Source organism: Osmerus eperlanus, chromosome 7, assembly GCF_963692335.1.
Source record: "Osmerus eperlanus chromosome 7, fOsmEpe2.1, whole genome shotgun sequence".
Classification (NCBI taxonomy): Eukaryota; Metazoa; Chordata; class Actinopteri; order Osmeriformes; family Osmeridae; genus Osmerus; species Osmerus eperlanus.
Genome location: NC_085024.1, coordinates 356,716 through 500,894, shown reverse-complemented (window position 1 = coordinate 500,894; position 144,179 = coordinate 356,716). Strand labels below are relative to the sequence as shown.

Genomic DNA, 144,179 nt, shown 5'->3' with positions numbered 1-144,179 from the left:
GAGCCCCGTCAATGCCCAGCTTATGGTGCAGTGTGCCATAAATGTAGTAAGAACAACCATTTTTCTAAGGTATGTAGAGCCAGCACTGAGAAAAGCAGCAACTACAAGACAAAGACAATAAATAATTTGGAGAGTGAGGTTGACTCCTTATACATAGGCATGATTGGGAAATATAAAAAGAAAGCAGCTCACCAAGCTAAAGGCACTGTATGGCATGAAACAGCCACAGTCAGAGGCGTAGCAATTAATTTCAAGCTGGACACAGGCGCCGATGCAAATGTGCTTCCCATGCACATGTTCCGGCAGCTACCAGGTCCCATTCAGCTACGGCCCACAGAAACTGTCCTAATTGCATTTGGTGGAGCCCGCCTACCCACAGATGGTGTTGCATCTCTAGAATGCAGGACGACCAAACATAAAGCAATGCTGGACTTTCATGTGTCAAGCCGGGCCGACAAGCCGATTCTGGGTGGAGATGCATGTGAGGAGCTGCCGCTGGTGAGAAGAGTTGAGGCACTCACAGCAAGATCCCAGCAACCAGGAAAAGCTCCAGCTACCAAAGAGGAGATGCTACAGAGGTATGCAGAGGTCTTCACAGGATTGGGCGAGTTCCCCGGTGTTCATCACATACACATTGACCCCAGTGTCACGCCTGTGATTCATGCCTGCAGAAATGTGCCCCTTTCCATCATGGATTCACTGAGAGAGACACTCAAAGACTTACAGAACAGAAAAGTGATAGTCCCTGTCAATGAACCGACTGAATGGGTGAACAGTCTTGTTGCCACAAAGAAAAAGAACGGTGCGCTAAGGGTGTGTTTGGATCCTTGCAACCTGAATGAGGCAGTTAAGCGTCAGCACTATTCCATTCCCACACCGGAAGATGTGCGCAGCAGATTAGCAGGAAAATCCATCTTCTCCATCCTAGATGAGAAGGATGGATACTGGCAGATCAAGCTAGATGAGCCATCATCTAAGCTATGCACCTTCAATACGCCATGGGGCCGTTTCCGCTTCCTCAGACTCCCATTCGGGATCAGGTCTGCCAGCGAAGTGTTCCAACAGAAGAACTGTGAGACCTTCGGCGACATTCCAGGTGTGTATGTCATAGCAGACGACATGATCATCGCAGCTTCATCAGAGCAGGAACATGATGACATCCTGCAGAAAGTGTTGGAGAGAGCAAAGACTGCACATGTGAAGTTCAACAAAGACAAGATCCAGTTCAAAATTGACACAGTAAAGTATATGGGACACATCATCACGGCAGCAGGACAGAGGGCTGACGACACAAAGATCAGAGCAATTGTCGATATGCCAACCCCAGAAGACAAACAAAGTCTCCAACGTCTGCTGGGAATGACAAAATTCCTGGCACAGTACATACCGAATGAAGCCTCACTCACTGCACCCCTCAGACAGCTGCTTAAGAAGGATGTAGCGTGGCAGTGGTGCCCACACCACAGCTCAGCACTACAGACACTGAAGTCCACCCTCACACAAGCCCCAGTGCTGAGGTACTACGATCACAAGCAGCCGCTGACTCTACAAGCTGATTCCTCAAAAGACGGACTGGGAGCCTGTCTGCTGCAGGATGGCCGCCCAGTGTGCTATGCCTCACGAGCACTCACCGACACAGAAAAGAGGTACGCGCAGATAGAGAAAGCTGGCCATAGTGTTTGCTGCTAAGAGATTCCACCAGTATGTCTATGGCAGACCAGTAACTGTGCAGTCCGATCATAAGCCTCTGGAGGTCATCGTGCGCAAGCCGCTGAGCAAAGCACCTGCGCGGCTGCAAGGAATGCTTCTACAACTGCAGAGGTATGATCTACAAGTAACATACACACCAGGCAAGCACATGTACATTGCCGACACACTCTCGCGCGCCACTGCAAGCAGAGAAGGTGAAAACATTAACGAGAACCCCTGTGATGAGAGAGTTGTGTATGCTTTGGAGGCCACTGATTCCTTGAGCGAGGAAACACTCAGCCAACTGAAAAAGGCAACGGCAGCAGATAGCGTGTTACAAGCTGTGTGTGAGAAACACAAGAATGGCTGGCCCATGAAAAAGAAAAGTCTGGACAGGAAACTACACGGCTACTGGTCAGTCAAGGACAATATAAGCATTGAGAATGACATTGTCATGGTCGGAGACAAAATCATCATACCCCAGAGCTTCAGGAGTACGATTTTGGAGAAGCTGCATCTTGCTCACCAAGGAGTGCAGCGCACAAAAGCCAAAGCAAGAAACTCCCTCTACTGGCCTGGCATGGCACGAGACATCGAGGCAATGGTGGAGAAGTGCATGCAGTGCCAGCAGCTACAGCCCAAACACCAGGCTGAGCCACTCATACCACATCAGATTCCAGAACTGCCATGGATGAAAGTCGGAGCAGACATCTTCGAGCTACATGGTCAGTCATATATGTTGTTCGTTGATTACCTGACCAAATATCCTGAAGTGCTTAACCTGTCTGATAAAACAGCCTACACAGTGATCCAGAAGATGAAGTCTGTTTTTGCCAGGCACGGGATTCCTAGGGAGATAGTGAGTGATCATGTCCCATTTGCCAGTTATGAGATGAAATCATTTGCAGCTTCATGGGAATTCAAACTCACACACTCCAGCCCAGGTTTTCCCTCTTCAAATGGAATGGCTGAGAGAGCCATAAAGACTGTAAAACATGCGCTGAAGAAGGCGACGCAGACCGGCACCGACCCACATCTAGTGTTGCTGTCACTGAGGAACACACCGGTGACAGGACTGAATGAGTCGCCTGCACAGATGTTGATGGGAAGAGTTCTACGGAGCACACTTCCGTGTTCCAGTGCCGTGCTGACACAGTCAGTCCCACAGCATCTTCACAGCAAAATAGAGAACCTACAGTTCCGCCAAAAGCAACACTACGATCAGCGTGCAAAGCCCCTGCCAGTGTTGACCTCAGGAGACACCGTACACATGCACACACGGCGCGGCTGGGAGCCTGCTGTTGTTATCCGACAGCGAGATGAACCACGCTCTTACACTGTGCAGACGCCGGCAGGTAGGACGCAAAGGAGGAACCGGCGACATCTGAGGAAGATACACCCGAGTCTGTTCATAGACACTGACCGTGACGAACAGTTGGACTCAGAGGTACAACCCTCTCAAGCGCCTGTGTCAGTGGACTCACCACCACATGACCTGCCACCACACAACCCTCCTCCTGTGACTACGAGCAGTACACCCACATGCTACACAAGGAGCGGCAGAGCGGTTAGACGCCCTGCCAGATTCAATGACTGATTTCAGGAATGTTTTATATACTCATTCAAAAAAAAAAAAAAAAGAGAATGAGGAGTGTTTAACCTGAAATGTTTCAAGAGTGTTGAATGTTCTAAATGCTTAAATGTTTCTACAGAATGCTTAGCAAGAAAGTGGTTTGTAATGTTTAATGAAAGCCATAAGTCTATTGAAAACATGCTTTATTAACCATAGAAGTATGCAAGTAGAAAAGACAAGTTTAATGTTGATGCCATAGCGTTAATGGTAAGTAAAGAGTTAACTGTTGAGGTAACTGATACGTATGCCCATCAGTCGGAAAAGAGGGATGTGGTATATTGGATCGAGCACTCGGTGCTCGATTGTGTTTGACTGTCACTACTACGGAGTTCTGTGATAGTTTGTTGATGCCTGGCAGTTGAGAGATTGGCCCGCCAGTAAAGGTTCTAACTTGTGCTGCATCCTCGTCTCCGTGCATTTGTATCTAACAGTGATTTAGATAACCCACGAATAGTATATAACTATAACAGTAATTATACATAGAGCATAAAGCTACAACACCCCTCCAGTCCTCTCCCTCAAAGACTACTTCCCCTTCCCTCCCTGCCTCCCTCCACTGTCAGTCAGATGCAGTTAATCGTGTGATGTCTTGCTGCTCCATCAGATAAGCCCTCTACCATGTCCCAGCATGTTTAGCTCCTACCTGCCCTCCCTCCACTGCTCTCTTACCCCACCCAGCCCTCTCTTACCCCCTCCAGTTCTCTCTTACCCCACCCACTGCTCTTTTACCCCACCCAGCCCTCTCTTACCCCCTCCACTGCTCTCTTACCCCACCCACTGCTCTTTTACCCCACCCAGCCCTCTCTTACCCCCTCCACTGCTCTCTTACCCCACCCACTGCTCTTTTACCCCACCCAGCCCTCTCTTACCCCCTCCACTGCTCTCTTACCCCACCCACTGCTCTTTTACCCCACCCAGCCCTCTCTTACCCCCTCCAGTGCTCTCTTACTCTACCCAGCACTCTTACTCCACCCACTGCTCTCTTACTCCACCCAGCGCTCTCTTACTCCACCCACTGCTCTTTTACCCCACCCAGCGCTCTCTTACCCCACCCAGCGCTCTCTTACTCCACCCACTGCTCTCTTACCCCACCCACTGCTCTCTTACCCCACCCACTGCTCTCTTACCCCTCCCACTGCTCTCTTACCCCACCCAGCGCTCTCTTACCCCACCCAGCGCTCTCTTACCCCACCCACTGCTCCCTTACCCCACCCAGCGCTCTCTTACCCCACCCAGCACTCTCTTACCCCACCCAGCGCTCTCTTACCCCACCCACTGCTCCCTTACCCCACCCAGCGCTCTCTTACCCCACCCAGCGCTCTCTTACCCCACCCAGCGCTCTCTTACTCCACCCACTGCTCCCTTATCCCACCCAACGTTCTCTTACCCCACCCAGCGCTCTCTTCAGGGCTTGAAATTGCGACAATTTTGGTTGCATATGCTCACTAAATTTGATCTGTGCAACCTCAAAATATATTTGGGGGCATTAGTGCAAGTGCATATAATCATTATGGTGCGACCTGTTTTAATTTCTTTACAAAATGGTCGCTAATTAGCCTCCTGCACAGTACCTGCTGTGAGCTGATACAGTGACCGGTCTACCATTCTATCCAACGTTACAGTTGAACTTTAATCTTAAATGCAGATTTTAGATTGGTTCAAATGAGCGTTCAATTACTTAACGTCACTGCGTTCCATTGTCACATGACACAAAGCTGAAAAGACAATATGACATTATCAGTGGGAGCTACAACATTTTTGCTGGTGCTCCTAACCTTTTAAAGTTGGGAGCACCAGTGCTACTAAGTAAAATAAATAAATTCACCCCCCCATCCATCTCTCCATGCCTGCCCTGTTGCTAACACAGAAATCCCCAAAACACAATCCTATGAAATCTTTTTTTTTCTTCATCTTGCTGCATGATCCCACATGTCCTGTTTGTGAAGGATATCAAACCTGGCGCCCCAAACCTGGCTCCCCATCCCTCGCTTGGTGCGCCCACGTCTCCCCATCCCCCCCAACTCCTCTGCTGCACCCTGATCTCAGGGCTCCTTTCATGCGTCTCATCACATCACGCCTCTGGTCACAAATTATAACCACAGCTTCCAAGCTTTCTGTTCCCCTAAGGTCTGGCTAATCCTCTACTGTGTAATCAATGTTATTACACTAATCATGTGTGAAAGGGCCTGAGCACAACATACCGCAGAAGAAAGGCCCACAGGCTCCCCGCTGTCTTGAATCATCAGAGCTGAGATGATCAAACACAGGGGAGAGAGGAATAGAGAGATGGTGAGGAGAGACAGAAGAGATAGCGTGAGAGGTGAGACACAGGTGAGAGAGAGAGCGATGGAGGGGGAGAGACAGGAGAGAGAGAGTGAGAGGTGAGACACAGGTGAGAGAGAGAGCGATGGAGGGGGAGAGACAGGAGAGAGAGAGAGTGAGAGGTGAGACACAGGTGAGAGAGAGATGGAGAGACAGGAGGGAGAGAGTGAGAGGTGAGACAAAGGTGAGAGAGAGTGATGGAGGGGGAGAGACGAGAGAGAGAGGTGAGACACAGGTGAGAGAGAGAGTGATGGAGGGGGAGAGACAGGAGAGAGAGAGAGGTGAGACACAGGTGAGAGAGAGATGGAGTGACAGGAGATAGAGAGTGAGAGGTGAGACACAGGTGAAAGAGAGGTGGAGAGACAGGAGATAGAGAGTGAGAGGTGAGACACAGGTGAGAGAGAGATGGAGGGAGAGAGAGGGTTACAGGAGTGAGAAAGACCCCCGGGGCAATATTTTCTAGGGTGTCAAGTGGTGCATGCCAGAAGGAGGTAAAGGAGGAAGAGAAAGAGTAGGGGGAGGAAGAGGGAGAGTAGGGGAGGTAAGGGAGAAAGAGGAGAGCACACCTGAAAATGAGGAGAGGGAGAGAGAGAAAGAAAGAGAGGTAGCAGGGAGGGACAGCAGTGTAAGAAAATTAAGGTGAACTTGAAACAGCTGGTAATTCATACTTACATTGTGAAACTTAAATGGCCCCCCTGATAAGAGTTTATTCTTGAAATGTGATGACTTACTACACAACAAACCACAGATACAGTATATTCACTGAATGGACTGCATATTTACTGAAATTATAGTAAAATTAAAATAAAAAAAGATTTGAAAATAGAGAGGGTAATATTTCAGGAGAACTTGTGAAGCGTACTAGCAGCCGTTGCATAGATAAGCTTAATATTGACTGGCTAATATAACAACTTTGCTAGAAATACGGTTTGATGCATTTCTAATTTAACCGTTGTCTAGCTTTTGTCATATTTGCCTGAATAAACTTCACATCTTGATAGCAACCAATATGAAATCAATCCGACATCTGTGGGCGTCGCAGGACTGTAATAAACCAGGCAAATCATTAAGACCGTTCTGAGACTAAGGATTGGACGGGCTACCGTTCTGTCTACCTACCTACTCACCTGCACGCACTCTGCCAGGGTTCAACATTAACACTGGCCCGATGGCCTGAGGCCAGTAAGTTCTGTATTTCAATTTATAGTATTAAAACGTATTAAAATGTTTACTTGTCACTTTTCCTGCTTAAATTTTTGCTTATTCTCGTATTAAAATTTGGGCTGTCAAGCCATATATTTTTTTTATCATGATTAATCGCATTCAATATGATTAATCACGATTAATCAAATGTATTCAATTTATTACATATCAACTTTATTATATCACATTTTACCCCCATTTTTTTTTTTGGGGGGGGGGGTTGAAATAATATTAAAAGCGTGTACTTAAAAAACTCAAATAACTGGAGGATAACAAGAGGAAATTGTGAGGGAGTTTTAGGCCGAATCCCAATACTCCCCCTTACCCCTACCCCTTACTTTTGCGCGTTCACGTGAGAGCTAGTGGTGTCCCAATACTCCTTTTGAGCTAGGAGTAGGGCTAAGACGAAGGGGTATACACCCCTTAAAACCAAGTGAAAATGAAAGCTTATGGAAGCTATGTGAATACTGCGCGACCGGCAACAATGGCGGCCAGATCATCCAGAGTCCGATAAATGTAATATTTTCGGCTTAAATAATTGATAAAAAAATTATCTTGTTGTTTCGTCTTATTTTGGGCTATACACAGTCCTGTACATATATATTTGCAACCATTTTCCTAATTGAAACGTTTCTAAAAATCGTTCGTTTGCTACGCTAATGTTACAGTGCTGATTTGCACAACAGTCCCGCATTTCTCTCACTAGCATGTCTACAGTTTTAAGTAATCTCCATTAGCAGCTAATTTTGTTTGATATCAGTGCATAACACTACTTGCTTTGGAGATATCGATACGTGCTAGATGACGTACCTGTAACCAAGTGGCGTCCCATTTCTTAGGGATATGTAGCCCTTACCCCTCAGTTTCGAGGGCCAAGGGCTAGGGGCAAACTAAGGGGTAGGGGTAGTATTGGGATTCGGCCACATAGGCTGTACAATATTGTACATACACATTGTCATATATTTAGAAAATGTAATCGCAAATTTAACACATGTAGTCACATACTACAGTGTCCGTATAACAATTTCAGATGGAACACGACTTAAATTGTGAGGGAGTTTTAATCACTCACAAACTATACTGATATATAATAAACATCCACAAAATCAGACTTGTTCTAGAATATAAAATACATTTAAGACATGTATAGTCTCTTTCTACGGTATCCTGCTTCCTAATATTCTAATCTCACCCAACAAAACATGACTGTCAGAAGCCTTTACAAAAAACTATAAATAAACCTCTCAATAGAACATATTTCAGATACTTAAGCAACCACAGATTGGCCTTAATTTTGAACAATACAGTTTCTATTTTGTTGACCCAAGCCAGCTGCTCAGACACAAGTCTGTTCACATTTCCAGACAACAGGGCAGCTCGCTTCTTTTGTGAGTGTTGTCTGCCGTATATTACATTTGCATTTAGATATTTAGCAGACACTCTTATCCAGAGCGACGTACAGTAAGTACAGGGACATTCCCCCGAGGCAAGTAGGGTGAAGTGCCTTGCCCAAGGACACAACGTCATTTTTAGCACAGCGGGGAATCAAACCGGCAACCCTCTGTTTAATAGCCCGATTCCCTAACCTAACCGCTCAGTCACCTGACTCCCTATATTACCGGAGCGAACGCTGCTGCCGCTAACGCTACTGCCGCTGCCGCCAACGCTACTGCCGCTGCCGCCGCTAGCGCTGCTGCTGCTAATTGTGTGCTTTGCTTGCATGTGATGTTTTAGTCTGGAAGTACTCCGGGGATAACTAAACTCAGCCTGACAATCAAAACACACAGCCTTGGTTTTGTCAACCGAGCCGTCTGGCAACTTTTTAAAATGGAACTTCCCATCTAAAAGCCGTCTCTCCATCATTCAGCTAACGTCGGCAGTCGAAGTCATGTGACAACAGGTGATTCCCAAGGTCAAAAAGAAATCTGCTAGCCTGGGTGCCAGCCGAACGCATCCCCGCCCACAAAACATTTTGGTCGGGAAGTTGGGTCTGGGGTCGCTCGGTTGTGGAAAAACTATGTCCGAACAAGAGCTGTTCGGACCAATCAAATTGTCAGGGCGGGCTTTATACGATGATGGACAGATTATCAACAGTAACGTAATCAACCACGTCACCAAAGAGCGCTTGAGTTGAATTCGTTTTCAACAAACAACATACTACGTTGCTCTGATTGGTTGTAGGTCTATCCAATTGAGCGAAGAGGCATTTTTTTCTTGGGTTCGGTTGAAACAAGCCCCATACTCACAGCCCAACGGAGCGGTATCAGACTCATATTCTGACTAGAATTATGAATATGACAACGTCAGGCTAGAAATCTGCGTTAACAGCACAATTTTTTTTATCGCGTTAAAGTGAGATTGCGTTAGCGCGTTATTATTGCGATAACTTTGACAGCCCTAATTAAAATGTGTCTGCACCCCTCCATCTCTGCCCTTCGTGTGTGACACTACCGGTGTAGAGTTTTTGACCAATAATATTCGATGGCCCGTCTGTTTTGATTATAGTGCATTAGCGAGATCCAAACATTGACATTTCGACTGAAAAGTTAAATTCTTGCGATGTACTTTGGATAGCTAGCGATGAACAAACCTTTCAGTAAAAAAAATTCCAGCAAACTTGTTTTGTTAACCAGTCTTTCTAAAATACATTTCAGCTTATTTAAATTTTTTGGGCATACTTTCATTTAGCCTAACATAAACTAATCCCCTACGCAGATACAGTACTGTCAAATATGCGTAGTGTTGAGTGATAACGGCCGCTGACGCAGTAGTTGAATCAGCTTGTTTCAAAGGGTTTTCTTTATGGATGAAATGTTTTCTAGCTTTCTACCTTACCAAGCCAACGCTAACGTTAGCTACACTGTAAGCGTACAGAAAGCTTGTAAAGAACGGCAAGTTCTGTCGTCAGGATGCGCGTTCATGTGTTTTGTGGGAATGGCTTTGAAGGGAGGGGATATTTGGGTTTTAATCATGTCAAACAGAAGCTAAAATAGCAAGCATCGCAAAACTTACCTAGCCCAGCTTTAATGCACAGGCTCACCTGGACTGAAACCCAGGGGGACAGACGCTCAAGGGGGCCTCTCATTGGCTAATATATATTTACATATAATGTTCACTGTTTTTTTTGTTTGCTAGTTTATCACTTGACTTGAAATTTTGCTGTGAATTTGTCAGAATAATGTGAAGTGGCAGGTATGCAATTCATTCTGCACTTTTACGTTGATTCTGCTCTGTGATGTTCACTAAGCAAGCAAAATGTCAGAGCAGAATAAGAAATTTGATAGTGGCGCTTAAAGAAAAGGCTCAATAGCAAGATGTGGTCTGTGACCTAAGGCCTGTTCCATAAAGTAAGTTTACCGAATAAGCCAGGCTTATGTCTGTTAGTCAGACTCATTTCTAGTTAATTCGGTTCCATAAAGCCAGCTCAACGTTGTTCAAACTCAGTTACTATGGCAAATTATGCTTCGAAACTAACCTGGTCCGCGGTGGGTACAGACCAGGCCATTCAAGGACAAGACCCAAAGGTCTGATAATGTCCAGATGCAAAGGGGTACATTCTCCCCAGTCTAATGAATCTTGTTATCTCCTGGTGTTGACTCTCACTCTCAAGAGTTGTGAGGCCCATTGTACCCTCTCCTTGTCCCATAGTGTGGCCATCCCCCATCCGGTACCTCTCACCGGCCTTTATGTCAAACAGCTCTCTGCAGCAAATCATATCACCCTGTACAACCCTCCCTGCCAGTAGGCTGACTTTATTCTTTTCCTCTCCTCACTAAAAGATACATTCTCCTGAGCAAGGCCTATTTATCACTTTCACAGACACATCTTGGTGCATAATCATACAATTGTAATATAAGTTCATCATTATTATATCTGGATCATTGATTATATTTGGAATATATGTTCAGCATTGTCATTACACATTTTGTATATCTGAGGTATTCATTATCTTTTTATTCAACAGTGACATAGAACATATTTACATTTATGCATTTAGCAGACGCTTTTATCCAAAGCAACTTCCAAGAGAGAGCTTTACAAAAGAGCATAGGTCACTGATCATAACAACGAGATAGCCCCAAACATTGCGAGCAGCCAAAACATGAAGCATACATTGTGGAAAACCAAATAAGTGCCAAAGGGAAGAACCATAAGAGCATGCAGTTAAACAAGTTACAATTGAACAACATGAAACTCCCCACAAGAGTGCAAGAGTGTACCTGTAGAAAAAACAATCAACAGTAAAAATATTTCACTGCGAGTACAAGAATTTGAAACCGTTACAACTAACCAACAAGAGCAACAAGTCTCTCAATACGAGTCATTGTGATCCTGGAGGAAACTAACATCAGGACCAGCCGAGCATTCCTAAGTGCCGTTGTACTCCCGGAACAAGTGCGTCTTGAGCCTTTTCTTGAAGGTGGGGAGACAGTCAGTGTCTCTGATGGAGGTGGGGAGTTGATTCCACCATTGGGGGGCCAGACAGGAGAAGAGCTTGTGTTGGGACCGGGCACTCTTGAGCGGTGGGACCACCAGACGGTTGTCAGAAGAAGACCGTAGGTGGCGGGGGGGGGGGGGTGTAAGGCTGGAGGAGAGACTTGATGTAGTCGGGTGCAGTCCCGTTCACCGCTCGGAAGGTCAGTACCAGAGTCTTGAATCTGATACGGGCCGTGATGGGAAGCCAGTGGAGGGAGATGAGGAGCGGGGTAACATGGGAGCGTCTGGGTAGATTGAAGACCAGACGGGCCGCCGTGTTCTGAATCCTCTGGAGAGGGCGGGTTGCGCATGCTGGGAGACCGGCGAGCAGCGAGTTGCAGTAGTCCAACTTTGAGAGGACAAGTGCTTGGACTAGCAGCTGGGTGGAATGCTCAGATAGTTATCTCCTGATCTTCCGGATGTTGTAGAGGGTGAATCTACACGACCGGGAGACCGCAGCAATGTGGGCCGTGAGGGAGAGCTCGTCATCCATGGTCACCCCGAGGTTCCTGGCAGAGGATGAAGGGGTCACCGTCGCCGATCCCAGGGTGATTGAGAGATCGTGGGAGATGGAGGGTTTGGCCGGGATGATGAGGAGTTCTGTTTTGGTGAGATTTAGCTGGAGGTGGTGCTCGGTCATCCAGGCGGAGATGTCTGTGAGGCAGGCCTCGATCCTAGCTGAGATCCCCGGATCAGTCGGGGGGAACGACAGGTACAGCTGCGTGTCGTCAGCATAGCAGTGGTAAGAGAAGCCATGGGAGGTGATGATTGGTCCAAGCGAGGTGGTGTAAAGGGAGAAGAGGAGGGGTCCAAGGACGGATCCCTGTGGGACACCAGTGGAGAGCTGGCGGGGGCCTGACACTTTGCCTCCCCAGGAGACCTGGTAGGATTTTCCCGACAGGTAGGATGAGATCCACTGAAGTGCAGTGCCAGTGATGCCCATCTCAGAAAGTCTGGCCAGCAGGATTTGATGGTTAACCGTATCAAACGCTGCAGAAAGGTCCAGCAGAATGATGACGGATGACCCCGAAGCCGCTCTGGCAAACTGGAGGGCCGTGGTGACTGAAAGGAGGGCAGTTTCTGTGGAGTGGCCAGTCTTGAAGCCCGATTGGTTGGGGTCAAGCAGGTTGTTCTGAGAGAGGAAGTTTGACAGTTGGTTAGATACAGCGCGTTCAATTGTTTTAGAAAAGAAGGGTAGTAGTGATACCGGTCTGTAGTTCTGGAGGACAGCTGGGTTACTGGAGGTTTTTTTGAGTAGAGGGCTAACTCTGGCCTGTTTGAAGACAGAGGGGAAAGTGCCGGAAGTAAGAGAAGAGTTAAGGACATGGAGAAGAAAAGTTATGATGGAGGGAGAGATGGTTTGAAAGAGAGGGGAGGGGACTGGATCAAGGGGACAGGAGGTGGGGCGATGAGAGAGAATGAGGTCAGAGATCTCTGCCTCGGACAGGGGAGAGAAAGCGTTTAGACATTTAGTTGGGTCAGTCATGGAGGGTGAGTGGGTAGGAAAGGTGGGTTCAGGGAACCTACTGCTAATGTCAGCAACTTTTTTCTCAAAGAAGGAGGCGAAGTCGTCTGCTGTCAGGGTGGGGGGGAGGTGGGTTAAGAAGGGTTGAGAAGGTAGAGAAAAGTTTGTGAGGGTTTGAGGCAGAGTTAATTTTGTTCAGGAAGTAGTGGGTTTTAGCATCAGTTATGCGGGCAGAGAAGGATTTGAGGAGGGAGTGATACTTATCGAGGTCCAGACCGTCTTTGGACTTGCGCCATCTCCTCTCAGCTGCCCGAAGGATGGACCGTTCTTCACGAATCACATCCGTGAGCCACGGGCAGGAGGGAGAAGATCGCGCAGGCCTGGTTGACAGGGGACAGAGAGTGTCGAGTGATGCAGTTAATGTGGATAACAGGGTGTTGGTGGCAGTGTCAGTGGGGTGGCACATAAACTCGTCAATGGGAGGGAGGGAAGATGTTACAATGGAGGAGAAATGGGAGGGGGATAGGGAGCGGAGGTTGCGGCGTAAAGTTACGAGGGGAGGGGAGGTAGGAGGAGTTGGGGGGAGAGAGACAGAATTGGATGAAGGAGTGATCAGAAATGTGTAGTGGGGTTACAGAGGTTAAGTCAGTGATACAGTTACGTGTCAGGATGAGGTCGAGGTGTTTTCCTGCCTTGTGGGTCGCCGGTGTGTTCAGCAGCTTCAGGTCGAAGGAAGTCAGAAGAGACTTGAAGTCGACGGCCTGCGTTCCTTCGAGGTGGATGTTGAAGTCCCCAAGGAGTATCAGCATGAAATAGCAGCATTGAATTAGAATCAGAATCAGAAAGGGTTTTTAATCGCCATGAAAGTTTGCACAGACATGGAATTTACTTTGGCAGAAAGGTGCATACATTCAACATATAGGAGTAAATCTTAAAGATCCCATGACATGAAAACTTCACTTTAGGAGGTTATTTAACATTAATATGAGTTCCCCTAGCCTGCCTTTGGTTCCCCAGTGGCTAGAAATTCAGATAGGTGTAAACCAAGCCCTGGGTATTTTTCACCGCCTTTGAAAAAATGAGAGCTCAAACGCTATGGAGCTAAATCAGGGCCAAATGTTTTGTTAATTCGAAAAAAAATCTTTAGTCGAAAAACTAAAGCTTGACATTGAAAATGTAAGTTTTGGTCGAAAACTTGAAAAATAAAACCATGTATTCAAAGAAAAAATAAGTGTACCAATTTTTTTTTCAGGTTGAATAATATTTCGATGAAATTTTGGAATAATTTTGAATAAGTTATTAATTTTCAATTTTCACCTGATTTAGCTCCATAAAACGCTCGGTTTTGAATGACCTCCCCTTTCTCTGCTTTGCCCGCCCAGAGAATCTGGCCCACCAATGAAAAAATAAGCTACGACCGTGTGAGTGCCATATCGGGTTTTCCTAGAGAGACATCATGGCTTGCAAACGAACGAAGCATAACAGTTGCTCAGTGTTTGGATGTACAAATGAAAACAAGTCTTTTTACAGTTCCTTCATCTGAGCCTTTGAAGAACCTGTCTTAATTTTATTTTCTCTGAAAATGCACCGACACAACTTAACAAAGTTTTGTATGTTGCTTTACTGTATATGGTTACTTAGCTTGCTACCCTTAGAATGTGTCTGTAACATTAGCTCTGCAGCTAACAGCTCAGTTACTGTCATTAATGTAAAGGTAGATAGCATCAAGTATGTGTGTGAATACGCGAGTGTTGTACACTTCTTTGTTATTTGGATAACCGTTCTGCTGTTGGTGTTATGGCGCTCGCAATATCCGCCTTTCCCCTCATTGAAATGACTATGAGTGTGCACCTCTGCAAACCAGGGTGATCAGATGAGAATGGGCAAATTCGAGGCATCTTACAGCAACGGGGATAGCCCGGTCCTAACCAGACCCTCGTACATTTCATTTGTACAGAGGGTCTGGGATCGCTCCATTGACAAGCGTTAACTTCCTTGTAGGCGGGTACTCTGTTGAAGTTTAAAACTATTGGATCTGCCCAGGGCCACTCTGATCTGCCATAACCAATTGCTAGCGTTCGCCTTAGCCAACTCCTTCACCACGGAGCTAGCTGCCGTAGCTGGAAAATCAAACTTTTCCCGAACCCCGTGGGGAGGAGGGCCACAACATCATGACCACCAACAAAACTCAGCAAGGATTGTCCTTAACTTATGGATATTCGGCAGCGTTGCCACAACCGCAGAATAGCTTCGCTCGCATCTTTTTCCGCCACCATTACTGAACTACAACTCAAACTAGTGCACGACATCAACGTCATCGTTCCCAGCCACTCCCTCTGTTCGCTGATTGGACCTACAAAAAATGTGTTTCTGAAAACCGACTGATGCACCAAAATCCCAGACCTAGTACAGAAGCAAAATCCAAATTGAGCGGAAGTACGTAGGAGGGCAGAGCCAGGCTACAACGGGGCTACAAGCCATTGCGATATATATCCACTGTAAACATTAGCGCATGGTGCCGCCTCTTTCCTCCTCATTACCATTTAAAGCAACAGACACAGAAACAGCACGTCCTGAGGAAAGCTCCTTGTGGGACTGCTCGTAGTGGCTGTAATTCTGCACCAAGGCAGAATTTTGGGAAAGAGACTGAAGATACAGTATTAGGGGACCACTAAGGCCTATATAAAAGCATCCAAAACAGCATGTCATGGGACCTTTAAATAAGTGATGTAAGTTTAAACAAGTCTAACTATACTATACAAAAGGTGCAAAGTCTAATTAACTAATACTAAGGGGACAGGTATGTAGAATAAAATACATATACAGTATAAAATAGCAACCTCAGGGTCGGGGAGGATATCTTGTCCCAAACGGAGGAGTTCAAGTATCTCGGGGTCTTGTTCACGAGTGAGGGAAGGATGGAGCGTGAGATCGACAGGCGGATCGGTGCGGCATCGGCAGTGATGCGGGCTCTGCATCGGTCCGTCGTGGTGAAGGAGTTGAGTCGAAAGGCGAAGCTCTCTATTTACCAGTCGATCTACGTTCCTATCCTCACCTATGGTCACGAACTGTGGGTAGTGACCGAAAGAACGAGATCGCGAATACAAGCGGACGAAATGAGTTTTCTCCGCAGGGTGTCCGGGCTCTCCCTTAGAGATAGGGTGAGAAGCTCGGTCATCCGGGAGGGGCTCAGAGTAGAACCGCTGCTCCTCCGTGTCGAGAGGGGCCAGTTGAGGTGGCTCGGGCATCTGATAAGGATGCCTCCTGGACGCCTCCCTGGTGAGGTGTTCTGGGCACGTCCCACTGGGAAGAGGCCCCGGGGAAGACCCAGGACATGCTGGAGGGACTATGTCTCTCGGCTGGCCTGGGAACGCCTCGGGGTCCCCCAGGACGAGCTGGTGGAAGTGGCCGGGGAGAGGGAAGTCTGGGCCTCCCTGCTTAGGTTGCTGCCCCCGCGACCCGACCCCCGGATAAGCGGAAGATGATGGATGGATGGTATAAAATAGCTATAATGTACAATATAAAATCTATACAATATATATCTATGTACGATCTATATACAATATATCGGGCCAGTGCCTCTGGACTGGCAGACCGGGGTGGTGGTTCCCCTCTTTAAAAAGGGGGACCGGAGGGTGTGCTCCAACTTTAGGGGGATCACACTCCTCAGCCTCCCTGGGAAAGTCTATTCAGGGGTTCTGGAGAGGACGGTCCGTCGGATTGTCGAACCTCGGATTCAGGAGGAGCAATGTGGTTTTCGTCCTTGCCGTGGAACTGTGGACCAGCTCTACACCCTCGGCAGGGTCCTGGAGGGTGCATGGGAGTTCGCCCAACCAGTCTACACATGTTTTGTGGATTTGGAAAAGGCGTTCGACCGTGTCCCTCGGGGGCTCATGTGGGGGGTGCTCCGGGAGTACGGGGTACCGGATTCCCTGATCGGGGCTTTCCGGTCCCTGTACAACCGGTGCCAGAGTTTGGTCCGCATTGCCGGCAGTAAGTCAAACTTGTTCCCGGTGAGGGTTGGACTCTGCCAGGGCTGCCCTTTGTCACCGATTCTGTTCATAACTTATATGGACAGAATTTCTAGGCGCAGCCAGGGCGTTGAGGGGTTCCGGTTTGGTGACCTCAGGATCAGGTCGCTGCTTTTTGCGGATGATGTGGTCCCCTTCAGCTCTCACTGGAGCGGTTCGCAACCGAATGCGAAGCGGCTGGGATGGGAATCAGCACCTCCAAATCTGAGGCCATGGTTATCGACCGGAAAAGGGTGGAGTGCAATCTCCGGGTCGGGGAGGAGATCTTGACCCAAGCGAAGGAGTTCAAGTATCTTGGGGTCTTGTTCACGAGTGAGGGAAGAATGGAGCACGAGATCAACAGGCGGATCGGTGTGGCGTCCGCAGTGATGCGGGCTATGCATCGGTCCGTCGTGGTGAAGAAGGAGCTGAGTCGAAAGGCGAAGCTCTCTATTTACCAGTCGATCTACGTTCCTACCCTCACCTATGGTCACGAACTGTGGGTAGTGACCGAAAGAACGAGATCGCGAATGCAAGCGGCCAAAATGAGTTTTCTCCGCAGGGTGTCCGGGCTCTCCCTTAGAGATAGGGTGAGAAGCTCGGTCATCCGGGAGGGGCTCAGAGTAGAACCGCTGCTCCTCCGCATCAAAAGGGGCCAGTTGAGGCAATAATCGTTTCCGTCGATCAAGTATGTGGAGACCACGGTGGACACAGCAGTTAATAGTCCGATGGATAATCGCTGCTTGTAAAAACGATTGCAGAAGTGGTTTTTTTTTTTTACATTTCGCACCCTTGCAGTAGTCTAGTAGCCAACTAGGTGAACTCGGAAATGTTGAGTACACCAAAGTTTTTTTGCAGAAATGTGAAGTATGGGTCTCCAGTATACAGAAACTGCCGGATGCTAATTTGCAACTGACTTAAATGCAGCAAACAGCGCTTGATTGGCCATGATGACATGAACGCAGCAAACCTGGAGAAGACACGTCCGACTTCACGGCTCAACTCCTCCTCCGACAGCAAGCGGCAACTCTCACTGATAGGTCCATCCATCTACAGCTGATGTCAAACCAGATTAGACACAAAGTAGACAAAGCGAGCCTGCTCTTTAAAGATGGCGTCCCCATTCATTTCTATGGAAAGTGCTCAGTGAGGCAAGCAAGAGCACAAAATGGGCTGCGCCATCTTTCCAGTTCCGGCTCGTCCGGTCTTGCGCAGAACAGTGGCTCGCCTTGTTCCTTGCTCCGAGGCTCGTACCCGTCGCAACTAGCTGTACACGTCATACTTTGCGTCAACCAGAAATGAACGAATCATTTCTGTTTCCTCTAGCTCCCAGTACTGAGCCTATGCAGGTCGTACCCGACTCGTACCCGAACACACGGTCGCCAGATGAACGAAACATTGATCCGAAGACACGGTCGGGAGGTGAACGATTCGCTCCTTCTTCGGGTACCAGTCTTTGTATCTTTTTTCATGTGACCTGCATAGGCTCATTACTGGTAGCTAGAGGAAACAGAAATTATTTGTTAATTTCCCGACTGGGTCTTTGTGTACGAGTCTTTGGATAATTTTTCACGTGACCTGCATAGGCTCAGAAGAGGAAACATAAAGGATTTGTTCACCTCATTCACTTTCGCGTGACTAGGTTTAGTAAGACGCGAATGATATTCGGTTACAAGTAATAATTACAGGTTTTGTTATTTTAACTTTTTTGTACTTTACTTACAGTTCAGTGCAGTTTAATTGTTTGCCGTGATAATAAATGGCAAATTAAAATCATACAAACTGTCATAATGCATTATTTTAATGCGGGCATTTTTCTTTTAAAATAGTATCTGCTGGTTTACATGCACTAACATATAGGCCTACATGAGAATATGATCAATGTTTGCAGTGGACGTATTTAAGCCAGGGAATTGGCTATAAAATGTTGAGCAACCCCCCCCCTCCCCCGTTGAAATGAACGAATGACTCAAAAATAGGATTTGTTCATTTTACTGAACAAGATTCATCACTACTAATGTTCCCTTTTGTGCTTGTGCCCTGTTCGTACCCGCGAACACAGTTCCTGTTCGTACCCGCGAACACAGTTCCTGTTCGTACCCGCGAACACAGTTCCTGTTCGTACCCGCGAACACAGTTCCTGTTCGTACCCGCGAACACAGTTCCTGTTCGTACCCGCGAACACAGTTCCTGTTCGTACCCGCGAACACAGTTCCTGTTCGTACCCGCGAACACAGTTCCTGTTCGTACCCGCGAACACAGTTCCTGTTCGTACCCGCGAACACAGTTCCTGTTCGTACCCGCGAACACAGTTCCTGTTCGTACCCGCGAACACAGTTCCTGTTCGTACCCGCGAACACAGTTCCTGTTCGTACCCGCGAACACAGTTCCTGTTCGTACCCGCGAACACAGTTCCTGTTCGTACCCGCGAACACAGTTCCTGTTCGTACCCGCGAACACAGTTCCTGTTCGTACCCGCGAACACAGTTCCTGTTCGTACCCGCGAACACAGTTCCTGTTCGTACCCGCGAACACAGTTCCTGTTCGTACCCGCGAACACAGTTCCTGTTCGTACCCGCGAACACAGTTCCTGTTCGTACCCGCGAACACAGTTCCTGTTCGTACCCGCGAACACAGTTCCTGTTCGTACCCGCGAACACAGTTCCTGTTCGTACCCGCGAACACAGTTCCTGTTCGTACCCGCGAACACAGTTCCTGTTCGTACCCGCGAACACAGTTCCTGTTCGTACCCGCGAACACAGTTCCTGTTCGTACCCGCGAACACAGTTCCTGTTCGTACCCGCGAACACAGTTCCTGTTCGTACCCGCGAACACAGTTCCTGTTCGTACCCGCGAACACAGTTCCTGTTCGTACCCGCGAACACAGTTCCTGTTCGTACCCGCGAACACAGTTCCTGTTCGTACCCGCGAACACAGTTCCTGTTCGTACCCGCGAACACAGTTCCTGTTCGTACCCGCGAACACAGTTCCTGTTCGTACCCGCGAACACAGTTCCTGTTCGTACCCGCGAACACAGTTCCTGTTCGTACCCGCGAACACAGTTCCTGTTCGTACCCGCGAACACAGTTCCTGTTCGTACCCGCGAACACAGTTCCTGTTCGTACCCGCGAACACAGTTCCAGACAACTTTTCTTGACGTAAGCAAATAAATGCTAGTTTACCCATTTCGGATTGGTTTCAAACTTAGTGAAAATCGCCAAAAAATATTCTATGAAAAAGCTAGTAGTATGAGCCAGTTTCGAGAATAAAAACAAAAATTTATGGAGGAGATAGTTTTGGATATCTTGACTGGAGTTACCGTATTTTCCGCACTATAGGGCGCACTGGATTATAAGGCGCACTGTCAATGAATGGTCTATTTTCGATCTTATTTCATATATAAAGCGCATCGGACTATAAGGCGCATTAAGCGAAACAAAACAGTCAGATATGTCAGTCAGTCAAACTTTATTGAACGTGTTCACAATAACTCTCAACATTGTTCAAACGTTAATGAGCGTATTCACAATAACTCCCAACCTTGTTCAGTTGTAACACGTAAAAAAAAGTCTGATACCGCTAAATCGAACGTTAGCGCATTCACAATGTAATATTATGTTGAAGCACAGTATGTATTATGTATTACTCCGCGACCGGCACAGGAGATAAAAAATAAAATAATAATAATAATACATATTTTTGATGCATTTACCCACCCGTAGTGAAGTCCACGTTCTCTTAGCGTCACGTGTCATTGCCGGTATCAAAGCATGCAAGACAACAATGGCTTCGCATGAAGGTGATGTCAAACGAGTTTGACCTTCTTCGTCAAATTTACTTCAACGATTTGATTCGTGACTTTGCCTTCAAAAAAGTAGACGAGTGGACTTAAACTAGTCCCACACTGATTATCTAGCCTATGTTCTTTTCAGTAGGCGGCCACAGCCTGATAATTAAATTGTTCAATCAAGTTGTTGGTATATATGAGCTGGGCTGTGTGTGTGCACGCTAGACTGCATGTTCCAATTTATTTGACATTGTGGCTGGCTTGGGGCGCGTGTTACAATGTATTACAATCAGTGGCGATTTCTTTAAGACTGCAAGGGAAGCTCAGCGTCCCCTAAAATTTAAAAAAAATGAATGGTCAAATATTTATTATTGTGTTAACATTTTAAATGCGTTAGAACACGTTCATACCGAAGACGAGTTCTTTCAGAATCAGCTACATATATTAGCAGGTCGACTGACTGATTTCCTTCCCATACATTCCCGTAGCGTCACAGTGCATTTCCCTGTTGAAGCTCAGCTTCCATGGACTTCAATGGGTCTGCTTTTAACAGTGTTTTTCAGTGCTTCGAAACTATACGGATGAATGCTGAGATTATGTCCCGCCTCGGAGGCTCAACGTCTCTGGGGGTGAATGGAGGAGTGGGCTGGCCTGGACACTGGGCTTCCGCGTGATGATTGGAGGGTCTGTCGAAAGACTGCATCTCCTTTTGATTGACAGTAATTTTGTACTACAAAAAGTCACCGAAGCTATTCAAGCTCAGTCCCATCGCGGATTTTGCAACTGTAGTTGAAAGACAAACTGCAGCAACCTATTTCTTGGTATTTGCTTGGCGAAATTGCTAAACAATTTTCATCATACATTTCATACAATTATACACCACGTTATAGGTTAAAGGTTAAACTTTTTCAATTATACACCACGTTATTAACGTTATAGGTTAAACTGAAACAAACCACGTTTGTTTCAGTTTAACCTAATTTCCACATTTCCTCCTTGATTAATATTGTTTTGTTAGATCGTTCATTCATTCAGTAGGCTATTCTAGTGTCGTAGGGGTTAACTAGCCAGTGAACTAGCCAAATAAACATTTTTAGGATGTAGGCCGAAAATGAGCTTCCCCTCTTTGAAAGACCAGCAGCCGCCACTGATTACGTTGTAGGCTATCACTGATATTTTTGTCTGTCATAATTTAATTACCAATCCCTCTCTCTATCTCTATTATGTATTGATAAAAATCATAGTAATAATAATATATATATATTTAAAAATATTTTGCGTGGGGGGGGGATCTCCTGTATCCTGTCTAAACCTGTAGTTCCCTCTTCCTTACTGCTGGGATATGTAGTCCGACTTTGACAGAAAATGGAAAATACAGAGGCATGGAGGGTCGCACAGGAAGTGTAGCATGGACGCATTTCATACGCTTGGAGGGAAGTTATTCGACTGAGTTAACGAAGCTGGAAAGTATGGTCTGTGGCTACGGTTTTCATGTTCGCTTAGATTTCATGATCTTCAACATGTTAAATTCATCATAGTTAAAAAAAAGAAGAGAGAGAGAGAAGATTGTTAGATTTTCCATTCTGTCATTCTAGTAACCTCAGCTCCAGTGAACCTGGGTATGTTAGTGGTGTGACCCTATCCAGGTCAGACGCACATTAGAGATGTTAGCTATCACAAAGACATTAGCTAGGCGTAGCTAGCACAGAGGAGTTAGCTTCTTCACAGAGGGTTCAGCTATCTTAGCCGCAGGCTAGGGTTAGCTTGGCTAACAGCTCCTGGCTAACAGCCCAGGCTCAGCCTTGGCTCCAACCTTTATAAGCCTCTTCTCCACCTCTGTTTCCCATCTCTCTCCATCCCTCCATCAATGAGCACTGTCTCTCCATGTCCCCCCAACCACCCTCTCCCCCTTTCCCTTCCTCCTGCTCTCTCTCTCCCTCCCCCCGTACCTCTTCCCTTTCCTCTCCCTCCCCCTTCCTCTCTCTCTCTCCCTCTCCCTTCCACCCTCTCTCTCCCTCCCCCCGTACCTCTCTCTCTCCCTCCCCCTTCCTCTCTCCCCCTTCCTCCCTCTCTCTCTCCCTCCCCCTTCCTCCCTCTCTCTCTCCCTCCCCCCGTACCTCTCCCCCTTCCTCTCTCCCTCCCCCTTCCTCTCTCTCTCCCTCCCCTTCCTCTCTCTCTCTCTCCCTCCCCCTTCCTCTCTCCCTCCCCCTTCCTCTCTCTCTCTCTCCCTCCCCTTCCTCTCTCTCCCTCCCCCCGTACCTTTCCCCCTTCCTCCCTCTCTCTCCCTCTCTCCCCCTCCATCCCTCCCTCCCACTCTGTCTGGAGTGCGTTCCACGGTGCATGCCTGTAATGGTTGCTCCATGTGTTTTATTATGGCCTTATTAGAATTTATATCTAACAAGTGTTTCCCTGAAACATGATTCATGTGCTGCCTCACGCTGGCTCAGGGTCCTAATGCAGCAGGACCCTGAGAATCTCCTACCAGAGCTTGGGATCCCCTCCACACACACACACACGCACACACACTCTCTGTCTCTCTCTCACACACATACTTCCCCATCCTACGTAGCACACACATGGAGGCAACGAGTCTTCCTTGATGTTGTGTGCTCCTGAGCCCAGGATGGTGGTTCCCAAAAGGAACAGTCACAGTTTCCAGCCCGGTCCACAACCAGGAGAGAGCTGGTCTCCTCTCCCTCCTTTCCTCTCCTCATTCTCTCTCCTTTCAACTCTCCTCCTCTCCTCATTCTCTCCCCTCTCTTTCCTCCTCTCCTCATTCTCTCTCCTCCTCTCCTCTCTCTCCTCCTCTCCTCATTCTCTCTCCTCCTCTCCTCTCTCTCCTCCTCTCCTCATTCTCTCTCCACTCTCTCCTCTCCTCATTCTCCTCATTCTCTCTCCACTCTCTCCTCTCCTCATTCTCTCTCCTCTCTCTCCTCATTCTCTCTCCACTCTCTCCTCCTCTCCTCTCTCCTCCTCTCCTCATTCTCTCTCCTCTCCTCATTCTCTCTCCACTCTCTCCTCTCCTCATTCTCTCTCCTCCTCTCCTCCTCTCATCATTCTCTCTCCTCCTCTCCTCTCTCTCCTCCTCTCCTCATTCTCTCTCCACTCTCTCCTCTCCTCATTCTCTCTCCACTCTCTCCTCTCCTCATTCTCTCTCCTCCTCTCCTCTCACTCCTCCTCTCCTCATTCTCTCTCCACTCTCTCCTCATTCTCTCTACACTCTCCTCTCCTCATTCTCTCTCCTCCTCTCCTCTCTCTCCTCCTCTCCTCATTCTCTCTCCACTCTCCTCCTCTCCTCATTCTCTCTCCACTCTCTCCTCTCCTCATTCTCTCTCCAATCTCTCCTCTCCTCATTCTCTCTCCTCCTCTCCTCATTCTCTCTCCACTCTCTCCTCTCCTCATTCTCTCTCCACTCTCTCCTCATTCTCTCTCCTCCTCTCCTCTCTCGCCTCCTCTCCTCATTCTCTCTCCACTCTCTCCTCTCCTCATTCTCTCCTCATTCTCTCTCCACTCTCTCCTCTCCTCATTCTCTCCTCCTCTCCCTCTCACACTCCTCCTGTCTCGCTCTCAGTCTCCCTCTCAGATGAAACATGGAGGGCTTTTGGGAATGTGTTCCCATGCTGGAGGGAGATGAATGGAGGGACACTATGAAAGAGAGATAGGAAGGGAGAGAGAGAACACTGAGACCATATCATATAACTCAAAGAGAAGGACCTGTCTCTGCCCTCCATAATCCCAGCTTCACACACAGACTGGCTAATGTTACTCAGCTGTCAGACCAGCTCCAAACTGAGACAGGCCCACTCCCCCTCCCTCCCCCTCTCACCCTCCCACCTCCTCTTCCCCTCCCTTCTCTCTCCCTTGCTTCCTCTCCCTCCCCCCCCTACTTCCGCCCTCCCTTATTTGGCTTTATTCAGAGGTAGCTTGCTAGCTAACTATTGCAATGTTGCCATGATGAGGCTTACTCCCCCACTGAAAAGCATAGTAAACAAACCAGACATGTAACAAACTTACAAATTAATGTCTGACTGCACAGAATAACAAAGAGTCCAATGTAATGTTTATGTTGCATATAGTTTAAAAAACAGTATTTTGCAATGAAATCTATGAAAAAAATCTAGAAAAAGTAGGCATGGGTCGATATGTGATTTTGGTGGTAGGTGATGTGCTGTTCCACTATGGAAAGTCATATGTGCCAAACTCTGTAATTTAGTGTTTGCGTTAAGATGACACATTTGGCCATCTTAAGATGACTTCAAGCTTAAAAAATGAAGCTTATATCCAATATCATACTCACATTTAAATACAAATAAAAATGTAAGATTGTTATGGATTAACCTGCACAAGTTTATCTCGACTACACAGATGGACTGTCACAAATTCTAAATCACATCTGCACGTAAGAAACATGATAGCTATGTAAGAGCCCACATGATCACCACACAGGCCTACACTAAATACAGCCCAACACAGACCCTACATACAGCCCAACACAGACCCTACATACAGCCCAACACAGACACTACATACAGCCCAACACAGACCCTACATACAGCCCAACACAGACCCTACATACAGCCCAACACAGACACTACATACAGCCCAACACAGACCCTACATACAGCCCAACACAGACACTACATACAGCCCAACACAGGCCTACATACAGCCCAACACAGACACTACATACAGCCCAACACAGACCCTACATACAGCCCAACACAGACCCTACATACAGCCCAACACAGACACTACATACAGCCCAACACAGACACTACACACATCCCAACACAGACACTACATACAGCCCAACACAGACACTACATACAGCCCAACACAGACCCTACATACAGCCCAACACAGGCCCTACATACATCCCAACACAGACCCTACATACAGCCCAACATAGACCCTACATACAGCCCAACACAGACCCTACATACAGCCCAACACAGGCCCTACATACAGCCCAACACAGACCCTACATACAGCCCAACACAGACCCTACATACAGCCTAACACAGACCCTACATACATCCCAACACAGACCCTACATACAGCCCAACACAGACCCTACATACAGCCTAACACAGACCCTACATACAGCCCAACACAGACACTCCATCAAAAAGGGGTGGGTCTGTTGACGCCAACCAATTTGAAGCATAGATGTTTCAAACGTCTTACAGTTTTTCACAATTGTTATAAGACAAGTTTCTAAACGGATATGTCACATATCACTTAGGCTCGATTCTCGATTTATTTTATTTTTTTCAAAACAATAAATTCAAATCTCTGAACAATTAGTTTATTGTTCACACCAGATTAGAAATTCTTATTTATTCAAGCAATTTGCATGTGTTTTGGCACGTGTGTTAAAGAGTTAGTACAATTGTCTACAATTGGGCACAATAACTACATGCACATGGATGCTGATCAAAACTGTTGAGTTCATTCTCAGTGACATTGTACTTCTAAACATTCTCATCGTGTGAGCCATCACATGTTAAATTATGAATTAAATGATAAAATCTGTCAGACATATATGTATATTCCATATTTTATATCTATGACGTGGAATGTTTGTGATTTCTGCTAAATTGGCAAATTACCTGCCAGGTGAAAATTAAACAGGAATGACAACCTTACCAATCAACCAATTTCTTTCTCTTTTTTGCATGGATGTGATTTTGTGGCAATTTTCTGTTCTTACTACTGAAACGTGTAAATATGTGCATGCAAATGTGAATGTTCTTTTTGCATGTAACACATTGTAATCCTCCCCTTCCCCCCTCCCTCCCCCTCCCTCCTTCCTCCCTTCTCCCTCCTCCCTTCTCTCTCCCTCCCTCCCCCTCCCTCCTTCCTTCCTCCCTTCTCTCTCCCTCCCTCTCCCTCCTTCCTTCCTCCCTTCTCCCTTCTCTCTCCCTCCTTTTGTCAGTCTGTCTGTCACTTTCTCCCTTCCTCTCTCTATCTATCTTTCCCCTTTTCTCTCTCTCCATCTCCATTTCTTTTTCCATCCTTCTCATACCAGCAAGATTATTGTCTTCTGCATGAATACCGCTGATTTGTACATTCTTTCCCTCTGTTTTCACAAGGTTCCAGAAGAGAAGGCTGCAATGGAGCTGGACTAGGTTACAGGCTGGGTTTGAGGCTGGGTTAGAGGCTGGAGCTGCGCTAGGTTTGAGGCTGGGTTAGAGGCTGGGGTAGAGGCTGAAGCTGGGCTAGGTTTGAGGCTGGGTTAGAGGCTAGATTAGAGGCTGAAGCTGGGCTAGGTTTGAGTCTGGGTTAGAGGCTGGGTTAGAGGCTTAAACTGTGCTATCTTTGAGGCTGGGTTAGAGGCTGGGTTAGAGGCTAGGTAGGAGGCTGGAGCTGAGTGTGTAGTGTGAGTGTGTAACGTGTAAAGTGTAGTGTGTGTACAGTGTAGTGTATGTGTAAAGTGTGTGTGTAGTGTAGTGATTGTGTTTGTGTAGTGTGTGTAAAGTGTGTGTACATACAGTGTAGTGTGTGTATAAAGTGCAGTGTGTGTGTGTGTACAGTGTAGTGTGTGCAGTGAAGTGTGAGTGTGTACAGTGTAGTGTGTGTGTTTGTAATGTAGTGTTTGTGTAGTGTGTGTGTAGTGTACTGTGTGTGTAGTGTGTGTGTACAGTGTAGTGTGAGTGTAAAGTGTAGTGTGTGTGTGTAAATTGTAGTGTGTTTACCGTGTAGTGTGTGTAAAATGTAGTGTGTGTGTACAGTGTAGTGTGTGTGTGTGTGTAGTGTAGTGCGTGTCTGTGTGTGTACAGTGTAGTGTGAGTATAAAGTGTAGTGTGTGCGTGTAAATTGTAGTGTGTGTGTACAGTGTAGTGTGAGTGTAAAGTGTAGTGTGTGTGTGTGTAAATTGTAGTGTGTTTACCGTGTAGTATGTGTAAAATGTAGTGTGTGTGTACAGTGTAGTGTGTAAACTGTAGTGTAGTGTGAGTGTAAAGTGTAGTGCGTGTACAGTGTAGTGTGTGTGTGTGTAGTGTAGTGTGTGTCTGTGTGTGTACAGTGTAGTGTGAGTGTAAAGTGTAGTGTGTGCGTGTATGTGTGTGTGTGTACAGTGTAGTGTGTGTAAAGTGTAGTGTGTGTGTACAGTGTAGTGTGTAAACTGTAGTGTGTGTGTACAGTGTAGTGTGTGTGTGTGTGTAGTGTAGTGCGTGTCTGTGTGTGTACAGTGTAGTGTGAGTATAAAGTGTAGTGTGTGCGTGTAAATTGTAGTGTGTGTGTACAGTGTAGTGTGAGTGTAAAGTGTAGTGTGTGTGTGTAAATTGTAGTGTGTTTACCGTGTAGTATGTGTAAAATGTAGTGTGTGTGTACAGTGTAGTGTGTAAACTGTAGTGTAGTGTGAGTGTAAAGTGTAGTGTGTGTACAGTGTAGTGTGTGTGTGTGTGTGTAGTGTGTGTCTGTGTGTGTACAGTGTAGTGTGAGTGTAAAGTGTAGTGTGTGCGTGTATGTGTGTGTGTGTACAGTGTAGTGTGTGTAAAGTGTAGTGTGTGTGTACAGTGTAGTGTGTAAACTGTAGTGTAGTGTGAGTGTAAAGTGTAGTGTGTGTGTGTGTACAGTGTAGTGTGTGTGTGTGTCTGTGTGTGTACAGTGTAGTGTGTGTGTAAAGTGTAGTGTGTGTACAGTGTAGTGTGTAAAGTGTAGTGTGTAAAGTGTAGTGTAGTGTGTGTGTACAATGTAGTGTGTGTACAGTGTAGTGTGTGTGTGTGTAAAGTGTAGTGTAGTGTGTGTGTGTACAATGTAGTGTGTAAAGTGTAGTGTGTGTACAGTGTAGTGTGTAAAGTGTAGTGTGTGTGTGTACAGTGTAGTGTGTAAAGTGTAGTGTGTACAGTGTAGTGTGAGTGTAAAGTGTAGTGTGTGTGTGTAAATTGTAGTGTGTGTGCACAGTGTAGTGTGTGTGTGGTGTGTGTAGTGTAGTGTGAGTGTAAAGTGTAGTGTGTGTGTGCACAGTGTAGTGTGTGTGTAGTGTGGTGTGTGTAGTGTAGTGTGAGTGTAAAGTGTAGTGTGTGTGCACAGTGTAGTGTGTGTGTAGTATAGTGTAGTGTGTGTAGTTTAGTGTGTGTGCACAGTGTAGTGTGTGTGTATTGTAGTGTAGTGTGTGTAGTGTGAGTGTAAAGTGTAGTGTAGTGTGTGTGTAGTGTGTGTAGTGTAGTGTAGTGTAAAGGTTAGTGTAGTGTGTGTGTGTGTAGTGTGTGTGTACAGTGTAGTGTGTAAAGTGTAGTGTGTGTGTACAGTGTAGTGTGTGTGTGTAGTGTGTAAAGTGTAGTGTGTGTGTACAGTGTAGTGTGTGTGTGTAGTGTGTGTGTACAGTGTAGTGTGTTTGTACAGTGTAGTGTGTGTGACCTTGGAAAAAGCTCTGTGCCTGTCTGTTTATCGTCTCCCTCAGAGCACAGATAACCTTTGACCCCTTACTTCCTGCTAACCAAAAACCCTAACCCTTCCTGGCCGGCTGGGATGGGGGGTACCCTCTCGGTTGACACACACACACACACTTACACAAACCTACACACACGTTTCTACACACATACTTAAGGTAGATATGCATCCAAACACTGTTTACGTTGTGGGTTGTATATCTATGAACAAGAATCTTTCTGATGAGATAACACAGACTTTCACAGTCTTTTGGGAGTTGGTCAACTTTTTAAGCTAAATGGTTCCCCCACCCAAGTTAACTAATTCAACAAAATCTACCTCAACTTGTACAAGTAAAATTCCCTTGGAGCCTAACACCCTCCATCCTCCCTGGTACACTACCCTCCTCCCTGGTACACTACCCTCCTCTCTGGTACACTACCCTTCTCCTTAGTAGACTACCCTCCATCCTCCCTAGTACACTACCCTGCTCCCTAGTACACTATCCTCCTCCAGAATACACTACCCTCCATCCTCCCTTGTACACTACCCTCCTCCCTGGTACACTACCCTCCTCCCTGGTACACTACCCTCCATCCTCCCTAGTACACTACCCTCCATCCTCCCTAGTACATTACCCTCCATCCTCCCTAAGACACTACCCTCCATCCTCCCCGGTAGACAATGCTCCAATTAAAAAAGTGCAGCCTCTCGAAGAGGAGGTGGGGGGGTCCTGGGGGCCTGTCTAAGAGGAGGTAGAGATGTGGACTAGAGATAACTAGAGATGGGAGTCGGGTGGCTGAGCGGTTAGGGAAGCGGGCTAGTAATCTGAAGGTTTGCCGTTCGATTCCCGGCTGTGCCAAATGACGTTGTGTCCTTGGGCAAGGCACTTGACCCTACTTGCCTCGGGGAGAATGTCCCTGTACTTACTGTAAGTCGCTCTGGATAAGAGCGTCTGCTAAATGACTAAATGTAAATGTAGAGATGACTAGAGGTATGGACTAGAGATGACTAGAGGTGTGGACTAGAGATGTGGACTAGAGATGTGAACTAGAAGTGTGGACTAGAGATGACGAGAGGTGTGGACTAGAGGTGTGGACTAGAGATGACTAGAGGTGTGGACTAGAGGTGTGGACTAGATGTGGACTAGAGATGTGGGCTAGAGGTGTGGACTAGAGATGACTAGAGGTGTGGACTAGAGGTGTGGACTACAGATGACTAGAGGTGTGGACTAGAGGTGTGGACTAGAGATGTGGACTAGAGTTGACTGGAGGTGTGGACTAGAGGTGTGGACTACAGATGTGGACTAGAGATGTGGACTAGAGGTGTGGACTAGAGATGACTAGAGGTGTGGACTAGAGATGTGGACTAGAGGTGTGGACTATAGATGACTAGAGGTATGGACTAGAGATGACTAGAGATGTGGACTAGAGGTGTGGACTACAGATGTGGACTAGAGATGACTAGAGGTGTGGACTAGAGGTGTGGACTACAGATGTGGACTAGAGGTGTGGACTAGAGATGACTAGAGATGACTAGAGGTGTGGACTACAGATGTGGACTAGAGGTGTGGACTAGAGATGTGTGACTAGAGGTGTGGACTAGAGGTGTGGACTACAGATGTGGACTAGAGATGACTAGAGGTGTGGACTAGAGGTGTGGACTACAGATGTGGACTACAGATTTGGACTACAGATGTGGACTAGAGATGTGGACTAGAGGTGTGGACTACAGATTACTAGAGATGTGGACTACAGGTGTGGACTAGAGATGACTAGAGGTGTGGACTAGAGGTGTGGACTACAGATGTGGACTACAGATGTGGACTACAGATGTGGACTAGAGATGTGGACTAGAGGTGTGGACTACAGATGACTAGAGGTGTGGACTAGAGGTGTGGACTATAGATGACTAGAGGTGTGGACTAGAGGTGTGGACTAGAGATGACTAGAGGTGTGGACTAGAGATGTGTGACTAGAGGTGTGGACTAGAAGTGTGGACTACAGATGTGGACTAGAGATGTGGACTAGAGATGTGGACTAGAGGTGTGAACTAGAGATGACTAGAGGTGTGGACTAGAGGTGTGGACTACAGATGTGGACTAGAGATGTGGACTACAGATGTGGACTAGAGATGTGGACTACAGATTTGGACTAGAGATGTGGACTAGAGGTGTGGACTAGAGATTACTAGAGGTGTGGACTAGAGGTGTGGACTAGAGATGACTAGAGATGTGGACTAGAGGTGTGGACTAGAGATGACTAGAGGTGTGGACTAGAGGTGTGGACTAGAGATTACTAGAGGTGTGGACTAGAGGTGTGGACTAGAGATGACTAGAGATGTGGACTAGAGGTGTGGACTAGAGATGACTAGAGGTGTGGACTAGAGTTGACTGGAGGTGTGGACTAGAGGTGTGGACTACAGATGTGGACTAGAGATGTGGACTAGAGGTGTGGACTAGAGATGACTAGAGGTGTGGACTAGAGATGTGGACTAGAGGTGTGGACTATAGATGACTAGAGGTATGGACTAGAGATGACTAGAGATGTGGACTAGAGGTGTGGACTACAGATGTGGACTAGAGATGACTAGAGGTGTGGACTAGAGGTGTGGACTACAGATGTGGACTAGAGGTGTGGACTAGAGATGACTAGAGATGACTAGAGGTGTGGACTACAGATGTGGACTAGAGGTGTGGACTAGAGATGTGTGACTAGAGGTGTGGACTAGAGGTGTGGACTACAGATGTGGACTAGAGATGACTAGAGGTGTGGACTAGAGGTGTGGACTACAGATGTGGACTACAGATTTGGACTACAGATGTGGACTAGAGATGTGGACTAGAGGTGTGGACTACAGATTACTAGAGATGTGGACTACAGGTGTGGACTAGAGATGACTAGAGGTGTGGACTAGAGGTGTGGACTACAGATGTGGACTACAGATGTGGACTACAGATGTGGACTAGAGATGTGGACTAGAGGTGTGGACTACAGATGACTAGAGGTGTGGACTAGAGGTGTGGACTATAGATGACTAGAGGTGTGGACTAGAGGTGTGGACTAGAGATGACTAGAGGTGTGGACTAGAGGTGTGGACTAGAGATGTGTGACTAGAGGTGTGGACTAGAAGTGTGGACTACAGATGTGGACTAGAGATGTGGACTAGAGATGTGGACTAGAGGTGTGAACTAGAGATGACTAGAGGTGTGGACTAGAGGTGTGGACTACAGATGTGGACTAGAGATGTGGACTACAGATGTGGACTAGAGATGTGGACTACAGATTTGGACTAGAGATGTGGACTAGAGGTGTGGACTAGAGATTACTAGAGGTGTGGACTAGAGGTGTGGACTAGAGATGACTAGAGATGTGGACTAGAGGTGTGGACTAGAGATGACTAGAGGTGTGGACTAGAGGTGTGGACTACAGATGTGGACTAGAGATGTGGACTACAGATTTTGACTAGAGATGTGGACTAGAGGTGTGGACTACAGATTACTAGAGGTGTGGACTAGAGGTGTGGACTAGATATGACTAGAGGTGTGGACTAGAGGTGTGGACTAGAGATGACTAGAGATGTCGACTAGAGGTGTGGACTAGAGATGACAAGAGGTGTGGACTACAGATGACTAGAAATGTGGACGAGAAGACTACTGATGACTAAAGGTGTGGACTAGAGATGTGGACTCCTGCCGTCTTGTCTGAGGGAAAAAGCTGTTTTTCCCGCGCATTGATTCAGAGCCTGCACAAAAAGAGAGAGGGCTATTCACAGACGGGTCCTTTGTTATGAGCGAGACAGAACGTGAGCAGGGAAAGAAGGGCCGCCACAAATAAATCAATGTGGGAAACGCTGGGATTAGCTGGGCATGAGGTTGGGAGGGGAAGGGTGGAAGGAGGGAGGGGAAGGGGAAGGAGGGTGGGTGGGTGGGGACAGGTGGAGAGTGCAGAGGGCAAATTTGACTTCTGGTTTAAATTATGATTTTAACTGTGAGAGTTAGTTACAGAGAGAAATATCTACGGAAGAAGAAAGAGAGTTCTCTCTCCCCCCCTCTCCCTCTCCCCCCCTCTCTCTCCCTCTCTCCCCCCTCCCCTCCTCTCTCCCCCTCTCTCTCCCTCCTCTCCCTCTCTCCCCTCTCCCCCCCTGCCCTCCTCTCGCCCCCCTCTCTCTCTCCCCCTCTCTCTCCAGGGGGGCAGGTTGACCCAGGTTGTTTGAGGAGACCTTTCACTGAACACAGATTGGACTCATATGGAGCTCTCATCACAGACCTGTGAGTGTGTGTGTGTTTAGGTTAATGTGTGTGTGTGTATGGGTGAATGTGTGTGTGTATGTTTGGGTTAATGTGTGTGATATATACTCAATATACATGTTGTCATCGCTCACACATCCACAAACACATACACGCATATACACACACGCGTACATGCACACAGACAGACATGCACACAGACAGACAGACTTGCTTGCTCGCTCCAAAGGGATAGATTGTCCAAAGCTCCAGGGTTCCTTCTCTGTCTCTCTCACCCCTGCTTCTCTCTCTTTCCCTGCCTTTCTCTTTCCCTCTGTCTATCTCCATGCCTTTCTCTCTTTCCCTGTCTCTCTCCCTGTCTTTCTCTCTTTCCCTGCCTCTTTCCCTGCCTCTGTCCCTGCCTCTCTCTCTGTCTCTCTCCATCATGACATTTCCATGCCTGCCAACCTTGAGATGAAGGGAGTGAAGGGGAGAGGGGAAACCCCTGTGTTAGATCTACCTAGACCCACATCCACACTGTAGGCTACTGGTCATGCATTTTCTGTTTTGACTGTCACCTCTTTTCTCCTCCACCTTTTTATCACATCACAACACACACACAATCTCTTTCTCTCACACACACACACACAACCTCTTTCACACAAACACACACACACACACACACATACAAATACAATCTTTCTCTCACACACACAAAATCTCTCTCCTGTTCCATTGCTCTGTGCTGATGTCACCCCTCTGAACCTTTCTCTCTGAACCTCTTTCTCTCTGAACCTCTCTCTCTGAACCTCTCTCTCTGAACCTTTCTCTCTGAACCTCTTTCTCTCTGGATCTCTCTCTCTGAACCTCTTTCTCTCTGAACCTCTCTCTCTGGATCTCTCTCTCTGAACCTCTTTCTCTCTGAACCTCTTTCTCTCTGGATCTCTCTCTCTGAACCTCTTTCTCTCTGAACCTCTCTCTCTGGATCTCTCTCTCTGAACCTCTCTCTCTGAACCTCTCTCTCTGAACCTCTCTCTCTGAACCTCTCTCTCTGAACCTCTCTCTCTTTCTCTCTGATTTCATGTGATTGTGTGGCGCCAGCTGGATCCCCAAATCAGTCTGCTTCCCCTCCTCCCCTCCTTGTCTCTGCTTCCCCTCCTCCCCTCCTTGTCTCTGCTTCCCCTCCTCCCCTCCTTGTCTCTGCTCCCCCTCCTCCTCTTGTATCTGCTCCCCCTCCTCCCCTCCTCCTTCTCTTGTCTCTGCTCCCCATCCTCCCCTCCTCCTCCTGTTGTCTCTGCTCCCCCTCCTCCCCCCCTCCTCCCCTTGTCTCTGCTCCCCCTCCTCCTCCTCTTGTCTCTGCTCCCCCTCCTCCCCTCCTCCTCCTCTTGTCTCTGCTCCCCCTCCTCCTCCTCTTGTCTCTGCTTCACCTCTTCCTCTCCTCTCTGCTCTCCCTTCACTCCCCTCCTCTCCTCTCTGCTCCCCCTTCACTCCCCTCCTCCTCTCCTCTCTGCTCCCCCTTCACTCCCCTCCTCCTCTCCTCTATGCTCCCCCTACACCCCCCTCCTCTCCTAACCCTTTAACCCTAACCTTTCAACCCTTTAACCCTTCAACCCTTTAACCCTTTAACCCTAACCCTCTGTGAGAGGAGAGGGCAGAGTGTGTTCCAGCATACGGCCACAATAACACAACAGAATAAAAAGGCATGAAACAGGTTTTCTTTGTAACTTAAATAATTTATTTTTTTACCGCTAGAGCACCACAACAATACTGTGTCATGATACAAGTGGGTCAACAACAACATCAACAACAATAACATAAACAACAACAATAAGAACTACAAACAGAAAGCTGGATCATGATGTTGGCGCCTCGTTACTACAGATGATCTACTGCCTGTTAAACAGGAAGTACAGCGGTGCTGATGCCCAAAGGGGGAGGAGTTAGGGACACATCACAGGGGGAGGAGTTAGGGACACATCACAGGGGGAGGAGTTAGGGACACATCACAGGGGGAGGAGTTAGGGACACATCACAGCATCAGCACTCCTCATTTCATATGTGGGGAGGGAGGACTAAGAAAAAAGGTTAAAAAAAAAATAAGGAAAAAAAGGACATTTAAAATATCAGTGCAAATTACTCACCCTAACCCTTTCTCATATCCAACAATCTTAATTACTACAGAGGACAAAAACATGACTGAAAGACGGCTTTACACTTTGAAAGAGGTGTGGGTGAAAAGTTGACCAGTTGGAAGCAAACACAACTATAGTGTTCCAGACCATGACAGTTGATCCAGACTTGGAACCTCTAAACACACAGATGGAAACACATGGTGTTCTTTATGTTCACCTACTGGAACTATAACTCTCCTGTTACCCTTCTGTAACATGTCTCTACTAAAGCTCTGTACCTATTAAGAGCATGTAATGACATCTGGACTTGTCTTTCTGGACTTCCTAGAATGACATCACTTCCTGTAAGTGTGAGTGGAGAATGAAGTTGACTGGTCAACACTGGGTTATGCCTGGTTAACACTGCTAGGTCTTCAGAAGCTATCAGAACAGTGCATGAGGGAACATTAGTTTGTTACAGATCTTCTAAAACAGAACCTGTAGGTTTATGGTTCAAATTGTGCTGCTCTTGTTTGGGAAAGAGTTACAAATGGTTCAAATTGTGCTGCTCTTGTTTGGGAAAGAGAGTTACAAGACAGAGGGTTAGGGCCTGTGAGGGCTGTTGAGACAGTAGGTTAGGGCCTGTGAGGGCTGTTGAGACAGAGGGTTAGGGCCTGTGAGGGCTGTTGAGACAGTAGGTTAGGGCCTGTGAGGGCTGTTGAGACAGAGGGTTAGGGCCTGTGAGGGCTGTTGAGACAGTAGGTTAGGGCCTGTGAGGGCTGTTGAGACAGTAGGTTAGGGCCTGTGAGGGCTGTTGAGACAGTAGGTTAAGTACGCATATGTGTGGCTTGAGTTCTTCTTCTCTGCCCTTGGGAAAAGTCTTGATCGGAAGGGATCGTGTGACTGTTCTAGAACCAACTGCTGTTCTAGAACTGTTCATTCATACACTTCCATAACCCTAAAGCCCAATTTATACTTAGGTCGCAGACACTTTTGAAATGTTCGCCGACAGAAATGACGTCATGGTCGACACTTTAAACCGTCGCTTGTAAGTGTCGGCTACCAGGAGAAAGTTCTACTGGCGCTGATGTCGTCACATAGTGTCGCACAAGTGTGATTGGCTAGATAGACGGCACACGTCGTTGACTTCATTGTTTGAATTTTCAGTGAGCGCTCAACAGCTGTTTTCCCCTGCTCTCTCGCTAACAGCAATACTGTTAATAATTCCTCCTCTAAATCCAACTCCTCCTCCACTGACATGCTCTCTTAATCTTCCAAACCCTCTCTCTCCCTCGCCCCAACCCTCCTCCTCTAATGTACTCACTATCTCCATCTCAAAATTCTCTACAGCCATTTTCTCAGATCGATCACCTACAAAGCGTTAACAGTGTAAAGGTGAAATAATTCAGTTGACGTCGTCCTACGTCAGTACGTCGAGTGTCACGCGAACGCTGAGCACAGGCGACTGTACGCCGGAGTATAAATGCAGCAGCCTGAGAGACACTTTTTTTTGTCTGCGACAGTTACTGAACAACCAACTAACCCTAACCCAATACAGTTAATGAACAACACAATACAGTTACTGAACAAACAAAAATACGTTACTGAACAAACAAAACCAAAACAGAAAAGAACCATAGTTTGATAGGATGAGAAATCAGGCTTGAGGGCTGATTAGAATGTGGAACATGGGGTAGGTCTTACTTTCAGGGACTTATTTCACATATAAACACTCATCATGTATAAACACTCATCATATATTTCCAGTGTTTGACATGCTCTGGTTCAGCTGTGGGGAGATGGTGATGGGCCTTCTAAACTCAGAAACATGACTGTACTAAAGCATCAGCTGTGGGGAGATGGTGATGGGCCTTCTGACTGTACTAAAGCATCAGCTGTGGGGAGATGGTGATGGGCCTTCTGACTGTACTAAAGCATCAGCTGTGGGGAGATGGTGATGGGCCTTCTGACTGTACTAAAGCATCAGCTGTGGGGAGATGGTGATGGGCCTTCTGACTGTACTAAAGCATCAGCTGTGGGGAGATGGTGATGGGCCTTCTGACTGTACTAAAGCATCAGCTGTGGGGAGATGGTGATGGGCCTTCTGACTGTACTAAAGCATCAGCTGTGGGGCTTTATCTCTGTGTGTGTGTGTATAAATAGTGTGAGTGTGTGTGTGTAGAGTGTGAGGTGTGTGTGTAGAGTGTGAGGTGTGTGTGTAGAGTGTGAGGTGTGTGTGTGTGGTGTATGTAGAGTGTGAGGTGTGTGTGTGTAGAGTGTGAGGTGTGTGTGTGTATGTAGAGTGTGAGGTGTGTATGTGTGTAGTGTATGTAGAGTGTGAGGTGTGTGTGTTTAGAGTGTGAGGTGTGTGTGTTTAGAGTGTGAGGTGTGTGTGTGTAGAGTGTGAGGTGTGTGTGTGTAGAGTGTGAGGTGTGTGTGTAAAGTGTGAGGTGTGTGTTTGTAGTGTATGTAGAGTGTGAGGTGTGTGTGTGTGGTGTATGTAGTGTATGTAAAGTGTGAGGTGTGTGTGTGTGGTGTATGTAGAGTGTTAGGTGTGTGTGTAAAGTGTGAGGTGTGTGTGTGTAGTGTATGTAGAGTGTGAGGTGTGTGTGTGTGGTGTATGTAGTGTATGTAAAGTGTGAGGTGTGTGTGTGTGGTGTATGTAGTGTATGTAAAGTGTGAGGTGTGTGTGTGTGGTGTATGTAGAGTGTTAGGTGTGTGGTGTATGTAGGGTGTGTGGGTGTGGTGTATGTAGAGTGTGTAAGGTGAGTGTGGTGTGTGGTAAGTGTGGGGTATGTGATTGTGTGTGTTGCATACGTGTGTGTGGTGCATATGTGTGTGTATGTGCCCTAGCTACACTTGCAGGACTTGACGATCATGTTGGACAGCTGCTCGATCTTGGGCACCTTGCCCACATAGTAGAGGATGGTGAGGGGCTCCAGGTCCTGAGAAACACAGCAGGGGGAGGCGGACGCCTCGGGGTTGATTGTGTTGTACAGACCCAGCACCTGGACACGCACACGCAGTGTCAAACACACGTAAACACACACAGTGTCAGACACAGGTCTACTATGTGGGTCTGCTGCAGACGTGTGACCTCTGTTCCCCTCTCTCCTCTGGGGACCCTCAGCCGGCTTCTCACCTTGGAGTGCTGGGTGTCGGCGCTCCAGAGATAGGGACAGGCCCCTGCGCAGAAGTTAGCGCTGTAGCCTTTAGGCTCATGGATCCAACGCCAGCCCAGGTCCTTCTTGAAGTCGATGTAGAGAGATCGCAGGCAGCAGTTATCCTGCACGTTTCTGTAGAGGTGGAGGGAGAGAGGAATGAGGGAGGGAGGGTGAGACACAGGAGGGATGAGAGGGGGAGGGGGAGACACAGGAGGGATGAGAGGGGGAGGGGGAGACACAGGAGGGATGAGAGGGGGAGGGGGAGACACAGGAGGGATGAGAGGGGGAGGGTGAGACACAGGAGGGATGAGAGGGGGAGGGGGAGACACAGGAGGGATGAGAGGGGGAGGGTGAGACACAGGAGGGATGAGAGGGGGAGGGGGAGACACAGGAGGGATGAGAGACACAGGAGGGATGAGAGGGGGAGGGTGAGACACAGGAGGGATGAGAGGGGGAGGGTGAGACACAGGAGGGATGAGAGGGGGAGGGGGAGACACAGGAGGGATGAGAGGGGGAGGGGGAGACACAGGAGGGATGAGAGGGGGAGGGGGAGACACAGGAGGGATGAGGGAGGGATGAGAGACACAGGAGGGATGAGAGGGGGAGGGGGAGACACAGGAGGGATGAGAGGGGGAGGGGGAGACACAGGAGGGATGAGGGAGGGATGAGAGACACAGGAGGGATGAGAGGGGGAGGGGGAGACACAGGAGGGATGAGAGGGGGAGGGGGAGACACAGGAGGGATGAGAGGGGGAGGGGGAGACACAGGAGGGATGAGAGGGGGAGGGGGAGACACAGGAGGGATGAGAGGGGGAGGGCGAGACACAGGAGGGATGAGAGGGGGAGGGGGAGACACAGGAGGGATGAGAGGGGGAGGGTGAGACACAGGAGGGATGAGAGGGGGAGGGGGAGACACAGGAGGGATGAGAGGGGGAGGGGGAGACACAGGAGGGATGAGAGGGGGAGGGGGAGACACAGGAGGGATGAGAGGGGGAGGGGGAGACACAGGAGGGATGAGAGGGGGAGGGGGAGACACAGGAGGGATGAGAGGGGGAGGGGGAGACACAGGAGGGATGAGAGGGGGAGACACAGGAGGGATGAGAGGGGGAGGGAGAGACACAGGAGGGATGAGAGGGGGAGGGGGAGACACAGGAGGGATGAGAGGGGGAGGGGGAGACACAGGAGGGATGAGAGGGGGAGGGGGAGACACAGGAGGGATGAGAGGGGGAGGGATAAGAGAAAGGAATGAGCGAGAGGAGAGTGAAAGGAGAGAGGGGAAAGAGGGTGGAGAAAAAGGAGAAGGATGAGAAAGATGGATAAGATACAGCGGTCAAGCTCATGGGGTTCAGGGGTCAAGCTCAGGGGTCAGGGGAACATGCTCAGGGGTCAGGGGAACATGCTCAGGGGTCAGGGGGACATGCTCAGGGGTCAGGGGGACATGCTCAGGGGTCTGGGGTCAAGCTCAGGGGTCAGGGGAACATGCTCAGGGGTCAGGGGGACATGCTCAGGGGTCAGGGGGACATGCTCAGGGGTCAGGGGGACATGCTCAGGGGTCTGGGGTCAAGCTCAGGGGTCAGGGGGACATGCTCAGGGGTGAGGGGACATGCTCAGGGGTCACCTGGAGCAGAAGGCAGCATCCAGCGCCCTCTTGGAGCGGTGGCTCTTGTGCTGAGACTCCAGCCGGTAGGATGGCAGCAGCATCATCAGGAGGTGGGGAGCCTGGGCGCTATGACGACGCTTCTTAAACACCTTCAGGTCCCCGCTGTGGAGGGAGCTGTCGTCGATACCTGGGGACAGACAGGCCGTGAGGAGGAGCTAGGACACAGTCTGTACCTGGGGACAGACAGGCCGTGAGGAGGAGCTAGGACACAGTCTGTACCTGGGGACAGACAGGCCGTGAGGAGGAGCTAGGACACAGTCTGTACCTGGGGACAGACAGGCCGTGAGGAGGAGCTAGGACACAGTCTGTACCTGGGGTTGTTGGACCTCTGGTTACCTGGGCTGAAGAGGCTCACCTGCAAAGCGGGCCTCCAGCTCTTCGCTCTTGTTTGGGATGATGTAGTTGTTGGATGGGACGAAGGTGCAGCAGGGGCAGTGCAGGCTGATCTTGAACCCACTGTTTTTGTCTGCAAGGGGAAGAGACAGTCAGGCTGCTAGCAGATCCCAGAGCAGTGGATCAAGGACTCCCAGCGGAGGGGCGGGTGTGGAGTGAAGCATCAGCAGTGTTTTACGCTGTGGTCTGCTGGGGGTGTGGTCTGCTGGGGGTGTGGTCTGCTGGGGGTGTGGTCTGCTGGGGCTGTGGTCTGCTGGGGGTGTGGTCTGCTGGGGGTGTGGTCTGCTGGGGGTGTGGTCTGCTGGGGGTGTGGTCTGCTGGGGGTGTGGTCTACTGGAGGAGGATGCTGGCCAAGCTGACGTCCATCATGGACAATCTCTCTTACCATAACCCTAACCCTCCATGACACTGTGGGAGCACTGAACAGCTCCTTCAGCAGCAGGCTGCGGTTTCTGCTAGTCCAGTTCTGTAGGTCCTTCATCCTCTCTGCCATCAGACTATTTAACCAACATGTGCAATACTGTGTACTCTGTTATTGGTCACTGTAAACTGCACTACTGGTAAACACTGTTTTTAGTGTATATTTCTGTACATATTTGCATTGTTTTATATTTATATTTGCTGATTTCTTAATTATTTTCATATTATTTTTCTTTTATCTATTTTAAATCAGCTGCTGTAACGGTGAAATTTCCCCAGTGTGGGATGAATAAAGTCAATCAATCAATCAGCTTTGATAGGGACATCAATAGTTAATGGAAGTGCGCAGCAGTGCGCAAGCAAATATTTTGTGCAATAATTTGAGCACAAATAATGTTTTTTTTGTTTCATCATGTAATACAATACGTTGGACTCATGTTGTTATTATGTTTGAGTCCAAATAAGATAATTAGTAGGCCTGTTATTTAGATACTTTCTTTAGTTTCTGAATGTTTTCTTAGCCTACCTCAGTTCAGACTTGTGTGTTTTCGGTTAACTGCGTTTACTTTACAAGCGTTGATTAGGATACTGCGTTTCTTGTTCCTGGATTATCAAACCGAAATGAATGCACTGACCCTAACCCTTATAAAGTAGATTGTTGAAACTCAAGCTTGTAAAAAAAATACTGGGGCACAGCAGATTTATACTGGCCAGTGAAAGGGGTCTAGCGATGCCCCTGGCCCTGCCTCTTACCTCTGTGAAGCAGCCAATCACTGACGGCCTCTGTGACATCAAAGGAGAGCCACTCCCCGTGGGTGCGCGTGCGAACGACCCTGCTGTCTATGTAGCGCTGCGTGGGCGACGTCAGGTCTTTGTGCCCCAGGATCTGTGGAGATGCACCAAGACACACCAATCACAGATGTATAACGAGGGCTTGGAGCAAAAGGGTAATATGTGACAGATACGGCAAAAATGAGTTTTATATAATTTTAAGGGTCATGATGACCTTTATCAAAATGGTAAAAGAATACGGTCACTATCATTTTCAAGAAGGCTGAAAACATAAAGGTGTAAGTGAAAACCTTTAATTGAGTTTAGAGCAAAATAGGCATAAATAAATTTAATAGTTTGTATATATTATTTATTATCTTTTGAAATATAAATTTCTTGAAACCTAATCTCTATAAAAGTATCGAGTATAGTATATTTAGTCATTTAGCAGACGCTCTTATCCAGAGCGACTTACAGTATATGCTTAAATATGTTCTTTTCAATTCCATAATTACAATCAATCAAATCAATTCAGTTTTTTCTCTCCCTTTTGCTACCAGCCCTTGATAAGTAGAACAGACCAATCACAGTTGAGCCTGGGAGTAGAACAGACCAATCACAGTTGAGCCTGGGAGTAGAACAGACCAATCACAGTTGAGCCTGGGAGTAGAACAGACCAATCACAGTTGAGCCTGGGAGTAGAAACTACCAATCACCAGCCCGTCAGGATGAAAACCGATTGTAATGTAACATATTCATTTAGCAGATGCTTTTAGCCAAGCAGTTTACAGACGGGGATTTGAACCTTCGACCTCTTGGATCTGCACTCAAATGCTCTAACCACTGAGAAATACCGTTGTGTCCTCAGTGTCACTCTGGGGTCAACTGCCCAGGTCTGTAACCCCCCCCCCCCCCCCCTTGGGTCTCAGCTTCTCACTGATCGATTAGTCAGCCCTGGGAGGAGCAGAGCAGGAGACAGATGGAGGGAGGGAGGAGGTGTGGAGGGAGTCGGGAGGGCTGTTATTCCTCCGTCTTGTGTTTATGTTGGCCTGAAGCTCCCTAATGTATAAAACATTGCTGCTGAGGCTGGGGCTGGATTAGAGGCTAGATTAGAGGCTGGATCTGAGGCTGGAGGTGAGGGTTAGGCTGGAGGTAGGACTAGAGCCATAATCACCAAGACCCCCTCCTCACCCAGCCCCCCTCTCTGAGAGCCTTTATAAATGAGGTGTGAATATCTGCAGTTAGCAGGGGATGAGTGATTGAGTGGGGAAGGAGGGGAAGGAGGAGGGGAAGGAGGGGAGGAGGGGAAATAGGGGAGGGGAGGAGGGGAAGGAGGGGAGGGGAGGAAGGGAAGGAGGGGAGGGGAGGAGGGGAAGGAGGGGAGGGGAGGAGGGGAAGGAGGGGAGGGGAAGGAGGGGAGGAGGGGAAGGAGGGGAGGGGAGGAGGGGAAGGAGGGGAGGAGGGGAAGGAGGGGGAGGAGGGGAGGGGAAGGAGGGGAGGAGGAGAGGAAGGGAGGAGGGGAAGGAGGGGAAGGAGGGGAGGGGAAGGAGGGGAAGGGGGGAGGAGGGGAGGGGAAGGAGGGGAAGGAGGGGAGGAGGGGAGGGGAAGGAGGGGAGGAGGGGAAGGAGGGGAGGGGAAGGAGGGGAGGAGGGGAAGGAGGGGAGGAGGGGAAGGAGGGGAGGAGGGGAGGAGAGGAGGAGGGGAGGAGGGGAGGAGGGGAAGGAGGGTCTCACAATCATCAAGTCCCCACCAGTCCATCTATCCTCCCTCGCATGCTTCCCAGTGTGTGTTTGCGTGACTGAACCCCCATCCAAGCCAGGAGCTGTTTGGTCCAGCTGTCACCCCCCCCCCCCCCCCCCTCCAAAGGCCGTTGCCCTGCCCCACCCCCCCACCCCCCCCCCCCCACACACACACACACACATACACACACCCCGCCACTCCACCCTCCCCCCGGCTGGGAGGGACCTAGGCAGGCAGGCTGGATGGGGTGGGATAAGAAAGGCTGGCTGGTTAGCTAGTGTGTGTGTGTGTGTGTGTGTGAATATACAGCTCTGGGTATTATAAATACATATTTTTAAAAAGTTGAGTAAGACCGTTTTAAGTGAGGAACAGAAGGGTAAAATTTGCAGTGGCTTCTTAAATTTTACCCTTCTGTTCCTTCCAGAGTGTGTGTGTGTATATATGAATGTGTGTGTATATGTGTGTGTATACATACGTGTGTGTGTATATATATGAGTGTGTGTGTGTATGTACATGAGTTTATATATAAGTTTGTGTGTATATATGACTGTGTGTGTGTACATGTGTGTGTATATATAAGTTTGTGTGTATATATGAGTGTGTGTGTATATATGAGTGTGTGTGTACATGTGTGTGTATATATAAGTTTGTGTGTATATATGAGTGTTTGTGGGTGTATATGAGTGTGTGGGTGTATATGCGTGTATTTGTAAGTGTGTGTATATATATACGAGTATGTGTGTGTGTATACAGCGCTTGACATAAAACATTTTGCTCACCAGCCACTGTGGCTAGTGGTTTTCCAAAGTTACTAGCCACTCAGTAATTTCATTAGCCACAATTTTGTTGTTGGGAAATTAAGTTTTATTTTATTAAAGTTGACTACGGTTTGCTACAATTGACTTGAATAACTAGTTTTACAATACTTTCACATGTAAATGACCATTGTCAACACCCAAATAAAGATGATAAAATGTACATGTACAAAATATATGAACTAAACTGAAAAAACCCACAAGCAAAACTTTGTCAACTTAAATATTTATAAACAACATCATTATTTTTGTCTAATCAATTCCGATTCCCAAATGTCCTACAAACAAATGTTTATCTTATATTGTATGTTTGTGTTTCTTATATACTAGTGTAATAATTGGACCAATACGCTGTTCCTATTGGTCCAGAAGACGTTCTCAAAAGTTAATAAATAAGTTCGCAGAGGTAAATAAACGTTTTTACGGACCTAGCAACAAGCGGTTGCCTTGGAGATGTAGCCATTGACCTTAACAACGTTGCATCTGCTCGGCAACAAAGTATCCTAAAAAGCCCTCCAAAAAACTAAAACAACTAAATACGGTTTTTGCACAGGTCCGCAAACGCCCCGCAATCGCTTCCCGTATCTGAAGCAGACAGAAGACGAATTGATGTTGTTGATATGTTGCCTTGGAGATGTAGTGACGTCACCAGTGCAAGTGCAGCTGATTGCTCTGACAACATGGCGTCTGCTCCAGATTCGACGTGTTTGATTTGGGATCTTCCCACGTATTGTTGTAGTATATAAGAAACCAAATGTTTACTCCTCGAGTAAACATTTGCAAACGCTTTGTCGCCTCGATTTGTAAACGTTTTAACAAATCTCGGTTTACAAAGGCGTTTGCAGACCTGTTGAGGAGTAAACATTTGCAGTATGTGTGAAAGCGAGAATGAATGTTGAAATGCGTGTGTCTCATGGTCAATGCGTGAGGCTTGAGAACCCTGCAATGAGTTTATTATTTTAGATGTGTTTTGAGAAGACTAGCCTACAACAGGGTTGCAAACTTTTCAAAAAACCTTGGAGTGAGATTTGGTGGGGCTGTCACAGTTACAGTGAACCCGGCTCCACCCGTGCAGGGTTTAGATCTCGGCAAAAGGCAACACAGAAGATTAGTAAAGGCCGACGTACAAAAATATATTTTATTATTTAGTAAAAACAAGTATCTCCATCCCCGCTCAGCCTGATTAGCAACTGGTGCGTCGAAACCCTCCCTCTCCCGTTCCACCCCGCAACAGGGCCAACCCAAATTTGGCTACGCAACCCAACCCAGCCCCGAAACGATATTTCACGGGTGTTCTGTGTTCGCGCGTCGTGAGCTTGAGTGTTGCTTCACTCAGTGTATCTGCGCCTCGTCCATTACTGGTTACAACGTTAACTACTTGGTCGTTTCCTTCTCAGCGTGAGAAATACAATGTGTGGCGTGAGAGCGTGTAAATTGGTTGAAATGCGAGAGAGTTGGCAGCCCTGCTACAAAAAAAATATATAGAGATATAGAATTCCACCCGCCAAAGTGGCTAGTAGTAAGACTGACTGCTTTACCCGCCACAGACGAATTCTACCCGCATTTGGCGGGTGCTAATGTCATGCCCTGTGTGTATATATGAATGTGTGTGTGTATATGAGTGTGTGTGTTTATGAGTGTGTTTGTGTGTATATATGAGTGTGTGTGTGTGTATATATGAGTGGGTGTGTTTATGAGTGTGTTTGTGTGTATATATGAGTGTGTGTGTGTATCAGAGTTGGGTAACGTTACTTTTTAAAGTAACTAATTACAGTTACTAGTTACATTCCTTGTAAAGTAACTAGTTACGTTACTTAGTTACTTCCTGTAGAGAGTAAGGCGTTAAGTTACTTTCGCGTTACATTAAGAAAAGTCTTTTATTTCTAAGACAATTCACCTTGGTCACTCTTATGCCCAGAAGGCACATTTAATGGATTGACCTCAGCAATAGCACATATTGTACTGAATATTCAGTGTCATTCGCATATAACATGATCAATGTTCATTATACAGCAAGACGGATCAAGGTAATAATTCACCATAATGAAAAACAATATTTGTAAGTTCTTGAATCAAGGAACTCTTTAATCAATAAATAATTTTGTAAAATGCAGGGCAGAAGTCTAGTAGTTAGCTAGCTCTACAATTTACCGGGGATAGGTCTGAATCTAGGAGCAAAACAAAGCTAATTATAGCTAGGTATATGGTAGCAAAATGGTGTTCACTTCACTTATGTACTGAACCAGACAATTTTACTTACTGTAATATAATCCTAAACCTAAACCATTGCAACGATACAGCGACGCACCACACAAGCTTGAGTTCAGATACATTATTTAATGTGACATTACGTAGGCCTACTGTAGGCTACATGCAAGTCTTAAATAACTATTTAGCTGGTCGGCTCCATGAAGCCGGTAAGTTGGGCTCGTGAGACTGCTCACCAAAATAACGAAGGAGAAACCACTTGTCGAGCAGATGAAGACATTTTCGTAGGTACCTAGCGAAAAGTAGCATCAACTTTCCTAGACTTTTAGCTACATGCTGAGGGCTTGCGACTAAAAGACTGAAGTAACGCGTTACTTGTTTGAACAAGGAACTAGTAACGGATTTATTCAATTAAATAAGTAACGCGTTAAGTTACTTGTTACTTAACAAAAGTAGTCTGACTACTGTACCCAACACTGGTGTGTATATATGGGTGTGTATTACCGAACACTTTTACGCAGTGCACTGCAATACAGTGCACTGCAATACAGTGCACTGCAATACAGTGCACTGCAATACAGTGCACTGCAATACAGTGCACTGCAATACAGTAAAAATGGAAATGGAACACTTACATTAAACACTTGGCAGAAGTGACGGACTCAAATCTGCTCGCGAGTCATTTCGTCCGCCATTATTTTAGAAATGAAATGAAAAGCTGCCGAAAGGGCTCCTCCTCTTCCGCTACGTAGCCAAGATGGCTCCCGTTTAGGGCGAGTAGTGTCCATCGCTGTACACTGCATTTTTTGACCGTTTGCAGTGCGCCATCCGGGTACTTTCAGTGCCCTGAATTCTGCTGGTTCTGTCAGTGTAAGCGCCGTAAGCACTGAGTGTGCGTCAGCCCACCTGGTACAACTCGATGCGTTGCTCCGCCACGCGGGCCTTGGAGTTCTGCAGGCGGAACAGTCTGAGCTCTGCCTTCACCAGGCTGGACGCGTTCTGCTCCAGCGACGACACGTCAAACGACAGACGCCTGAAGTAGGGGTTGTAGTTGGTGGGAGAAATGACGTCTGGGACACACACAAGACATCGTTTTACTCTCCTACTGACGACAATTCACTCACATTCAGTATCACACACACACACATATTAGTCACATGCACTGTGTAGCGTAGCGTCATCAGGACAGTGACATCATCAGGACAGTGACATCATAAGGACAGTGACATCATAAAGACATTCTTATGACCTTATTCTTAGGCAAGCAACATCAACACAGTAGCAACAAAAAATCTAAAATGCATTAATGCTGCTTTCTGTGTGTGTGTGTTATTCAGAGGTGGGGGCCTGACTGCATGTGTCCTAATCCCATGAAACCTCCATCTAGCCCTAACCCTAAAAGAAATTATCTGGGAAGGCTCATGTAAGAGGAGAGACTCTCTAATGAGCGAAGCCTAGTTCAGGCATGGCACTCATGCTTCATATCACCCATCGCTTTGTACTCAGCCCATAGGTTTAGCTCGGATAGGCGGCACTACAAAGTCGCACATATGCACACACACGTGCCCTCGCTCACGTGTTCTGCGCTGCTGCCACCCACCACCGTCCCCTTCTCCCCCATGTGGTCTGTCTGTTCTCCCCGTGGGGGATTTCACTTGCTGCTCCCTGCCTCATGTCATGCATGCTGCAGTGAAGGCAGGGAGCGCTTCCCCATGTACATCCATTCCGCCAAAGTCAAACCTATTTTCATGTATATGAATAAATGGTGAAATCAATCACGTGTCTTGACTAAACTGTAATGTCCTCAAGAAAATATTTAAAACATGGCTGAGATGCTACACCGTAGAAGTGATGTTTTAAAGGGGTATTTGACTGCAAAACTGAGTTTAGTTGAATAACGACAGTTCAGTGGGTAAAATGGACATACAGTGAACCTCAAAGTCCATTGACACCTCTTTCCTATGAGTTGACATCATTTCGGTGGCTCCACCTTTTTTGGCTCTGGTCTGTACCTTTGTCACGCCCCAATCTCAGAGTTTGCGTAGATCTCAGGCACTAGTTTAGCTGCGCGCTGCTCTGTGTACTTCCACTGGAATTACATTGAAGAAAGTTTCGAATCATTTCGCCAAAGACAGTTTTGAAAACCTTGGACAATTTAAAGCAGGATTTGCTAAGCCGCTGTTGATGAAAAGAGGTGCTGTTCCGACCGTATGCTCATCACAACCGCAAGCTGTAAGTATGATTTTGTCGCTAACAGTTATTAGCAATGCTAACATCACCTGTATTAGCCATGGGCGGTGCTAGGGAGGGGCTAGCAGGTGCTTCAGCACCCCCAAGAAAGACCAAAGCACCCCCCAGATAGCACCCCCAAAAATAATTTCTGGCTAATCTGATCGGAGAATCAGATGTTAATTGTACGGAGTCTGACATGGAGCAGTCCGCTGATGCGTTTTCCGCGGATGCAGAGACGGCAGCTAGCACAACTGCAGTTCCATTCAAATTAGCATCACAAGGGGCCAAGTTTTGCTAATTTATTAATACTATTTATATATAATATATATAATTGCGCAGCTCTCCCTGTCAATGATCTAGCACCCCCTCAGCACCTGCATTTAAAACTATCTGGCACCACACCTGTATCTTGCATAGGTAGAATGTGTGATGATTTAGTTTATTGGCCATAAGGCTAACGTTATTTCATTTTCCTGACTGTGTTTCATTTGAATAACCTGTGTTGTCATGTTAATCTAAATTCACGATACATGTTTGGCCGTGTTGCGTCTTTGCTCCGCTGCTTCGCTCGTTGTAAACCAACCAATCAGCGCGCAGCTTATCTATATATTCATGAGCATACCATAGAAGGGAGAAAACCTCTCGTTTTATTCCAGGACTATTTCACAGGGCATTAGGGCGCATAGAACAGCACCTGGGCCATTTTCAGCCCAACCAATGTTACATACCCTATTCGGAGACTTTAAGGAACAGTGTGAAATACCCTATAAAATCAGTAAATGACCCCTTTAAGAGTAGGTTTACCGTCTTGTAGAGCCACACACGCACAGCATGCACATTCTCAAGCAGAGTGTTCTTTGTGACTAACGTTGTGTGTGTGGCTAGCCAGCTAGGGAGCTAGCGTTCTGTATGTGGCTAGCCAGCTAGTGAGCTAGCGTTCTGTATGTGGCTAGCCAGCTAGTGAGCTAGCGGTCTGTGTGTGGCTAGCCAGCTAGTGAGCAAGTGTTCTGTGTGTGGCTAGCCAGCTAGTTAGCTAGCGTTCTGTGTGTGGCTAGCCAGCTAGTAAGCTAGCATTCTGTGTGTGGCTAGCCAGCTAGGGAGCTAGCGTTCTGTATGTGGCTAGCCAGCTAGTGAGCTAGCGTTCTGTATGTGGCTAGCCAGCTAGTGAGCTAGCGGTCTGTGTGTGGCTAGCCAGCTAGTGAGCAAGTGTTCTGTGTGTGGCTAGCCAGCTAGTAAGCTAGCATTCTGTGTGTGGCTAGCCAGCTAGTGAGCTAGCGTTCTGTGTGTGGCTAGCCAGCTAGTGAGCTAGCGTTCTGTGTGTGGCTAGCCAGCTAGTAAGCTAGCGTTCTGTGTGTGGCTAGCCAGCTAGTGAGCTAGCGTTCTGTGTGAGGCTAGCCAGCTAGTGAGCAAGCGTTCTGTGTGTGGCTAGCCAGCTAGTGAGCTAGCGTTCTGTGTGTGGCTAGCCAGCTAGTGAGCTAGCGTTCTGTGTGTGGCTAGCCAGATAGTAAGCTAGCTTTCTGTGTGTGGCTAGCCAGATAGCACTCTTTGTGCTGGTTGCCAGCTTGCCAGCTAGCATTGTTTCACACAGCCAGCACAGTAGTTTAGTAACACTCACACATTACCCAGAACCATGTGTGTGTTGGTGTCTGTTAGACAGGAGCTTCCTCCACACAGCCGTAGTGACGTGTCTGACGAGCGCGCGGTGAGCTTGACAGGCCCGGCTCTCTCAGAAGCAGAGGAAGCCGTGCTGGGAGCCATATGTGTGGTGGTGAGTGTTTGTCAGCAGCACACACACACACTGACACACAAACACACTGTCACACACACACTGTCACACACACACTGACACACACTCACACACACACACACACACACACACTGACACACACTCACACACACACACACTCACACACACATTGACACACACCCCCTGCTGGGTGGGAGGGGGTCCCTGTGCCCTAAATTGATGGCTGTAACGTTACCCAACCATACAGTAGGACCAGCTGAGACCAGCTTGTCTTCACGAATCATGCAAATGATTTCCTGCTGATGAGTCATGTTTCCCAGCAGGGCCAGTAGAGCTTGCTGGTTGGCTGAGCTCTTCTTCATGGGAAGCGACACTGTGTCTGATTTCACCTTTGACCTTATTTGTGTAGCGCATACTTTAGCCGCTCACATTCACCCATGAAATACCTTCCAATGCCCTCTCTCAGAACTGCCCTTCTCTCCATCTATCAGTCTCTCCCACTCTTTCTTTATCTCTCTCTCTCTCAGCCTCTCTCCCTCTCTCTCAGCCTCTCTCTCTCTCTATCAGCCTCTCTCTCTGCCTCTCTCCCTCTCTCTCAGCCTCTCTCTCAGCCTCTCTCCCTCTCTCTCAGCCTCTCTCTCACCCTCTCTCTCACCCTCTCTCTCAGCCTCTCTCTCGGCCTCTCTCTCGGCCTCTTTCTCACCCTCTCTCTCAGCTTCTCTCTCACCCTCTCTCTCAGCCTCTCTCTCACCCTCTCTCTCAGCCTCTCTCTCAGCCTCTCTCCCTCTCTCTCAGCCTCTCTCCCTCTCTCTCAGCCTCTCTCTCACCCTCTCTCTCACCCTCTCTCTCAGCCTCTCTCTCAGCCTCTCTCTCGGCCTCTCTCTCGGCCTCTTTCTCACCCTCTCTCTCAGCTTCTCTCTCACCCTCTCTCTCAGCCTCTCTCTCAGCCTCTCTCTCACCCTCTCTCTCACCCTCTCTCTCAGCCTCTCTCTCAGCCTCTCTCCCTCTCTCACCCTCTCTCTCAGCCTCTCTCCCTCTCTCACCCTCTGTCAGAATTATTAATCTATCAAGCATTGCACAGTCAGTCGGTGAAAAAGTTTAAGAAAGCTTTATTGCTTGCGGCCGGCCCACAAGGAGACAAAAACATCACACGCCATTGTGCTACAACGTTTGTCTGGTTCAAAAGTCTTCAGGTAAGACCATTTATTGGTGAGAAGTCCCCTCCTCAGCATATCAGCTGTCAATATGATCAATCCCAGAGACAGAGTGCGCGTGCACGTGGAAACTTACAGAGTTCTCCGACCCTAGGCTTGACCATATGATTCACTCAACACAGATAAGGTTTATTGCACCTCTAGTATGATAATGGTCAACCTAGGTCAGTTTGTTTACGTAAGCCTAGTGTCATCTATAGGTCATGTGGGGAGAGGGCTCTCTACTGACAAAGGAATGCTAGCACCAGTATTTTCAGAATATAACCTTACATTCTAAATTTCTCCGACACCCTCTCTCTCAGCCTCTCTCTCACCCTCTCTCTCAGCCTCTCTCTCACCCTCTCTCTCAGCCTCTCTCTCAGCCTCTCTCTCTCCCTCTCTCTCACCCTCTCTCTCAGCCTCTCAGCCTCTCTCACCCTCTCTCTCAGCCTCTCTCTGTCTCTCTCCCTCTCTCACCCTCTCTCCCTCTCTCTCTCCCTCTCTCTCAGCCTCTCTCTCACCCTCTCTCTCAGCCTCTCTCCCTCTCTCTCAGGGCCTCATGTACTAACGCTTTTGCGCCCACTTCAGGCGTATTTGTTTTGCAATTTGCGCATAAAAGCATGGCATGTACAAACATGCCCCACTGAGGTAAAAGCGCAGACTGCCTGTCGCGGGAACTGAAAATGGCAAACTGCGCTTTTCCATGTCATGCATATGCATTCACGGAAGGGTCAAGGGGAAAGTGGGAGTTTCCCATAAAGAGATGGGAGGGGATGCGTAAAGTGCACCTAATTATGTATTCCATGGTATGTACAAAAAACGCCTGTGAAAGCGCACCTCTATTTTGCGGTGAAAATTCTCCACCTGTTAAAAGCAGGCGTAAACCAGGATGCGCATATGCCTCCTGGTGAAATGGCAGCCGTAACCCGAGCAAGACGAAGACATAGGCCAAAGGATTTTTGCCACAAGGATCACACTTTTTGAGTTGCGTGAACACGAAATCATTACGCGTTACAGATTAAGCAGCCATGCAATATTACACTTAGGCCTACTGGAAGAAATCAAAGATTACATCGAATCTCCGACTCAGCGTTCAGATTCCATTCCAGCAGTTGTTAAACTCCTCGCTACATTACAAATATTGACATCAGGATCATTTCAAACAGTCATCGCTGTGTGTATGTGGAGGGTGGGGGACGTGGTGCGTGTGGAGGGGGGATGTGTTTGTGGGGGGGGGGGTGTGGAGGGTGTGTGTGGGGGTGTGTGGTGTGTGTGTGTGGAGGGGGGATGTGGTGTGTGGGGGTGTGTGTGTGGAGGGTGTGTGTGTGGGGTGTGTGTGGTGTGTGTGTATGGAGGGGGGATGTGGTGTGTGTGTGGAGGGTGTGTGTGTGGGGGTGTGTGTGTGTGGGAGTGTGTGGTGTGTGTGTGTGTGGAGGGGGGATGTGGAGGTGTGTGTGTGTGGAGGGTGTGTGTGTGGGGGGAGGGGTGTGGAGGGTGTGTGTGTGTGGGGGGGTGTGGTGTGTGTGTGTATGTGGAGGGTGGGGGATGTGGTGTGTGTGGAGGGGGGATGTGGTGTGGGTGTGTGTGGGGGGGAGGGGTGTGGAGGGTGTGTGTGGAGGGTGTGTGTGTGTGTGGGGGGGGTGTGGTGTGTGTGTGTGGATGTGGTGTGTGGGGGGGGGGGTGGAGGGGGGGGGTGGTGGGTGGGTGTGGTGTTTACACACGCCTCTGAAACACATCTTGTCATGAATGGGCCTGCTGTACTTAAACACTTAAACACAACACTGGACACATTCAACTGCAGCTGGGCTACCTCTCTTGCACACACACACACGCACTGCCCCCCCTGCCCCCCACACACACACACTTCCCCCCCACACACACACATGGTAAAGATGTGGTGTTGGGAAGTCTGGGGAACATCAGCCAACTCCCTGTCTGCCTGTCTGTCTGTCTGCCTGTATCTCTGCCTGCCTGCCTGTATCTCTGCCTGCCTCCCTGTCTGCCTGCCTGCCTCCCTGTCTGCCTGCCTTCCTTCCTGCCTTCCTGCATGTCTGCCTGTATCTCTGCCTGCCTGCCTGCCTGCCTGCCTGTCTGTCTGTCTGTCTGTCTGCCTGCCTGTCTGCCTGCCTGCCTTCATTCCTGCCTTCCTGCATGTCTGCCTGTATCTCTGCCTGCCTGCCTGCCTGTCTGCCTGCCTATCTACGTAACTCCCTGTCTGTCTGTCTGTTTATCTACCTACTTAACTCCTTGTCTGTCTGTCTGTTTGTCTACCTAACTTCCTGTCTGTCTGTCTGTCTGCTCTGGTCTGGATTGCTCTGGTCTAGATTGTTCTGGTCTGGCTACGCAGTAGAGGCCATGTCAGTTAACTACGTCTCCAACGACACGTAGTTCAGGAACGGTTAGCCTAACCCTATGTCTGAGATCTGTCCAGTGAGGCACCTGCAGTGGGCAAACATCTGAGCTTGCAGAGAGGAACAAACTATTTAACGTTGAACTGTTTGGTTTGGGCAGAGTGTGTGGTGGTTTAGGCAGGGTTCACTTCTACAGATGTCCAGCTTCTGCCAGCTAAGTGATTTTGTAGCAGTTCTAGAAAGAAAATATTCCAACTCCCATTTCCACATCTCAATCAGGGTCTTTCAGCACTGAAACTGATTTTTCCTGTTCTCTCTCCACCAATACCCAGACCATGAATCACTCCTCTGCCTAGACAACAGAGGTAGAAGGTAAAAGGTAGGGGGTAGGAGGTAGAGGGTAGGAGGTATAGAGTAGGGGGTAGGAGGTAGAGAGTAGGGGGTAGGAGGTAGGGGGTAGAGAGTAGGAGGTAGAGGGTAGGAGGTAGAGAGTAGGGAGTAGAGGGTAGGAGGTAGAGGGTAGGTAGGAGGTAGAGAGTAGGGAGTAGAGGGTAGGAGGTAGAGGGTAGGAGGTAGGAGGTAGAGAGTAGGGGGTAGAGGGTAGGAGGTAGAGGGTAGGAGGTAGAGGGTAGGAGGTAGGAGGTAGAGAGTAGGGGGTAGAGGGTAGGAGGTAGAGGGTAGGAGGTAGAGGGTAGGAGGTAGAGGGTAGGAGGTAGAGAGTAGGGGGTAGAGGGTAGGAGGTAGAGGGTAGGAGGTAGGAGGTAGAGAGTAGGGGGTAGAGGGTAGGAGGTAGAGGGTAGGAGGTAGAGGGTAGGTAGGAGGTAGGGGGTAGAGTGTAGGAGGTAGAGGATAGGAGGTAGGAGCTAGAAGGTAGGAGGTAGAGGGTACATTTACATTTAGTCATTTAGCAGACGCTCTTATCCAGAGCGACTTACAGTAAGTACAGGGACATTCCCCCGAGGCAAGTAGGGTGAAGTGCCTTGCCCAAGGACACAACGTCAATTTGCACGGCCGGGAATCGAACTGGCAACCTTCTGATTACTAGCCCGACTCCCTCACCACTCAGCCATCTGACTCCCTTAGAGGTAGAGGGTAAGAGGTAGGATGAAGGAGGTAGAGGTAGGAGGTAGAGGGTAGGAGGTAGAGGGTAGAGGGTAGGAGGTAGAGGTAGGAGGTAGAGGGTAGGAGGTAGAGGTTAGGAGGTAGAGGGTAGGAGGTAGAGGTTAGGAGGTAGAGGGTAGGAGGTATAGAGTAGGAGGTAGAGGGTAGGAGGTAGAGGTTAGGAGGTAGAGGGTAGGAGGTATAGAGTAGGAGGTAGAGGTTAGGAGGTAGAGGGTAGGAGGTAGAGGTTAGGAGGTAGGAGGTAGAGGGTAGGAGGTAGAGGTTAGGAGGTAGAGGGTAGGAGGTAGAGGGTAGGAGGTAGAGGTTAGGAGGTAGAGGGTAGGAGGTATAGAGTAGGAGGTAGAGGTTAGGAGGTAGAGGGTAGGAGGTATAGAGTAGGAGGTAGAGGGTAGGAGGTAGAGGTTAGGAGGTAGAGGTTAGGAGGTAGAGGGTAGGAGGTATAGAGTAGGAGGTAGAGGGTAGGAGGTAGAGGTTAGGAGGTAGAGGGTAGGAGGTAGAGGTTAGGAGGTAGAGGGTAGGAGGTATAGAGTAGGAGGTAGAGGGTAGGAGGTAGAGGTTAGGAGGTAGAGGGTAGGAGGTATAGAGTAGGAGGTAGAGGGTAGGAGGTAGAGGGTAGGAGGTATAGAGTAGGAGGTAGAGGGTAGGAGGTAGAGGGTAGGAGGTATAGAGTAGGAGGTAGAGGGTAGGAGGTAGAGGTTAGGAGGTAGAGGGTAGGAGGTATAGAGTAGGAGGTAGAGGGTAGGAGGTAGAGGTTAGGAGGTAGAGGGTAGGAGGTATAGAGTAGGAGGTATAGAGTAGGAGGTAGAGGGTAGGAGGTAGAGGTTAGGAGGTAGAGGGTAGGAGGTATAGAGTAGGAGGTAGAGGGTAGGAGGTAGAGGGTTGGGGGTGAGGGTAAAAGGTAGGATGAAAGAGGTACACAGATTCAGAGGATTGTGTTGAACTGGGAAAACCACCAGGTCTAAATGAAACACTTTGAAATGAAATTATTGAACCATCTTTCCTGGTTGTTATGAAATCAAAAGAGCACCTGTAATTGTTTTTGCAGGGTTGGCAGGGCACACACATATGCTCTCACACACACACACAGGCACGAATACACATTCACACAGCAACAGACACACACACACATGCGCACCTACATACTCATAGCCACACATACACAATCACAAGCACAGACACACAAACCACAAACTCACACACACACACAAACACGGACACACACACATACAATGTAATTTTAAAACATTTCAGTTACTGTGGAGACCTTAATAGCATAACATGTGGCTTTCATAAAATATGACATTAAGTGGTATGTATTTTACGAGCAGATATTCTTTGTCTTCAATGTTGGACTGGACTAGCAACCAATGAATTATGAGGAAAATATCCAAATGTTTATTCAAATTCCCGAAAAGTCAAAATGTATTACTTTGAAAAATTACCGGATGCAACTGTTCGCTACCTCAGTCACTTTCACCATTTGAAAATGGAAACTGAGACCAAACGCTCTGACTGCAGGCTCCCGTTCAGACAGGAGAGAAAAGCATGTGACCTACTTTGGAATATTTCTCACTTCTGTAAGACATGCTCTCAGATTCCCCCTGGGCTAGACCTGGGAAGGCACAGCCTGTTCCCCCTCTGAGAGGACTACACAGAGACAGGGAGGGGAGGGTGCCTTGCTGGATGGACTGGGAAGAAGAGCAGAGAGAGAGATGGAGAGATAGAGGTAGAGAGAGTGAAAGGGAGTTTGAGATGGTAGATGGTAGAAAGGAGAGATTCTCTCCTGTCTGGGTGCCTGTGGATGTCACCTGCCAATAGCAAATTGAAAACAACTCCACACATAATCCAGGGACTAAAAATAGCCAGTGCTTTGTACAGCCTCCACCCATGCCTGCCAGTCCTCTCAGCCTCCCAGCAACACACACACACACACACACCCAGGCCTGCCAGTCCTCTCAGCCTCCCAGCAACACACACACACACACACACACCCAGGCCTGCCAGTCCTCTCAGCCTCCCAGCAACAAACACACACACACCCAGGCCTGCCAGTCCTCTCAGCCTCCCAGCAACACACACACACACACATAACTGCACACACATAAATGCACACACACACATAACTGCACACACACACATAACTGCACACACACACATTTGTACACACACACATAACTGCACACACACACATAAATGCACACACAAACACACATACACACATAACTGCACACACACATAACAACACACACATTACTGCACACACACATACAAAACTGCACACACACACATTTCTGCACACACGTATATCTGTACACATATACACATACCTGCACACACACATATATCTGCACACATGCACACTCACACACACATTTATGCACACACGTGCACACACACACACATATCTGTACACACATACACTTATCTGCACACACACACATTTCTGCACACACACACACAAACATCTGCACACACACTCACACACACATATCTGCACACATCTGTATACACACATAATGTATCTGCACACACACACATATTTGCACATACACACACAAAAACAGCACACTTACACGTTATGCACAGATAACTGCACATGCAAACATACACGTCAGCACATGTGGAAGCTCCACCCACGGATACACACTTGGTCCCTCAACCCTGCTGTACGGCAACTTTGCTGCCACCACACCCTAACACACTGCCACCACACCCCAACACACTGCCACCACACCCCAACACACTGCCACCACACCCCAGCACACTGCCACCACACCCCAACACACTGCCACCACACCCCAGCACACTGCCACCACACCCCAACACACTGCCACCACACCCCAACACACTGCCACCACACCCTAACACACTGCCACCACACCCCAACACACTGCCACCACACCCCAACACACTGCCACCACCCCAGCACACTGCCACCACACCCCAACACACTGCCACCACACCCCAACACACTGCCACCACACCCCAACACACTGCCACCACCCCAGCACACTGCCACCACACCCCAACACACTGCCACCACACCCCAGCACACTGCCACCACACCCCAACACACTGCCACCACCCCAGCACACTGCCACCACCCCAACACACTGCCACCACCCCAGCACACTGCCACCACACCCCAACACACTGCCACCACACCCCAGCACACTGCCACCACACCCCAACACACTGCCACCACACCCCAGCACACTGCCACCACACCCCAACACACCCTAACACACTGCCACCACACCCCAGCACACTGCCACCACACCCCAACACACTGCCACCACACCCCAGCACACTGCCACCACACCCCAACACACTGCCACCACACCCCAGCACACTGCCACCACACCCCAACACACTGCCACCACCCCAACACACTGCCACCACACCCCAACACACTGCCACCACACCCCAGCACACTGCCACCACCCCAACACACTGCCACCACCCCAACACACTGCCACCACACCCCAACACACTGCCACCACACCCCAGCACACTGCCACCACCCCAACACACTGCCACCACACCCCAACACACTGCCACCACACCCCAGCACACTGCCACCACACCCCAACACACTGCCACCACACCCCAACACACTGCCACCACCCCAACACACTGCCATCACACAAACACACTGCCACCACACCCCAACACACTGCCACCACCCCAGCACACTGCCACCACACCCCAACACACTGCCACCACACCCCAGCACACTGCCACCACACCCCAACACATTGCCACCACACCCCAGCACACTGCCACCACACCCCAACACACTGCCACCACCCCAACACACTGCCACCACACCCCAACACACTGCCATCACACCAACACACTGCCACCACACCCCAGCACACTGCCACCACACCCAAACACACTGCCACCACCCCAGCACACTGCCACCACACCCCAACACACTGCCACCACACCCCAACACACTGCCACCACACCCCAACACACTGCCACCACCCCAACACACTGCCATCACACCAACACACTGCCACCACACCCCAACACACTGCCACCACCCCAGCACACTGCCACCACACCCCAACACACTGCCATCACACCAACACACTGCCACCACACCCCAACACACTGCCATCACACCAACACACTGCCACCACACCCCAACACGAGAGGGAGTCAGGAGAGAGCAGCAGGGAGTCAGGAGAGAGCAGCAGTGAGAGGGAGTCAGGAGAGAGCAGCAGGGAGTCAGGAGAGAGCAGCAGGGAGTCAGGAGAGAGCAGCAGGGAGTCAGGAGAGAGCAGCAGGGAGTCAGGAGAGAGCAGCAGTGAGAGGGAGTCAGGAGAGAGCAGCAGGGAGTCAGGAGAGAGCAGCAGGGAGAGGGAGTCAGGAGAGAGCAGCAGGGAGTCAGGAGAGAGCAGCAGGGAGTCAGGAGAGAGCAGCAGTGAGAGGGAGTCAGGAGAGAGCAGCAGGGAGAGGGAGTCAGGAGAGAGCAGCAGGGAGTCAGGAGAGAGCAGCAGGGAGTCAGGAGAGAGCAGCAGGGAGTCAGGAGAGAGCAGCAGGGAGTCAGGAGAGAGCAGCAGTGAGAGGGAGTCAGGAGAGAGCAGCAGGGAGTCAGGAGAGAGCAGCAGGGAGTCAGGAGAGAGCAGCAGGGAGTCAGGAGAGAGCAGCAGGGAGTCAGGAGAGAGCAGCAGGGCGTCAGGAGAGAGCAGCAGGGAGTCAGGAGAGAGCAGCAGTGAGAGGGAGTCAGGAGAGAGCAGCAGGGAGTCAGGAGAGAGCAGCAGTGAGAGGGAGTCAGGAGAGAGCAGCAGGGCGTCAGGAGAGAGCAGCAGGGAGTCAGGAGAGAGCAGCAGTGAGAGGGAGTCAGGAGAGAGCAGCAGGGAGTCAGGAGAGAGCAGCAGGGAGTCAGGAGAGAGCAGCAGTGAGAGGGAGTCAGGAGAGAGCAGCAGGGAGTCAGGAGAGAGCAGCAGGGAGTCAGGAGAGAGCAGCAGTGAGAGGGAGTCAGGAGAGAGCAGCAGGGAGTCAGGAGAGAGCAGCAGTGAGAGGGAGTCAGGAGAGAGCAGCAGGGAGTCAGGAGAGAGCAGCAGTGAGAGGGAGTCAGGAGAGAGCAGCAGGGAGAGGGAGTCAGGAGAGAGCAGCAGGGAGTCAGGAGAGAGCAGCTTTCCCAGTAGAGCAGCATTACTCCAGAGGCTGTTGATGCTGTTGTGGCCTTGAACAACACGGACAGCACTGGATTAACCCTCCTTTTCTCTCTCTGTGTCTCTCTTTCTCCTCCTCGCTCTCTCTTTCTCTCCCTCAGTTATGCAATGCTGCTTGGCAGAAGCTCAATGCTGCAGACTGGATTAATCTGTTAGCCAGTTAGTTAGTCCTCCAGCCAGCCAGTCAGCCAGCCAGCTAGTCAGCCAGCAAGATATTCCTCCGGTCAGTCAGCCAGTCAGTCAGTTTACTAGTCAGTCAGCCAGCCAGTCAGTCTTTCAGACAGACAACCAGTCAGTAAGTCACTTTACCAGCCAAATAGCCAGACATTCAGTAAGTCACTTAGTCAGCCAGCCAGACAGTCAGCCACACAGACAGACACACACACACACACACACAGACAGTCAGACAGACAATCAGACAGTCAGACAGACAAAAAACTCAATACATGTTCCCTCCATCCCTAACCCTAACCCTCCATCACAGAGGAGGAGAGTAGGAATGGAACATATGAAATAGGAAAGAGACAGTACACACACACCTGCACACACTCGCACACACACCTGCACACACACACACATACACACCTGCACACACTCATACACACACCTGCAAACACTCACACACACACCTGCACACACACACCTGTACTCACACACACTCACAACTGCACACACACACACCTCTACTCACACACCTGTACTCACACACACTCAGACCTGCACACACACACACACCTGTACTCACACACACTCAGACCTGCACACACACACACCTGTACTCACACACACTCAGACCTGCACGCACACACACCTGTACTCACACACACTCAGACCTGCACACACACACACCTGTACTCACACACACTCAGACCTGCACACACACACACACAGTGCAACCCCAGTCCAGAGCCTCTGGGTGTGGTGGTGTGATGGAGACCAGAACCTGACCTCTAGAACCTGACCTCTAGAACCTGACCTCTAGAACCTGACCTCCAGAACCTGACCTCTAGAACCTGACCTCCAGAACTGGACTCGGCTCCCCCCATTTGTTAGTCTTTGGGCCGGTTTCGGAGACAGGGCTTAAATCAAGACTGGAGTAGGCCTAAGTCAGACTAGTTAATCCTGGCTATTTAAGTGGCTTGCATGAACATGGCATAAATTTGGTTTAGTTAGTCTGAGACTATGGAGTCCTGGAGTAAGCTTAATGAGAACACCTGGTTCAAGCCTCATTAGACTAAGTGGAAGCACAGGCTGTTGGTCCAATTGTGCTCATGAAAACCTGAAACAGAGTATGAAACACCATTGTTGCAGTGAATTTTGAGACAACACAATGGCAGAGGCAAAGAGAATTCGCTCCAAAAATTATAGTGAGCATGAAAAAACACTACTAAAACTAATTGTATCGAACCATCCAGTCATTGAAAGCAAAATCCATACTGCTGCTATTGAACAGAAGAAAAGAAGTGCTTGGACTGCAATTGGCAATGAATTCAATGCAAATGAAGATGTCACCACAAGAACAGTACAACAAATGAAGCTTGCGCAAGTTCAGTCAGGCAAGACCGATCTCTGCACTCGGATTTAATCGTAGTGTACACTTCTCACTCCCCCCGCTAAGAACGCCCTACCTTCCCCCCGTTTCCCTGGACGGGCGGTCACTAGGGTTCAGGTCGATTAGCGCTCCCGCTATCAATTAATGGTGTCACATGATCCGTGCCTTTAAATATGATTCTCTCCCTCTGTAGTTTGTCCATGCTATCAAGTGCGCGAGTGCTATTGCTGTGTCGTGTTGGCTGGACCTTACCTGTTTTGGTTTTGGAGGCTATGTCAGATTCCGAGTTGGAGTTGTTCGAGGAGGTCGTCCCTGTTCCGGGTTCCGCCTCCCCTGCTGCTCGACGCAGTTCCCGGCTCGCTGCTCGTCGGGGCTCCGACGGGTCTGCGTTGGAGGCGGGTCTGCGCGCCGTGGGCGTCCTTCCAGCGCCCGGGTTGGGGCTTTCCCAGCTCCGCGCCCTGGCCGTAGGGGTGGACTGCGTGTCTCCTTGCCGAGTCCCGTCGCCCGAGGTTCCCCCTGTCTCCTCCGCTGCTCAAGGTCGGAAGCGTATAAGGAAGTCGCGCCGTCCGGAGGTGCTTGATTCGGACGCTGGGCCATCTACCGGCCCTTCCGTCGCTCCTCTGCCTGCTCCCGGTTCGGATAGGCCCGGGGAAGCCCTCTCGTCCACCCTTCTGGTCCTGGCGTCTTCCCTCCAATCCATCGATGCCCGCCTGCGGTCTCTGGAGAACGCCGGGGTTTCCGCTCCCGTGGCTGCGCCGCTCCCAGCCTCGGCGCCCCTCGTGCCCATGGAGGAGCCATTGCACACCCTGGCTTCCGCTGTAGCTGTTTTGTCTGCAGGTAGGCCTTACATCCCTTCGGGGGCTGACATTACCCCCCGCTTAAGATCCCACATCCTGCAAGGCAGGAATATCAATTTGATACGTCTGATCCTCCCCTCGCCCGAGTGTGACGCGAGCGTCTCCACCAGCGATCAGTATAGCACGGTGCTCCGTTCTGCTGACCCCAGGTTGGCAAGGGACCTGTCTATCGGGGAGTTTCTGGTGGCTTTCGGGATCTTCCGCGATGTGGTGTGCTCCGTGTTTCCCCTTAGACGGCAGGAACTAGACGGCTACATGGCTCTGATTGGGGACCTGAATCTGCGCTACGGGAGGAACCTGTTCTACCAGTATCATAAAGAATTTTCGAGCAAGGCTGCTCGCTACGTTTCCCGCTCGAACCTGTTGCTGGACTGGTCCGTGCTGGATACCGAGCTGTTGGTGATGCTGGTCGGGGGCTCCCAGGCCGTGTCTTGCGGTACGTGCGGCGGCTTGGGGCATGCAGCTCCTCTCTGTCCACTGGTTCCGTTTCTCCCGGGGGATCCCGGCTCCCAGCCTCGCGCTCGCGGGCTTGGTGCTGCCATCGGGAAGGCGAACGTGGACGTTCGTGGCCGCAAGCGGCTGTCAGGAAGCCCATCCGTGGTCGGTGTGTCCACGTCGGGGCCGCCCTCAGCGAGGGCGTCGTGGTGGTCCGAACTAACGGCCGAGCACCCATCCACTCCAATAAATGTGTCTGCACTGGCTTTCGAACTCTCGTCGCATCCCGATTCCGTGTTCGTTGATCACCTACTCACGGGGCTGACTCAGGGATTCAGGGTGGGGGTTTCATGTCCGTTGTCGTCTTCCCTTGTTTTGAGCAATCTCCAGTCAGCGGTGCGGGAGCCTGCTGTCGTTTCCCAGCTGCTGGCCAGAGAGTGCGATAAACGCTACGTCATAGGACCGTTCGACTCGTCCCCTTTTCCACTGTTTCGCAGTAGTCCCCTCGGCGTCGCTACGCGGAAGTATTCCGGTAAGAAACGTCTTATCCTGGACCTTTCTGCTCCTCGCTCCGGTCCGATTCCCGGCATTAACAGGCTTATTCCCCTCGAGCCTTTTTCGCTTCACTATGCCACCGTGGACCACGCCATTAAGCTTATAAAGCTGGCTGGGCCCCGTGCCTGGCTTTCCAAAGCAGACATCACTGACGCGTTTAAGATCGTCCCCGTTCACCCGTCCCAGTGGCACCTGCTCGGGATGAAATGGGATAACCGGTTCTATTTCGCCGTGCGTCTCCCGTTCGGGAGCAGGAGCAGCCCCTCCATCTTCAACCGGGTTTCCGAGGCCCTTTGTTGGATCCTGTTAAACCGGGTCCGGGTCCCCGCGTTGCTCCACCTTTTAGATGATTTTCTCTTGGTGGATCCTCCGTCCGATGCGTCCGGCGCTTCCCTGCTGCTGTTGAAAAATCTGTTCCGCGGACTGGGCGTCCCCCTTTCCGACGAGAAAACTCTCGGGCCGGCCACTCGTCTGGAGTTTCTGGGCATTACGCTGGACACGGTGGAGATGAAGGCTTCCCTGCCTGTTGAGAAGCTCGAGCGAGCTTGCAGCATGGCCCGGTCGCTTGTGGCGTCTTCGGTCATGTCCAAGCGGCAGCTGCTGTCTCTCCTCGGGCACTTCAATTTCGCCATGCGCGTGATTCCCCAGGGCCGCTCATTCATCTCCCGATTGCTCGTCCTGGCGTCTTCCGTGTCTGGTTTGCTCGATCCGGTGTGCTTGGACGATGGTTGCCGGTCCGACTTATCGTTCTGGCTGCAATTGCTCGAGGGTTGGAACGGCGTGTCGTTCTTTTACGACGACGTCGTTCGGTCTTCGGACTCTCTGCGGTTTTTCACCGACGCCGCGCCGTCCGTTGGTTTTGGGGGGTTCTATCAGGAGCAGTGGTTCGCCAGCCCGTGGCCCCATGACTTCGCTGCGCCCGGTGCCTCTTCCGCCCTGTACGAAATCTACCCCGTCGTGGTCGCTTGTTACCTGTGGGGCCAGTCGTGGCGTCGTAAGCGCATAGCTGTGTTGTGCGATAATCAGGCTGTGGTGAGCATCATAAATAAGGGGCGCTCTAATTGCCCACACATAATGTCATTCATGAGACGCATCACTTGGCTCTCCGTAACTCATAATTTCATCCTCACAGCACGTCACGTGCCGGGCCACGATAATGTCATAGCTGATTCCCTGTCCCGTTTCAATTTTCAGGTGTTCAGGGATCTGTGCCCGTACGCCAGCCAGTGGCCCTTGGCCGTCCCCCCCCTCGCGTCACTGGTCCTAGATTAGAAGAGCACTCCTTGCAGGCATATTTAGAGATAGCCAAGGGTTATATGAGGAAGGGGTTGGCTGCTTCTACCCTTAGATCGTACGATTTCGCTTGGAGAACGTACGCTATGTTCTGTCTGTCTTTGTCTGTCCCGCTGGTACCCGTGTGTGTAAATGTGGTGTGTGCTTTCGTGTGTCACTGCACTGATGTTCGCCACTTCCAGCCACGCTATATTAAAGGTCTGGTTGCGGGTATTCAATTCAATGCCAGATGCCATGATCCTTCGTTCCCCAGCCTTTTCACGAATCCAGCAGTCAAACTCCTGTTCAAAGGCATAGGCAAAGCTTTCCCCGCTAAGGTGGACGATAGACTCCCATTCACTCTGTCTATTCTGCACGCCATGCTCTCGGTGCTCAGACGCGGTTGCTTTTCCCCCTACATCGATTCCCTCTTGGATTGCACGTTTTTAATGGCTTTCTATGGGTTCTTACGGTGCGGGGAATTCACTACTCGGGCAAACGTGTTCAATCCTACCACTGATGTGTGTTTTTCTGACTTAACGTTTCACCCTGATTTCTTCATTCTGCTTCTCAAACATTCCAAAACCGGAGGCTCTTGCTCAATCAGCATTGCTAACACGGGTGGTCCTTTCTGTCCTTTCTTATCCATGCTTAGGTACGTAAAGAGGAGGTGCCCTTCCGATCCACTTTCCCCCCTCTTCTTAACCCCTAGCAATAATCCTATGTCCCAATCCTGGTTCAGCCACCATCTAGCGCAGGTCGTAGCCAAATGCAACCTTCCCCCTGGACGGTATTCAGGCCATTCATTTAGAATAGGCGCTGCAACGTCCGCTGCTTTGCAAGGGGTGTCCACTGCGTCTCTGCAGCAGCTGGGCCGCTGGTCTTCATCAGCGTACTCTTCGTACGTTCGTCCAGATTCTGCTGCCATCATCGAGGCCCAAAGATCGCTACGGCCCTAACGGCTCTCTGTGAGTACTTGCAAACAACTGGTGGTCGGTGTTGTTACTGTGTCTCTCGTTAAACTGTCTCGTGTTTACAGGCTCGATGCTACGTTGCCTGCGGATACAGCGACTCGGTTCTGTATGCAAACAGAGGGTCCCTGGTTCCTGCCTCTCTTGCTAGCACAAGTCACGAGGGCGTCGGTCCTCCTACTACAAAGGCTCACGTGCACTCCAGCCGGCAAAGGCTGCTCACACACTCAAGGGTTTCGGCCCGGTAGCCTACATAGGGTCATCAGTATGCGGGGACGTCGGTCCTCCAGCCGGCACAGGCTGTTCACATAGACTCAAGGGCGTCAGCCCTATAGCACACTTAGACTCACGTACGCGGGGACGCCGGTCCCCCAGCCAGCGCACAGGCTGTCACATAGACTCAAGGGTGTCGGCCCTCTAGCCTACATAGTTCACGTACACGGGGACGCTGTCCTCCAGCCGGCACAGGCTGTTCACATAGACTCAAGGGCGTCGGCCCTCTAGCCTACATAGGTCATGTACGCGGGGACGTCGGTCCTCCAGCCGGCACAGGCTGTCCACATAGACCCAGGGCTTCGGCCTCTAGCCGACCAAAGCCGAAAAGGCTATCACGTTCACTCCTGAGGGCGTCGGGCCTCAGCCAGCCTAGGCAAACACCGACAGCAGGAGGGGGTCGGCCCTCTAGCACATAACTCATTCATGCACTAGGGCATCGGCCTCTGGCCAGGAGGCTACCGCCTACAATCATTGCTTCTCTTTCCTTTGGGTTCTCGGTATAGGAACATGTCTACGGATCTGTCCGTGCATGGCTTGCCATCTCCTGCAGGTTCCGGCCCGGGTATGTATGCTTTTAGCCTAGGTCCTTCTGTACGCTCTCGCACTGATCACGGTCGCTCCGATCGGTGCGGTGCTCCTACGTCTGTCGCTTTCCGTGTCGTGTTTGTGTTGCTTATTCCCCAGCGGTTCATGGTTCCTTCCTGTTGGTGAGTATGTTTTCTTTTTGTTCTGGTCTTACATTCCTACCTTTTTACTTTTGGGGGATTCTTCTTCGGGCGTTGGGCAGGCGCCCGTTGATCCATATAATTCCCCGTGGGGTTCAAGCTCCAAACACCTTAGTACATTTATTAGTCTGTAATAAACATCTTTCACTCATCCCAGGTCTCTCCTGATTGAACTGCAGGTGAGTTAATCTTCATTATTAGGCACAAAAATATGTGTTTTTTTCCTGTTGCCTATACCCTGCTTATTTATGGCCTACCCAAATACAATACTCCTGCTGCTTGTAGCATTCACATTGAATGAATATCCTGTTTAAAAGGATAGTAACCTATTTTAAAGGGGCATATGCATGTTAAACATGGTGGTAGAGTAAGATATGTTGCACAAAGGAAAATCCATACCTATATGTGAGGGGGAAAGAAATATAAAATAAAATCATTTCTCCACCATGACCTAAATTTCTCCACCATGACCTAAATTATCAGGAGACAAACTTATTTTTATTATGCCTTATCAGTACCAGTATTTCAGATTTCCCATATTACTATTTTTGTGACATCAAAAAAGAGAACTAATAGTTCTATGGAAGAACATTAAACTGGGATTAAAAAAAGAGAATGCAGCAAGCAGAAGAGAGCGATTTATTACAGGTGGTGGACCACCAATAAAGGACACATGTGATGAATTGGGTGACTTGCTGTCTGGTATAATAGAGCACCAGCAACCTCTGGATGGTATACCAGACAATGACCATTTGGACAGTGAACATGGAGAACTGAGCACAAATGGTAAATATACCTTAGGAAGTAAATTGGTTACAGGACCATATTAGTTGATTTGAGTTTGGAACAGTGGTCTTTTTTTCCAGAGGAAACCAATCAAGAGCCAGTTCACAACGAGCCTGAACCCTCCACATCTGCTATGGCACCCCTGGGAGATGAAGCTGCTACCATCCAACAGAGACCAAAAAAGATAACTATGCATGAAAAGTTAGCCAGAGAATTTCATGAGCGTAAAATTGAATATTTAAAAGAAGAACATGAAATGAAAATGAGAATTCTAGAGGTTGAACTGGATATGACATTGGGAGAGAGGGCTATGCTCCAAAAAGGAATTCTGCATACCAGTAGCCATGGTGAATATGAGGAATTGTGAAAAATAAATGTATTGTCATTTGGCATGTGAGTGAGTATTAATCATCACAAACTACATTTTAACCAGCCTTGGTTCACTCGTTTAATTTTGCTACATTATTGTAATTTTGTACAGAAACAGTATGCAAGCAAAACTATACCATAATGAATACATTCCATATTTAAATGCTGAAGTGCTGCACTGTGAAAGCAGCTCTGTGTGCAAGTCCTCGCTGGTCATTGGCTGCCTCTGCCATCATCTGCACATCTGCATCATCTGCACATCTGCATCATCCTGATCTCCTGATCTGGAATCGAGTTTTCCATACTCCAAACATACGCTCGATCATCCCTCTAGTACGGATATGAGCTCTGTTGTACCTTTGCTGCTCAGCTGTTGTGGGATTTAGATGTGGTGTGAATAAATAGTTACTCTGACCATATCCACTATCACCAAGTAGTAGTCCACTATGTTGTCCTCTCTCAAATTGTGCACACAATGAAGAGTTGAGAAAAATCCTTGAATCATGGGTTGCACCTTACCAACGGGCAACAATGTTTGAAAACTCCAAATTAGGAGTGCATACACCCTGAACATTGATTGAAAAACAGTTCTTACGATTCCTGTATTCCTCTGCATCAGGAGTTGATGGACACTTGATGGGAACATGACATCCGTCTATACAGCCAATCACTCCTGGGAAGTGCCCATATTCATAGAATTGCACTTTATAGTTGGCTTGCCCAGCAGCATCAGGGAACTTGATGTAAAGACTCCTCAGTTCACAAATGGCACTGCAGACTTTGTGAACTGTTCTACATACAGTTGGTTCACTGACACCACACAAATCACCAGTTTCACGATGAAAGATTCCACATGCCAAGAACCTCAAAGTGATCAGAACTTGCAGTTGATTGGACACAGGCCTTCCTCTTTGAGACAGAGAGGAAAGTCTAGGCTCAAGCAAAGTAATTATCTCCAATGCATTTTCCTTGTGCATACGAAAGCGGTCTCGAAAAGTTATTTCATCAAACTGATTCAATGGATCACTCCTATCCAGCAGTATTCGTCTGGCTGGCCTTTGTCGTGCATGTTGGTCCTCATTTAGATATTCCAAATAGTCCATGCTCCCAAACAATCCAAGCTCAGTTTCACAAACAGTAGCCTAGCCTACTAAGCGGGAGTTAAACCTGCCTCCTTGGCAGATTAGTTTAAGCTTCAATTCAGTCCAATTTAGTCCTGGAGTAGCTCTAATGCTCAATTTTGCAATCGGCTTTGTTTAATCCAGAACAGGCTTAATCCACGACTATTTTAAGATACGTCTGTGCAAGTGAATTTCAGTTAAGCCAGCTCAAACAGCATTTTAGTCTGGGACTAGGCTTAAGCCTTGTCTCCGAAACCGGCCCATAATGTTTTTGGCTGTTTTCACAAGTCATTTCTGTCACACACACACAAACACATCTGCACACATATCTGCACACACACAGACACAAACCAATCAATCTACACGGAACACGACTTTGTTTATTTACAGGAGCATAGAGGCGAGAGACCAGGGCCCCGTTCGTCGTAAGGGTTGAAGCTAAGTTAATCAATTGTCCCTTTAGCCCGTTAACATTAGCGAGATGAGTGAGAATAGCAAATATCGGTTCGTCAACGGCTGATCCGCATCCAAATCATGTGGTTAATTTCAATCAGGCTAAACTTATCAGGGAAATTGCACGTGCACGTCCTACTTCAAAAGGCAGGAAAGGTCGATCACCAAAACCGTGATTTTCTAACGGTATGATGGCGGAAAATACGAAAGAGAGAGCGGTGATAGGCTATTCTCGCCATCCGAGCAAACTATTATAATGAGTCTCTATAAGACAATAAGCATATATTATCATGGCTAAGTCAAACACCGCCACCGCTGCCAGAGCAAGACAAGCAGCTTGGCAAAAAAATTGCCAATAAGCTAAATGCGAAAGTTTTGGGGAAATGTATAAGTGCCTCATTACCCCATTCAATCAGATCACATTTCTTTAAATGTGCCTGCTGGTATAGGCTTAATGGAAATTAATAATCGAATGAGATCTTGCTAGCGAAAATAATGATCTCAACTCTTTCAGAATAAGTAGGCTAGATAAAAACAAGGCCAAAGAGTATCTAATTGATACGAATTCATAGACACTTATGAGGATATATGTAGGCTACTGAGCTTATATCATGTACTATATATGTGTATATGCATGTAGGCCTATGTGTAAATCCCTCTCTGATTTCAGTGACTGGGACATATGGCCAGGGAATATGATGAATTGATTCATAAGCTGGTTAAGCGCCAAGTACACTTTTCTTACAGCAACGCATGCTGCGGCTTTGCCAATGTTTTCTGCATCGCCATATACTGTATAAAAATGTAGCCTATAAATCAAATCAAATGTATTTGTATAGCCCTTTTTACACGCAAGCATGTCACAGAGGGCTTCACATATGCCCATAGAACTGCCCCTCAACCAACCTAAACCCTCAAGGAGGGTATAGCCTACCTGACGCAAAAAAAACTCAAGGCTATGCAGTCGGAAGCACAGTTAAAGTTTCAAGTAGCTTTATTGTCAATTTCTTCACATGTCAAGACATAAAAAGGAATCGATATGACGTTTCCCACTCTCCCACAGTGAAACATAAAAAGCACAGGCACAACAGATAAGACAAGACATTTCGTAAAACATAGCGTTACATATTCACATACAGCAGCATAAGCTCATAATAAAGCATAAAGCTTGCTGCGGCGTGTGATATTTGCAATGTACGGCCCGAGAAGGTCTTGCAAATAAATGAGTCCTTGTTGGCTGAATCGATATCGCTCAAACAAGAACTCATCCGTGTGAAATAAAGGATCTTGGCAATCGCGAAGAACTCTATTGGTATGGAAAGCTAATCGAACTAAAATACAGCTCCTTGGTCAACTGGGTCTCTCAAAAAGGGAGCTGCCATGTTATTTTCCGGGGGTGTGGCAAGCTTATCCAGCTACACTTACGTTAGCCTGCTCTGGAGCAGGTTAGTGCTAATTGATATGTTACTATGGTGATTTATCTAAAGTTGCTTCCACGAACCAAAAAGAGTGGCGTTTTTTATCTTAGCCTGAAAATTAGCTCGCTAAACCGCTTAGCGAGCTACGACGAATACCCCCCAGAGGGCTCTCTTAGACTAACTAAACACTATCCATCACACACACATGTACACACACATGTACATATGCGGAACACATGCACACTCTGATCACATGCAGGCATTTCTGCTTGCTGACAAACCATATACACAAACACACCACCAGGGGGGTGTTCCATCCACGTAGATTAAGGAATAACCAGGCTTACTTCAGCAAGAGTTCCGTTCCATTAAGGTGGCTTATTCTATTCCTAGCTAAGTGATCAAGGTAATTTATACCTCTGAATTAGCCTGCTCTGTGTCAGGCTAACAGTCAAGCTGAATTTAGCTGTGTTGCAAATAATTTCAAACAGGCGGAAACAGAATCTCCAAAGACAGTTCTGTTGAGTGTATTTTTGCAGCTGCAGACTTTTTTCTAACAATATGACCCACAATGAATGAATTTACGTGTTTACTTTATCTCCAAAGAACATATTAATTTAAATAAACAAGTTAAGAAATCATGTCACTTTAACTGTTCTCAAAAGCCATTGGTTAATTGACATAAGGCCAAAACTAAACAGTGCATCTAGACAAGTTACAATCAATTATGATGTGTCGGTTCTTCGACGACCCTGTGGATGAAGGTGCTCAGATTATACAAAGAGCGTTTATCCCACCAGCCCCAAGGGTCTTCAGAGACAGAAGTAATGCTTCCCTGACCAGTATCTGTGGAAGAGGTATAGGTTCAGCAGGCCCAGCAGTTTATCTTATCTATATTTAAAAAACGCTTTAGAAACTCTTAAGGATAAACACATAATAGTAGCCTACCGTCCTTAGTAGAAAGTAGTAGAAAGGACAGTAGTAGATTATAATAGTGGAAAGGAGGGTTGTAGACTATGTAGGAAGCAAACTCACTGTAGCCAAGCCTTGACCACTGTTCAGTCTGTCTGCATCTCTGCGTTTCTTTGCATGTGGGACATTCTTGTACAGGGTTGGTGACTCAGAAAGGTTTAGCAAAGGCAACAAATAGGAAATAAGGTACCTTGCTCCAAAGCTGTACCTGAATATTTTCATCAGTTTTCCAGGTCATCTTGAAACACAAAGAATCAAGGAGACTTTTTATTCAATGACAAAGTATTTTCCTTGTTTAAAGAAGCCTACAGGTTGACAAGCCTCTGTATTACTTCATCCTCTCCTTCTGGCTTCCCAAATGTTATAGGTGCAATATACTGTCCCCATGGGTGTATCCAGGCCCACTGGAAGACTCAAGGGGTGACTGGCTGGTGCACCCAGGGTTGAAAAAGTGTTTCTAAAATGCCCTCTAGAGTGGCAAAAATTCGACCAAGTGCCCTATTGTCTGCCATTCATATTGGGATATATGCTAGTGCCCAGGATGCCCCTTCACACAATAAATGATAGAAATAGATAACATGTCTTGTTATCTATTTCATGCCATTGTAACATCCTCCCTCCCTCCCATTGACAAGTTCATGTGCCACCCCACTGACACCAACACCCTGTTATCCGTACTAACTGCATCACTCGACTCTCTCTGTCCCCTGTCAACCAGGCTTGCGCGATCCTCTCCCTCCTGCCCGTGGCTCACGGATGTTATCCGTGAAGAACGGTCCATCCTTCGCTGAGAGGAGATGGCGCAAGTCCAAAGACGGTCTGGACCTCGATAAGTATCACTCCCTCCTCAAATCCTTCTCTGCCTGCATAACTGATGCTAAAACCCACTACTTCCTGAACAAAATTAACTCTGCCTCAAACCCTCACAAACTTTTCTCCACCTTCTCCACCCTTCTTAACCCCCCTCCCCCCCACCCTGACAGCAGACGACTCCTCCTCCTTCTTTGAGAAAAAAGTTGCTGACATTAGCAAACAGTTCCCTAAACCCACCTTTCCTACCCACTCACCTCACTCACCCTCTATGACTGACCCAGCTAAATGTCTAAACTCTTTCTCCCCCCTGTCCAAGGCAGAGATCTCTGACCTCATTCTCTCTCATCGCCCCACCTCCTGTCCCCTTGATCCAGTCCCCTCCCCTCTCTTTCAAACCATCTCTCCCTCCATCATAACTTTTCTTCTCCATGTCCTTAACTCTTCTCTTACTTCCAGCACTTTCCCCTCTGCCTTCAAACAGGCCAGAGTTACCCCTCTACTCAAAAAAACCCTCCCTTAACACAGCCGCCCTCCAGAACTACAGACCAGTATCACTGGTACCCTTCTTTTCTAAAACAATTGAACGCGCTGTATCTAACCAACTGTCAAACTTTCTCTCTCAGAACAACCTGCTTGACCCCAACCAATCAGGCTTCAAGACTGGCCACTCCACAGAAACTGCCCTCCTGTCAGTCACCACTGCCCTCCAGTCTGCCAGAGTGGCTTCCAGGTCATCCGTCATCATTCTGCAGCATTTTCCGGTGTCCCACAGGGCTCCGTCCTTGGACCCCTCCATCTCCCTAACCTGTCATGATGTGGAATTACAGAGCAGTTCTTACATAACATTGTTTTTACTACAGGTATGGTTATGTAGCTACATGTAAAGTGTTGCCCAAGATTAATCTAAATGTTCTCAAGACGCACTTGTTCCGGGAGTACAACGGTACTTAGGAATGATTTGCTGGACCTGATGTTAGTTTCCTCCAGGATCACAATGTCTCTTATTGAGAGACTTGTTGGTTTGTTGTAACTGTCTTAAAATTATTGTACTCTCCGTGAAATATATTATTGGGTGTGCTCAAGCCTTCGGCGAGAGCACAACCTTTGTTCTCTCACATATATATTTATTATTATTATTAGTGTGTTTGCTGCAAGCAAAAACACTATTGTTATTCTGCATACTTATTATTATTGGGTGTGCTCACGCCTTCGGCGAGCACAACCATTGTTCTCTCACATATATATTTATTTATTGTGAGAATGCTGTTAAGCATTCTCACTATTGTTTTCCTGTTTCTCTTTATTATTGTGAGAATGCTGTTCAGCATTCTCACTATTGTTTTTCAACCTCTTAGTTCTTCCGCCGTTTTTTGGCCTTTAACTAGTTCTGCATACTTTCACCGATTCCTACAATTTTTGTATCAAAACGTTCAGCTCCTTCAGGAGATGTTGGCTATGACTTTTGGTATTTCTCACTTTTATACTTTTTAAGACATTAAGGTTTTTGTGCAAATTATTCTCCCATTAAAAGTAATGGTAAATCCTTTCAAATCATTAAAAAGCTTCCTCCTCTTTCAAACGTAACTACTTCAGCATACTTTCAGCTAGAGACACCATTCAACCTTTAAAATGTTCACAAGACATTCAGCTATTCCCAAATGATTCCGCTTTTTCAAATATTCAGCCAATTTTGAATTATGACAGTTTGAAATACATTAAAATGTTTGCTCCTTCTTGATTTTTATTTTTTTAGCAGCTCTTTTTCTGATATTCAACTAAATTGTCAAACAAATTCCTCTAACGTTCATATAGTTTAACGTACAGAAACAAGTTATACATTAAAATGTAGGAAAAATTGTCCTCTTTCAGCCAATGTAACTACTAAAGAGCTCACGTTTACAGATTTTCAGCTATGAGCCTTGAAGCGAGAGCAGCCTTTCAAATTCTCTCACTAACTTCAATGGAGAGGTGGGTAAAATCAGTCAGAGAAAGCGAAAGAAACAAGATTTTGAAACTGCCGGTAGAGTCGTATTTCTGACCGCACAGACATATAAAGGACATCTCTGGTTTCGGCAGAGTCTTGGGTCTCGGAAAATATCCTTATATTTTGGATTGGATGTACAGTTTTGCGTCTAGGTTATCTTGTTTGAGGTGTGGATTCTAGCTACATTTCTCTTATTCTCTGCCCTCAGCGCGTTAGCAATCATAGCTGCACCATCACTGTAACAGACACGCACCAGTCAGTCTCTCACACAGGTGATTGGTACGTTTACTTGACCATGAGAAACACGATTACTAGCAATTGTCGGTTTATGCCAATAATACGATTACTCCGTTTACATGTGTAATTAGTTATGCGATTACTCAATAAACGCGTCTACATGATTCTTTTTTATTAATCGTTGTATGCTCCACGGACAAAACTTGCACCATCATCCTTCTGCAACAAAGTGTCGCTGTGTCTTCCTGTATCTATGGAAGCAAATCGTTACCAAAATTCAAATGCAAATGCATTTCCAGAAATGCATTTGCATTTTAAGAATGTGGCTGCGTTATTTGACTCATAAATTAAATTAGTAATCAATCATCCTATTTTCATTTTAATTTTCTTCTTCAAGAGTGCTCAATCTTTCACTTAATTAAAATGAAAAAGAAATAGACATTTGAGATTTAATTTTCAAAACATGCCCCAGCAAATAGATACCAAAATTCAATTTGAAATGTAAAATTTGAAAATTAAAATGCATTTCCAGAAATGCATTTTCATTTTAAGAACGTGGCTGCAAAATCGTGACCACAATTCAAATTCAAATGCATTTGCAGAAATGCAAAATGAACGAAAAAGCATTCTGAGCGGCGCAGCAGAGTGACGTCAGTAGCCGCTCTTCTTCAGCTCCCTGCTGACCGAGCTACCCATCTTGTTCGGTAGGGAGCGGTGTGCACATCTGCATTGCAATTACATTGCAAATGTGCCGGGAAATTGATTGAATATCCGGGTCTTTAGAGGACGCATCACAGACTGAGCAACTTGATGTCAAACAATGACTAAAACAGTGGCAGAGCTACTATTAATGTGTAAATCTGTGACGGCAGAGTATGCAGCCAAGCTCTCTATGACTTGTTCTACTCGGTCACGGGCATCAGACTCAGATATATTATTAGATTCTACCTGTTCAGCTAATTCTAACAGTGTTTGCACAATTTGAGGGAGCGCCATGGTCTGTGATGCGTCCTCTAAAGCAGCTGTCCCCAACCTTTTTTACGCCACGGACCGCTTTCATGTAAGACATATTTTCACGGACCGGCAGAACGGACTGGGAGGAAAGATAGGCTCTGGACAGCTGCGCTGCTAATGCATGTACATTCTGGGTTTGATCCTAGTTAGTGACTTCCACACCTAATGCGAGCGCGCGGAGCGCGCGAGAAAAATAGTTTAACTGATTTGAGCGAAAAATAGTTTTTGGAGTTTTATGTAAAATAAACAGCCGTTTTTTCAATTGACCCATCTTTAAGTTTCTTAGCCTGGTTTTCCATCGTTATATTGTTACTATCTAGCTTTCGATGTGTCAGTCCCACTGTTGTGTGTGACTATAAGCTACGACAGTGACACCCGAAGTGCGTTCCTTATATCCAGTTCAGGCCTATTCCATAATTTTGTTTGATTGCTGTCACGGCAGAAAATCCCGCTTGATGTTGGAAATGGAAGCAGGGTTTTCAGTGCTTTAGTGGCGATCTCAGGATAGCCTTCATCCAAAACACCGATAGAGTTGTTGTCTCAAACAGGCTTCATTGAGTGGTAACTATCCCTTGTCATGTGTCAAGAGGAAGAGACGCGCATGATACCGTTCAATAAAGCCCACAAACTTGCTAAAAAATGAGTAAACACACGTCTTTGCAGAGCTTTTTTTCTCAGGGGAAAAGGCCCGCGGAGAAGGAGAGAATCAGGTCATTTTTCAGAATAAAACGTCTTTAAGACTCTGATAATCAATTAAAAGGAAATAATGTTATTAATTCTTTTTTGTGCGGCCCGGTACGAAATGACCCACGGACCGGTGGGCACCGGTTGGGGAACGCTGCTCTAAAGACCCGGCAATTCAATCAATTTCCCGGCACATTTGCAATGTAATGCAATGCAGATGTGCACACCGCTCCCTACCGAACAAGATGGGTAGCTCGGTCAGCAGGGAGCTGAAGAAGAGCGGCTACTGACGTCACTCTGCTGCGCCGCTCAGAATGCTTTTTCGTTCATTTTGCATTTCTGCAAATGCATTTGAATTTGAATTGTGGTCACGATTTTACAGCCACGTTCTTAAAATGAAAATGCATTTCTGTAAATGCATTTGAATTTGAATTGTGGTCAAGATTTTGCAGCCACGTTCTTGAAAATGAAAATGCATTTCTGGAAATGCATTTGAATTTGAATTGTGGTCACGATTTTGCAGCTACGTTCTTAAATTTTACATTTCAAATTGAATTTTGGTATCTATTTGCTGGGGCATGTTTTGAAAATTAAATCTCAAATGTCTATTTCTTTTTCATTTTAATTAAGTGAAAGATTGAGCACTCTTGAAGAAGAAAATTAAAATGCAAATAGGATGATTGATTACTAATTTCATTTATGAGTCAAATAATGCAGCCACATTCTTAAAATGCAAATGCATTTCTGGAAATGCATTTTCATTTGAATTTTGGTAACAATTTGCTTCCATACTCAAGCCCCTTTCAAAAACACCTTTCGGTTGCTTTGAAGCTTCAGCTCATAACTTTCTACTAAATTTTTACTTTTCAGCTTTTTTAGCATGGTCAGCTATCCCCATTCAGGTTTTCAGCATTCTCACTGCTGTTTCGCAGGAACAGCCTTTTCTAGTTATTATTTATTTTCGCCCCCCTAAGGATCAGTCAATATTTGGACTACATAGACAACGCCTGTGTCAAAATGTTTGTCTTGGTCTCGATTGCGTTGCTTGTATTTTTATGTACGTTCCGTTGCACGGTTTAGGAGGTTACAACGTTTTTGTGGCAAAAAAGTGCCTTTAGTCGACGAAGGGTACTCAGTGCTATCTACGTCACCACGTAAGCACACGTTAGCAACAACGCATGGATTGATGTGCTGTTGCACAGCGAGTATCGTATCGTGCCGTGGTGTACTACTACCAAAGAATTTATATTGACTCTTTGCTACTACTAGCAGCATCATACATGTACATTTAAGCAAATCAAGACTTGCATGTACAGTAAGTAATGTCACATTAAAGAATGTATGTAAAGTTTAAACTCAAGCTTGTGTAGTGCGTCGCTGGCTTCAGTGCCACAGCCTAAACTTTATGTCAAAAGAAACATTCTCATTTCCGGCGCTTTCAAACAATCCCCTCACTCAGTGAAGTTTGGCTAGCCACCGCAACTAGCTTGCTCGTAGCAAACTTCTTTTGAATTAGCCATTTCTCCCTAAATAGATGTAAAGCTTATTTACGTTTTTGGGGGCATATTTTCAGTTAGCAGATGGTACTGTTTGAATCGCGATTCCATCTGAAATACTGCCGGTGACAACGTTGTTACAGTAGCTTGTTTCAAAGGGGGTTCGCTTGTTTTAAGGGGGGTTCTTGAGTAGGCTAAATGCTTGAAAATATCACTAGATGGGAAAAAACTTAAGGGGATGGACCCACCTGCAACCGACGCAAGCGAGCACACCCTACAATTTCCACAGAAATGGTACCCTCTCTAGTTGGGTGTGCTTTGCCTTCGGCAAGGGCACAACCTTTGTTCTCTCACATATATATATATATTTATTTATTTATTGTTTATTTTCGCCCTCCTAAGGATCAGTCAATATTTGGACTACATAGACAACGGCGGTGTCAAAATGTTCGTCTTGGTCTCGATTGCGTTGGTTGTATTTTTATTTACGTTCCATTGGATGGTTTAAGTAGAAATTGCGTTTTTGTGGTGAAAAGTGAAGCTAACGGTGGCTAATTTGCTAGCCACAGTCACTGACGTTACTACGTTAGTAGCTAACTATAGCTTTACTGCAAGGCAGCTGAAGAAACGCCACAAGCAAAGAGGCCAGGGTGATAACTATTTACTCATTTTACTTTTTGATGTGAAACACAATTGTGAAATGTAATGTACAATATTAGCTGATATTATTAAGGAAGTAGGCCCACATCTACTTTCGGAAACGGTAGTCTACTATTTCACTGAAGCATTAGCATCATGACATTAGCCTCTGTTGCCCGGGCAACACATACTACAGTGGTCTATGATGCATCTCTTTTCAATCGTTAAAATAAACATTCCTCACAAATACATTTTCGTTGTAGGATTTATTATGACATTACATTACAAGTAAACGATTTGTGGGTGAAATTATCATTACCTGTGGTTTCAAACCAGTGTTGCTCACTGCAACGCTGTAGCCTACGGGAGACACTACAAAAACATCTACACAGCTGTTTAGGAAGTCAAACGGCGACAGAACATGTTCGGCACTCCCCTTACTTAAATCAAAAGTCTTTCAATAGGTGAAACTATCTGACTACTAACCTGAACTTAATTGCCACAGCCTAAACTTTGTCAATCTGTTCATGAAAATAATTAATTTCAGCCTAAACCGTACAACGGAACTTTACATCGAATTCAACCAACTCAATCGCTACCAAGACGAACACAGCAGTAGTCTACTGTACTGTAGTAGTAGAATTTACCGGGGCAGCTTCTCCACACAGGCTATATCGCACTTTGCGTTGTTACTGACAATGGTCGCTACCAGTGATCTTTTTATGAAAGCGATTTTCCACTAAATAAATGTCAAGCTTATTTACGTTTTTGGGGGCATATTTTCAGTTAGCAGATGGTACTGTTTGAATCGCGATTCCATCTTCTACTGCCGGTAACGTCGTAGAATAATCTTCAAAGGGGGTTCTTTATTAATGAATGAATGCAATATGATTAGGCTAAATGCCTGAAAATATCACGAGAAGGGAAAACTTAAAAGGACGTTTAAGTCATAGAGATTAGGTACATTTTTACACCGGTCTGCCAAATGTATTCGTTTTGATTCAGCTATGAGGCTGCCTCTTGCAGGGGAAATGAGAAGACATCTATTTCATTCTACACTTCACTCGTATTTTGAGTTGTAAATGAGCAGCAAAAACAATATGCTTTTAAATCTATGTAATCTTTATAAATAATAAGTATGCATTTTTATATAAAATATACAGAAATATCAGTTGTAAAAATGTCATAAAAAAACGGACCCCCCTGTGCAACCGACGCAAGCAAGCACACCCTACAATTTCCCCAGAAATTGTACCCTCTCTAGTTGATGCTTGCTTTTTTCCACAGGTACACTCTTGCACTTTTGTGGTTCTCGCTGTTTAATTGTAACTTGTCTAACTACATGCTCTTATTGTTCTTCCCTTTGGGACTTATTTGGTTTTCACAATGTATGCTTCATGTTTGGCTACCCGCAATGTTTGGGGCTATCTCCTTGTTATGATCAGTGACCTATGCACTTTTGTAAAACTCTCTCTTGGAAGTCGCTTAGGATAAAAGCGTCTGCTAAATACATAAATGTAAATGTAATGTCTTAATGAGCGCCCTTCTAGTGGAGAAAATGTGATGCAGTGCCCTATAAGGTGCTCTTACAATGTGATGCAGTGCTCTATAAGGTGCCCTTACAATGTGATGCAGTGCCCTATAAGGTGCCCTTACAATGTGATGCAGTACCCTATAAGGTGCCCTTACAATGTGATGCAGTGCCCTATAAGGTGCCCTTACAATGTGATGCAGTGCCCTATAAGGTGCCCTTACAGTGCCCTATAAGGTGCCCTTACAATGTGATGCAGTACCCTATAAGGTGCCCTTACAGTGCCCTATAAGGTGCCCTTACAATGTGATGCAGTGCCCTATAAGGTGCCCTTACAGTGCCCTATAAGGTGCCCTTACAATGTGATGCAGTTCCCTATAAGGTGCCCTTACAGTGCCCTATAAGGTGCCCTTACAATGTGATGCAGTTCCCTATAAGGTGCCCTTACAATGGTCTAAACTCGACTGTTCCCGTGCCCTTCCTTCCAATGGAAAAGGGTGCTGTTATGAAGTGCCCTTTCTGCTGTTTTCATTAGCAACGTTGATAGAACATTAAACTATGCTGATAAAGAGCCCTAACCACCCAGTTATTCAGCACAAAGAACACAGCAAACACACAAACACACACACAGATCCAGTCCAGTAAACACACACATGTTAAATCGTCATTAAAGCAGTGATATTCCTAACGTGCATTTCTCTAGAGTTCAAGGTCTAACACTGTCTGCTTCCTATTATAAAAGTGGCACATCCTTCCGTCCTGCTGTAAGGCGATAGAGAATCCCTCTCAGGTCGGGCCAGACAAGAGGGTCTTTCATGGGGCTCCGCTCCCTCGCCACAGGAATGTGTCCACACAGCACACACACCTGACAGTAGGAGCAGAGGGCTGCCAGACATCACCAGACTTCAGCAAGATCAGCACAGTTCCACTGTCCTGTTCCTGATTCATGTATTCTGTTCGAAGAATTATGTATTAATTTAGCAGAATTGTGTATTTATTTAGCAGGCACTTTTATCCAACATGACGTACAGGGGAGGATTTGAACCTGGGATCTGCAGGCTTCAAGCTGGGCTGCACACTGATGGGTGTGCTGTCTGTGTGTGTGCATGCAAGAGTGTGTGTGTGCATATGTCTGTGTGGGTGTGTGTGTGCGTAGTTGTGCGTGTTGTCTGTCTGTTGTGTATGTATGCATGCGCTGTAGACCCTGGAGAGAAAGCTGCCAGGCTGGGGGACTCTAGGAACTGGGAGCGGCAGCTTGCCCACATCTAGGAGAAGGTGTCACAGTCTGATCAATGTCCTTTCAAGGCCAGAACATTTATTCATTTAGCAGACGCTTTTATCCAAAGCGACTTCCAAGAGAGAGCTTTACAAAAGTGCATAAGTCACTGATCATAACAACGAGATAGCCCTAATCATTGCGGGTAGCCAAAACATGAAGCATACATTGTGAAAAACCAAAATAAGTGCCAAAGGCCAGAACCACAAGAGCATGTAGTTAAACAAGTTACAATTAAACAACGTGAACCTCAAAGTGCAAGAGTGTACCTGTATAAAAGCAAGCAACAATAATATATTTCACAGCGAGTACAAGAATTTTAAATCAGTTACAACTAACCAACGAGAGCAACAAGTCTCTCAATAAGAGTCATTTGTGATCCTGGAGGAAACTAACATCAGGTCCAGCAAATCATTCCCAAGTACCGTTGTACTCCCGGAACAAGTGCGTCTTGAGAACATTTAGATTAATCTTGGGCAACACTTTACATGTAGCTACATAACCATACCTGTAGTAAAAACAATTTTATGTAAGAACTGCTCTGTAACTCCACATCATGACAGGTTAGTGGTTATGCCAAGTTCGTCCCCTAGTGAAACTTGGTGTAGGGTATGTTAGGCTTTCCAGGTGTAAGTGGATGTTAACATTGAACTTGTTTTGGTGACACAACCTTCAACTGCCTCCTTATAATATCCATTTACTCTTCACACTCCTCCACCACAACACAAAACACACACACATCACAAACACACATGCACACACAAACACATACAAATACACACACACACAGCTGTCAATCTTGTCAACATTCAGACTGAATTAGTCCTTCGCTAAAACACCCCCCAGCCTTGCTGCTGAATGATGCTGCACTTCACCCAGTACGCTATAGTTTAAATTCCTCTTTGTAGAAGTCACACACTCACTCTCTCTCACTCACTGGATACATATAATGTCCTAACATCAGCTGACTCAGTAGAGAGAAGACGCCAGGGTTCTCTAACCCCCCCCCCCCCCCTCCCCACCTGGACTGGGGTCACTGTGTTCACAGGCAGACCAGAGCAGCAAGGAGCAGAGGGTGTGTTCAGGGAGCAGAGGGTGTGTTCAGGGAGCTGAGGGTGTGTTCAGGGAGCAGAGGGTGTGTTCAGGGAGCAGAGGGTGTGTTCAGGGAGCAGAGGGTGTGTTCAGGGAGCAGAGGGTGTGTTTAAGGAGCAGAGGGTGTGTTCAGGGAGCTGAGGGTGTGTTCAGGGAGCAGAGGGTGTGTTCAGGGAGCAGAGGGTGTGTTCAGGGAGCAGAGGGTGTGTTCAGGGAGCAGAGGGTGTGTTCAGGGAGCTGAGGGTGTGTTCAGGGAGCAGAGGGGTGTGTTCAGGGAGCAGAGGGTGTGTTCAGGGAGCTGAGGGTGTGTTCAGGGAGCAGAGGGGTGTGTTCAGGGAGCAGAGGGTGTGTTCAGGGAGCAGAGGGTGTGTTCAGGGAGCTGAGGGTGTGTTCAGGGAGCAGAGGGTGTGTTCAGGGAGCAGAGGGTGTGTTCAGGGAGCTGAGGGTGTGTTCAGGGAGCAGAGGGGTGTGTTCAGGGAGCAGAGGGTGTGTTCAGGGAGCTGAGGGTGTGTTCAGGGAGCAGAGGGGTGTGTTCAGGGAGCAGAGGGTGTGTTCAGGGAGCAGAGGGTGTGTTCAGGGAGCTGAGGGTGTGTTCAGGGATCTGAGGGTGTGTTTAAGGAGCAGAGGGTGTGTTCAGGGAGCAGAGGGTGTGTTCAGGGAGCAGAGGGTGTGTTCAGGGAGCAGAGGGTGTGTTCAGGGAGCAGAGGGTGTGTTCAGGGAGCAGAGGGTGTGTTCAGGGAGCTGAGGGTGTGTTCAGGGAGCTGAGGGTGTGTTCAGGGAGCTGAGGGTGTGTTCAGGAAGCAGACGGTGTGTTTAAGGAGCAGAGGGTGTGTTCAGGGAGCTGAGGGTGTGTTTAAGGAGCAGAGGGTGTGTTCAGGGAGCAGAGGGTGTGTTCAGGGAGCAGAGGGTGTGTTCATGGAGCAGAGGGTGTGTTCAGGGAGCAGAGGGTGTGTTCAGGAAGCAGACGGTGTGTTTAAGGAGCAGAGGGTGTGTTCAGGGAGCTGAGGGTGTGTTCAGGAAGCAGACGGTGTGTTTAAGGAGCAGAGGGTGTGTTCATGGAGCAGAGGGTGTGTTCAGGGAGCTGAGGGTGTGTTTAAGGAGCAGAGGGTGTGTTCAGGGAGCTGAGGGTGTGTTCAGGGAGCAGAGGGTGTGTTCAGGGAGCTGAGGGTGTGTTCAGGGAGCTGAGGGTGTGTTCAGGGAGCAGAGGGTGTGTTCAGGGAGCAGAGGGTGTGTTCAGGGAGCAGAGGGTGTGTTCAGGGAGCTGAGGGTGTGTTCAGGGAGCAGAGGGTGTGTTCAGGGAGCAGAGGGTGTGTTCAGGGAGCAGAGGGTGTGTTCAGGGAGCAGAGGGTGTGTTCAGGGAGCAGCATGTAAGCTGGGCTCAGAAACTTCAACAGCTGAGACCCAGAGAGGTCGGAACATACTGTTTTAACTTTGACTTGGGAAGGGATGTGTGAGGGGGTGTATGTATGAGGGGGTGAGTGTGTATGTGTATAGTTGAGCGTGTATAGTTGGGTAATTAGTGTTTGTGTGCTTGTGTGTTTCGGTCTGTGAGCATTGTTACGTAACTGGCACTTTGACACTGAGTCACACACACACACACAAACTGATTCTCCAATTGCCTTCAGAGATGAGTGGTACCACACATAGTCCCAGGCTAACTGGTGATTTCACTCCCCCCCGCCTCCCCCTTCTCTTTCTTTTCACTCTCACCCTCTTTATCTCCCTCACTCCTCCTCTCCCCGTCTCCAGGTCTCTGAGATGGCAGGAGTACTGCAACGTTAGAAGTTGAGATTAATAAGGCGTTATTCTAAAATAATCTTTCCTTTTTCTTGAGATGTTGACACACTATTATTTATATCCTGTGAATGCCTTCCTGCCTGCCATTGGCTCCAGGACAGTCCTATTCATATTAAGGATATTTATACAATGGGCAGGGCCAAGCATAACATTTTATGCAAAACATACCTTAGGGCATATCAAATATACCTTAGGGAATATAAAATATACCTTAGGGAATATAAAATAAATATACCTTAGGCCGGGTATATAAAATAAATATACCTTAGGGCATATCAAATATACTTTAGCGAATATAAAATATACCTTAGGGAATATAAAATAAATATACATTAGGGTATATAAAATAAATATACCTTAGGGCATATCAAATATACCTTAGGGAATATAAAATATTACTTGGGGAATATAAAATAAATATACCTTAGGCCATATAAAATATACCTTATGGCATATCAAATATACATTAGGGCATATCAAATATACTTTAGAAATATAAATAAATATATCTTTCAATCATTAGATTGACAGACTGCATGTGTGTGTAAATGTTATCAGTTAGGTCTGTGAGTGGCTGTGGAAACACAACCTTGTGTAATTGTGGAGTTTGAGTTGGACTGAGCTGCCACACAACTTTTTATCAAACTTTAAAGTTTGTGGGTAAATGGTCACACACACAGACTCACACACTCATACCCTACTCTCTCTCTCTCGCTCTCTCTCTCTCACACACACACACACTCACACAATGTTGTAAAAAAGTAAAAACTGAGATCTGAGCCCTATTTTATAGTATTTTGTCTTCCTTTCTGTTTTCTTAGTTAGACGGTGCTGTGGGGGTATATTGCCGTCTTTGTCCGCATACACAGACACACGCAGGAACAGGCAGACTAATAACATAACATTAATAAACTTGCGTCTAAACCGCTGCATGTTTACCCACATACCAAAGACAAGGTAGCCTTTCTCAGGGAGCGCAAAGGCACCAAGGTTAGATCAGTGACCCATTGTAGTCTACGACGCCCGGGCTGCCTGCTAGTTATACAGACGCCCGGGCTGCCTGCTAGTTATACAGACGCCCGGGCTGCCTGCTAGTTATACAGACGCCCAGGCTGCCTGCTAGTTATACAGACGCCCGGGCTGCCTGCTAGTTATACAGACGCCCGGGCTGCCTGCTAGTTATACAGACGCCCGGGCTGCCTGCTAGTTATACAGACGCCCAGGCTGCCTGCTAGTTATACAGACGCCCGGGCTGCCTGCTAGTTATACAGACGCCCGGGCTGCCTGCTAGTTATACAGACGCCCGGGCTGCCTGCTAGTTATACAGACGCCCGGGCTGCCTGCTAGTTATACAGACGCCCGGGCTGCCTGCTAGTTATACAGACGCCCAGGCTGCCTGCTAGTTATACAGACGCCCAGGCTGCCTGCTAGTTATACAGACGCCCGGGCTGCCTGCTAGTTATACAGACGCCCGGGCTGCCTGCTAGTTATACAGACGCCCAGGCTGCCTGCTAGTTATACAGACGCCCGGGCTGCCTGCTAGTTATACAGACGCCCGGGCTGCCTGCTAGTTATACAGACGCCCGGGCTGCCTGCTAGTTATACAGACGCCCGGGCTGCCTGCTAGTTATACAGACGCCCGGGCTGCCTGCTAGTTATACAGACGCCCGGGCTGCCTGCTAGTTATACAGACGCCCAGGCTGCCTGCTAGTTATACAGACGCCCAGGCTGCCTGCTAGTTATACAGACGCCCGGGCTGCCTGCTAGTTATACAGACGCCCGGGCTGCCTGCTAGTTATACAGACGCCCAGGCTGCCTGCTAGTTATACAGACGCCCGGGCTGCCTGCTAGTTATACAGACGCCCGGGCTGCCTGCTAGTTATACAGACGCCCGGGCTGCCTGCTAGTTATACAGACGCCCGGGCTGCCTGCTAGTTATACAGACGCCCGGGCTGCCTGCTAGTTATACAGACGCCCAGGCTGCCTGCTAGTTATACAGACGCCCGGGCTGCCTGCTAGTTATACAGACGCCCGGGCTGCCTGCTAGTTATACAGACGCCCAGGCTGCCTGCTAGTTATACAGACGCCCAGGCTGCCTGCTAGTTATACAGACGCCCGGGCTGCCTGCTAGTTATACAGACGCCCGGGCTGCCTGCTAGTTATACAGACGCCCGGGCTGCCTGCTAGTTATACAGACGCCCGGGCTGCCTGCTAGTTATACAGACGCCCGGGCTGCCTGCTAGTTATACAGACGCCCAGGCTGCCTGCTAGTTATACAGACGCCCGGGCTGCCTGCTAGTTATACAGACGCCCGGGCTGCCTGCTAGTTATACAGACGCCCAGGCTGCCTGCTAGTTATACAGACGCCCAGGCTGCCTGCTAGTTATACAGACGCCCGGGCTGCCTGCTAGTTATACAGACGCCCGGGCTGCCTGCTAGTTATACAGACGCCCAGGCTGCCTGCTAGTTATACAGACGCCCGGGCTGCCTGCTAGTTATACAGACGCCCAGGCTGCCTGCTAGTTATACAGACGCCCGGGCTGCCTGCTAGTTATACAGACGCCCGGGCTGCCTGCTAGTTATACAGACGCCCAGGCTGCCTGCTAGTTATACAGACGCCCGGGCTGCCTGCTAGTTATACAGACGCCCAGGCTGCCTGCTAGTTATACAGACGCCCGGGCTGCCTGCTAGTTATACAGACGCCCGGGCTGCCTGCTAGTTATACAGACGCCCAGGCTGCCTGCTAGTTATACAGACGCCCGGGCTGCCTGCTAGTTATACAGACGCCCGGGCTGCCTGCTAGTTATACAGACGCCCAGGCTGCCTGCTAGTTATACAGACGCCCGGGCTGCCTGCTAGTTATACAGACGCCCGGGCTGCCTGCTAGTTATACAGACGCCCGGGCTGCCTGCTAGTTATACAGACGCCCGGGCTGCCTGCTAGTTATACAGACGCCCGGGCTGCCTGCTAGTTATACAGACGCCCAGGCTGCCTGCTAGTTATACAGACGCCCGGGCTGCCTGCTAGTTATACAGACGCCCGGGCTGCCTGCTAGTTATACAGACGCCCAGGCTGCCTGCTAGTTATACAGACGCCCAGGCTGCCTGCTAGTTATACAGACGCCCGGGCTGCCTGCTAGTTATACAGACGCCCGGGCTGCCTGCTAGTTATACAGACGCCCGGGCTGCCTGCTAGTTATACAGACGCCCGGGCTGCCTGCTAGTTATACAGACGCCCGGGCTGCCTGCTAGTTATACAGACGCCCAGGCTGCCTGCTAGTTATACAGACGCCCGGGCTGCCTGCTAGTTATACAGACGCCCGGGCTGCCTGCTAGTTATACAGACGCCCAGGCTGCCTGCTAGTTATACAGACGCCCAGGCTGCCTGCTAGTTATACAGACGCCCGGGCTGCCTGCTAGTTATACAGACGCCCGGGCTGCCTGCTAGTTATACAGACGCCCAGGCTGCCTGCTAGTTATACAGACGCCCGGGCTGCCTGCTAGTTATACAGACGCCCAGGCTGCCTGCTAGTTATACAGACGCCCGGGCTGCCTGCTAGTTATACAGACGCCCGGGCTGCCTGCTAGTTATACAGACGCCCAGGCTGCCTGCTAGTTATACAGACGCCCGGGCTGCCTGCTAGTTATACAGACGCCCAGGCTGCCTGCTAGTTATACAGACGCCCGGGCTGCCTGCTAGTTATACAGACGCCCGGGCTGCCTGCTAGTTATACAGACGCCCAGGCTGCCTGCTAGTTATACAGACGCCCGGGCTGCCTGCTAGTTATACAGACGCCCGGGCTGCCTGCTAGTTATACAGACGCCCAGGCTGCCTGCTAGTTATACAGACGCCCGGGCTGCCTGCTAGTTATACAGACGCCCGGGCTGCCTGCTAGTTATACAGACGCCCGGGCTGCCTGCTAGTTATACAGACGCCCAGGCTGCCTGCTAGTTATACAGACGCCCGGGCTGCCTGCTAGTTATACAGACGCCCGGGCTGCCTGCTAGTTATACAGACGCCCAGGCTGCCTGCTAGTTATACAGACGCCCAGGCTGCCTGCTAGTTATACAGACGCCCGGGCTGCCTGCTAGTTATACAGACGCCCGGGCTGCCTGCTAGTTATACAGACGCCCGGGCTGCCTGCTAGTTATACAGACGCCCAGGCTGCCTGCTAGTTATACAGACGCCCGGGCTGCCTGCTAGTTATACAGACGCCCGGGCTGCCTGCTAGTTATACAGACGCCCGGGCTGCCTGCTAGTTATACAGACGCCCAGGCTGCCTGCTAGTTATACAGACGCCCGGGCTGCCTGCTAGTTATACAGACGCCCGGGCTGCCTGCTAGTTATACAGACGCCCGGGCTGCCTGCTAGTTATACAGACGCCCGGGCTGCCTGCTAGTTATACAGACGCCCGGGCTGCCTGCTAGTTATACAGACGCCCAGGCTGCCTGCTAGTTATACAGACGCCCGGGCTGCCTGCTAGTTATACAGACGCCCGGGCTGCCTGCTAGTTATACAGACGCCCAGGCTGCCTGCTAGTTATACAGACGCCCGGGCTGCCTGCTAGTTATACAGACGCCCGGGCTGCCTGCTAGTTATACAGACGCCCGGGCTGCCTGCTAGTTATACAGACGCCCAGGCTGCCTGCTAGTTATACAGACGCCCGGGCTGCCTGCTAGTTATACAGACGCCCGGGCTGCCTGCTAGTTATACAGACGCCCAGGCTGCCTGCTAGTTATACAGACGCCCAGGCTGCCTGCTAGTTATACAGACGCCCGGGCTGCCTGCTAGTTATACAGACGCCCGGGCTGCCTGCTAGTTATACAGACGCCCGGGCTGCCTGCTAGTTATACAGACGCCCGGGCTGCCTGCTAGTTATACAGACGCCCGGGCTGCCTGCTAGTTATACAGACGCCCGGGCTGCCTGCTAGTTATACAGACGCCCGGGCTGCCTGCTAGTTATACAGACGCCCGGGCTGCCTGCTAGTTATACAGACGCCCGGGCTGCCTGCTAGTTATACAGACGCCCGGGCTGCCTGCTAGTTATACAGACGCCCGGGCTGCCTGCTAGTTATACAGACGCCCGGGCTGCCTGCTAGTTATACAGACGCCCGGGCTGCCTGCTAGTTATACAGACGCCCGGGCTGCCTGCTAGTTATACAGACGCCCGGGCTGCCTGCTAGTTATACAGACGCCCGGGCTGCCTGCTAGTTATACAGACGCCCGGGCTGCCTGCTAGTTATACAGACGCCCGGGCTGCCTGCTAGTTATACAGACGCCCGGGCTGCCTGCTAGTTATACAGACGCCCGGGCTGCCTGCTAGTTATACAGACGCCCGGGCTGCCTGCTAGTTATACAGACGCCCGGGCTGCCTGCTAGTTATACAGACGCCCGGGCTGCCTGCTAGTTATACAGACGCCCGGGCTGCCTGCTAGTTATACAGACGCCCGGGCTGCCTGCTAGTTATACAGACGCCCGGGCTGCCTGCTAGTTATACAGACGCCCGGGCTGCCTGCTAGTTATACAGACGCCCGGGCTGCCTGCTAGTTATACAGACGCCCGGGCTGCCTGCTAGTTATACAGACGCCCGGGCTGCCTGCTAGTTATACAGACGCCCGGGCTGCCTGCTAGTTATACAGACGCCCGGGCTGCCTGCTAGTTATACAGACGCCCGGGCTGCCTGCTAGTTATACAGACGCCCGGGCTGCCTGCTAGTTATACAGACGCCCGGGCTGCCTGCTAGTTATACAGACGCCCGGGCTGCCTGCTAGTTATACAGACGCCCGGGCTGCCTGCTAGTTATACAGACGCCCGGGCTGCCTGCTAGTTATACAGACGCCCGGGCTGCCTGCTAGTTATACAGACGCCCGGGCTGCCTGCTAGTTATACAGACGCCCGGGCTGCCTGCTAGTTATACAGACGCCCGGGCTGCCTGCTAGTTATACAGACGCCCGGGCTGCCTGCTAGTTATACAGACGCCCGGGCTGCCTGCTAGTTATACAGACGCCCGGGCTGCCTGCTAGTTATACAGACGCCCGGGCTGCCTGCTAGTTATACAGACGCCCGGGCTGCCTGCTAGTTATACAGACGCCCGGGCTGCCTGCTAGTTATACAGACGCCCGGGCTGCCTGCTAGTTATACAGACGCCCGGGCTGCCTGCTAGTTATACAGACGCCCGGGCTGCCTGCTAGTTATACAGACGCCCGGGCTGCCTGCTAGTTATACAGACGCCCGGGCTGCCTGCTAGTTATACAGACGCCCGGGCTGCCTGCTAGTTATACAGACGCCCGGGCTGCCTGCTAGTTATACAGACGCCCGGGCTGCCTGCTAGTTATACAGACGCCCGGGCTGCCTGCTAGTTATACAGACGCCCGGGCTGCCTGCTAGTTATACAGACGCCCGGGCTGCCTGCTAGTTATACAGACGCCCGGGCTGCCTGCTAGTTATACAGACGCCCGGGCTGCCTGCTAGTTATACAGACGCCCGGGCTGCCTGCTAGTTATACAGACGCCCGGGCTGCCTGCTAGTTATACAGACGCCCGGGCTGCCTGCTAGTTATACAGACGCCCGGGCTGCCTGCTAGTTATACAATAACAACTCCTCACAAGGGCGCTGGGAGCCCGGCTGGAGGGTTAGGGTTAGGGTTACCTAGGGAAACCATTCCACCTATCTCAAGAGAAGAAGTTCACGTCAGGCTACTTTTGGGTTGATGTATGGCCTCTCTCTTACAGGCTGTGGTTTCCCTAGCCTGGGCCAAGACAGGGAATTGTTTTTTTCCAAAATAATCAAACACACGTGATACACACAAAGAGGCAACTGCAAATCATTTAGACATTCACTGCTACTGGGGTAAAATAAGCCTTTTTATAGAGACACATTTGGGAAAAATGTGTTAAATCGCTACGCGTGAGCGCACATACACACGGACGCGCTCACGAAAACACGCACACACACAGAGAGACAGACACTTACTCTCAGAGGGATAGAAGGGCTGCATGTCGATTTTGTGCACCTCCTTCGCGTAGTACTCCTCCTCGCTCCGCTGGCGCTCGCACGTCGCTGCCCGTTCGTTGGCTTTTTCTTGCAACAGGTCCCGCGTGCTGTTATAGATGGCGACGATGTCCCGGGACACCTCCTCGGGCTCTGGAAAGTTCTCAGGGGGGCTCGTGAGCTTCAGCTTGCTCAGAATCTGCCCTCGGATCGCCTCTATCCGCTTCTTCATAAACTGGTCCATATCCAGCGTACTACATGTTGACAAACTGACGGCCACTGTGGCTACATCCAAGGTCAAGATTAGACTTAAAATGTAGTAGTTCATCTTTATCAAATCAAATAGTACAGCAGCCTTTTGATTTTTTTTTTTTTTAAATGAACGAAACGAGTTGTGGGAAGTTAAACAAAATGGAAAAAAACACTTACATTATTTACCCCAAATGGAAAAAAGGAAGAAATATTTACACTTAACGTGCCTGCCGAAGCCTTATGTTATTCTAGATGTCGTTTCTAGTATCAGCGACCCTTAAATGTCACTTGAAAATCCATTAATGTACCTTGAAAGCGAAATGATCTGTATAATCCGTTATAAAGGCACCGCAGGGGGAAGCAGTAATATGACATTCCCTATAACTTCATAATAAATGCCCCGACAACTAGTGCGTAAAGCTAACCAAACGCCCACTAAACGGCTCTCAAATTAAACACAATTTTTTTTTGAAGAACAACAATATAAAACCAACGAGTTCGCTATATCCAGCTGAACAACACAGACGTAAAGCGTGCCGCGGGTTTGCGCCCCGCATCAGAACGCTGGGCTTCCCAACTGTAGCCAGTTCTGCGCTCCACACAAGTCCGTCTTTGATTTCTCTGTGTGAAGGAAGATTTAAAATCCCGATGAACTGTGCATTGACTTCCCTGACGAAGAAGGTTAACCGGTCCTGGCACGAGAAGCGAGTCGATTTGGAAGCGAAAACGTAATTGTGTTTTTAACACATACGTTTCAGTCTATTGCAGGACAGTGAAAACAAGGTGTAAAAAAAGGTTAAGTAAGTTGACTATTATCGAGAAGTTTCCACCAAAAATATAACGAGTTTACAGAGCTTCCCCGTGTCCTTCTTTCCCTTCACTAAAAAACGGTTACGATATGCTCCTCTGCGTTACGCACGCCAGGGGACAGCATCAACTCACGGCCGCTAGTAGAATATTTATAAGAGTTAGGTAGGGTGTGGGTTATAAGAGACTATCTCAGCCCCGTGCTCCCCCTTCTACAATTTGAAGCTGTGGTCAATTTAGTCACTTTCGGACCGGGGGACTCCTTCAACTCCAGGTTACGAGACTATTTATTGTAAATATGAGTGTTCGGCATGCCCAACGGGACAGTGCCACCACGGGGTCCTAACGCCGGAAGGATCGTTTGACGTCCACACAGCGCTTTGAAGGAGTAGGGCTACTATATGCGCCGAGTAGACATATCTCACTATTTATTTTTTGACGCTGGTTCTAAGAGGACAAAATAAGATGCTTTAGGCCTAAAGGTAATTTATAAATGGCCCAGCAGGGAGAATAGTATAGGTATAGTTGGCCTTCCAGAGGAATGCTGTGCTTGAGTTGAATGGTCAAATACAGGGATATGTCTATGAGCTTATAGAACATTATCTGTGGGCTCCAGGAGTGGGGAAGACTGTGTTGTCTATGATGACTTTTTATTATGGTTACTAACACCCCCCCCCCCCCCCGGGACAGGAACCTCCTCTCCTCCGTTCTTCTCCTCTTCATACCTCCTCTCTTCTCCTCCGTTCTTCTCCTCTTCATACCTCCTCTCTTCTCCTCCGTTCTCCTCCTCTTCATACCTCCTCTCCTCCTCTCTTCTCCTCCTCTTCATACCTCCTCTCCTTTCATCTACTCTCCCCCCTCCTCTCTTCTCCTCCTCTTCATACCTCCTCTCATCTACTCTCCCCTCCTCTCTTCTCCTCCTCTCCTCTCATCTACTCTCCCCTCCTCTCTTCTCCACGCTCTTCTCCTCCTCTTCATACCTCCTCTCCTTTCATCTACTCTCCTCTCTTCTCCTCCACGCTCCTCTCCTCACACCTCCTCTCTTTTCCTCCCTGCTCCACTCTCCTCTTCTCCACGCTCCTCTCCTCACACCTCCTCTTTTCCTCCCTGCTCCACTCTCCTCTTCTTTCCCACAGTAACACCATTGGTGTGCCAGGTTGATTTACGTTTATGCTCCTCAGAAAATTCCCACTTTTTTCATCATTTGCCAAACCTTTATTCCTGCCCCTCCTTTTTCAAGACCCTCCCCCCCCCAAAGCCAGCCATTCATCAGGTGTGACAGGCTCTCATTCATCAGGTGTGACAGGCTCTCAGACCCCCCCCACCCCCCAGGCGCTCAGAATCCAGACCACTGGTGTGAACCAGATGTGGTCACTAAATCAGAACCACAGACAGATGTGAGCGCAATAGAGGTGTGTGTGTGGTGTGTGTGGAGTGTAGCAGAGAGAGTATGTATGTGTGGTGTGTGTGGTGTGTGTGGAGTGTAGCAGAGAGAGTATGTATGTGTGGTGTGGGGTTGTGTTTGGAGTGTGTGTGAAGTGTGTGTGTGTTGGGGGTTTTGTATCGAGTGTGTGTGGTTGGTTGGGTATGTGGGTGGGGTGTGTGTGTGTATGGAGTGTGTGGGTGGGGTGTGTGTGTATGGAGTGTGTGGGTGGGGTGTGTGTGTGAGTGGGGTGTGTGCCTGTGGTTGGAGGGGTCAGGGAGCTGGGGAGATACAGTTCATGTATCTCAAACACCTGCTAATGCTAACCCTAACCCAAACACCTGCTCATCACAGAACAGAATACACTCTCCTACAGCCTCAGAGCAAAGTACCATCCAGCAGTCAGACAGAGGCCAGGGGGTCAGAGAGAGGCTGCTCACCCTGACCACTCACTTTAAGTCTCCTAACAGCAACTTCTTCATTCAGCAAACATGTTTTTACAAAGAAGCATTGAGGGAGATTTGAAACTGCAGCAAACACCCATCCTCTGCTACACCTACTCTACTGGCTCAGGAACACGACACAGACAGTATGTCTCTGAATACTAATATTCACTACTGAACAACTTGTCTTGGGTGCATAGATCTTTTTTTTATAATAAAAAAAAAAAAGAGTAACATAAAGGTTTATGTACAGGATTCATAGGAGGTGTTAATAACAGGCTGTTGAACAACCTTTAATATCTAATACTGGGCTTCAGATGCCATCTCCCAGGCTGGTCTCCCCCCGGGTCAGACAGGTGTGGGTCAGACAGGTGTGGGTCAGACAAACCACCATGATGGAGCAGCTCATGAAACAGTTAGGGTGGACGCAGGGAGGGGAAGAGGGGTCAGTCTGACCCGCTGTTGTAGTCTCCACCCCCGCCGGCCTCCACCCCATCCTCCTCGCTCTCCTTGTCCCAGTCCTTCATGGAGGCGCCCATCATGTAGTCATCTCTGAGGACACTCCACACTGGCTTCTCCTCTGCTCCCTGTGCACACACACGCACACATCAGAATTAGCTTTATTCAACATGCAAGTTCACACAAACAAGGAATTTATTTTGGCAGGAAGGTGCATACAATAAACATAATAATCTTAAATATAAAAAGTAGAAACATTTCAATAGTCTAAATAATTCTAAAACAATACTATACAATGTAAGATCTAAAATCCTATATAAAAAAAAAATAAGAGTGCAATATGACTGTTATAGGATAGAGCACCATGACTTGAGATGAGATATACACACATACACCAAATACATACACACACATACCATACACACAGACAAAAAATACAGACACACACCATACACACACCATAAACAGACACAAAACTGATTTATTTATGTCACATCACAGATACGCAAGACACCTAACAGCTCAACCATGCAAATATATATTGTTATAAATATGTTAGCTGACTTAATGATATGTCAAGTTCTGAAAGTCCAGAAAACTACAACTGTCACTCCCAACATTCTGTAGACAACAGTGCCATCTTCAGGATGGACAGAGCAACTACACCAGACCATGCAGGAGCCAGGCCCTCGTCCTGCATTCTGCAGCATCTCACACAGAGACCCACAGCTACAGATGCCCTCAGTGGGGCAGAGACCAGAACCCACCGTGTGTTTGAAGGTGGCAGCCCCCCCCCCGGCAGCGCCCCCCCCGGCCTCGGCCCCCCGCAGGACGCTGATGAAGTCCCTTCTGGAGACGGAGGACAGCAGCTTTGCCTTCTTCCTCTCTGAGCCGCCCGCCTCCTTCACCTTCTCATCCAGAGTCTTCTGGTGGCTCCTCACGGCGTTGAACAGCTGCACCACACCCCTGAGAACAGCAGACACACACAGACGAGACACACACACACATACACAGACGAGACACACACACACAGAGACGAGACACACACACACAGAGACGAGACACACACACACACAGAGACGAGACACACACACACAGAGACGAGACACACACACACACAGAGACGAGACACACACACACACACACGAGACACACACACACAGACGAGACAAACATTTCAGAATTCTAACCAACCTGGCATCTTTGCTTGTATGGCTACCAGGGCTCGACAATAACGATGGCCCGGGGCCAGTAAAAAGTAACGTCGGGACAGTTAAACTAGCAACTCACTGTCCCGATCGGGCACTGAAAAGCATTGATTGAAGAAAAAAAAGAAAAGTGCATTGTAAAACTTAACATCCTGCATGTTTTGCTATCTGCTAAATACATAAATAACTTAGCAGTTCGTGGGGCGCAACGTTGGCCAATCAAGAGTTGAGTAGTGAGTGACGAGTGGTTGTCAAATTATACTTCTGTAATCTAAATAATTTTTTTGACAACTGGCGCGAGACACTGAAGTGAAGATGGCAGCAAAGTAGCGCTACGAGCTCAAACGGAAGCAACTTTTTAAATGTAACTAAGATGCACTGTGTCGTCTGTCGTATGTTCCCGTCTAAAGCAGACAAAAGTGGATCTTTTTACACAGGCACCGACAATTTTCGAAAACAATCCCTGACCAGCCATGCTAATAGCAGACAGCACCTGGTTTGCATGACAGCTAAGCGGCTGGTTGCCGTTCGCCTTATTCCCCCGGGCTATTGAACTGCAGCAGAAGAATGGTGTCGACTTGGGTACTCAGTATCATACTGATGAAACACTATGGAAGCTTTTATATATTAGCATTGAGGGACCAGAGGTTTCACAGTTTCAGCCAGACAGAGTTGTGCAGAGATGGCTGTCAGCAGGGAAGAGAACACGTCATGTTTGAGGTTAATAGTAAATTGTTTTGCTGACTATTACCTTTTTAGTTTTTATCACTAGAAATGTGATTTAATTTTTGTTGTTTAAATATCCAGGATGTGTTTAATAAATGGTTAAACATGTTAACATAATAACATAACTTACAAGTCTTTGGTTGTAACAATGATAAATTACAACTTTTGGAGGGGGGCCAGTAAAAATTGTCTTGGGGCCAGTAAGAATTTTTTTTTAACGTTGAGCGCTGGCTACTCTTCCAGGCTGCATTTGTTATGTTCAAGTCTCTGTAAACGTTGGAAGTTGTGTCATAGAAACCGAACAATAAAGCCCAAAAACGATGCTCTCCACCCCCTGTGCAGTAGCAGTACTGGTTATGAGGATGCAGAGGACTGCTTGCGACGTGTGGGTAGATTGCGATATTTGTATTAAAGTTCTGATGGTAATTTTATGTTGTGCCTGGTGTGAATGCGGCTGTTTTTCTGGAAGGCTCTGCCGTGGTTAGCATGTTAGTGTCAAAATCCATATTGTAGGTCAAATTCATTCTGCTATTCATTCTATAACGTTCCTACCATCCACCAATGTGTGAGAGAGAGTGCATGTGTGGCCGACCTAGTCCACCACTATGTGTGAGAGAGAGTGCGTGTGTGGCCAACCTGGTAGCGATCCTCTGAAGGCTCCTCTCACTCTCTCGGTCCTTCACCACATCAGGCTTCTGTCTGCACATCTCCTCCCAGGCTCTCCTCTTCTCCACCTGCCAGACAGCAACACAGCACCATTACAGCAACACAGCACCACAACAGCATCTCCACGCACACACACAATAACTAGGGCAGTTCCAACTCAGTCGACTAGTCGATTTTCTGGTCGATATGCTCTTGGTCGACTAAGATTTTTTTAGTCGAGCTGCCGTATGGCAGTGTGAGATCTGATTCCCGCTTGTGTCATCATTGCTGAATTAAAGAAATTGTAGATTATATTATTTAAGACAAATAAAGCTACTCTAAAAATATATATATTTAACAGAAAATGTGGTACTGTTTTCCCTTTCGTTAATCTGCGCTTTGTTTTGTTAGTTTTTTGCACACGGCACGAGCACAATTGTCTGCCGAACTACAAACTCTGCCATAGCCTACTTTGTCGGTGTTATTAGGCAAAATAGCAAATAAATCTGTGGTATGGCAGCATTTCATTTACAGTACATTTACATAGTACTGGGTGACTCAAAAAACATTGAATGCAAACTCTGCCAACAACGGTTTATTTTTCATAGTTCGACGTTGAATATGATGTAGCCTACCACCTGAAAACCATAAATTGGCCTACTTCGCTCATGCTAACACACGCTGGGTTGAAACATGAATATGCCTATTATAAGAATCACATCCAAATCGAATGACATTATCTTCTCCGGCCAAGACAACACAATTTTTCTCTGTTGCACCGTTCCCCACTCGGCTTCTACGTAAGTTCGCATGCTGCACTTTTTTCAGGCAGTGATGCATACTGATTTGCATGTTAAACAAATAATATTTTTAATTTGTAGTACATTGTAATAGATAATAAATAATAACCAATCAGGCATTTTGTATTATATCGGCATTCGGTAACATCAGGACTGGTGACATGTGAATTATTATTAGTAATGGCTTATTTTATAGCGGATGAATCTGGAATGTCCAGCAGCTACATTGAGTCAGATCGGGAAAATGTTTGTACATTTATGTTTGTCTAGTTGTCAATCTCCCTTCTTACGTATGTATTTCTTTCATATTATCTCTTAAAACAGTGAGGTAAAACATCACACAAAATGATTTGATGATAAACATTGTGACATTTATAGAAAGAAAAAAAAAAACTTTTCAAATTTCGATTAGTCGATTTTCAGAAGTGCTAGTCGAGTTTTGGTCGACCAAAGAAAATCTTAGTCGGGGACAGCCCTACTAATAACACTGTGTTCATTTAGCAATAGCACACACTATTAGACTTGGACCTGCGATCTCTTGACCTGCAGTCACATGCTTTACCACTGAGCTACACCCATCGCTGACTGAATACCAGGGGATGTAGAGTCAATGGATCAGACATATTTTTGGATAAATGTATCTTTCACAGCTTGGATAAGTGCTTAGTGTAATTTACCATGTCTTTATTAGTTAACTACTGTAATCGCGATATTGCTTGTTACGCTGAATTTAAGTAACTGAAATGTTAAGTAGCTGAAATGTTTTTGTTGCACCATACTTGCCAGCTGAGATGTACCTGGGAAATACAGACCATTCCTTGACTCAAAAACACTGCTTGAACAAGGCTGATCCTATAACTTCAGCTGTTATTTATTTGTGCACTAATATGTTGTTTCTGCTGGAAGAATTAAAGTAAAATGTCTCTTGCCTGTTTCTTCCGTTCCAGCTGCTCTTTCCTTTCCTGCTCCCTCCTCCTGTCCAGCTGCTTGTTCTTCAGCAGAATGCTAGGCTTGCTGGCGGGAGTTTTCTTCTGCAGGATCTTGGCCATGGCCTCGGCCCAGCCCGCATTAGGGTTACCCTCCTCTTCACTGTTCTTATTTACCTCCAACCCGCTCCCTCCATCTTCCTCCTCCGCCTGTCCTCCTTCACTCTCTCCTTCCTTTCCTCCATCGTCAGACTCGTTTCTTTCGCTCCTCTCGTCCTCAGACAGCCCTCCATCGCTCCCTCCCTCCTCCTCCTCTTCTCCATCACTCTCTCCGGCAGAGGCGTTGTCGCTGCTGCTGGGAACTTTCCAGTGCTCTGCGTCACCTGAGAAAGAAGCAAGAAGTTGTTGTTCGCGGCGCTGGCTAACTTCAAAACAAATGTATTAACCACAGCGATGCGTAATCTGGCAACACTGGTGATGGCAAAATCGATCAAACTAGCTAGTTCACCCTGACAGCTAGATTAAGTTTATGGATATATAATATGGCTCAGTAGCTACTGGACTGGTTTACTACTCGTCCTGAGCTAGCCTGCGTGGTATGCTTTCGTATCAGAAATCCACTGCCAGCTAGCTAACTAACCAGCTAGCTAGCCAACGACATAGCTAACTGAAGAGTCCAGTTGGGCTGTAAATAGCGGAGACTGCAACGGTCAACTTTTTAACAAATCGATGAAGCCAGACGCAACTGTAATTTAAGCATTTAAAGGAATAAATGGAAATGAAATACAGTAACATTACCTAATAACTCAGGCGAGATTCTCACATGTGTTTCTTTGACAGTCGCCATTATTGTACCGGAACGGAATAGCGAAGTGCAGTGCACCAGTAAAACCTTTCCGTGTTGAAATATAAAGAAAGTTTCCGGTCCTCGCAACCTGTCCACAAGGGGGCAACTACAGTGTGGCACATAGTATCAACTTTCTTCAAGATATTAAAGGAGACATGACATGTTGTTTTTGGATGCTTTTATATAGGCCTTAGTGGTAAACTAATACTGTATCAGAAGTCTCTTTCCCGAAATTCAGCCTTGGTGCAGAATTACAGACACTATAGCAGTCCCACAAGGAGCTTTCCTCAGAACGCGCTGTTTTGGTGTTTGTAGTTTTAAATGCTAATGAGGAGCGGAGGGGCGGCACCATGCGCTAATGTTTACAATGGATGTATCGCAATGGCTGTAGCCCCGTTGCTGTAAGATGCCTCGAATTTGCCCATTCTCATCTGATAACCCTGGTTTGCAGAGGTACACAGTCATTTCAATGAGGGGAAAGGCGGATATCGCGCGCGCCATAACACCAACAGCAGAACGGTTATCCAAATAACAAAGAAGTGTACAACACTCACGTTACAGCATGTGTATTCACACACATACTTGATGCTATCTACCTTTCCATTAGCGACAGTAACTCAGCTGTTAGCTGCAGAGCTAATGTTACAGCCACATTCTAAGGGTAGCAAGCTAGATAATAGATAATTTGAGGAAACAGTCGTGGCTGAAGTGTTTGGCGCAGACATACAAAACAAATGCGCCTTCAACAGAAGTTGTGTAGGCGCATTTCCAGAGAAAATTTAAATAAAATTAATTAATTACTGGGTCTTCAGAGGCTCGGATGAAGGAACTGTTAAAAGATTTTTGTTTTCCTTTGTACATCCAAACTGAGCAAATGTAATGCTTCGTTAGTTTCCAAGCCATGATGTCTCTCAAGGATAAAAACACTTGCACGGTCGTAGCTCAGTTTCTTATTGGCGGGCCAGATTCTCTGGGCGGGCAAAGCAGAGAGAGGGGAGGTAACCTTCCTCCTTGTGACGTAACAAAGAGGAGATTTTCAAACAGAGCAATTGAGCTTTCATTTTCTGAAAGGCGGAGAAGAACACCCAGGGCTTGGTTTACACCTATCGAAAATTCTAGCCACTGGGGGACCAAAGGCAGGCTAGGGGAACTCATATTAATGTTAAATAACCTCCTAAAGTGAAGTTTTCATGTCATGTCACCTTTAAGTGATCGTGGAAGAATGACCTTGTGTTAGATGGTCCACTTGATGCGTCAAACACTGGATTTTGGCGATTTATCTTCACATTTCCAGAGATCATTTTTTCATATTTCTTAATATATTTAATATATCTTAACAATGTTCGCATGCCTTTTGTAATAGGATGAAAGAATGAGTTAGGTGGGTTAAGGAATCTGACTGGCTCCAAAACAGTAAGCACACATGCTCCATAAAAGTGTGTATAAGAGTGTATACCTACAGACTGTACTGTACCTAAATGACTAGAACAGGTAAACTACCTGACCTACCTAGCCAGGAGAGACTGAGTCACATGACCGGAAGTAGTCCGAGCAGAGATCAGGAACTGAGGGGAAGTGAGTGTCCGTCAAGATGTGTGGCGGTGAGATGCTGCTGGTAACAGCATGGCGACAACAAGATCAGGTGTGTCCGGTCTGGGTGGCTGAGTCACTTTCAACGGATCACTTTCACTATGTCTCTGTCTCTCTCTCGCACACACATACATACACACTATCGCAATCACACACCTGTGTGTTTCTCACACACAGTCTTCCGGGCGGCTGTGTTACTTGACCCAGCGAGCGGTGAGGAGTTCTGTGAGCTGTTGTAGAGGAGGACTCTTCTGGTCTCCAGGTCTCCCTGCTCTCGCATGTCTCCGTACAAACTGAGTAAGTCACCTCACTGTACCACAGAGCTCAGGGGAACAAGGGAAGGGTCATTGCTATGACAAGTATTCACATTTATACAATGTTTTAGTAGACGGTTTTATCCAAAGGGACAATTAGTGTTGATATTCTTATTGATTAATAATTTGTATGGATACGTTGTTTTTGATTCTGTGTTTAGACTTATATGCAGGTACTGGTGATCCTGTAGTCTGCTGCTGTGGTAGTGGGTTATAACTTTGAGTGTCCTTAGTGAAATAGAGAACATTTATTAGCTAACCCTAACAAATCAATGTCCCCTTTAGTATCTGTCATGCAAATACAACATGTGATCAAACCCTTAACATAACATTGCGAAACCACCTCTACTGAACACAAAACTAATTAAATCTTCCATTTGTCTTTACGGGTCATACATTCTATTCAGACATTACATCCATCAATTGCCCCTCAACTAATTTTCAAACTAAATGTTTTCCTGTCCAACTTTGACTGTAAGTCATATCTCGCTGCGTAGACAGACACTGAACGAAAAATATATGTTTAGATATACATATATATATAACTATACAGTCTCAACTGACCGATGTAGTCAAGCCTCTGTTTCTGATGGGGTGTGATGTTGGCTCCAGCGGTTAGCAGCCAGGTGAGCTAGAGGCAGAGGCAGCGTGTCTCTGCTGGGGCGAAGGCGTGTCTCTGCTGGGGCGGAGGCAGCGTGTCTCTGCTGGGGCGGAGGCAGCGTGTCTCTGCTGGAGGCAGAGGCAGCGCGTGTTTCCTGAGCAGGTTTAGCCAGATTGTCTGGTTCCAGAGTTAGGGTTGGGTTGTCTGGCTCCAGGCACTCAGGACATAGACACACTGACTAGAGACACCAGGTCCCCTGGTAGTCTAACATGAAGCAGACAAGACTGTGCTACGTATTTGAAAAGTATTTTTGTAAATGTTGGCTTAATCATCACACATAATAACAAACACAAGTAGTTATTTAGTAATCCAGGTAGTAAATACATTCAGCCATGTAGTTGATTAATCATCCAAGAATTCAAATATTCAGTCAAATAGTCAATTATTTTGCAGACAAATCTTATTTTCATTTAAATTGTGAAATATCCAGCTAAGAAGTCAAGTAGTCAAATATTCAGCTAACAAGTCCGATATCCAGCCAAATTCAGGTAGTTCCATGTTCTTCTGTTCCAGGCTCCAGGGGAGCTGCGGGCCAGGCGGCTCTGGGCTGTGTCCTGGGGGCCGTGGGGGGCTGTGTCCTGGGGGCCACAGAGGGCCCAGCAGACGAGGCCCTGGCGGAGATGATGTCTGGAGCCCTGCTGAAGCCTGTGTCAGAGGGGGCCCGGGCTGTGGGGCCCCTGGGACTGGGGACCCTCCTGGGGGCGTGTGCGCTGACCTGCTCCATGACCTCCGTGGTAACAGGGGTGATCCTGGCTGCAGCGCTGGCCTCCATCCTCCTGGCTGCCTCCCCCAGGCCCGGAGGAGCCCCCTGCAGGGGCAGCACCGGGGTGTGGGTTGCAGCAGGGCTGGCCGGGGCGTTTGGAGCCAGCGCCTGCGGAGCCACCCTGGGAGTGGTCATCCAGACCGTCACCAGGCACTCAGGCGTGGTGGGGCTGATCTGGGCCCTCAGCCTGTTCACCGCACTCAAGCCAGCCCTGCAGCTCTTCCTCAAGCTCGCCTGGGCACACGCAGAGGACAGCTGCTACAGCCAGAGGACCGGGGGGCTAGCCTGGGAGAGAGAGAGGAGGGAAAGGGAGGAGAGGAGGGAGGGGGAGGAGAGGAGGGAGAGGGAGGAGAGGAGGGAGAGAGTCACAGTGGAGATAGAGCAGAGGATCATCACTCTGGAGAGGGGAAAGGGTCTGGAGGAGGGAGCAGACAGGGAGGCCCAGCACAGGGAGAGGGAGGAGGAGAGAGAGAGGAGGGCGAGGCTGGAGGAGGACTCAGGGGAGACAAGCCTGCAGGACGCCATCAGCAACATGGTGGTGAAGTATGTGGACTTCCTGGCGTTCTCAGGGATTCCGATGACCGTGACTGCTGTGGTTAGCGCAGGCTTCGGCGTGTTGGGATTTGGGGACTACAGCTTTGTGTTTGTGGTTCTCCTGGCTCTGGTGCTGCTGGCCTCCTTTGTGCTGCTAAGGCCCTCCCAGGCCAGCCTCTCAATAGGGTCCAACTTGACCTCTAGGGGCCTGAGGAAAGAGGCCAGCCTCTGGAGGCTGGCAGGCTGCATGGGCATGTACGCCTCCTTCACCATCGCAGTGCTCACCGTGCACGCAGGGCAGGAAGTGGCCTCCGACGCCAACAGGAAGCGTGCGGCGGGCATGGCCATGTCGAGGGAGGACGTCAGCGCACGGATGAACCACGCGGCCTCGCTACAGGCCCTGGGGGCTGTGGTGTTCACAGCCAGGCTCTGTCAGCTGGCCCTGGGGGCTATGGTGGGTGGGGACCTGGCCCGACAGGGGGCCGGGAAGGGGAGGGTGGTCATGGGGGCGGTGGGGGCGGCAGGCCTCCTCCTGGTGCTGGTGGCGGCGTCAGGCCCCGTGTTGGGCCAGGGGAGCAGGGTAGGTGCCCTGCTGGGGGCCGTGGGGGCCGCGGGGGTGGCTGCAGGAGCCCTGGCTGCAGGGGGCCACACCTGGGCAAGTGCCATGGGCACGGTGGGGGGGGCGATGGTGGGGGTGGTGGCCGTGGGGAAGTGGCATTTTGTCAACATCGGACTTCAGCTGCCCCTGGTTTACATCTTTGCTATGACCAAGCTATTCTGATCAGCCGTGGTTTTTCACTTTCCATGTGTTTTATTTGGGGATGTTTTGTTCAAAGACAGAAACTGTAGTTTTCAGAACATGGGTTTTATAGACAGTTTATAACTGAGTAGATCAGCGTTCCATACATGTGTATACAACTAACTGTGACATGTGAAGATTTGGTTATGTACAATCCTTATTCTTGTTTATCTAACAATTAAAAAAATATATATATATATATTGCTTTGTCGTTGACTGTATTGTAGGCAGAGTTAGGATCTGCTTGGTCCGTGGTATTTATACTGTGTTTCATCAGCCTGACTACTGTAGGCAGAGTTAGGATCTGCTTGGTCTGTGGTATTTATACTGTGTTTCATCAGCCTGACGTCAGACGGAATGTTATCTAAATTGTGCAACCTGAACTGTTGTTATGTGGTAGAACTTGTTTCTATAACCTGTCTTCACAGTGTCTTGTTTCTATAGCCTGTCTTCACAGTGTCTTGTTTCTATAGCCCGTCTTCACAGTGTCTTTTTTCTATAGCCTGTCTTCACAGTGTCTTGTTTCTATAGCCCGTCTTCACAGTGTCTTGTTTCTATAGCCTGTCTTCACAGTATCTTGTTTCTATAGCCTGTCTTCACAGTGTCTTGTTTCTATAGCCTGTCTTCACAGTGTCTTGTTTCTATAGCCTGTCTTCACAGTGTCTTGTTTCTATAGCCTGTCTTCACAGTGTCTTGTTTCTATAGCCCGTCTTCACAGTATCTTTTGAGAAAATTACAGAGAGAGAGGAGCACAGAGCCGGTACAGAGCCCTTTGGTATGAAAGGCTGAAAAGAGTTTGTCGGGTCCTCCTCCTGCACCTGCATATGTCACATGACAGCTGTTTACCAGGAAGAGATAAGTAGAGTGCTGAGAAGCAGGAAGTGGAGAAACTGTAGTGATAAAGTGGTTTGCTTGAGACAAACTTTAGCTTCAAACAACAAATCCAGCAACATTTGAAACACAGCACAACTTGTGAGTATTGAAATATTTTACCTAGAATTATTCAGAGTGATCTTGCTCTACTCATTCACCATACTGAAGCCCTGCTATGTGTTCTTAATCTGTGAGTCAAGTGGAAACATGAAGCCCTGCTATGTGTTCCTAATCTGTGAGGGAAGTGAGAACATGAAGCCCTGCTATGTGTTCCTAATCTGTGAGTCAAGTGAGAACATGAAGCCCTGCTATGTGTTCCTAATCTAAGTGAGAACATGAAGCCCTGCTATGTGTTCCTAATCTGTGAGTCAAGTGAGAACATGAAGCCCTGCTATGTGTTCCTAATCTAAGTGAGAACATGAAGCCCTGCTATGTGTTCCTAATCTAAGTGAGAACATGAAGCCCTGCTATGTGTTCCTAATCTAAGTGAGAACATGAAGCCCTGCTATGTGTTCCTAATCTAAGTGAGAACATGAAGCCCTGCTATGTGTTCCTAATCTAAGTGAGAACATGAAGCCCTGCTATGTGTTCCTAATCTAAGTGAGAACATGAAGCCCTGCTATGTGTTCCTAATCTAAGTGAGAACATGAAGCCCTGCTATGTGTTCCTAATCTAAGTGAGAACATGAAGCCCTGCTATGTGTTCCTAATCTAAGTGAGAACATGAAGCCCTGCTATGTGTTCCTAATCTAAGTGAGAACATGTCTCCCACTTGTCGGGGAACGTCTCTGACTAGCTCCCTGTGGAGGATCAGGTTTCAGTGATTTCTTCTCCTTTCAGAGATGGGGTTGTGTTGGCTGATTTTACTACTGGCCACGTCCTCGGCCACCTATGCGTTGGACAACGGCTTGCTGAGGACCCCCCCGATGGGTTGGATGGCATGGGAACGATTTCGCTGTAACGTGGATTGCACCAATGACCCCAAACATTGTATAAGGTACAGAACGTTGCAAGCAGCAATGCGGGTTCCTCCACAAAATGGCAAAATATAAAAAAATTACATTGTAGAAGATCAAGAGTTGGACAACAAGAGAGCAAAATAATTTCATGTTTGACCAACAACAACAGGCTGAACGGAGATTCCAACTCATGAGCATAAGGTTACAAGTCAGCCTCTCAATCCTCTCTGCCACACATCAACTGTTGAGATTTCATGAATAGAAAGGCGAAAAGCTGTAATTCAAACATATTTTGACTAGGGCTGTCAAGCGATTAAAATATTTTATTGAGATTAATCGCATTATTTCATATAGTTAATCGCGAATAAGCGCACATTTATTCAATTTATTTAATCGGTTCAAATTTTACCCCAATAAAAGCTTTCTTTGTGAAATAACATTAAAAGGGTGTACTTACATTCAAATAACTGGAGAATAACAAGAGGAAATTGTGAGGGAGTTTTATTCACTCACACATAGCTGTACAATATTGAACATACACATTGTTATATATGTAGGAAATGTAATCTCAAATTTAACATTGTCGAGCGTTGTCTGCCGTATATTACCGGAGCTGCTGCTGCTAGCTGTGTGCTTTGCTTACATGTGATGTTTTAGGCTGGAAGTACCCCAGTGATAACTAAACTCAGCCTGACAATCAAAACACACAGCCTTGGTTTTGTCAACCGAGCCGTCTGGCAACTTTTTTAAATGGAATTTCCCGTCTAAAAGCCGTCTCTCCATCATTCAGCTACCATCGGCAGAATCAGAATGGGATTTATTCGCCATGAAAGTTTGCACAGACAAGGAATTTGCTTTGGCAGGAAGGTGCATACAATAAACATATAGGGACCAAAAAAATTATATGTGGACTATCTATACTAAGGGTACATAAACTAGCAGTACTAAGTGGGATTAGAATTAAATTAAATATACAATAAAATAAAATATAAGTTGCCGTAAATTACAATACAAAAATACAAATATTACAAAAAATACAAATGTACAAGATACAATTTTGTAATGCAGTGCAAAAAGCAGTGTGTTTTAAGCAGGAAGTCATTAGAGTCAGTGTGGTCCCTTGGCCTTGTTGAAGAGACCAACAGCAGAAGGGAAGAAACTGTTTTTGTGGCGTGAGGTATTGGTCCTGATGGACCGCAGCCTTCTGCCGGAGGGGAGTGACTGAAACAAGGAGTGTCCAGGGTGGGAGGAGTCGGCCACAATCTTCCTCGCTCGCCTCAGGGTCCTCGAGGTGTGCAGGTCCTCGAGGGTAGGCAGATTGCAGCCAATCACCTTCTCAGCAGTGCGGATGATACGCTGCAGCCTGCTCTTGTCCTTGGCAGTGGCAGCAGCGTACCAGACGGTGATGGAGGAGGTGAGGATGGACTCAATGATGGCTGAGTAGAAGTGCACCATCATTGTCTTTGGCAGGTTGAACTTCTTCAGCTGCCGAAAGAAGTACATCCTCTGTTGTGCTTTCTTGATGAGGGAGCTGATGTTCAGTTCCCACTTGAGGTCCTGGGAGAGGATAGTGCCCAGGAAGCGGAAGGACTCCACAGTGTTGACTGGGGAGTCACACAGGGTGATGGGGGTGAGTGGGGCTGTGTTCTTCCTGAAGTCCACAACCATCTCCACTGTCTTAAGAGCATTGAGCTCTAAGTTGTTCTGGCTGCACCAGGTCACCAGGTTGGCCGCTTCCCACCTATAATCAGACTCGTCTCCACCAGAGATGAGCCCAATAAGGGTGGTGTCGTCTGCAAACTTCAGGAGTTTGACGGACGGATGACTGGAGGTGCAGCTGTTGGTGTACAGGGAGAAGAGCAGAGGAGAAAGGACGCAGCCCTGAGGTGATCCGGTGCTGATGGACCGGGAGTCAGAGACTTGTGTTCCCAGCTTAACTCACTGCTTCCTGTCAGACAGGAAGTCTGTGATCCACCTGCAGGTGGAATCAGGCACGTTCAGCTGGGACAGCTTGTCCTGAAGCAGGGCGGGGATGATGGTATTGAAGGCAGAGCTGAAGTCCACAAACAGGATCCTGGCATAGGATGCTGGGGAGTCCCAGGTGCTGTAGGGTGAAGTGGAGGGCCATGTTAACTGCATCGTCCACAGACCTGTTGGCTCTGAAGGCAAACTGCAGGGGGTCCAGTAGAGGGTCAGTGATGGATTTAAGGTGTGCCAGCACCAGGCGCTCGAAAGACTTCATTACCACATGACTTCATTACCACAAGACTTCATTACCTTCATTACCACAGAGGTCAGGGCGACGGGTCTGTAGTCATTATGTCCTGTTGGCCTTGGCTTTTTGGGCACAGGGATGATGGTGGAGGACTTGAGACAGGCTGGCACATGGCATGTCTCAAGGGAGGTGTTAAAGATGTAGGTAAACACCGGAGACAGCTGGTCAGCGCAGTGCTTGAGGGTGGCTGGAAAGACAGAGTTCGGCCCAGTCGAAGTCATGTGACGACAGGTGATTCCCCCAGGGTCAAAAGAAAACCTGCGGCACAATTTTTTTTTATCGCGTTAAAGTGAGATTACATTAATGCGTTATTATCGCGTTAACTTCGACAGCCCTAATTTTGACATATCAAGGTGAAATTGCTATGGTACTTCAGAATGATGTCATCCTGTTTAACTAAACTGATCATTAAAATTACGACAGAGTCAAAGACTGAATGAATTTTTACCTATGACCTTGCACTTTACAGCACACTGTCTCAACCCATTGAGCCATTCTCAGTGTTGAATAGTGTCATGGTCAGTTACTGTATAAAAAAGTAAGCTGTTTCTCTGTGGTAAGTGTTGTTAGAGTCGGCCAAAGTTTAAACAGCTGTAATTCAATTATATTTTGACATACCAAGGTGAAATTGTTTATGGTACTTCAGAGTGATGTCATCTTGAACCCTATTAGGTTTGAAAAACCATCAATCAAAATTATATTGGATTTATTGACACGAAGACATTGAGGCAATGTGTAAATTTACATAAATACACCCCTTTCAGCCATTTTGTATTGCATTTCTTATTCCATTTCACCCTATATAAAGACATGTCAAGTCGATTGGATCTATGGTTCAGAGGAGTATGGTTTTGAAGGCTGTACCAAATTTGGACAGTACAGCAAAATCTATCATGGGGGACCTTATGGGTCCTTGAGGCTTTTTTGTTCCCTATGAGAAATAAGGCATGTATACCAATTTTCAGGCATTTTGGAGTAATGGGGCGCTGGGGAAATCACGTAGACTTTGGGCGTGGCTTATAGCGCCACCTATGGGCGTACATGGGCCATTAGCGGTCTGGGAGTAGTGAGTGACCTGGTGTATCATTGGGCCAAATTTGAAAAAATCAGGTCAAGGACTTTTTGAGCTATTGAGCCATTTCATGGAGAAGAAGAAAAATAAGAATAAGAATACTCACAAAAACAATAGGTTTCCTCCTACCAGAGGAACCTTAATAATAGGAACACTAACCAAAACAATAGGTTTCCTCCTACCGGAGGAACCCTAATTAGAAAAATCTAAGTCTTCAAGCTTTGATTCATGAGGCGGTATAAAGATGTGTTTGCGCTTTGCCCTTCCTCTCTCCCCCTTCTCTCTCCCCCTCTTTTTCTCTCTTCTCCTTAACTCTCTCTCCTTTCCCTTTCTCTCTTCTCTCTCCTTATCTCTCTTCCTCTCCATCTCTCTCAATTCATCCGCGTCTCTGTGTCTCTCCGTCCCTCTCTTCCTCTTGCTCCAGTGAGAACCTGTTCAGGGACATGGCTGACCGGCTGTCTGAGGACGGTTGGAGGGAGCTGGGATATGAGTACATCATGATAGACGACTGCTGGACGTCAATGCAGAGAGACAAAGACGGACGTCTGCAGCCTGACCCCAAGAGGTTTACCCCTCTCTCCTCTGAATCTCTCTCCTGTCTCTCCCCTCTGTCTCTCTCTCCTGTCTCTCTTCTCTGTCTCTCTCTCCTCTGTCTCTCTCTCCTGTCTCTCCTCTCTCTCCTCTCTTCTCTGTCTCTCTCCTGTCTCTCCCCTCTCTCCTCTGTCTCTCTCTCCCCTCTCTTCTCTGTCTCTCTCGCCTCTCTCCCCTCTCTTCTCTGTCTCTCTCTCCTGTCTCTCCCCTCTCTCCTCTGTCTCTCTCTCCCCTCTCTTCTCTGTCTCTCTCTCCCCTCTCTTCTCTGTCTCTCTCTCCTCTCTCTCCTCTTTCTCTCTCTCTTGTCTATCCTCTGTCTCCTCTCTCCTCTCTCTCTTCCTGTCTCTCCTCTCTCTCACGCCTGTGAAGACGTATTAGATAGTGCTCAATTGCTGTGAAAGTACCAAGTCAATGAAGTGAATAGAAAGTACAAGTTCAAGACAAAATCAACGTATTTATTATAGATCTATAAGGTGCAGTTGTCTGATACACTCAAGTTGCGCATCTCAGAAGACTGGACAATGAATACAGGAAATCAGGGGAGTTAAATAGTATCACAATATGGGAGGACACGAGACGATTAGCACAGCCTTCACAAGCATTGAATTAGGACACTGCATGCTAGATAGCTTTTTTTTAGGTCTTTGGATAGGGCTCCTAGAAATGGCCTTGACGTTCCTTCTATTTTCCTCGTTCAATGTTGCATGGCATTATAAACTTTGGTAATATTGTGATCTCATTTCCTAGTCACACCTCACAAAGAACTAACTTATGGCTATGCAGGCATAAGCAAACAGCGTAATGACAGTTTATCAATGATCCAAGCAACATCATTCATAGAGGCATATTTCTCTCCTGCACATAACCAAAGGTTATGTTCTCATGAGCTTAATATAGTAGGGTATAGATCAAACATTGTTTATTATATTCAGAGTAGTATAAAAGTAATAAAGTAATCATTATCTTTAATTATTGTTAACTGATCAGTGGAAGTCGCTTTGGATAAAAGCGTTTGCTAAATGCATAAATGTAAATGGTTTAAGGACAGACCTCTTCACCTGTCTCTCCTTTCTCTCCCCTCTCTCCTGTCTGTCCTCTCTTCACTCTCTCTCTCTCTCGCGCTTCTCTCTCTCTCTCTCTCTCGCTTCTCTCTCCCCTCTCTCTTCCTGTCTCTCCCTCCTCTCCTCTGTCTCTCCTCTCTTCCTGTCTCTCCCTCCTCTCCTCTGTCTCTCCTCTCTTCCTGTCTCTCCCTCCTATCCTCTGTCTCTCTCCTGTCCCCTCTCTCATGTCTCTCTCTCCCTTGTCTCTCCTCTGTCTGATAGTGGTCGATCTGTACTTTATTGCTTTGCTGTGAGAGTCGTAACTGTATGTACTGATTACATAAGCTTAGTTCTCTGCACATTTTCCAACCTCCTCATTCCCAACCTCCTTCCCCCCATCTACCTCACCTCTCTCCCCCATCTACCTCACCTCCCCCTACACCCCCAGGTTCCCAGGAGGCATTGCTAGCCTGGCGAGGTACGTCCACGACCGAGGCCTGAAGCTTGGCATCTATGCAGACATGGGCTTCCAGACCTGCATGGGCTACCCTGGGACCAACCTGAGCACCATCCACATGGACGCCCACACCTTCGCCAGCTGGGGCGTGGACTTCCTGAAGTTCGACGGCTGCTTTTCCAGCCCTGTGGAGCAGCAGCTAGGTGAGACCAAGAGAGACAAACCAGAATTATTTATTGTCTTTGTGAATGCATCAGTAGAGTCCATAACAATGTTTATTTCAGTACACACCTGTTACACCTGTAGTTATTTCACCTGTTGCACCTGTTACATCACTTAAATGATTACATATGTTACACCTGTTTCACATGTGACATCACTGTAGGTATGTTGCTTTACTGTACTACAGCATACATGATTGATACTGTTCGGCTTATGGTGGTCATGTGGTGGAAAGAAATACTAAGTTGAATTTCCTGTGTGATCGTGCAGGGTACCCTCTCATGTCCAAGGCCCTGAACTCTACTGGGAGGCCCATCGCCTACTCCTGCAGCTGGCCCTGCTACAGGGGGGGCCTGCCCCCCAAGGTGGGTCTGACAGCTGGCCCTGCTACAGGGGGGGCCTGCCCCCCAAGGTGGGTCTGACAGCTGGCCCTGCTACAGGGGGGGCCTGCCCCCCAAGGTGGGTCTGACAGCTGGCCCTGCTACAGGGGGGGCCTGCCCCCCAAGGTGGGTCTGACAGCTGGCCCTGCTACAGGGGGGGCCTGCCCCCCAAGGTGGGTCTGACAGCTGTCTGCCTAAAGCTCCTGGATATTATTGGATATATTTCCTTTCTGTTTTAGTTCTGATTTGTCGCCATCACTCTCTCCCTCCCTCTCTTTTTCTCCGTCTCTCTCTCCCTCCCTCCCTCCCTCTCCCTCTCTCTCCCCCTCTCTCTCTCTACTTCCCTCTCTCTCTCCCTCTCCCTTTCTCCCCCTCTCCCTTTCTCTCCCAGGTGAACTACACCCTGCTGGGAGAGATCTGTAACGTTTGGAGGAACTGGTATGATGTTCAGGACTCCTGGGACAGCATTCAGAGCATCCTGGACTGGTTCTCCAACAACCAGGACGACCTGCAGCCTGCGGCTGGGCCCGGACACTGGAACGACCCTGACATGGTCTGCAGCGCCGCTACCTTCACATGAGCTTTGTTACATTTTAGTCATTTTAGCAGACTTCCAACAACTACACGAGCAATGTTATCATTACTTACATAGATTATTTGTCTGATATTCAGGTCATTGTCAGTGACATTACTGTAATGCTGTTGTCAGTGACATTTATGTAATGCTGTCAGTGATATTACGGTCTTTGATTTGCTTCCCAGCTGATCATTGGGAACTTTGGTCTCAGCATCGACCAATCCCGTGCTCAGATGGCTGTGTGGGCCATCATGGCGGCCCCCCTCATCATGTCTAACGACCTGCGCTCCCTGGAGGCAGATGCCCGCGCTGTGCTCAGCAACAAGCTGGCCATCGCCATCAACCAGGATCCTCTGGGCATCCAAGGCCGTCGCATCCTGCAGGTCTGAGGCCGAGAACACACCCTGCTGGAAAAGCTGTTGGATGTTCACAGTCTGAATGAACTCTCTTCCCCCCTCCATCCCCCGTGTCTCTTCCCCCCTCCATCCCCCGTGTCTCTTCCCCCCTCCATCCCCCGTGTCTCTTCCCTCCTCCATCCCCCGTGTCTCTTCCCCCCTCCATCCCCCGTGTCTCTTCCCCCCTCCATCCTCTGTGTCTCTTCTCTCCCAGGAGGGGAGCCATGTGGATGTGTACTGGAGGCCTCTGTCCCACAAGGCCAGTGCTCTGGTGTTCCTCAGCCGGCGCCAGGATATGCCCTACCGCTACCGCACCTCGCTGGTGAAACTCAACTACCCTGCAGGCAACTACGAGGTGAGTCAGAGGGCAAGTACGGTGTAGCAGGGCAGGTGGGGGTGCGGGGGGAGGCAAGGAGGGGGGCAAGGGGGGGGTGGGGGACAAGGTGGGAAATGTGATTTGCATTTACATTACATTTATTCATTTAGCAGACGCTTTTATCCAAAGCAACTTCCAAGAGAGAGCTTTACAAAAGTGCATAGGTCAATGATCATAAACAACGAAATAGCCCCAAAAACATTTTGGGTTGCCAAAACATGGAGCATACATTGTGAAAAGCAAATAAGTCCCAAAGGGAAGAACAATAAGAGCATGTAGTTAGACAAGTTACAATTGAACAGCAAGAACCTCAAAAGTGCAAGAGTATACCTGTGGGGGGAAAAAGCAAGCAACAATAATATATTTCACGGCGAGTACAATCATTTTAAAGACAGTTACAACAAACCAACAAGTCTCTCAATAAGAGACATTGTGATCCTGGAGGAAACTAACATCAGGTCCGGCCAATAATTCCTAAGTGCTGTTGTACTCCCGGAACAAGTGACTCTTGAGCCTTTTCTTGAAGGTGGGAGTCAGGTGGCTGAGCGGTTAGGGAATCGGGCTAGTAATCAGAAGGTTGCTGGTGTGCCAAATGACGTTGTGTCCTTGGGCAAGACACTTCACCCTACTTGCCTCGGGGAGAATGTCCCTGTACTTACTGTAAGTCGCTATGGATAAGAGCGTCTGCTAAATAACTAAATGTAAGGTGGGGAGACAGTCACTGTCCCTGGTGGAGGTGGGGAGTTGATTCCACCATTGGGGGGCCAGACACTAGAAGAGTTTGTGTTGGGACAGGGCGCTCTTACATTTAGTCATTACATTTAGTCATTTAGCAGACGCTCTTATCCAGAGCGACTTACAGTAAGTGCAGGGACATTCCCCCCGAGGCAAGTAGGGTGAAGTGCCTTGCCCATGGACACAACGTAATTTTGCATGGCCGGGAATCGATCCTACAACCTTCTGATTAATAGCCCGATTCCCTAACCGCTCAGCCATCTGACTTCCCCCTGCTCTTGAGCATTGGGACCACAAGACGGTTGTCAGAAGAAGACCGTAGGTGGCGGGTGGGGGTGTAAGGCTGAAGGAGAAACTTGATGGGTGCAGTCCCGTTCACCGCTCGGAAGGTTAGTACCAGAGTCTTGAATCTGATACGGGCTGTGATGGGAAGCCAGTGGAGGGAGATGAGGAGCGGGGTAACATGGGAGTGTCTGGGTAGATTGAAGACCAGGCGGGCTGCCGCGTTCTGATCCTCTGGAGAGGGTGGGTTGCGCATGCTGAGAGACTGGCGAGCAGCGAGTTGCAGTAGTCCAACTTTGAGAGGACAAGTGCTTGGACTAGCAGCTGGGTGGAATGCTCAAACAGTAGGGGTGGAACAGTACATGTATTCGTACCGAACCGTACCGTACGGGCGTCACGGTTCGGTGAATGAAATTACACAGAGAATACACGGTATAAAAATAAATAAAACTCGCATGCAAATTAATTAATGTAATGCGGAACTACTGTTAGATACTTGTGTTCTTTAGGGACATCTAATCTGTAGCTCTGAAGCTCTGATTGGCGCCACCGTGAGTCAGAGATAGGCTAGCAGCACTAAGGACGAATATGGCGAGTGGTGGCGACCCACGAGAGACAGTATGGCGAGTGGTGGCGACCCACGAGAGACAGTATGGCGAGTGGTGGCGACCCACGAGAGACAGTATGGCGAGTGGTGGCGACCCACGAGAGACAGAGGACCCGCCGGTAGGGTGACCAGACGTCCGGATTTCATCCGGACATTCCGGTTTTCCAGCCCTTTGTCCGGACCGCTGTTGCATGTCCTCCTTTTCTCCCTTTTGTCCTCCTTTTTTACCCTTCCTGCCCACCGTCGCAATTTACCACTCGCGTAGGCTTTCAGATGCAAAAAAGAAAGACCCCCTTCAAACCTATGTGGAGTTCAGAACTCCACTTTGCCACTAAGAGCATCAAAGATCAATATCATGCCTTCTGTAAGCTCTGTCACATTGATATAGACGTGAGTAGTAGGGGTAAAGGGGCTTTAGAGCGGCATGCCTGCGCTACACAACGGCACAAAGGGATAATGCTAGTCCTGCCGGGCACTCTTCCTTAACATAATTTTTTGCTCTGAACACAACAACAGCGGCTGATAAAACAACCGCTGCTGAGATGACCAAATTATATATTTTTATTTCTATTACAATTGAAATAGTTTGGGGAATGGTACTATCTTATTTTGTTATTTATCTTTTGACTAAACTTGTCTCACCAAAGACAACAGAAAATCAGTGCACTTGTATTAAAGTATTGGATTTGTATTCAAATTACAAATGTTGACTTATTAAAATGACTAAAGTTATTGTCTTAATTTCATACTAGCTAACGCTTTTTGGGATTGTCCTCCTTTTTTACCCTTTGTCCTCCTTTTTGGACCCAAGTGTCCTCCTTTTCAGGGTCATGCTTCTGGTCACCCTACCCGCCGGCCTTTTAAAGTTTTCCATTTTAGTTACAATAGTACAGGCGAGAGAGTGGTGGATAAGACAAGCACTGTGTGTCGGCGTTGTTCAGCAGTTGTGGGCAGTGACCTGCAGTCTGGATAGGCAAGGTAGGCACTGCCTACCCTGCCAAAATTCAAACGTAAAAATGTTTTTAAAAAGCGATCCTGTATTCTTCAACATGTACGTTGAAAAGCACAACTCTGCTGTGCCTTTGCACGTAAATATGTTATGCCAGTAATCACCCACGTAACGTATCAAATATGGACCAATTAAAATCGAGATAATACTGGACATTTGCGCAGCTAACGTCATTACACCAGCTACATTGTAAACTTGATCCCCGCAAAATTCAAGTCAAAATGAGATATCACGGAGTTGAGGAATTTCTCCAAACTCGATTGTTTTCAAAAGGTTAGTTAATAGCAAGAGAGAGGTCTACGCCAGACCTAGATGGACTACTGCAGCAAAAGAGACAACATGTTTTCGATCGTTTCAAACAAACTGGTATGAAGAAAAGATTGGCTGTGTGGCTGTGCTAACAGTCAGCGGCTGTAGGCTACTGTACTGTACTACTGCGTTTACTGTTTTGACATATTAGCCTAACAATAAATTAGGTAATCTGTCTTTCATAACTCAGTGCCTACCCTCTTACTGACATCACCACACGTCATTGGTGTGGGGTATGTGAGTGGAAATACATCTAACATGCTAACGCATATAACGCATCTGGCGTGTGCTAAATGACTAAAAATATCCGACGCCATCACCCAGGTTTGCCAATCACTGGAACGAGACAAAAAAAACTGTCCAACTTCTCCTCCCTACAGTGCTTAACCAGCCATTAGATACACATACAAATAGGGCCCAAAAAATCACTGACACAATCGGAATTTACATGTCATCTTCAATGCGCCCGTATTCACTCGTAGAGAAACCTGGTTTGTTTTGCTTTTCCCTCAGTTGTACCGAACTCGTACCGAACCGTGATGTCTGAACCGCGGTATGAACCGTACCGTGACTTCAGTGTACCGTTCCACCCCTATCAGACAGGTATCTCCTGATCTTCCGGATGTTGTAGAGGGTGAATCTACACGACCGGGAGACTGCAGCAATGTGGGATGTGAGGGAGAGCACATTACAGAAATAATATCCAGAGCACTCTGGATATCACTAACTAGAAAGACTATTAACCTGTTTACGCTCCTGTTTCGCCCGCGAGACAAAAATGCTGCCTCCCCCTTCCTCAGTTACGACGCACTAAATTCTAAAAAATATATTTTTTAGACGCTACACATGTTATACATCGTTGGAAAGCTACGATTCTTGTGCTTCCATTGAAATAAACCAATTCAAGATCAAGTCGCAATAGCAAGCAAAGTCAACGTCTTTTTCCGGTGAACATTCCTTCAACAATGCCAAAGAAAAAAGTTGTACTCACCCTAAGTTGTTCAAATAGGTCCAGGTGTGCAAATCATGCCATCAAAACTTGATCTGCGTAAGTCCCAAGGGTTCAAAGTATCTAACCATGTAAAGTAATTCGTCCAAATACAATGTTTTACGTTCATGAATAGCCATTATCCTTTGTTTCATTATGCAAGTTAGCCGACGGAAGAAACAACTTGTTCACATAAAAGTGTTATTTTCTCCGATTTATCAACGGAGTATTTACAAAATGAAGGTCTCAAAATGTCCGTTGAACCCTCCCCTTTTGATTGACACCTTGTTCGACCCAATAGGAGCTTCCATGCCCCGTTGACAGCCCTCTAAAGCCAACTAGGTCTGTGCGTCCTGCCCCCCCCCCCGCCCCCCCCCCCCCACACTCGTTCTAAACAAATTTCTCGAACTGGCTTCGACTGGCTCTGAAATTAGCTCGTTAGCCTTGTAGCTGACAGCTAGCTGAAAATGCCAATACCTCATTTGTATGCGTCTGTGGAGCCTTCAAAATAACAGTCGATTGCGCAATATGGTTGACAGAATCAGTGTTCTTTGTGCGCCAATCCTTGGAATCAGATAAAGCACTCCAATGTGTTCATGCTTCAGTTTTTGTGTTTCAGTATTACTAATTAGGGATTTAGCTATTATATATGATATTTCTAAGTACCAGAGATGGGCCAGAGATAACAATTATGAAAAATAATACCTTTTTATTTGACCTTGACCTTGGTTACAAAGGGTCATTTTGGAGTCTCCAAAAGACCCTTTTAGAAAATTCCTGGATGTACTCTTATAAAAACATGTGTCAAATATGAATATATTGTGGTATTATGTTTGACTTTTGATTTGAATTGGGTAAGGCTTCAACCTGTGGTCCAATTTAGTCTTCCAGATAATACCTACCACCTCTAGGCCTCTTCAGGCCTCTGTTTTCAAAACAAAATCTAGGCGGAAATAGAAATTTTCACTTTCCTTGTGTTCAAGCTTCTATTACTCAACACTAGAAGGACTGACAGGGGTCCTGACAACAGGGGACATAACTTCAGAGTGTCAGCTTTCAAAAGAGATCATTTACATGCATGTACTCCAAATGGTTCAAGAACAGCTTCCAATTTACTTTGGGTATGCTGTTTAGGCGTTTTCAGGCAAATTTAACAGGAACATGAAAAGGTTAATACAGTAGGCCTATAATTTGTCAGTCCTTCCCATACCCTCCAACATTTCCCTTAGTTTCAGATAACGTAGGCCTAAGCAGTGTTGTGTTTGAACGAGTTCAAAAGAACGCATTCATTGAACACGTTCATTTTTATGAAAACGACTTAATGACAAATAATGAATTTGAACGGTGAACACGTTCACATTATTTGAGGTCTAGCTAAAACGTTACTTCATGTTTTTCTTCTCCTGAGGAGAGACGCTGTCTAAATCGAATGCTTGCACCATGTCGTTGCTCAGTGCCCGTAAAATTAATCTAAACCGAAACCAACTAACTTGACTTCGCACTACGTTACCCATGATTCATCGCACACACGTAGACCAAACAAGCAATGTATTCCAAGACAACAGCTCTCCGTCTCATAAAAATGGCAAGTGAAAGCAGAGACGCAGACTCAGAGACTACATCTGATCTGATGCACCTTATTATTTTTTGCGGGATTTTAACACACAGTAAACACACACCTTAAAACTATGAAATGAACTGAACTATGGTCTAGTTCAGAATTTAAATGGTGAACTATGAACGTGAAAGATTCATATTTACTTGTATGAACTGAACTTAAAACTAGTTCATGAGAGGTATGAACTGAAGGACTGAAATATTTTGTGTCTATTCCAATGTGTAATGATGGTATTCAATGACACAAATCTGTGTTGTAGAAAGAGTGGTCTGGAGTCGCAGAGGTCCCATAATATCAGCTTTAATGCAGCAGTTGGAAATCAACAAGTACAGAGCTCTGGGGTTGTCTACGTTTCCCTACCCGCAACAGAGTTTGGGCTGGTTCACGAAGTCCAACTGGCTATCTGTCCCTCCCCAGCATATATTTATACAGTGCAATTAAAAACAGAAAGATAAAAGAGGGTTGAGCTTGTTCTCTCGTGCATCAGGGAGTTGTTCTTGCCTACGCGTTCCACCTGCTCGGGTACCGTCTCCACCCGGTTTCAAGGTTGTTTCTGAAAATGAAGAGATAGAGACACAAAAACAGCCTGCTTCCCACACCCTGTGTGAGACACCATGTTTAAGCCTGAGCACAATTCTAAGTTTCATGAGACAAGCAAAATGCATAACTTTACTAAGCACAATATGTTCTTTAATCCCTCTTTTGATCTCTGAAAACACCAGAGATCAATCAACATAGCCCGGACCAACCACCGCCTCCTCGTCCTGGTCAGCCAGCAACGGCATTTGGAACCCCGTCTTTGGGTTCTCCACAGCCAAGACAATGATTCGGTTGCACAGGGACCTGATACACGGGATACAGCAACAATCATGTTGATATTGATATAGCACACTCTTAAGTAAAATAGCGGAAACCTTCTTAGTCCAGTACAATTCTAGTGTGGTCAAGCAGTATCACTCTTGACCTAGTCGTAACCCTCTTTTCCGGACTCTCACATTCGTAGCAATAGCAAACGGTTCACTGGCCCTCCTGCCCTCCTCCACCAACTCCTGCAACGTATGACTGGATTCTGGAGCAGCACAACACATGCTCCAGTGGTACCACGTACTTCCTTTCCCCAGCACCCTTAGGGCGTGCGAGGTTCTCTCGATTACCTTGAGTGCACAACACTGGGCCTAAGCCAGCCAAACTGAGCCAAAGCTTCTGGTTGCAAAGCAGTTGTAGAGTTTTTGACTGCATCAATAATAATTTAGCCAAAAATGGGCTATATTACCAAATTATCTAGCCTTTCTGGAGTAAATATAAAAAATGCAAGACATGCTTTCTTCCAACTTACCTTCTCCGTCACGTGTTCGCGCGTCTATGTTGCTTACCTGGAAACGAACGAACGTTGGCCGAGACTGTTTAACAAGGCAAAGAACTCTATACTCTTTGACACGGGAAAATGATACATGCTGTCGGCAGGAAACTTCACTCATAGTGCCTGCACCTCGTCCATTAATGTATACAACGTTAACAGGACAACTTGGTTGGCGTTGCCTTCTCAGCATGAGAAATACAAGGTGTGGCGTGTGAGCGTGTGAACTGGCTGAAATGCTTGTGTCTCACGGTCAATGCGTGAGGCTTGAGAACCCTGTTTTAGATGTGTTTTGAGAAGACTACAACAAAAAAATATATAGAGAGAGATATATAGAATTCCACCCGCCAAAGTGGCTAGTAAGAGTGACTGCTTTACCCGCCACAGACGAATTCTACCTGCATTTGGTGGGTGGGCGGGTGCTAATGTCAAGCCCTGCACAGGATTATATCCTGTTGTTAAACATGTCAGGACTGAATGGCTTTTATGTACTCTGCTCCATCAACTTGGATGTTTTAAACTGGAGGATTTTGTCCAGATTGGTGGTTTTAGATTATGATTGAAGGATTTGAATGCTGATTCCCTGATCTGTAAATGTTTTTTAAAGAGTTTTGTCTCCTGATTATGTTATTCTTTTACTCAATATCATATTGTTTTCAGATAGTTTTGTTGTAATATATAATAACTTGGTGCTGCCCATCTGCACCGGGAAACTCTGGAAAAAATTATTTTCCGGGTTAAATAAAGGCTAAATAAAAATAAACCTCTGTATCAACGAGGAGATATTTGGTTTGGTCTGTCGAAATCTTTGTACTAAATAGGAGATGTTGGTGTGTGTTGCCAGGCGTATGATGTGTTCTCTGGGAAGCTGGTGACGGGGCTGAAGACGACCACACCCTTCACCGTCACGATCAACCCCTCAGGAGTGTTCATGTGGTACGTCTACCCCACGTCTTACAACGACAAGCCGAAGAGCCACAGCCGATATCGCCTCATTCACAAAAAGTACAACCTATCTTTCTCTGAGTCTGGAGTTGGGCCTCACAGAGTTCTTTAATCCTTCTTGAAATGTATTTGATTCTGAATTCAGAGACGCCACTAAGAATTGTGGGCCCAGTGAAGAGATTGCAATTTGCCCCTTCCCTCTGTTTTTTCATTCAACACATTTTCATTTCCAAGCTTTTGAGTGTCCTCCCTCAATTGGGACCCTTGGTAGTCAGTCCCACTTTTACCACACTTCGAATAGTAATGGAAGTTTTGTGATTTTCATGCAATCTGTCTAGAATAAACATCAGTGATTTTACACGTTTCACCTGAGGATGTGAGCATTGAAGAATGTTGGAAAACAAACTTCAATTACTTTGAAGAATGCTGGTTGAGTGCATTTTAATTAGTTATTAAACTAAGATTAAATGTATTTCATGTTTTGTTGTCCTTCCACCTTTCATCAAAATAAAATAAAAACCAAAGTTGATCATTTATGGGAAAATATTCTTGAAATGTCAGTATTAGCCTTAACCACCAGGCAGCAGTGCAAACTTAGACGTACACAATTAGCATTTCTTTCTTTTTTTTACTGTTGGGTCATGAAGGACAGACAGAGTGTCAGAGTCTCTCTCCCTCTGTCACTGTCCCTCTCTCACTTTCTGACTCTGTCACTCACTCTATCACTCTGACACTGTCTCACTATCCCTCTCTCACCTTCTCAACCTCACTTTCGCACTCACCACCCCGCTATCACATGATCTCACTATCTCAAACAATCCGGCTGGCGGATCTTTGGGTCCAGGGGGAATGAGCTGATCTCTGGGTCCAGGAAGAAGCTGATCTCTGGGTCCAGGAAGGAGCTGATCTCTGGGTCCAGGAAGAAGCTGATCTCTGGGTCCAGGGGGAAGGAGTTGATCTCTGGGTCCAGGGGGAAGGAGCTGATCTCTGGGTCCAGGGGGAAGGAGCTGATCTCTGGGTCCAGGGGGAAGGAGCTGATCTCTGGGTCCAGGGGGAAGGAGCTGATCTCTGGGTCCAGGGGGAAGGAGCTGATCTCTGGGTCCAGGGGGAAGCTGATCTCTGGGTCCAGGGAGAAGGAGCTGATCTCTGGGTCCAGGGAGAAGGAGCTGATCTCTGGGTCCAGGGGGAAGGAGCTGATCTCTGGGTCCAGGGAGAAGGAGCTGATCTCTGGGTCCAGGGGGAAGGAGCTGATCTCTGGGTCCAGGGAGAAGGAGCTGATCTCTGGGTCCAGGGAGAAGGAGCTGATCTCTGGGTCCAGGAAGGAGTTGATCTCTGGGTCCAGGGAGAAGGAGCTGATCTCTGGGTCCAGGAAGGAGCTGATTTCTGGGTCCAGGGTGATGCATCCATTGACCCAGTAGCCTCTGTCCGCCCCCCTCTTTCCCACGGTCCCACGACCGGGGCAGTGAGGGTCTCCTGCCATTATCACGGCTCAGTCCCCTGGCAGACCACCAGCCCAGCGAGGGTACTAACGTAGCAAGCGTGTGCACACTCATCCACACCACACGCATGTCTGTGTGATGTCTGTCTCTGACTAATTCTGTCATCACTGGTTTAAAGGCATGTAATAAACAGTACAATTGACATTGTCTGTTAAGATTGACATACGTTATACAGGAAAAGTAATCCATTGTGTGATACAGTTTGTTTCGAGAACGGCACTTACTGTTTTGCAAAAAATATACATCAAAGCACCTGAGAAAAACTATAATACAGAGAAATAGACTCTGCAACAGGTATTCATAAAGTATATACACTCACAGTCTATTAATGTAGACTAAAGCATACACAAGGAGGAGGAGGAGAAGGAGATGAAAGAGGAGAGGGGGAGGAGGGGAGAGAGGATGCAGTGATGGATGAGGAGAAAGAAAGAGAGGAGGAGGAGGTAAGAAGAAGTAGTCATGGTGCTCTGATTAGCACGGTAGCTAATGAAAGGAGCTAGTGAGTGAGAACGACAGTGTTGCATCAATAAGCGTTGAGATCATGATGAAGCTATTCACCTTATTCCGCCCCGCCCACTTTTTTCATCTTTTTACACTTTCGTTGTATTGGCACTTCCTGTTTACCGGGGATATCATTCAATTCAATGGAGAACTGCCAAGAATTCCCGCTGCTAAAATATTAAATAATTAGGTCGATTTGTGCCAGATGTGCTATGTTCGTGTGCTACAACAAGTCAGCAATACACCCTTTCACTGGATGGCTTGAAAACGACTTTTAAGTGTTTATATAATTCATTTGCCAGTCAGATCGCTGCCCTGCGCTCTGCTGTGCTGCGATAAGTTACATTAGCCACAAACATAAGATGTTCTAACGATTTCACTGCAGGACGTATGCATTTGCTATACTTTGTTTGAAAGCTTAGGTCCTCTAGAATTCAGTCGTTTGATTAATTTTACAGTCAGTACCAGCGTTTTTCTAGCCTGGTCCTAACCAGACTCTCGTACATTGCATTTGTACAGAGAGTCTGGCCTCACTCCATTGACAAGCGTTGACTTCCTTGTAGGCGGGTACTCTGTTGAAGTTTAAAACTATTGGATCTGCCCAGAGCCACTCTGATTTGCCATAACAAATCGCTAGCGTGCGTAGCCAATTCCTTCACCACTACTGTAACAGAGCTAGCTGCCGTAGCTGGAAAATCAAACTGTTCGCGAACCCCGTGGGGAGGAGGGCCACAACATCATGGCCACCAACAAAACTCAGCAAAACTTGTTCTTGCTCTGGCTTTAGCTGTTGGATATTCGGCAGCGTTGCCATAATGGACCGAATGGCTTTGCTCGCATCTTTCTCCGCCGCCATTACGGAACTACAACACAAACTAGCGCACGACATCAACGTCATCGTTCTCAGCCACTCCCTCTGTTCGCTGATTCGCCGGTAGAAAATCAACCTGAAAAATCTGACTTACGTACTTCATGGCCAGACCTATGTACAGAAGCAAAAATAAAATTGAGCGGAAGTACGTAGGAGGGCAGAGCCAGGCTAGGGTTTTTCCTGCATAGAGAACATTTTGGCGGGCGCCAAAGCCGTTGTCCCGGGCGCCAATGACAAATCCCGAGCGCCAAAGGCAAAAAAAAGTCTGCGATGAAGAAAATGAAAAGCTGTGTTCATCACGCGTGCAATGCATGTCAGCGAATATGTTCTCAATAGTATGTTTAAGTAGGCTACAGCCGAACCCTCGTTCTGTTTTGATCAATAGTAATCGAGTTGATAAGCGTGTCTTCTTGTCTGATCAATACGCAACTGTGAGGTGCGCGAATGGACAGAGTGGCCAATAAACTGTCGTTCTGCTGCGAGGGCCAGCCCGACGTGCACGAATACACCTGTACAAATGCAAATTAAATTTCCACTCAAAATGCTGACAAAAGTTTGATTTACGATTTCAAACGCAGCCTCCATTGGTATTCTTAACCTGGAGTGATAATATATAGTGCAGTGTTTCCTCTAAATTTCTGCTGCCACGGTATCAGAAATCAGGCTGTACAAAATTTTAGGCCGTCTATCAGCATTGATTGTTAGAGTGCATGTCGGAGAATTGCACGGACACGCGCTTCACACCGCAGTTGAGATTGCGTGTGTGCGTCCTTGAGAACTGTAAGTCGTATAACTTATGCTGTCAGTTCATTTAAGCCTGTTATTGTATAAGTCTATAGTTCTTGCAAAACACCTGGGAATAAATACATTGATTAGAAAAAAAGAATATACAAATATATATATATATATATATTTTTTTTTTTTGGAGCACCGAAGATCCATTTTGACCTAGGAAAAACTATGAGTACATGTATTTGAGATTCCCCCGCAAAACCGACCAGCTTATGGAAGCAAATCGTTACCAAAATTCAAATGCAAATGCATTTCCAGAAATGCATTTGCATTTTAAGAATGTGGCTGCAAAATTGTGACAACAATTCAAATTCAAATGCATTTCCAGAAATGCATTTTCATTTTAAGAACGTGGCAAAAAGAAATGCAAAATGAACGAAAAAGCATTCTGAGCGGCGCAGCAGAGTGACGTCAGTAGCCGCTCTTCTTCAGCTCCCTGCTGACCGAGCTACCCATCTTGTTCTGTAGGGGGCGGTGTGCACATCTGCATTGCATTACATTGCAATGCAGCAATGTAATGCAATGCTAACACGAACACGCGAACACAGCGCTGTGTTCGTCTTGGTAGCGATTGCGTTGAATTCGATGTAACGTTCCGTTGTACGGTTTAGGCTGAAATTAATTATTTTCATCAAAGTTTAGGCTGTGGCAATGAAGTTCAGGTTAGTAGTCAGATAGTTTCACCTATTGAAAGACTTTTGATTTAAGTAAGGGGAGTGCCGAACATGTTCTGTCGCCGTTTGACTTCCTAAACAGCTGTGTAGATGTTTTTGTAGTGTGTCTCGCGTAGGCTACAGCATTGCAGTGAGCAACACTGGTTTGAAACCACAGGTAATGATAATTTCACCAACAAATCGTTTACTTGTAATGTCATAATAAATCCTACAACGAAAATGTATTTGTGAGGAATGTTTATTTTAACGATTGAAAACAGATGCATCATACACCACTGTAGTATGTGTTGCCCGGGCAACAGAGGCTAATGTCATGCTAATGCTTCAGTGAAATAGTAGACTACCGTTTCCGAAAGTAGATGTGGGTCTACTTCCTTAATAATATCAGCTAATATTGTACATTACATTTCACAATTGTGTTTCACATCACAAAGTACAATGAGTAACTAGAGAGGGTACAATTTCTGGGGAAATTGTAGGGTGTGCTTGCTTGCGTCGGTTGCATAGGGGTCCGTTTTTGAATATTTATAAAGATTACATAGATTTAAAAGCATCTTTTTTTTGCTGCTCATTTACAACTCAAAATACGAGTGAAGCGTAGAATGAAATATGATGTCTTCTCATTTCCCCTGCAAGAGGCAGCCTCATCGTTGAATCAAAACGAATAAATTTGGCAGACCGGTGTAAAAATTGACCTAATCTCTATGACCTAAACGTCCTTTTAAGTTTTCCCTTCTCGTGATATTTTCAGGCATTTAGCCTACTCATATTGCATTCATTCATTAATAAAGAACCCCCTTTGAAGATTATTCTACGACGTTACCGGCAGTAGAAGATGGATTCGCGATTCAAACAGTACCATCTGCTAACTGAAAATATGCCCCCAAAAACATAAATAAGCTTGACATTTATTTAGTGGAAAATCGCTCATTCATAAAAACCTCACTGGTAGCGATCATTGTCAGTAACAACGCAAAATGCGATATAGCCCTGTGTGGAGAAGCTGCCCCGGTAAATTGTACTATTACGTTACAGTACTAGACTACTGCTGTGTTCGTCTTGGTAGCGATTGCGTTGGTTGAATTGGATTTAACGTTCCGTTGTACGGTTTAGGCTGAAATTAATTATTTTCATGAACAGATTGACAACGTTTAGGCTGTGGCAATGAAGTTCAGGTTAGTAGTTAGATAGACTTTTGATTTAAGTAAGGGGAGTGCCAAACATGTTCTGTCGCCGTTTGACTTCCTAAACAGCTGTGTAGTGTAGATGTTTTTGTAGTGTGTCTCAAATAAGCTACAGCGTTGCAGTGAGCTACACTGGTTTGAAACCACAGGTAATGGTAATTTCACCAACAAATCGTTTACTAATGTCAGAATAAATCCTACAACGAAAATGTATATGTGAGGAATGTTTATTTTAACGATTGAAAACAGATACATCATAGACCACTGTAGTATGTGTTGCCCGGGCAACAGAGGCTAATGTCATGATGCTAATACTTCAGTGAAATAGTAGACTACTGTTTCCGAAAGTAGATGTACTTCCTTAATAATATCAGCTTATATTGTACATTACACATCACAATTGTGTGTCATATCACAAAGTAAAATGAGTAAATAGTTATCACCCTGGCCTCTTTGCTTGTGGCGTTTCTGCAGCTGCCTTGCAGTAAAGCTATAGTTAGCCTAGCTATCCCCCAAGTTAACAGATGCGAAACGAATGTTCTGCCAAAGGTAGTCACGCGTGTTTTCGTGACGTTAGTGACGTTAGTAACGTCAGTGACTGTGGCTAGCAAATTAGCCACCGTTAGCTTCACTTTTCGCCACAAAAACTTAACTTGAGCCTAAACCATGCAACGGAACGTAAATCCCAATAGAAGCAACTCAATCGCTACCAAGACTAAACTTTTGACACCTACGTTGTCTATGTAGGCCAAATATTGACTGAGTTTTAGGGGGGCAAAAAGAAATTAAAAAATAAATAATAATAATATATATGTGAGAGAAGAAAGGTTGTGCCCTTGCCGAAGGCAAAGCACACCCAACTAGAAAAGGCTGTTCCTGCGAAACAGCAGTGAGAATGCTGAAAACCTGAATGGGGATAGCTGACCATGCTAAAAAAAAGCTGAAAATTTAGTAGAAAGTTATAAGCTGAAGCTTCAAAGCGCCCGAAAGGTATTTTTGAAAGGGGCAGGAGCTGGACGAAGGCATAAAACTACAGAAAAGAGAAGAAAAATGCAAAAAGAGAAATAATTCAGAAGAATTTGAAGCGGATCATTTCTTGCAAGTGTGTCAAAGTGGTATTTTTACAGACTGTATTAACACCGTAGGCGTGAATAATGCATGCATCGTCATCGTCGTCCATCTGACTTTAGCCGAAGAAGCTAGAGAGAGGATGCAATGGGAGATTTCCTACAGTAAGCTAGATACTGCTTCAAATTGAAAACGGAGAAGATATTTAGAGTAAAGACAGGTTACTTAACATCTGTGTTCAATATTGTCAATTAAAAGTGAAAACTTTCCAGTTACGAAGCGTTTGTTCGTAGGATTAACGCCAGCTGCAGCAAACAGTTACGCTGCGTTCACACTGCAGCGTTTTTAACGCTCTGCATCGCTTGCCTTCCCACAATACACCACGCACGGGGGTGTGTTAGACAAGTTAATACAGAGTTGTAGTTCTCTAAGGTCACTGTTGTAGTCATGGCCAAGCATGCAGATTTGGGTTCATGTACTCACAATATCGATCAAAATACCACTTTTACACAACATTTATGTAAGTGCAAGATTTTACTAGTGCAAGATTACAGTAGAATACATGTTACGCCACCGGTCACTCAACCAGTCGTTTGTAGGCTGGGCTAGCGCGCTAGCAGTGGCACAGAACAGTCACGTAATGTGACGAGACTGAATTTAAAAGTAGGCTATAAAAACACAGTAGGAACAATGACGACATCGGCAACCATGCACCATGCATTATTAGTTTAATGTAATCTTTAAATTCAGGCTCGTCACATTAGTAACTTTGTTCTGAACAGAACTGGGTGTGCAGACACATACGAAAAGTTTCTCCTCCATCTTGAAATTGTGAAACCTAGAAATGTTTATCATGACCAACGGTTGCTACGTTACAAGAAACAAGAAACCAATCCGATTGGCCAACGCTAGCGTTTTCACGCTCCTCATTTACATAAAGTTGAGAAAATCCAACTTGCAACGCTCCGCTCCGCTCGCCTTCCCAAAATGCCCTACGCGAGCGTCAACGCCTGGTTTCATTGAAAATGAAATGGAAGCCGACGCGCCGCCCGCTCCGCTGCAGTGTGAACGCACTGTTACGCGACCCCGGTTTGGCTGTTCGTGACGGTCAGCTATGACAGTCTTGAGCCTCGATTTTTACAGATTTCTGTGAAACTTGCTAAAATAAAAACGATCTAGCTAGATTATGTACACTTAAAGCTCAATGTACGTACCTTGTTTGGCCAATTTGGTCGATTGTGGAAAAAAAAGTCCAACCGTTTTTAGTTATGGAGAGCCATCGCGCTAGCTCGATCATAAGAGAGAATAACAGAAATGTAGCTGGAATCCACACCTCAAACAAGTTAACCTAGACGCGAAACTGTACGTCCAATCCCCCCAAAAAACTGATATTTTCCGAGACCCAAGACTCTGCCGAAACCAGAGATATCCTTTATATGCATGCGCGCAGATGGCACTGGGGACGGGGGCAAAGTGTATTATGCTTATTTAAAGTATTTTTGGAGCCGGCGTTTGTGCTTTTGGGCTTGGCGTCTTCCTGTTTGTCATGAAGATGACGTTAGTAGCCCCGTTCGTTTGGCTGGTTAAAATTGAAATGTTTGGCTCGCTCCCTTTCATTAACCTATTGGTTGCCATCAACCATGACACAAAAAAGGCTCAATGGCATTGCTGTGTGCCATATTCACCAAGACAGACTTGACAAACTGGACAGACAAGACAGACAGACCAGCAATATCTTCAGGGAAATGAAAGGAGGAGAGATGTTTTTGGGACCTATTGAGTCTGCCTCTAGAGGGTAAATTTGTTTGGCTGCAGAGGGAATTCGTTTTTTTCTGGGTTTTTTTTAAATACATTTTGTTTATTATTGGAAAAACAATTACAAAGAAAAGTCATACTTGCAGAGGGAATTCCGAATATTTAATTTAAAGTGTAAATTTCATTTCACATTTCATGCTATGAAGGCTATACTTATTTTATTTATGTAAATCTATTGTTTAAGTGTTTATACTTTATACCGTTTACATACACATTGTTATATTTGTAATAATTTACATCCTGCTGAGATCAGCAAAATGTTTAAATAAAACATTTGCAGAGGGCATGAAGTTTTGGTGCGTGATTGACATACTAATGTTTATTGCAGCTTCATATACTGAAGTTGCAATAAACATTGCCAGTCTGACTGGTACTGTATATATGTATATACATATATATAACATTACACAAAATAACTAATTGAGTTGGAATCATTTGCTAACAGCTTGGTCCCCCCCAGTTCAAAAAGCCCACCTGCACCCCTGTTTATATGTCTGTGCGGTCAGAAATACAACTCTACCTGCAGTTTCAAAAACGTGTACCCAATTCTGCTTTCACGTTGCGTGTCTGTTTGGTTGCCACGACGATGGCGCAGCTGTGATCGCTAACGAGCTGGGCAGAGAGAATAACAGAAATGTACCTAGAATCCACACCTCAAACAAGTTAACCTAGACGCAAAACTATACGTCCAATCAAAAAATATTTTCCGAGACCCAAGACTCTGCTGAAACCAGAGATGTCCTTTATATGTCTGCGGTCAGAAATACGACTCTACCGGCAGTTTCAAAATCTCGTCAAAAAGACGAATTTTACCCACCTCTCCATTGAAGTTAGTGAGAGAATTTGAAAGGCTGCTCTCGCTTCAAGGATCATAGCTGAAAATCTGTAAATGTGAGCTCTTTAGAAGTTACATTGGCTGAAAGAGGACAATTTTTCCTACATTTTAAGGTATAACTTGTTACTGTAAGTTAAACTATATGAAAGTTAGAGGAATTTGTTTGACAATTTAGTTGAATATCAGAAAAAGAGCAGGCAGCAGTGTGCCACTCTGCTTGCTGCTCATTCATAAAAATCAAGAAGGAGCAAACATTTTAATGTATTTCAAACTGTCATTATTCAAAATTGGCTGAATATTTTAAAAAGATGAATCATTTGGGAATAGCTGAATGTCTTGTGAACATTTTAAAGGTTGAATGGTGTCTCTAGCTGAAAGTATGCTGAAGTAGTTACGTTTGAAAGAGGAGGAAGCTTTTTAATGATTTGAAAGGATTTACCATTACTTTTAATGGGAGAATAATTTGCACAAAAACCTTAATATATTAAAAAGTATAAAAGTGAGAAATGAGAAAAGTAGATCCTCAACTTTGGTTGGAGGTCGATGCAAAGTAAGTCGGCCCACAACACTCGGACCTCTTCTTTCCATGGTCAAAACAATGATAATACAGGGTCTGATTCCGTTTTCTCCAGCTGTTCGAACTCAGCTGAACTTCAGCTGAACTGCAGTTGACGCTGGGCATCTCTATTAGCCTTAAATTAGTACCAGAGCCTGTTTAAGACATTCTCTTTTAGTACCGTTATAAAGCGGAAAGTATCTAAACCGGAAATAAGAATACGCGGATGGCGGTGCCCATCGTGACTTCCGGAATAAGGTGAATAGAACTGTCAGGCTGAATAGCCTCTACCGGAGGCAGTGTGTGTGTGATCTGGAATTGAAGCACTGTGTGTTGATGAAAGATGCCGGTGTCAGCAAAAAGATGGAGGGTAGATGAACGGGCTGATTGTCACTCTGCAGAGTGGAGAGCTCTACTGAAGCATGTCGATGTCAGCTGCTTCACAAACTGTGTTTGTGAGATACTGTGTGTGAGTGTGTGTGAGCTACTGTGTGTGCATGTCTGTATGTGTGTGTGTGCATGTGTCTGTGCATGTGTCTGTGTGTGTGCATGTGTGTGTGTGCATGTGTCTGTGCATGTCTGTATGTGTGTGTGTGTGCACTTGTCTGTGTGTGCATGTGTCTGTGTGTGTGCATGTGTCTGTGTGTGTCTGTTTGTGTGCCTGTGCGTGTGTGTGCATGTGTCTGTTTGTGTGCATGTGTGTGTGCATGTGTCTGTGTGTGCGTGTGTGTGCGAGTTTCTCTGACCTGTGGCCCCTCGTTCTTAGAGACAGCATTAACTATCCATTCTGTCAGCTGTTTGTGTTCACGGTTCCCAAAACACTGTAGACGTCAACAGAAGGGAGTTTCTTATGAGCAAATGAACTATAGTGAGCAACATCACACACACAGACACACACCATCTTATTATGGGATGGTGGTATTCCCAGCCTTCACTCTCATCCGGAATTAATCTGGTCTCAGCAAGCCAACACTCCACTCTTTGTTACATTGTCTCATTTGCAGAGAAAGAAAGAGAGCAGAGAAGAGAGAGTGAAACAAGCTGGTATTGAAAGATTCATCCCTGTGTTAGGGTTAGTGACTAAGCTCACGTAGGCTCCTTCTCTCCTCCCTTCCTCTCTACCCCCTTCCTCTCTCCCCCTCTCCCTCATTCCTTTCTCCCTCCTTCCTCTCTCCCCCTCTCCCTCTTTTCTCTCTCCCTGTAATGATGATGGTCATGAATGATTTAAACCTGCGATATCTTGATCTGCTGTTGAATGCTCTACCACTGAGCTACACCCTGACCTTGTATACACCGAGCTGGTCTAAATGCTGGTACACATACAGACAAGAGCTAGTTACTATTTCAAAGCACTGTCATAGATAAGATGATATTGTTACACTATAGTATGTTCACCATGCCTGTCAGCTGAGATGTGGTAACTTTACGATGTGGCTACTGAAGACAGACCTCCTTCACTCTGACCACCTAAATACTGTGGAACTCTGCACTATTAAACTATTACACTCTACACTGTGGCACTTCTGATCCTTGATCTGCTGCTGTACTTTCTATCTATGTTGCTTTGGATTAAAGAGTCTGCTAAATAAATAAAATGTAAAATCCTCTACAACAAGAGTCTACCTGGGTCTGTGTCAGCCTGGATCTGGGTCAGCCTGGGCCTACCTGGATCTGGGTCAGCCTGGGCCTACCTGGGTCTGGGTCAGCCTGGGTCTACCTGGGTCTGGGTCAGCCTGGGTCTACCTGGGTCTGGGTCAGCCTGGGTCTGGGTCATGCTGGGTCTACCTGGGTCTGCCTGCCATCCAGCCTGGGGGACCTGGAAGAAAGTCATTTGTTCAGATAAACCAGGAGATAGTTCTAATAAACCAGAAGACAGTTCTAATACACCAGGAGACAGTTCTAATATACCAGGAGACAGTTAGGGTTAGGGGACTAGTTAGTTCTAATAGGATTTGGGTGTTTCTGAGACTTTCTGCTGTTTTACTGGAATTCCTCCGAGCGGGTTAGGCTCCAGCTGGAGACTGAGTTGCTGCTGTTATTACAGCTGGAGACGGCTGCTGCTGTATGCAAGGCCTTTATGTGTGTGTGGATGTGTGTGTATTTATACATGTGTGTGCATGTGTGCGAATATGTGTGTTTGTGCATTTGTGTGTATGTGTTTGTGCATGTGTATGTGTGTGTGTTTGTGCATATGTGTGTGTGTGTATGCGTATGTGTGTGTGTGCTAAATGACATCCTGAAGGAGTTTTGAAGAGAGGGCGCCTGCATGGAATCTTTCACTGGGAAAATAAACATCACCTCACTGAAGACAGAGATCACCGCTCTACTACACAACCTCCATGTAGCTTCCACATCACATGCAATATCGGCCAAAGACAATAATCCTCACAGAGATCTTGGTCATAAATGAAACATCTTTCTTCTCATGTGGTTTGCCAGGCCCTCTGCAGTCTCAGAGCCTTGCTGTAGCAGATCAGACCCTCTGCAGTCTCAGAGCCTTGCTGTAGCAGATCAGACCCTCTGCAGTCTCAGAGCCTTGCTGTAGCAGAGGAATGTTCCGGGTCCGGAGCCAGAGCTGTAACACATGCTGAACACTCCTGATACAGGGAAGGTAAACTGACGCTTTTTCTTCTTATTCAGAGTACATATTTTCAACCATGTTTTAGAGCTTGGCTGTGATGCGGCTGTGAGGAAGGTCTCACTGCCCCTGATCCAGCAGGTTGCCTGTCTCACTGCCCCTGATCCAGCTGGTAGCTTGGTCTCACTGTCTCTGATCCAGCTGGGAGCCTGTCTCACTGTCTCTGATCCAGCTGGGAGCCTGTCTCACTGGGGCACTGTCTCTGAAACTAGAACTCACTGCTGACCTTCATGTTGTGAGAAGAGAGAACAGGGTTAGGGAAGAGAGAAGAAGAGAGAACAGAAGAGGAAGCAGGAGTTGTGCAAACATGTCAAGAAAATGATACTTTTTAATATATTTGTTGTGGTACAAATAATCAGTCTAATCGTAAGGAATTAATTCGTTCTAAGTGTAGAGCAGATCAAATAACATGAGGGATCAGAATACGCGAGTTAAAATTAAACACAATGATTTATCTACAATGAACAGTAATGGAAATGTGTTATTGGCTTTGGTAAGAGTTTGATGGGCTAAAACATGAAACAAAACATACAATGGGTCAAATGGAAAGAGCGGGACGGGAGTTAGTTTTACATGTAAGTCTAATCAAAACACACAATATCAATTACTTCATGCCAATGTTACAAGTAGGAAATATAGCTAGTCGCATTTACGTTCGCCGGTGTGTTGAAGTTGTGGGTCGAAAGCGGAGTCTGTTTACATTTATATTTACACATTTAGCAAACGCTCTTATCCAGAGCGACTTACAGTAAGTACAGGGACATTCCCCGGAGGCAAGTAGGGTGAAGTGCCTTGCCCAGGGACACGGTCATTTTTCACGGCCGGAAATCAAACCGGCAACCTTCTGATTGGTAGCCCGATTCCCTAACCGCTCAGCCATCTGACCCCCTTAAATCACACTTAAATCTTGGCCCTAGTAAACGAATCTGTGTAATCCGATCGAAAGGTTCTCTCCTGAAAGTATAATCCGCGGTGAGACTGAGTTTGGTTATCTCAGTGTCGCAATTGGAATTGTGTTTGGTTACTTCTGCAGAATCGTTCTGATATAGTGTTGCAATCACTATAATGCTGAATCTATCAGCCAATCGGAACGCTGGTACTACATACCGTGATAAATACCGTAACCGTGATACAAAATTACTCATACCCTGATAGAAGATTTTAATCTACGAACCAAAACATTTATAAATGTTTTTTTGATATATTAAGAAGTTCCTTTATTTATTTATTTTGTTGTATTTTTCATATCTGTCTCTTTATGTTTTGCTGCATTGTTGCCTTTGATGTTCAGTTCACTTTATTTTGAAAACAACAAACTGTATATGTCATTGACAAAAAAACAAAGGCTTACATATTAAAGTGCAAAACTGTAGGTTTAAACTACCAACTCCAACGTGATAAAAATAAATAAAAAATAGGGCAAATTATTTAAATCAGCAGTGCAACAAATTTCTATTAAACACCTTATCAAAATAAAAAAGTTAGGTCTGCATAATAAACAAAGTGCAACATGTTTAAAATGTAAGAAACAATGAACAATGGTGTCCAGCTCAATCAAACGTCAGTTAGACATGTGTGCTGTAGTGTAAAAATGTCAACATGTCCACATGTTCTGGACTCAGGCTAGCTCTTTTCTTGGAAACTATGTTTCCAGCTGCGGAGAAGAGATGCTCAGAAGGTGTTGAGGTGGCAGGTACACACGAATAAGAGTTTGCCAGAACAGCCAGAGAGGGAAACCTTGCCTCATTTGCTTTCCACCACTGCAGAGGATCCGTACTTTTAGGCAGAGGCTGTTCCCCAAAATACTTGAGAATCTCTTCTCTCACTGAATGACTGATCACATCTGCCTCGTCCCCACTGTCATTCTGGCTGGATGTTTCTTCTGAGTCCGACCCAAGCAATGTGTCCAGCAATGACACAGACCTCTTCTCTGTAACACCTGCTGATGTTTGGGCCTCTGTGGTATGCTGCTGTTGCTGACTCTCTATCACTCTCCTCTTTGCTTCTAGTGCAAGGGCTTGCACTTTCATCTGCAGTTTCAGGCTTTCATCTGGGGACATGAATTTCATTCTGCGAAACCTGGAATCCAGGGCAGCTGCAATTACACTGGTGCAGCATCTTTGAAGGCCATCTCAACCTCCCACCTTTTTGAGATTTCATTTGCTGCAGCAGCCTGAAATCCCTGCACATGGGTGTTGTCAAAGGCTGCATTCTGTGTGGACTTCATCAGTCCTTTAAGAGGGCAGGTAGAGAGGACAGGGTCACATATGACCCCCCACTAAGATAAACAGTAGCACACTCAAATGGCTTGAGAGCTTGTTTTAGCTCCTCCAGCAGGCTCCACTGTTCAGCTTTGAGGTCAAGGAAATGCTTTGCTCTTTTAGTTACTTCTGGGTCTGACAGAGTTGCTGTAACAGGCCATCTCTGCTCTAGCAGGCGGCTGATCATGTAGTAAGAGCTGTTCCATCTTACACTAACATCTTGAATCAGTTTGTGTTCAGGTTTGCCCATTTGTTTTTGTTTTCAGCTTGGAGCTGGCCATTTCACTCTTTTTAAAATGTTCCACCAAGCACCTTACAGCTCCAATTGCTTTGTTAATTTGTGGATTCTTCAGTGCTTGATTTACCACTAGTAGTCAAACTATAGCTTACGAGCTCCCAGTCATTGTTAATAAAATGGCAGGTTATGCCCAAGTATACTTTTGTGTCAATACTTGTCCATGCATCTGTAGTTAAACTAACCATGGAACTGGAAGAGGAGAGGGCAAGTTTGACTTTCTGGAATTCGTCCTCATATTTCTTCTCATCATGTTGGTGAAGCATGTTCTCTTAGGGAGAACGTAGCCTGGTTGGAATGTTTTAACCATAGCACGGAAACCCTCATCTTCTACCATTGACAGGGGTCTCATGTCTTTGATGATCATGTTAAGGACACTATCAGTAAGAGCTGCTGCAAATTGTGGTGAGCAATCCTTCTTTTGCAGGAATTCGTTCATGTGGCTTTGCCTTTTACTAAGAGAAAGAGAGGAGAAAAACAAATACATCATAATTATTTAACATGTAATAATGAAGACAGTAATATTCCCTATGATCCTTTGACTTACACCTTTCATTTTATTGATCACAATTATTCAAACGGTATCTATTATATTTATGGCATTCCCCACACAAAGAAATGTGCTTAAAATAATGGCAGCCACATCTCTGCTCCTCAACATCTCTGCTTCATGGAAGTCTGGTGGCTGCCTGCTCTATCTCAGTACAGACAGTCTTGAAATAGACTTTAACCTCCTTTTCCTTCCTTCCTCCTTTTCCTCCCTCCCTCGCTCACTCCTCTCTCTCCTTCTCTTGCTTCTCCCTCTCTCCTGCTACCTCTCTCTTTCCCTCCGAAATATCTCCCTCTCCTCCTACCTATTCCACATCTCCACCTTCTTCTTACTCTCCTTCATCACCCCTATCTCCCTCTTTTCCCTTTCCTCCTCCATTTCTCCCTCCTCCTTCTCTCCCTCCCTTCCTCCTGTTTGTCAAGCCTCTCTGCTGGGCATGCCCGGCTGGCTGCATGTCAGTCTGCACGTCTGAGCAGGGCAGGAGTGGGAACCTGTTCTCCAGCCTTTCAGCTGCATGTCAGTCTGAGCAGGGCAGGAGTGGGGAGCCTAACCCTAAGGGAGCCTGTGTTATCCAGCCTTTCAGCTGGCCGGGTTGGCGGGGCCAGAGCCACCTGCCAACTCAGAGCAAGGACACAAAGCATGCTAGCTTATTTAGTTAAACTGCACAGAATATCACACATACCAACACATAGGGAGTCAGGTGGCTGAGCGGTTAGGGAATCGGGCTAGTAATCTGAAGGTTGCCAGTTCGTGCCAAATGACATTGTGTCCTTGGGCAAGGCACTTCACCCTACTTGCCTCGGGGGAATGTCCCTGTACTTACTGTAAGTCGCTCTGGATAAGAGCGTCTGCTAAATGACTAAATGTTTCCACCAAAGTGAACCGGGAGCTAGTTCGGAGCTGGTGCTAGAGCCAGTTCGGAGCTGGTTCAAGGAACCTTCTAAGAACCGGTTTGCTTCTCCACGGGCCAGAGAGCCACCACAGAGCCACGTCATTACGTCACTGTATACGTCTCATCTTTCCCAGCAACGCTAGCGCGGCAGCGCCAAACACAAAGCAGAGCCCGTCTAAAGGCTGTTTATCAATCCGAAGAACGCTAAGAACGCGAGGTTGAGATGTGTGTGGTCACGGTAACCCCGCCCCAAGCGGTTCTTACTTGGTTCCCAATCGAGCCCAGCTCCGAAGTGGTGCTATTTGCGAACCACGTACGAACCACTTTTACGGTTACGGTTCTCAGTCTGTCGAACCCACCAACCCAAAATGCGTTGGTGGAAAAGGGGTAACAGAGTGTGAGGTAAGAGGCCAAAGAAGACTGTATACTGATGTAGCGTCAGAAGTTGAATGTACGTTTGTATGATAACAGCCTGCATTTGTGTCAGAACTGAGGGAAGTTTGTTGACCTGAAGATATGCCAATGAGATTAAACACAAATTGATCAATAAACTATAGCTATGGATTAACCTTCGCTCTGTGGGATGTAGGTGGGTGGGGTCGATAGTGTTGGTAGGCGGGGCATGTGGCAGGAGTGGGCGGAATATATGGTATTGGTGGGCAAAGTCTGTGTGTAAGTGGGCGTGGGTATATGGTTGTGTGTGGGCGGGGCTTATGATGTAACTGGGTAGGGTCCAGGGGAGTCCATCAGGCTATCAACCTTATTCCTAGCTCCCATGATCCATTTCCTGAATTATGGGCGCGATTTCCGGAGCCGGCGATTGTCATGGTAACGCTCATAAACAGTCATTGCGGTAAGCTAATTCTGATGCGAAATAAAACGTGGGAACACAGCCTGTTACACCTGAAACGGGACAATTTGATCATACCTCTGCCTTCTACTATCGAGGGATGGGAGGACGACCTGAAAAAGTGGCCTCAAATAACGTACACCAGCATATTTAGCTACTTTATTAACTCTGTTGCTACGGACGGTGAAGCGATGAATAACCTGAAAAGCTCTGAGTCTTATCAGTACATTTACATTTAGTCATTTATCAGATGCTCTTATCCAGAGCGACTTACAGTAAGTACAGGGAAATTCCCCCCGAGGCAAGTAGGGTGAAGTGCCTTGTCCAAGGACACAACGTAATTTGGCACAGCCGGGAATCGAACCGGTAACCTTCAGATTACTAGCCCGACTCCCTAACCGCTCAGCCACCTGACTCCCCCCATCAGTACCTACACAGCAATAAAGTTGGTCGCGTTTTAATTAAGGAGGTGGGACACAACCTTGTCTACCTTAAAGCAGACATAGTGCCTAGTCAGAGCCTTAAAGTCCCACATCACCGGTCCTGGGTTTTAGTTTCATCGTCAGAGTGAAATACAAACGGCTGGGTGCTCGTGTTGCTGGACCAGGGCACTACTAACCCACAAACCTTTACTGGCAGTACTGCAACTAGCTAAATCTGTGGAGGTCTTTCGTAGCCCAAACACAAAGTGGAATGCGGATTTCCTCCGTCGGCTTTTTGTCCACAAAATGAAATGGGGGGAGTCAGGTGGCTGAGCGGTGAGGGAGTCGGGCTAGTAATCTGAAGGTTGCCAGTTCGATTCCCAGCCGTGCCAAATGACGTTGTGTCCTTGGGCAAGGCACTTCACCCTACTTGCTTCGGGGAGAATGTCCCTGTACTTACTGTAAGTCGCTCTGGATAAGAGCGTCTGCAAAATGACTAAATGTAAATGTAAATGAGTACACATACGATACAGTGTTTTGGGTGGTCTCTTCAAGGCTAGGTTTTTTATCTACATTATTTTGTATTCCTCATCTGTTGGCAGGCATCGTTGAAGCCACAGATTTAGCTAAGTCTGGTTGTTAGTACAGCCGCGAACAGTGCAACAGGTAGCCTACCAGAGCCCTGCAATGACATTTTATAACAATAATAATAACAATATAAATGAAAACATATGTTTAAAAACAAACCAGTTTTAGTGAAATTAGAGTTGAAATTACTTTAGAAAGAATCACTGTTGACGGCTGGCTGGGACTAACGTATAGCAAACCGCAACTTCCGCTATCTCACAGGAAGTTGCACCCATAATCATTTCTACAGTAGACTCCCTGAGATTAAGGTGGATACACCCTGTTCAAAGTTTAATTTTTTGTGTCTGATTAAGTTTTTATTTTTAGATGTTTCCCTTTTTTGTTACTTAATGTTGTGCTGTACATCAGTAATTCAGCAGTATTTGTATCCACTCATACGTACAAAACACAAACACACAATGTCTACAATGTCACCAGCATATGATGAGGTACTGGCTACCCATCACGGCCCACATCAGATTTAAGACCCAGGTACTGCTAACCCTAACGCCTGGGACACACTGCCTGCGATCGGCTGCGATCTGCTGCGACACGCCTGGAAGCGCCTCCTTTTTTCTTTCGGCGCCCATGTTATCAAATGAGACCGACCACACTGGCTGCGAAGCGCCGCGATCGCCCGTGATTGCCTGCGATCGCCCGCGATTGCCTGCGATCTGCAGCGATCGTTTCGGCAGCTGGTCAAATTTGTTTGCGAGACGCTTGCGAAATCGGCTGCAGGATGATGAAATACACCATATTAGTTGATATATTTGAATAAAAAAACATGTTATTAAGATTTTACTCCATTAATTGTAGACTACGGTGAACATTTGTAAAGTTGTAGACTTTATAATTACACAATGTTGGTAACGAACGTCCTTTACATGTGTTTACCCTGATGAAAACGAATGAAAATAAACGGATTGATCTGTTGAGCTAGCATGCCCGTAGTTGTTTTGTTTGTTTGAGAGAAACGAGTTGTCACGCGTTGCACACAACACACAAGCAGACATAGCCTACCGGGAGAGAACCCCCAAGTCGATTTCTAAAATCAGCATCAAATTAATTCTCGAAGTTGAAAAGCACAGGGAGTTTTTGTATGTCAGCAACAATTTTACAAGGACAACGTAGATAAGGATCAATGCTGGGATATAGCCAATGCCATGTTTATGTACCATGTCAGCGTAAAGGAAAGCTCAGAGTAGCTGAAAGGCTTGGTGACCGGCGCGGAGAAATGCGCGTCTGGTGTGAACAGCTTTTGCTCAGTCGTAGCCGATCGTAGCCGATCGTGGCGCTGCACGGCGCGTCCGGGCGCTTCGCAGCCAGTGTGTCCCAGGCGTAACCCATCAGATTCAAACACTCCAAACACTCTCCTCCTCTCTACTAACCTATGAGGTCACGCTGACCTCCAAACACTCTCCTCTTTCCTCTTTCATTGACTCCACTTTGAGTCAATGAAACCAGACACCAGAACCCAGACATGCGTGACATTCCCTGGGGAAGACGTGTTGTGTCATGGTCCCTCATAAACGAGTATATCACATGACGACTCTTGTCTCTGTGAGGAGTTTCCTCTTAACCAGGGTTGGAAGATTGGCAAGAGACTGCTACAGTAAACTCGCACCCAACAACATTTTCGGCTTCTGATTATGTGGGCTACAAAATCCAATATATGTTGCTGAAACTGGTACTGGGTCACAGTGTCAAAGAACAACCATACCCTCACAGACAACTCTGTACATCCCCCCTCCCTCGCTCCAGTGCGTCACCTGAACATCATGTTCCAGCACCCCAGTCCCCCAGGCGCCTGGAGAGCAGCATTCTGATAGGTTGACCTTGTCAGAGAGAGTCTGGAAGGTTAGTGATTGGTTTTGTAAGAGGTATGGGAGTGTGTGTGTGTGGGGGGGGGTTTCTGGCGTAAGAGAGAGAATGCCCCCCCACCCCCAGGGTCGCGGGTCTCTGTTACTCTTTCTGGTCTCCGTCCAGCACCACATGCTGCTGCGCTTAAACAGCATCCTATCAGCACCGCAACACTAACCTCGTGTCTGGGTTTGTTTAGTGGGTGTGTGCGCCTGTTTTGCGTGTGCTATGACCAACCCCCTCATGACACATTCTTGCGAGGTCTCAGAGATGAAGCCAGCTGCTGCTCAGTTAATGTTTAGAAAGAGAGGGGGGGAGATAGAGAGCGAGAGAGAGTAAGAGGGGTGGAGGAGAGAGGGGAGAGAGCAATAGAGAGAAGGGGAGAGGAGTAGAGATAGAAAGAGAGAGGAGGGAGGTGTGAATGTTGCTCTGGTATCGATGATAGGAGGACGAGGGCAGCATGCTTGTATTGTAAGACCTGTTGGTTAGGGTTAGTGTAACGCAGGGTAACTAATGGGTTAATGTTAAACGGATGTTAGTCTTAACTGACTGTGGAGATAACCTATCAGATTAAGATGGTTCGGTGGTTTGGGCCAATTAAATGACATCTAGATATTGAGGGTCGGCTTTAGAAAAGAGCGGGGAAAAACCATAGGAGTAAAACCAGAGATTTCCTTGGAAGAGCTTGATGTAAGGAAAAAGAGAACGATTATAAAGAAAATCAAAGTGCTAAAACTAGTAAAGTAATAATAACAAAAATATTATTATTAGAGACTGTTCTTTTAGAGCCTGGAACCATCGGTATTTGGAAACGCCAGTTGCACATTTTTGACCGTCTTGGTCAGGTTTTTTTGTTGGGATACGTTGAATTGGATGGCGAGCCAACCCACGAGGATAAAGCTGGAAGACTTGGAACCTTCGATTTGAGGACGAACTATTCCCTTCTTTCATATCGGACTGGTAACAGACTGATTCCAAAATCACCATTGGTGGTGATTTATTTTCTTTGGTGTAACCGAATTTAGCTGGAACCAACATTTACGAATATTGTTTTTATGTTTCTGTGTGATCCAATTTGTAATTACGGATGTTATTAGAGTCAAAGGGTGCACCCAGAAAATAATTGATTGTATTAATATCTGTGGGAGATTGTTCTATTAATGCATGTGAGTCCGTTGCTTTGTCTTCAAGTAAAAAATAATAATACTTGTTGCAACTCAGTACTACTGCTACCTCTTGTTCGCATCTAATTTCTTCTGATCAATTGGCCTATTCTTCCCATTTAGTATAGTTAACAATTTTGTTACATTAGACCCTGTTGGGGTTAGACCCTTTTGGTCACAGCAAACCAGTCAACTCAGCACGAGAGAAGAAGCTGGTCTGTGCACACACACACACCGACACACAATCACACATATGAGCACACGCACAAAAATATAAACACTTGTACAAAACTTGACACATTTGCATGCTCACACACACATACACTTTATAACAGACTCCATGCTCACGCACACATAGGTCTACACTTTATAACAAACTCCATGCTCATGCACACTTGACGGCCCTGAAGGTCCGCTAAAGGTGAGCGACAGCGCCTTGCTAGCTCCCACACTTCAACACGAGACCGATGCGGCTGATTGGCTGAGAGTTCGGAGTTAGAGGGAGGCAGGTAGATGATTGGCTGAGGATCCAAGGGGAACCCAGCAGTGGTGAAGGGAGATCAAACAGCTGAAAGTTGGTGTTACCGACACCCAGGACAGTTATCTCTATTTCACCTGTTGGACCTCACACACACACACGTACGGCTTGATCATGCTGGATGAGGAGGAACGCCACTCAGATCTTACATAACCCTCAGGAAACTGTTTCACCTGATTATTGGGTGTGCTTGCCTTCGCCAAGGACACAACCTTTGTTCTCTTACATATATATCATTTGTATTCTTATTTATTTTCCCACCCCTAAGGATCCCTCAATATTTGGACTACATAGACAACGTTGGTGTCAAAATGTTCGTCATGGTCACGATTGCGTTGCTTATATTGGGATTTACAAGCATACAATGTTTTGGTGGAAAAAAGTGCCTTGAATGCTAGCTAGTTTG

The 144,179-nt window shown here is 47.2% G+C and overlaps 4 protein-coding genes across 5 annotated transcripts; 2 read left to right on the top strand and 2 right to left on the bottom strand.

Moving 5' to 3' along the window:
• Nucleotides 1–37,713: 37,713 nt before the first annotated feature.
• On the bottom strand, nucleotides 37,714–92,854 carry tgfb2 (transforming growth factor, beta 2). 2 transcript variants are annotated; one of them, XM_062466391.1, is made up of 8 exons: nucleotides 92,049–92,854; nucleotides 91,602–91,904; nucleotides 47,377–47,540; nucleotides 41,690–41,822; nucleotides 40,479–40,589; nucleotides 40,082–40,250; nucleotides 38,443–38,596; nucleotides 37,714–38,308 (listed from the first exon to the last, which is right to left on the bottom strand). In XM_062466391.1, the coding sequence occupies exons 2-8, from the start codon at nucleotides 91,861–91,863 to the stop codon at nucleotides 38,150–38,152; spliced, it is 1,152 nt and encodes a 383-aa protein (XP_062322375.1). In that variant the 5' UTR covers nucleotides 91,864–91,904; nucleotides 92,049–92,854; the 3' UTR covers nucleotides 37,714–38,149. The 2 variants fall into 2 exon arrangements, with proteins under 2 accessions (XP_062322375.1, XP_062322374.1); XM_062466390.1 differs by having other exon boundaries at nucleotides 91,602–92,854.
• A 1,909-nt stretch (nucleotides 92,855–94,763) lies between these two features.
• On the bottom strand, nucleotides 94,764–100,216 carry rrp15 (ribosomal RNA processing 15 homolog). Its single transcript, XM_062466389.1, has 5 exons — nucleotides 100,107–100,216; nucleotides 99,312–99,691; nucleotides 97,574–97,671; nucleotides 95,771–95,969; nucleotides 94,764–95,131 (listed from the first exon to the last, which is right to left on the bottom strand). The coding sequence occupies exons 1-5, from the start codon at nucleotides 100,153–100,155 to the stop codon at nucleotides 94,991–94,993; spliced, it is 867 nt and encodes a 288-aa protein (XP_062322373.1). The 5' UTR covers nucleotides 100,156–100,216; the 3' UTR covers nucleotides 94,764–94,990.
• A 1,170-nt stretch (nucleotides 100,217–101,386) lies between these two features.
• Nucleotides 101,387–105,025, top strand: LOC134024015 (uncharacterized). Its single transcript, XM_062466387.1, has 3 exons — nucleotides 101,387–101,797; nucleotides 101,923–102,042; nucleotides 103,234–105,025. The coding sequence occupies exons 2-3, from the start codon at nucleotides 102,024–102,026 to the stop codon at nucleotides 104,796–104,798; spliced, it is 1,584 nt and encodes a 527-aa protein (XP_062322371.1). The 5' UTR covers nucleotides 101,387–101,797; nucleotides 101,923–102,023; the 3' UTR covers nucleotides 104,799–105,025.
• Nucleotides 105,026–105,540: 515 nt separating this feature from the next.
• Nucleotides 105,541–122,412, top strand: LOC134024016 (alpha-N-acetylgalactosaminidase-like). The gene is made up of 9 exons (XM_062466388.1): nucleotides 105,541–105,788; nucleotides 106,529–106,685; nucleotides 110,419–110,559; nucleotides 112,074–112,285; nucleotides 112,575–112,669; nucleotides 113,076–113,237; nucleotides 113,447–113,644; nucleotides 113,871–114,011; nucleotides 121,782–122,412. Exons 2-9 carry the CDS (start codon nucleotides 106,531–106,533, stop codon nucleotides 121,992–121,994), a joined length of 1,317 nt encoding a protein of 438 aa, XP_062322372.1. The 5' UTR covers nucleotides 105,541–105,788; nucleotides 106,529–106,530; the 3' UTR covers nucleotides 121,995–122,412.
• Nucleotides 122,413–144,179: the final 21,767 nt, after the last annotated feature.

Bases quoted from the DNA above. Each gene is read 5' to 3' on its own strand.
- tgfb2 (XM_062466390.1), bottom strand. From the start codon at position 91,947: ATGAACTACTACATTTTAAGTCTAATCTTGACCTTGGATGTAGCCACA. The intron at 47,541-91,601 runs GTAAGTGTCTGT...TGTGTGTCCCAG, and splicing joins GCCCTTCTATCCCTCTGAGA to ACGTCATTTCTCCCACCAAC. The intron at 38,597-40,081 runs GTGACCCCTGAG...CCACCTCTACAG, and splicing joins GATGCTGCCTTCTGCTCCAG to AAACGTGCAGGATAACTGCT.
- rrp15 (XM_062466389.1), bottom strand. From the start codon at position 100,155: ATGGCGACTGTCAAAGAAACACATGTGAGAATCTCGCCTGAGTTATTA. The intron at 99,692-100,106 runs GTAATGTTACTG...CTTCTTTCTCAG, and splicing joins AATCTCGCCTGAGTTATTAG to GTGACGCAGAGCACTGGAAA. The intron at 97,672-99,311 runs GCAAGAGACATT...GCTGTCTGGCAG, and splicing joins AGCTGGAACGGAAGAAACAG to GTGGAGAAGAGGAGAGCCTG.
- LOC134024016 (XM_062466388.1), top strand. From the start codon at position 106,531: ATGGGGTTGTGTTGGCTGATTTTACTACTGGCCACGTCCTCGGCCACC. The intron at 110,560-112,073 runs GTTTACCCCTCT...CTACACCCCCAG, and splicing joins CTGCAGCCTGACCCCAAGAG to GTTCCCAGGAGGCATTGCTA. The intron at 113,238-113,446 runs GTCTGCAGCGCC...TTTGCTTCCCAG, and splicing joins ACTGGAACGACCCTGACATG to CTGATCATTGGGAACTTTGG.